We start from the raw sequence: 137,180 nt of genomic DNA on the forward strand, positions 1-137,180 counted from the left end.
ACCCTGTACCTTATCAACAGATTATTCGAAACGTATTCAGAAAAATCATTACGCTGCAAAATATGTCTCTAATAACGTTATATTATATATAACTTTATTAGAGTGATATTCGGTTATTTATCGCATTAACGCGTTATAATCCTCGTGACAGTGATGTTATTAACTGCATATTGAATAGTTATTATGAGATATAACAGCGTGTGATCGTTGAATATTGTTCGAGTTTTCAATTAATGTTATGCAATTGTAGGTACTTACCTATTTTTTTATAGATGGTAATAGAATGGTAACCCCGCCTGTGCTGACGGTATACGCTGGCGGGGCACCAGTAAAGGATAATAAACGAGAATGAAAAAGCAGGTCAGTTAGCCCATCATAATCTAGAGTTCATACATCTGGCCACGTGGAGATCGAGCTGACAGGGTATATTGCTAGCAATGAGACTGGTAGTGGTGGTAATCTTCCCTCCCCCCTCTCTGTACCTACCTATTATTTACTATTTAGTGTTAAATTATGAATGCATCCTTTAGTATAAATATTGTAGAACGCCACACTATTAAAAAAAAAATAGAAGACGCCATGTTGTTCGGAAAAAGAAAAAGATGTCGGCAATGCAAGATTGTGATATAATAATAAAACAAAGTGAGTTTATTAAACAAACATAGATTATTTAAATACATAGGGTTAAGGAAAAGAGACAAATTATAAAAAATTATTGAGGTCAGAAGAAAGAAAATTATGAAACACTTAATACGACATGATGAAGTTATGAACATTACAATAGAAGGTAAGATGGAAGGAAGAAGAGGAAGAGGGAGACCGAGACATAGTTACGTCAGGCAGATTAAGAAAAATGTTGGTGTCCTGTCGTATCAAGAGGTGAAGAGACTCGCTAAAAATCGTAGTGAGTGGCAAGAGCTCCATCGAAAAGAGCGCAACCCTTAAATAGGAGTGAATAAATGAACCTTGTTATATATTAGGTTTTATGTTAATCAATGTAAAGTAAAAAAATAATGTAGGCACGTTAATTATACAATACATAGTGCAAGAAATAAAATTAATGTATCATTAAAATCAGAAACAAAACATGTGGCACGACATTATTGCATAATTTTACTTGATTTTATTATTTGTTTTTGTAGTTTGTAAATCATGATCTCGTATTCAGTTTATAATTTTGTATCGATTTAAGTTGTTATTTTTGTTAGCAAAATTTTAAATCTTAAAAATAATAAAATTAAAATCAAAATTATAGGTGAATTTCACTTATAATTTAATAAAATAAAGTCTCTCTAATAAAAGGTTAAAAATAAACTAAAAAATGTTTCAATCCATTTATGAATGAATGAATGAACGAATGGTTTATTTTCTCTTCACAAAAGGTAGAATAAAGTGACAACTTGAGGTAGACAATTTGATATGAAGACCAATTTTGTGAGAGACTGGTGCTTGCGGTAGGTTTAGAAAAACCTGTGTTACAAGTCAACATTTATATCTAAATATATTTATTTATATACGAATATATATATATTGCCGTGTGGTCCCGGAGTAAAATAGGCCAACCCTTCCTTTTCTGAATGTCCCTTAGGATGACTAAGGGAACTTATTAGTCGAGGGATGGGTAGCAGCGTCCCTCTTCAAACATCATCAAAGTCTAACTGCATTTCCAAACCCACCTGCCAAGGGTGGCAACTACTGGCAAAATTCCCCAATAGGAGAAAGCCAATGTTCGATAGTGGGCAATTAACAGCTGATACTGTGACGGTACTATATATGTATACAAAAGAAGATTAATAATTAATTATATAAAAGCAAGTTATAAGCGGCAATAATAAACAACTATGTACTGCTAATAAATTGAGTATTAAACTTTAGATCCCAAACAACCACTAGTCGCATCTTAATCTCGTAAACTATTAATATTTTTTATACAACTCGAGATACCGACATGTTTTATAAACCAGTATTACACCTCTGAACAATACGTGCATATATCCACTCGAGTTTTGCGCAAAACTACAGAAAAAAAGCCGTTTTGTGTCAAAACTAACGCCTTTTAACAACAGCGCAACCATTTTCGTTATAACAGCTATTTAACTTGTTTATTATTGGAATTTATTCGGTATGGTATAGTAAATAAAATCTATTTTATTTTCGCTTATAAATTACAAGCAAATAAATAATTTTGTAAGCACGCTTTGGCGGCTCTTCACTATGAACTTTAATAGATTAAAAATAAGATTTGAAAAGGATAAATTTTGTTTAAAACATTATACATGTTATCTGAATTTATACCATATTGTTATAAGATATAAAACTGTTATTTTATCAACGAAAGATTTCACTATTTTGACACAAGTTTTATATTGAAATATTAAACAATTCTATTACTTGCACGTGTTATTAAGATATGACATTATAACAAATCCTATAGAAGATATTGATAAATACAGGAAAAAAACATATTAATCTCATCCTTTTTAGACTCTGTGGTTTGCGTTTAGCCACAGACAATATAATAAACTAGTTTTTACCCGCAACTTTGTTTATGGGACCACGATATGTTCATTCCATTTTTAAATTACAGGACAGATTTGAGTTTACATAGTAATTTATCTGGCCGCAAAACACGACAGATGGATTTTCATATAACTTTTGTCGGCCACTGCCCGCATGTATATGGCTAGTACGGCAATTTTGATTTATCTCGAAGAAGATTGTCAAAATAATGCTTACATTTCCAAGCATGTTTGAGAAAAATATATTTCTTAAATATAAATACAGATGAATTTTAAATCTTTTAAATTATAAAATTCTTACTATCCTAACTTAAATGCAAAAGTGAGTTTGTATAATACCTCATAGCGCGTACTGTAATGGCTTAATCAATCACTATGTAATTTTTTATGCATGAGTACTATATTTTTTTTTTTTTACAACACAGGGGGCAAACGAGCATGCGGCTCACCTGGTGGTAAGTGACTACCGCCGCCCATGATCACCCACAACACCAGCGACATTGCAGGTGTGCTGCCGGCCTTTTAAAAAGGAATATACTCTTTTCTTGAAGGTTATGTTGTCGTATCGGTTCGGAAATACTGCTGCTGGAAGTTGATTCCAAAGAATGGTTGTGCGTGGAAGAAAGTGCCTTGAAAAACGCACGGTGGAAGACCGCCACTCGTCCAGATGATATATGGGATAGAGAAGGATATAATGCTAATATAGGCTTATTTTGTCCCGGTCTGAGAAATATTCTGGCCACGCAGATGAAGAGGTAAAATCCAGTAATAAAATCAGTTATAAAACAAATGCATCAAGGTACAGTAGTAAATGTAATGACTGTAGCTTTATAATCAACGCCATCGAAACCTCAATATTATTAATCTCCATTGAGCAGCAAATAGAATAAAGAGGAACGTTGCATCAGCCAGCCATTGCGTTCAGGATGCGTCTGGAAATGGAAAACTTAATGAAGATAACGAATGTCACTTATTGCACAGCACTAATCAGTGCTAGGGCTGCCATTATTCTATTTTATTTTCATGCGACTTTAAAGACAAGGAAGTACTCAAATCGCGTGTACTTTTTTTCTTTTTTTAATAGATGATAATAGTATGGTAACTCCGCATGTACTAACTATATACGCTGGTGGGGCACCAGTGAGAGATGATAGGTGACGATGAAAGCAGGCCAGTTAACCCATCGTGACGATTTCAGCAAGACTTAATCACAATGGTTTCCAGGGGGAACTACTTGGAGGTTGACCTGATAGGGTATATTGTTAGCAATGGGGCCGTTAGACCCTATTACTAATAATCCCTTTCCCCCACTTTTATTATCTCATTACTCCGTCAGTTCTGAACCGATTTGGAAAATTCTTTTTTTATCTGAAAGGGTATACTTACTAATTGGTTACATAGAAATTATCAAAATCGGATCAAAAGTTTAGTTTTTAAATCAAAATAACTGGTTTTATCACAATTGAAGTTAATTTTCTGTGGAACACAATCTTTAATTGTTTACGACCATTTCTGCGAGCATTACAATAGAAATATAAATAAAAATCATAACCAACACTGTAATATTGGCCTTTTTGTATTTGTAGATGCTACAAAGTTTTGAAGTAAAATGGGAAAAGGACCCGAGAGCTAAACATAAATAGATTATGAGAGAAAATCAAACTTTTAATTCGGCTTCCTGGTTTCATACTCTCAAGAAGAGTGTGTTAAAAGTAGCAAGTTAAAAACTGGATACGATCACTGCCAATGCTATAAATAGATGTAGGTGTGGCTGAGTAATTCAACGGAATGTGAATGTAGTGCTCTAATATAGGATATCGGCCATATTGTGCCTGCCTATTACATAGGTACCAGAGTAATCTAGCAGACAACACCCTGAAGACTCACACAGCTCGTTGCATGAAGAAAATAAAAACACTGCTAATTTTATAATACAGTAAAATCTCGATGATCCGAATATTCGATTATCCGGACTTATTTTTCACGACTCTAATTATCGATTTAGAAGTGGTATTATGTATTAATTAAGCAAATAGGTATTATGTAATTCATTATCTTTATATTTCGTAATTTTTATCGTCTGTTGTCTAAATAACGTATGTAAACTTCTTTACATAATAAAAAAATACAAATTAAAATGTAATTATTGATTGATTTAACTTTATAATCGATTTTTCGATTATACGGAATATTCCTGGTTTTATTTGATTCCGAAAATCGAGATTAAATAAATACTGTACATGCCATATTTTATTTTACTTGCATTCATGTTTACATTGTAACTGCCTGTATCTATAAAAGGTAGGTAAATACTATTACTTATTTTTAAACTACCGAGATATGGTCTGCTCGATAGTAAACAGTTAGTGTAACAACACTTAAGTTACCTTTTGATTAAAATTGTTTTAAGTAATAATTCTTAAAAACTAAACTGATGACAACCCTACCGCTATCCAGGAAGTGCATGCGAAAAGGAATTTCTCGTTTCCTTAATTAATTTACTGTTAAATATTGTAAAATAATTATTTGTGGAAATTTAATTTACCACAACGAACAATTGTACAGTTTGACGTTTGACTCTATCGAATTAGTGTCAAATCGAAAATGTGAAATTTACATCAAATATAAGGTAATTTCATTTGTAAATTCCATTGATGTGTTTTCTGACTTATAGGAGAAGCTAAAATGAGGTATATCTTAGTTCAATGGTTTTTTTTTATCCTATACCTACCATTTATTATAACAGCCTTTAGGTAACTGTCTAGTGTTGAGCATAAACCTCCCTCTAGGGGGGTTTTGCCAGTAGTTGACTCACGTTTGGCAGGCGGATTGGCAACCGCAGTTAGGCATTAGAGATGTTTTAAGAGGGACACTGCTGCCCATCCCTCGCCCTCCCTCAGTCGCCTCTTACGACACCCACTGGAAAGAAAAGGGTGGCCTATTCTATGCTGGGACCACACAGTCATTTATTTATCATTGTTTCTCTTTTATTATTTACATATTAAGAGTTATTTTATATCATCCCTTACCTATATAATTGTTATATACGAAGTTATGATTACTTACCAGAGGGAGACTTTGTACAAAAGTCGTTTGCTTGGGCACCTCTGTCCCATTCGTGTTGCAACTGTAAAGCAGTTGTGTTTGCATGGCTGTGTTTCGGTTTGAAGGGTGGGATATGGCGTGAATTTACAAAGTACAGAGGAATAACACCTGAGTCCTCAGGAATGGCAACGCATGGGGGGTATCATGGGGGCAACAGTATACTCTGTTATGTCCATGGCACTACTCATGTCTATATGCGACGGTTACCACTTTCCATCAGGTGGACCGTCAGCTTGTTTGCCATTCTAATTTGTATAAAAAAAATACCTTTAAATGTTTCAGTTTTTTTTAAAGACGGTCCCAAAACATCTAAATTTTGTTACACAAAAGCAATTTAATATAGATAAAATTAATATGAGACCAACATGGAAGTGAATTCCTTTTTTAAATTAAAATAAAGCTACTATTAAGGAAACTGGCTGATTTAAATAGTAACTTGTTAGCACAAGTGGAAGCGAAACTAGTAATATGAGACCTAAGCTGGGCCCGGGTTCTAAGTCCCATAAAAGAAGTTTGTTATTCAAAATGGTACGGACTCACCTCGACTGCGGTACACGCTCAGGATGCACCAGGTGTCAGGAAGCCACGCCACGTGAATGTCACAATGGCGCTGATCTATTTTGGTCTACTCAAGATACAAAAATGGATATATATATATATATATATATATATATATATATATATATATATATATATATATATATATATATATATATATATATATATATGTTATATAAACAATCATCTTCGCGACACTTGGGAACGATAATAGGGAATGTCCAGGGAGTTCACGAGTTCTCCACACGGTAAATAGGCACACAACAGTAACCCTTTGCAGAGTGTTTTTTTTTTGATGGGTGGAAATGGTATGGTACTACCCCCCTGGTGGTACCCCGCCTGCGCTAACGGGATACGCTGGCGGATCACCAGTGAAGGGTGATAGATGAGAATGAAAACAGGCCTGTTAGCCCATCATTATGAATTCATCAGGAATTAACCATGATAGTTTCCAGGAGGAACCACGAGGAGGTCGACCTGGTTGGGTATATTGCTAGCAATGGGATTCTCAGTCTCCATTACTAACAATCCCTTTCCCTCCGTTGCAGAGTGTTACGCGGTAGACGTTGGACTGGGGGCCGACCATTTGTCTGTTTTTCTTATGTCAGGGGAATCGGTAGAATATTACTCGATTGGAGGGTACTACGATATTTATAGGGATGTAACTTTCTTGTACAGCTACATATACCTAAGATATAAAAACGAAAGAAAATACTTCAAATTAAGAACTTTTTTGGAAGTCGTACTTAAATAGACTCAGTGTTTCCAGTGATTTTCTTTTTTCTTTATTTTCTTTTATTATATAAAAAGGTTGGCTGGAAGAGATCGCTCTTAGCGATAAGGTCGCCCATTGTTTTCTCATTGTGATTATTTCTTGTAATTATTTATATTTATAATAAGTTTACTATTGTAATCTTTTGGAGGAAACAATAAAGAGTATCTATCTATCTATCTATCTAAAAGGTGAAATTTACTTAATTAGGTTAATATTTAATTTGTTTATAAAAACTATAAGCTGTTTGGCATAAAAAAGACATCTATTCTGGTCGATTCCTTCTCTCGTGGATAAAGACCAAAAGTTGCATGTAAAAGCTAGAACAGAAATATTAAAAAAAAAAGAAAAATGTAATGATAAATACTAAAAAGGTAAGTCACAGGGGAAAAGGGATTGTTAGTAACAGGGTCTAACAGTCCTGTAACTAGCAATACAGCCTATCAGATCGTCCTTCACATGGTTTCCCTGGAAACAATCGTAGTTAATTCTTGTGGAATTCGTCATGATGAGTCAACTGAATTGCATTTATTTTCACCTATGATTCCTCACTGATGCCCCGCCAGAGTATACTGATAACGCAGGCTTAGTTTATTTTTAATGGATGATAATGGAATGGTATCCCCACCCGCGCTATCGGTACACACCAGCGGGGCACCAGTGCAGGATGATAGGTGAGGATGAAGTAGGTCAGTTAGCCCATCGTGACGAATTCAACAAGAATTGTTCACGATGGTTTCCTGGGGGAACCACGTGGAGGTCGACCTAATAAGACATATTGCTAGCAATGGGGCTGTCAAACTCCATTGCTAACAATCCCTTTCCCCCCACGCAGGCTTAGTTAGCGCGATTACCATTTCATTTTTATCCATTTAAAAAAAGGTAAACCAAAAAAAACAATACTGAACTCTAAACGTTAATGAACGGCTAAACAAAACTCATTATACCCAAAACTCGATTCACAACGCTCGAGCCGGCAAACAAAACTAATTTCGAGATAGCGACGATTCGAATACTCGAATGGAAAATCGTTCTCGAATAATCGTTGTCAATTAAAACTGCTTATTTTCTTAATTCAGACCAATCGGTCGCTTAAAGAGTTTTCATTCCTTCACTGTGCAAACACATAGAAAACTCGACTTTATTACTGAAGAGATAAAACTACAATTAGGTGTGTCTTTATGAGAGATCCTGTCACAAATTCTTGCCAATGGAATCTAAGACTTATTAATTGAGAATAGAGTTTAATTTTCTATTTGTTACGTGTGATGAGACGAGGTAAATGGGAAATTGTGAGCTAACTCACCGACGTCGGAATAAAACAACTCTTGCGCTAATAATGAGAAAGAATGTACAGAGTAGTTGTGTCATAGAAACGACAAATAAAATAAAAAATATATTTACCTTTAGCGAAAATTTATGGCAGATTTTTATATTCGACTAGTTTTTACCCGAGACTTAGTCTGCGTGAACAGAATATGTTCACTGATCTAAATGTACATAAGTAGTCTATTTTAATATTTTATTTATTTAATATTTTATTTTATTTTGTAATAAGTGTATACTAAATTTCATAGTGATTGGTTAAGCCGTCGAGTTGCTATAAAGTAACAAGGAAAGAAACTCACTTTCTTTTTTTTTTTTTAATATCACTATTGTGAACTGATTATAATAAAGAAAACGCCGGTTCGTGTTGAAAAGTTATACTGACAGTTTATAAAAAAAATGAATAATTAAAAGAATACAATATTAGAAATTACAAATTACAAAGGAGTTTGTAACAATCACATTTATAATATTAGTAAGGATTTACCAATTTTAAAATAGATTCTGTGTTTATCTTTTGTTTCATAAATCACCCCTGTTACTCTATTCTAACATAACAAACGTGTCTAAAACCTCCCTTTTTTTATTATTTAAATAATTTCTGCTATAAAAAATATCTCCAATCTTTAAAAACCAGTAAACATTTAGATATACTTTATAAAAAAAGTTAGAACGTTACTTACTCAATCAAAAGCGGAATGGAGTCGAACTTCAAGCGTCTGTCAGCGTATAAAATAAATTTTATGTGCTCACAAGTACAGTACTATATATACAAAATATAACAATTTTTATCCTAATTTATGCGGGCAAAACCGCGAGGTATAGTTTCGCTGAAATTTTTGAAGTTTGATAAATCACTTATGTTTTAAAATATTAGAAACGATGCGCAAAAATCTAGTAGTAAAATCTAGTATCTACCTACCATTATCACATGGTAGAGAGAACCCTAGAAATATCAGGTGAAAACTCACTGGTATCCCGCCAACATGTACCGATATCGTAGGCGGGAATTTAATTTGGCTTTCATCCCGATAAAATAATCATTATCATCTATGAAATAGATAAAGTATAACCAAAAAAATTTTAACCACATTGTTACAAACTCTTTTGTAATTTTTTTTTTTAATAGGTATTTTATCCTTTTATTTGTTTATTTTTTTTTATAAATTGCCAGTACAAGTTTTTAATACGGACTGGCGTTTTCAATTCTACTAACAGTTCACAATACACATCTAAAAAAAAAAAGACATTCATTACAGAACATTGGATAGAGAAATTTAACAAAAGTTTCTAAGTGTGAATTCTCTGTCATACACATTACTCTGCGCCGGTAGCTGAAGAGGAATCAAAGGTTGAATGTTAACTATTGCCAATTGAACGCACCAAATACCTACATACCTATGTCATTTCGAAGGCAAATAAATATGTAGATGAGTGTTAAATACCTACATACATTTTGGAATTTTTATATCTATCCTAGTTGGAAATAATGAGCATATATTAGATTATATAGATAGAGTGTCTCCATAGAAATGCTCCAAAAAAACGGATCAACTGTTTCATACGATTTTGCGTGATAAATAGTTATGAGTGATTCCTTTATAACTTCTACATTTATTTGGTCTTTTAATTTCTACGACCTTTTTAATGTGTAAACACTAATATAATTTTTAAATAATACGTTAAGATACATTTTATGCGTAAGTATATAGAACACTGATAAAATATAACAAGTCAGTTAATTTGACAATTAGTTGACAAAAAGTTGACGCGTTTTTAAGGCTCGATGCTCTATCTATACAATCTAAGATCTACGTACAGAATATTTGAATAAAAACATTTTTTTATGGAGCCAACGTTTATAATTGACTTTAAAATGATTTAACGGTACCTAGTTACTGTGTAGGATATTTTGAAAAAGGATTATACTACTTAATTGTCAAAAAATAAGATTTATATTTGTAAAGTACAGAATTCGATTATTACAATAATAATTTAGTGGGATAGCATGAGATAAATGTTTTTTTTTTGTTCTCATATTTTTTTTTAAATATCTTTGGATGTTTTTTAACAAATAATTCGTATAGCAAATAATCACTGTAACTGTGTTTCTTATATCATCAGCTAATGGTCTACAACGGCTGATGATGATGATATCACGAAGATAAAAAGGGAAGGAGGAATTAAATAGTATAGAATACAAAAAAAAAGATAGTACATGTAAATCACGACATTGACCGATTAGGAGCCTTTTTAATGTGCTTTTGTAAGAGGAGACATTGTCGTATTTTCTAAGTTCATAAATAAATTTTATTATTATGTATGAATTTGAAGTAACAGATACCTGATCTTTTCTGATTAAACCTACATAATCGCAATGTTTCTTACAATTTTTTTTTTTTCAAAATTGTACAATATAAGCGAATAAAGTCAGAAATTATGATAAATTTACCCTTCGAATTTAAATTAATAACGCAGTTATTATTATATTTCTATTTTTTAAAAAATCAGAAATCCATGTCCTTTATTGTACTAGCGACATCTATCGTAGAGTAGAAAATGTTTTGTAAACAAAAAATAAATTAAATTAAAGTGAATAAAAAACAAAATAAAATATATTAAATATTTAACGGGCATTTATAAGTACATCATTTATATCACTTCAAGCAACTAGCGTTCTAATATTATTTTTATATAATTATAATAAATTCACAATTACGATAGCATTAATAAACTTGAAATTTTATGAATAATAATTGCTATTATTATAGGCACATACACGTATCAAATCATTAATACAATAATTTGAAAAGATATTTCTTAAGCGTATTATTTTATCTAGTTTCGCCATCTAGCGTTCGGTAGCTAACCTTTGGGGTTCTTTATGTAATGTTCGTCGTTGCTCGTCTCTGATTATATCCGCCAGATGTCGTGCTGCTATATCCATGTCTTCAAATGAAATTTTACTAAACGTCAACCGTAAATATTGACAGGGAGCGCTTGTGTCGTATTGAAAAGCATTTCCAGGTATCAAAATGAGGCCACGCTCGAATGCCGTCTGAAATACCTGCACAAAATCATTTATTACAATAATTATGTAGTACGTAGTGTAAAAATATAAAAAAAACAAAAATAAATAAATACTTTAGCCTGCTACTATAGAGTACACTTTTTAAATAATCATTTACAAATATACACCCGGGGGTAAAAATTAGTAAATAGAAAGAGAGAGTGAATACGAAAGTAAAAGAGGATATCTCACCATATTGTACACGTCATCGACATTGTGCACGCGCAACCAAATGAAGAGACCGGCACGAGGTGTGCACCAATCCGCTAGAGGTCGCAGATGTGCCTCCAGCCTGCCTTGCAAGGCATCACGCCGCCGTCGATAGAGGGCGCGCGCATTCTGCAGGTAAGATACCAGCGACGGTCGGTGCGATAGCAACCGGAGCAGGATCGCCTGAGAAATATAATGAATAAAATAAGGTACAATAGGGTAAACTAGAATAAAGTAGGGTACGACAGGATTTCTTTTTTTTTATACAACTTAGAATGGCAAACAAGCTGTCGTCCCATCTGATGGAAAGTGGTAACCGTCGCCTATAGACATGAGCAGTACCATGGACATAACAGAGTACACTGTTTCGCCCATGATACCCCCCATGCGTTGCCATTCCTGAGGACTCAGATGTTATTCCTCTGTACCCTGTAAATTCATGCCATATCGCACTCTTCAAACCGAGACACAGCGATGCAAACATAACTGCTTCACGGTAGAAACACGAATGGGACAGAGGTACCCAAGCAATCGACTTTTGTACAAAGTCTCCCTCAAACAAGAGTAAAATAGGGTATGAAGGGACACTTCTTCAATAGTTAATAATAGAATGGTAGCGCCCCCTTTCGTTTATCCTAAAAAAGACCAGTACGAGATGTGTACTAGTTAACGAGAAGCACAAGTGTGCTTCCAACCTGTATAATGCTGAAAGACAGTTAATAAATTGGATCCCAACCTATTATATCACATGATTAATTTAAAAGCCTTACTTGGGAGAGAGTGCAACTATGAAGCATCTCAGCTTGCATGTGCAGTTCCAACCGCTGAAGCAAAGCCGTTGGCGCAGTCACCCATGCAGCTCGAAGACCAGCGCTGATCACCTTCGAAAAGGAATCCAACCGGATCACGCGACCGCAAGTGTCTAATGATAAAAATGAGGGAGGGTGTACCTGAAAACCAGTAGAAAGTAGCTATTTATACGATCTTTTTTTTTATACAACTTAGAATGGCAAACAAGCTGACGGCCCACTTGATGGAAAGTGGTAACCGTCGCCTATAGACATGAGCAGTACCATGGACATAACAGAGTATACTGTTTCGCCCATGATACCCCCCGTGCGTTGCCATTCCTGAGGACGCAGGTGTTATTCCTCTGTAGCCAGTAAATTCACGCCATATTCCACCCTTCAAACCGAAACACAGCCATGCAAACACAACTGCTTAACGGTTGAAACACGAAAGGGACAGAGGTACACAAGCAATCGACTTTTGTACCTGATGGAGAAAGGTAACCATTGATTTCATGTCTAACAGTACAACAAACATTTATTTAAGTTAGTTAATATGACTAACAAGTTGAAGTCCCACCTAATGGATAAAATGGTAACGGTCGCCTATAGACTTGAACAGCATACATCACAGAGTTAACTGTAATGTCCATGGTATCCCACATGTGTTGCCATTCCTAACGACTATGGCGTTATGCCCACGCACCCTGTAGTTTCACAGCCATACCATTGCTATCTCATTCTATCTCATTTATATCCTATCCCATGGTATCCCACATGTGTTGCCATTCCTAACGACTATGGCGTTATGCGTACGCACCCTGTAGTTTCACAGCCACATCATTGCTGTCTTATTCTATCTCATCTATAACTTATCCATAACGATCTTCTTCCACGTCCTCTAATTTGTTTTCTCATTGTCTTCTCACAAAAATTTTGCTACTAGTTATTTCTCTGTTCTATTACTCAATATATTATAACTGGTACCTTAGAAATAATAATTAGAATATTTTATACCTCATCATAATTCAGGAACATATATGCATCATCCTCAAGGATCAGAAAGTCATATCTGCAAGCAAGATCATATATCTTCTTCCTTCTCTCTTCAGGTATGACCGTCCCTGCAGGATTGCTACCAGTTGGTGTCACATACAATAATTTTGGCATTTTCAAGCCACGAACTAGTCTATCTTCCAGCGTGGACTCTAAAGATTCGGGGACCAAACCATCGTAGTCTTCTGAGATGTTGACGATTTCTGGTTGATATGGTTTTAACTAGAAAGACAGAAAAATATTCAAATAATTTTAAGTAGAATACCCAGGATATAGTAAGATGCAACTAATGCACAGTTTTTTTTTTGATGGGTGAAAATGATATAGTAACCTCGCCTGCGCTAACGGGATACGCTGGCGGAGCACCAGTGAAGGGTAATCGATGAGAATGAAAACAGGCAGTTAGCCCATCATGATGAATTCATCAGGAATTAACCATGATAGTTTCCAGGGAGAACCGCGAGGAGGTCGACCTGGTTGGGTATATTGCTAGCAATAGGATAGTCTCTATTACTAACAATCCCTTTCCCCCCAACTAATGTACAGTTTACGAGAAGGAAAAACAATATAATACCAAGTCTATTTGGGAATGATAAAATCCTCTTATCGATTAGGAGAGATTCTTTGGCATAGAAATAGAATTGGAAATAATTATATATAACGAATTGTATTTTGAGGAATCGTTTAAAATGATAATTGCTTACAGAACCTAAATGGTCGCGTAAAGTGCAGTCTCAGATGAGTTTTTTTCCGCGAAAGCTCAGGCTGTAGAACGAGCTCCCTGCCGCGGTTTTCTCTAGAGACTACAGAATGCTTTTAGCATTAAGTCCACCATGTACACATATTTGTACTAATGAATAAATAAATAAATATGGGGTTCTTCAAAAAGGGTGCATAAAGATTTCTTCAGGATCGGCAGCGCGTATTTGATACCTTTAGTATTGCAGGCGTCCATAAGCTACAGCGACCGTTTACCATCAGACGGGCTGTATACTTTTAAAAAAATATACTTTTATTATTTAGAGCAATAAATATTTTTCTATTCTAATCTATTCTATACCGAGAAGTGGAATGTTAAAGTTAGATTGCTGACGTAAGGTAGAAGGAACTACAGTTACGTAAGCACAGCTGTTAAGCGGGAGAAAAACGACACAGAGACAGAGATATCTGTGTGGAATTTTTAAAACTTTTAATTACTTACGGCAACATTTATGCCGGGATATGAATATTCGCTCTTCATGACCGGGTCACCTGGTTCTACTAAGAGTTCGATGCATTGGTAGATCCCTTGTTGACTACCATTAGTGACCATCACGTCCCGCGGAATGGGTGGCGGACGATGCAAGTCGTGTTGGAACTGACGTATCTCTGTCAGCAGGGCCGGAAGACTGGTGAAGAAAATATTAATCGCGATGTAAAAGATCACTCTAGAGGCTGATTTTCAAGATCCATTACTTACAATATACCTTGTCAGGTATATTACTGCCTGACAAGTACCACTACGCGGTTCCCCTGAAAACCATAGCGTTAAACTCCTGGTGAGTTTATCAGATTGGAAGAATTGACCTGACTTCGTTCTTATTTATCATCACTTACTGACATCTCGTTTTCATTTCATAAAAATAAAACATTATTAAAAATGACAATGAGGGTTTATACATGATAGGGGTAATGAAAGAAGCAAAAAATATTCTTAAGACCTTTTTTTAAAGATTAATATAGAACAAGCATTAGCTCATAATGAAGAAATAGAAAATTGATACTATATCTTATGGGCACTTGGAATACCAGGAATATCGTGTGCGCCTTACCAATTATGAAAAATCTTTAATCTTTTTAAGAACTCCATAGTGGAACTTTAAAGGAGACCTCGGAAGGAAGCTTATACAACAACCTGAATGTTGATGGGAGAAAACTTTAAAACCACGTGTACTCGATCATGAAGCAGTTGTGTTTGCATAGTTGTGTTTCGGTTTGAAGGGTGGGATATGGCAGTTAATTTACAGGGTACAGAGGAATAACACCTGAGTCCTCAGTATCATGAGTATCATGGGCGAAACAGTATACTCTGTTACGTCCATGGTACTGCTCATGTCTATAGACGACGATTACCATTTTCCATCACGTGGGCCGTCAGCTTGTTTGCCATTCTAAGTTGTATAAAAAAAAAACAAAACAAAAGATCGTTTGCTTTTTTTACTTCTACCGTGAAGCATCTGCTTACATGGCTTAAGTACTTATATGGTTGTTTCAATTTTATGACAATGTGAGTCTAGGGTACAAAGGTATAATACCGTAGTCCTCAGATGTAGGAGCCCATTACGAGTAGGCACGTATTGTATCACATAGTACTCAATGATTTTAATAATTCATAAACAGAGTCGACAGGCGACGGTTACCATTTTCTAATAGGTGGACCGTAAGCTTGTGAAAAAGTAAGTAAAAATTATCTCTTACCCTTGCGATGGTGTATACTGTAATGCAACAGCCATATCCTTCCCCTCTATTACCAGTCCTCTTCCGTCTCTGGTATCCATTTGAAGCCTGGTATATGGGAACACCCCTTCATTTGGTACCCCTTCAGCTAGAGAAATAGCTTGTTTGTCCATCTTGCAGGCCAATGCCGCTGAAACAATTTACGTCAATATAGTTTATAGAGAAAGCCTTGGCAGGGAGCTCATTCCATAGTTTCCTCTAAAAATTTACTAATGTAATCTTTTGGAGGAACAAAGAGTATCTGTCTGTCTTGCTATGTTAATTTTATAGATATTTTATACCCAATATTATTATTGGTGTGGTCCCAGAATAAAATAGGCCATCCCTTCCTTTTCCGTGTAAGAGACGAGGGATGGGCAGCATTGTCCCTCTAAAAATATCTCTGAAGCCAAATTGCATTTGCTAATCCTCTTGTCAAGCATGGCAACTACTGGCAAACCTCCCAAAGGAGAAGCTTATGTTCAGCAGTGGACAGTTAAAGGCTGATATGGTGATGATCATTAAAACCCGTTTTTTACGAAAAAAATGAGACAAATCTTTATCTCCTGCTTTTTTGCTTTTACGCATTGATTACGTTATACCTACAAATTAACTGTAAAACTGTAAATATTATTCTGAATAATAAATAACATAGTGTGATAACACTTATCAACTGAATTTGGGATTTCACAAAAATAACTCAAGAGTCATTAACACAATTTTTGTTATTATCTATATTACAGTACAGTACGATCAGAGTAGTTTACTCCCGCCAACGCTCTAGCTATGGAAAAAGCTTCCTGCCGAGGTTTCCCTAGAAGCTACAGTATGGGGTCCTTCAAAAATGGTGTACAAAGGTTTCTACATTAATGCTCCTTTAAAAAAAAATTACCCAATATTATTAGAATGGTCCCGGTATAGAATAGGTTACCACTTCCTTTCCCGTGAGTGTAGTAAAAACCGACTAAAGGAAGGCGAGGAATGGGCAGCAGCTTCCCTCTTAAAACATCTCTAAAGCCTAACTGAGGTTGCCAATCCGCTTGCCAAGCGTGATAACTACTGGCGGAACCCCCGAAGGGAGATGCTTATGTCCAGCAGTGGACTTATGAAGGTTTCATCAGTGACATGTGACACCCCTGATGTGACAGGTGTCAGTACGCTACAGTGACTGTTTACCATCAGACGGGTTTTATATTTGTTTGCCACCTTCGTGGTATAAAAAAAATACGATTTCGCTTATTATTCAAAGATTTTCATCAAACTGAGCTATATCTGTCCCTTTCTTCAAAGTCGAGCACAGCGCGACGTTAGATTTACCAAATATTCAAAAGTTCCTGCCTCCGCGTTCCTTAATCAATTTTGGTGTGAATGACCATATGTTTTAGATATGGAGGTCAAAGTAGACCGGCCGTTAAATGACAGTTATGAGTTAAAAGATAAGCCGTTCTAAGTAGTTATTAACCTTATAACAGTTTATGAAAGTGTCAGTAATGGGGTTTAATAGTCCCATTGCTAGTAATATATTATCAGGTCGACCTCCACGCGGATCCCTCTGGATATTGCAAAAATCGCTAGAAAATGGTTACAAATTCTTTCACCTATAGAAAGCTACATTATGTGGGAGTAACATAGGCTACATATTATTTTCGATAATTATTGCCAACCTGCCTGCCAATCGTGGCAACTACTGGTAAAACTCCCCAATAGAAGGAGGCCTATGTTTAGCAGTGGATACTTAATGACTTATTAAATATTCACTAGTGCGAAGTCGAGCCGGATTCATCATCGTCATATCAGCCTAACTGTCTACTGTTAACTGTTAACTGAACATAACCCTCCCCCATGGGTGGGTTTTCCAGTAGTTGCCACGATTGACAGGCGGATTTGCAACCGCAGTTAGGCCTTTGGTGATATATTAAGATGGACGTTGCTGCCCATCCCGCGACCATAAGTTCCCTTAGTCGCATCTTATGACACTCACGAGAAAGGAAGGAGTGGCCCATTCTATTCTGAGACCGACACGGTGAACAAGCCGAATTGCTAGTTATTAATTAATATATTCTTTTTTTTATACAACTTAGAATGGCAAACAAGCTGACGGCCCACCTGGAATGGAAAGTGGTAGCCGTCGCCTATAGACATGAGCAGTACCATGGGCATAACAGAGTGCCTATACTGTTTCGCCTATAAATATAAGAACAGTAAGAACTAATCTACCAGTGTATTGTACTAAAATGTTTATAACAGAATAAATAAATATATATATATATATATATATATATATATATATATATATATATATATATATATATATATATATATATATATATATATATATATATATATATATATATATATATATATGGGCGAATATATATATAGAGATTTATGTACAAAATATATGACTTTAGATGACAGACAGGAAATAATTATTGTCATTGAATACTTATCTAGGAAGCGTAAACAAACAACAAAATAAGACTATTAATATATTAATTATATAGTTATAGCAAGATTGTTTTTATTTATAACAATTATAAAATGTAAAATAATATAGTACACTGCGAGCCATTAGTGAGTTTATCTCTTGGAGATCTTAATAACTTAATTTGTTGTTGATATTTCATCAGATTATAATTGAGACAATGAAATAGAAATAAATGTAAAATCCTCGCTTACATTTTGTTTATTTGTACTTTTTAGTGCCTTAACGACTTTTTTTTAATACATGATGATGAAATGGTAACACGTCTGCGTTAATGTGTTTCAACCGTCTGCGAAGAGTGGGATATGGCGTGAATTTACAAGGTACAGAGGAATAACACCTGATTCCTCAGAAATGGCAACACATGGGAGGTATCGTGGGCGAAACAGTATACTCTGTTATGTCCATGGTACTGCTCATGTTTATAGGCAACGGTCACCACTTTCCATCAGGTGGGCCGTCAGCTTGTTTGCCATTCTAAGTTGTATAAAAAAAAAGTATTATAAAGATAATTAAACAATTCAGTACATTTTTTATATAATTAATAATACATTTATATTTCTACCGAAACGTTGACTTACTTTAAAAATGTTGACTTAATAACTTTGAAAACAAAGATTGTAAATACTTACCAAGCAACCTGGTCAGAGCTGGTTCCCTGAGGGAGTTCTTCTTACTGATGAATCTGACATAATCTTGTCCCGTAAGCACTCGATACTTGTTTGTTACACAGTTTTGTTCACTGTAAAACTTTAGGAAATTGTCTACACTTTTGGTCGAGTTATTTCTAACTAGACAAAAAACTTGATGTGTCCGCAGCAATCGTTTCACTAATTCTTTCTTCATTTTTGTTTATTTATATTTTATATCTTATTATTTACGATTCTGCTTATTTAATTTCAAAATTAAATTATATAAAGAAATTCTACTTTATTATTATTATATAATATAAAAAAATAGTTATATTTTATTTTATTTTTAAATAACGTTTTAATATAATTCACTGTGTTTTTATCACTTTTGCTTCTTTTAATTCAAAATTAAATTGTATAATAATATAATTAATTACACCTTATTTAAAAAATCATTATATAATTATGTATTTAAAATCAAATTAAGAGTATTAGTTTGTTATAATTCCCTATCTTATATTAATTACCACTTCTGCTTCTTTAATTTCAGTTAATTGTAAATATATAATTAATTATATTTATATTAGCTTATTACTGTTTTATATTTTAATATGCAGTGTTTTAGTTATTACACTATGTATATATAGTACGAATAATTAATGAGATATGTGACAGATTCACTCCACTTTATGACGTCTGAATTGATAAGATTAATGGCAATCGGCACACGGTGGGATTAAATTCATGTATTTAAAACTACTTGTCAAAATGTAGAATGGGTTCTAAGATGCTATATAAAAAGAATATTAAAAAAAAATATGAAAGAAAAATTTGTACCTGACATATTGTTTAACATTTTAAATAACTCTGAACAGTTAATATTATGAGATTTATTAATTTATTTTTAATAAAACAATTGTGCTTGGTTCCACCGTTTTTATTTTAATATATATTTTTTTATACAAAAATGAATGCCAAACAAGCTGACAGTTACCTGATGGAAATATACTGTCGCCTATAGACATGAGCAGTACCATGGACATAACAAATACTGTTTTGCCTATAAAAACTCACGTTGCCATGGACTCAGGTGTTATTCCTCTGTATCCAGTAAATTCACGCCATATCCCACCACCACATGCAAACACAACTGCTTCACGATTGAAACACGAATGGGACAGAGGTACTCAAGCAATCGACTTTTGTACAAAGTCTCCCTCAATTATTGTAAATATACTATCGGGATTTAATACGATAAAAAAATTTGCGAGTAAACTACGCCATAGCCACGACGTGGTGCAATTCACATAAAAACGTCGGCAATAAAGACGCAGATCATCATTATTATATGAGCACTTAACCGTCCACTGCTGAACATGTCTTCCCTTTGAGGGGTTTTGTCAGTAGTTGCCACGCTTGGCGGGCGAATTGGCAACCGCAGTTAGTTGGGCGGAAGGGATTGTTAGTAATAGAGAAACTAAGGGCCCTATTGCTAGCAATATATCCCGTGGTTCCCCAGGAAACTATCGTGCTGAATTCGCAAGTATATTCATCACGATGGGCAAACGGACCTGCTTTTTTCATTCTCATCTATCATCCCTCACTGGTGCCTCACCAGCGTATACTATTAGTGCAAGCAGGGTTACCATTCCATTATCATCCAATAAAAAAAAACCGCAGTCAGGTTTTAGAAATGTTTTAAGGGGGACGCTGCTGCCCATCCCTCGCCGTTCCTTAGTCGTCTTTTACGACACCCACGGAGAAAGGAAGGGGTGGCCTATTCCATAATAATAATAAAGAAGCAGATATATAGGTATTTACCTGCAAAATTTTTTCATCGATACAAATCCTGATAATGTATTTAAAATATGTGTAAACATCGCTAAAGTTTAGAATTAACTATGTCTTTATTATGTTTATACGCTGCTGGTTTCTTCTATCACCACATTCGGCATTTACTTAGTCCACAATTATTATAATTAAATAGTATTTTACTTTATTCCCAATATATTTACTATATATTTCACTCCATATACAAAATTTTATTTGCATATACTTTTTTCACCTTTGCTATTTCACAAACACTTTTATTAATCACGTTAAGTAATAAAAAAAAAAAAAACTGTAACTATATATGAGTATATTTGGTGAAAAACACAAAATATGTACAATTCACATACTGATTCTAATGTAAATAAATCACCGAATTAATAAAACTGATTATAAATATATGAAGGTAGACGCGCGGTTATTTTTATTATATGCCTGCCACCATTTTTGAAAATATCGAGATTTTATTATGGGTGATAATGGAATGGTAACCCCGTCTGCGCTATCGGTATACGCTGGCGGAGCACAAGTCATAGGTGAGGATTTTTTTATACAACTTAGAATGGCAAACAAGCTGACGGCCCACCTGATAGAAAGTGGTGACCGTCGCCTACAGACATGAGCAGTACCATGGACATAACAGAGTATATACCGTTTCGCTTATGATATTCCTTATGCGTTGTCATTCCTGAGTACTCCTTGATGATAAAAGCAGCTGATCCATTGTGACAAATTCGAGAATAGTTAATTACGATAGTTTTCGGGGGAACCGCGTGGAGGTCGACCTAATGGGGTATATTGCTAGCAATGGGACTGTTTTTTCAATGAGTGATAATAGAGTGGTAACCACCAATACCTTTTAACTGATATTTATTAAATAGTTGCAGACATTTTTTTCTATATTACCTATCTCTTTTTCTATAGATACTCATAAATATATAATCTTTATTGTTTGTTTTAGAAGTAACCGTTTTAAACTTAATAAAGATACAAACAATTACAAGATTATGTAGACAAATTAATTTATATGATGTAAATTGAGAGACCTCAAATCCAGCCATACGTCCGAGGCATATTCCAATACGACCATCTGATCAAAATACAACGTAGGGGGCGCCCTCAGACACGTTCTGATCTTTTTTTACATTACTGGCACGGCTAACATGGCTCTGGTAACCCATTAATGATGGAGAATAACAGTAATGTTCGTATAGAGCCGCTGCCTGGGGGTAATCGCCAGGGCACGTCTGGGGCTGGCGCTGGGCGTGACATAAAGTATGCGGGCCGCCAGCGGCGGTATTCGTTACAGAGGCAGGCGACGGTCGAAAATAGGGCTAAAATCATTACAGCGCACAATCGACATCAACACAACCCTGCCAGAAGTGTTTTGGAGGACATGATGCCTTCAACACACTCAGGGAGGCCGAAATAGACAACGGATGAAATGGACAAATGAAGTAAACCAGCAATTGCTCCGTTGCTATTATATAGTCACTAATTTAGAAAGTAACCTAACTGGATACAGGCTATTATTATATCAAAAATTTGTAGAAATTTACCCAGAACTGAATCACATTACACAGCAAAGACTAGCAGACCAAATAAGAGTAATACAAAGAAACAATAGAGTACCGCTAATAGAAAGAGATATCCCAAAATCTCTACACAACTCATTAAATAAACTGCACCTTAATAAGACATTCTTCATTGAACTCCAGAAATCTACAGTATTAGATACATGCTCCATAGTTAGAAAAATTTTAAATAGTCCAATTCCTAACATTCCTACTGAATAAAATAAAATATGAGAACAAGTGACTTGGTAACAATCCCGTCCTTGTCTCTAGAAAACCAGCTATAAGCTGAGAAATAATACATATGTATATAATAATAATAATGTTTATTTATTTCTGACAACTTTTTTGAGTACAATGAACAATTTATAATAATACCATAGATACATTAAATTTGCAGAGAACTGGTGCCTGAACTGGCTATCCGAAGAACCCGTATCACAAGGCACCAGGACCCCTCCCTGGCATGAAACATTTTATGGTCATTTACTTACTGGATTCATCGTATTTAGAATCGATTCGAAATTAAACTGGTTTTTTTTTTTTGTGTTTCTTGTAAAATTTCATCTGTCTTAGGAGCTATTGGCTAGTCGCTAGTCTACTATTGTCTTTACTACTAAAAATTTAAATCATCTTTTTTCAAAAAGATTTGTTTACAAGCATTTTTATATCGTAATTTTTTATTCGTTCGGAAATTGATTCGGAATGTTGCTATCTATTGAAAAGAGCCCGCAAGAAATTCAACAGTTACTCTTTTAAATCTCTGTTAACATTATGTGTATTTATTTAAATGTACTATGTCTAAAAATGTCTATGTATCCCATTAATGTGGACAAAGTCGCGGTTGAAAACTACTTTGAAATAATATTATAAAAAGAAAGGATTTGATTCGTTGCATGTATAAAAAAAAATGTTAAAACTATTTTAGGGTCGGAAACGCACGCGTAATACCTCTGATATTGCAGGTTTTCATAGGCTACGGTAACCACTTACCATCAGGTGGGCCGTATGCTTGTTTGCCACCTCAGTGGAATAAAAAAAATTCAGCTATAGACTAGTTACCAGGTTGTCTGTAAGAGATTGCCTTTAGCGATAAGGCCGCCTTTTGTATATGCACATTCTGTATAAACACTCCTTGTATACATCTCTATTGTGCGCAATAAAGAGTTTATTATTATTACCTAGTGCTACATTATCAGTGAATGACATAGGTTATATTTTATTTAAAAAAAAACTAACATATCTGGGTGGCACCCTAATCTATACTAATATTTAATTATTAAGAGGAAAGATTTAATTGTTTGATTGTAATGGATAAACTCAAAAACTACTAAACCGATTTTAAAAATTCTTTCACCTATAGAAAGCTAAAGTGTTTGAAGGTAACAAAGGCGATATATTATTTTAACAAATTCTATATACCCGTGTGAAACCGAGGCGAATCACTAGTATTATTACGTGTGTAAGGGACAAGTTGGCAAAAACTGAAACAGTGAATTCAGACCACTATTCTGAACTAAAAACCAGTGGAAATTCTTTCTGCAAAATTACAATTTATTTCGTATTTTTTCGTTTAAAATCATATTATCTATAGTATTATGTTATAATATATATACATACTATGGATATATACATAATATATTTTTATGTATATACATATATATATACATAATGTATTTTATGCACGAAAATTATTAATTCACTCTTACGCCACCTGCCCTTTTCCACCTGTTCTCCTTTAACTAAAGGTTGTCTGTAAGAGATTGCCCTAGCGATTGTCTTATATATTTTGTACCTTTATGTGTTTATTTCAATCTGTATTTATGTTACTGTATATCACTTGAATTGTTCACTTGTCATTGTATATTTTTATTTATGGTGCAATAAAGAGTTAAATAAATAAATATATATACTATGGAATACAAAAAAAAAGCAATGTAATATTCGTATTAAAATTGTATCGCGACACGCGGTATCAGCTGTGAAAGATCAACGCCACAAGCGTACGGTAACTACCTACGAAGAAACGCCATTTACCGCGCGCTGTTGGTATCTCGCGTCGTGTGGATCGTAAAATTTCAAATACATTGCGCGGCGTCTAAACTATTCATTAATTATATGGCTGTAAGACATTTCAGGTAGGAAAATAATCTGTCATCTATTTAGACCTGGTAAAATCATCTGATTTTACCAGAGGGAGACTTTGTACAAAAGTCGATTGCTTGGCCACCTCTGTCCCATTCGTGTTTCAACCGTAAAACAGTTGTGTTTGCATGGCTGTGTTTCGGTTTGAAGGGTGGGATATGGCGTAATTTACTGGAAACAGAGGAATAACACCTGAGTCCTAAGGAATGGCAACGCATGGGGGGTATCATGGACGAAACAGTGTACTCTGTTATGTCCATGGTACTGCTCATGTCTATAGGCGAGGGCTACCACTTTTCATCAGGTGGGCCGTCAGCTTGTTTGCCATTCTAAGTTGTATAAGAAAATCATCTGAATTAGCCGTTTTCGTTTCGGCCAGCCTGTCAATTCCACCCTGTATATTTTTCGCAACATATTTTTTTTCGTATCCAATCCGCCTAAAAAAAAACAAAGCTTGTTTTCTCTGAACGTGACAATTATAATTTAATTCTGTTTCGTCATTCACATTAAGATAATTCCAATTGATAATAAGGTTTAGTTAATCTTACTATTACGTTTGTGTATGAGAACAAACATCCAAAATGGATGATCTGTAATTTTTTTTTTATTAATTTCATTATAGAATTTTTTACTATAACATATAGTTAATTTTTTTTTATACAACTTAGAATGGCAAACAAGCTGACGGCCCACCTGATGGGAAGTGGTGACCGTCGCCTATAGACATTAGCAGTACCATGGACATAACAGAGTATACTATAAATGTGTAAATAGTGTAAAATAAATAATAAATAAATTAATATACTGTTTCGTCCATGATACCCCCCATGCGTTGCCATTCCTGAGGACTCAGGTGTTATTCCTCTGTACCCAGTAAATTCACGCCATATCCCACCCTTCAAACCGAAACACAGCCATGCAAACACAACTGCTTCACGGTTGAAACACGAATGGGACAGAGGTACCCAAGCAATCGACTTTTGTACAAAGTCTCCCTCTGGTAGTTATTTTCTTTCACAACTTTATGACTATTAAAGCTACTGTTTTTTTTTTCTAGCGGAGCAAAAAATTGGTTGGTCCAAATTAAAATCAAGAAACACACAATTCCACGTTCTAAATGAATTATTTCCAATAGAAAATATTATACTAAGCATTGTCTTATCATTAATTTGTATTTTTTTGTACACTTTTTTCCCGAACAAAAGTACTTTTACACTAGATGAATGCACACACGTATGAACATAAAGTAACAACTGACATAATTATATATTTATAACTATATATATGAAAAGGTAAAGGAAGACGAAAAATATAAATAACCATTTATTGGCTAATTAATTAATTAATAAGCAATTTACATGAGTATATGATCTTGCTTATCGTTTGTAAACAACATGATAAAGGTTCGGTCAAACGCTTTAAAGATTATTGCTAGTGTTCTAGCTGTATTTGCTTTATTTATAATATTTTAAATTTTATGAAAAAAAAAACTTGTTGACAGTTAGAAAAAAGAATGAGTTTTATTTTTTATTAAATTCAAATTATTATAAATAACAAAAAGTTTTCATGTGTCAACATACTGCCCGCGGCAGAAAGTGAAATTGAGAATAACAACTCATGGTGATACAACAAAAGATGTAGTTAATATTTTTGAAGATTTTTTTGCTAATATTCCGATTGATATTACATCTTCTCTGGACTCATCTCAATCTCGAGCAAAAAAATTACTAGAGACTAATATCGGTTGTTGTTCTTTAAGATTTAAATTTTCACATGTTAGCCCCTTTCATATCATAAAAATATTCAAACAGCTAAATTTAAAAAATACGGAAGACCTTTGGGGCATGTCTGTAAAAGTAGTTAGTTCTTTCATAGATATTGTTGCTCCATATCTAGCCACTATTTTTAATAAATGTATTGATAATGGCGTTTTTCCACATTTAATGAAATTTAGCAAATTAATCCCACTATTTAAATCAGGAGATAAATTTGAGCCAGGGAACTATAGACCTATATCTATTTTGCCAGTTCTAAGTAAGGTGTTTGAAAAGATAATGTTAAATCAAATGTTACATCACTTCAGGGTTAACGGACTGCTTCACAGTCAGCAATATGGTTTCACCGCCGGCAAGTCTACCACTGACGCAGGTGTTGCGCTAATGACACATATTTTCGAATCTTGGGAGAGGTCACAGGATGCACTCGGAGTTTTTTGTGACCTATCAAAGGCATTTGATTGTGTGGATCATAAAACGCTTTTGTACAAGCTCGAACATTATGGTATAAGAGATAATGATCTAAAATTAATGAGAACTTATTTAGAGGATAGGGTTCAAACTGTAGATATTGACGGTGTAAAATCTAAGGGAGCTAATATTAAGATGGGCGTTCCACAAGGGTCAATCTTAGGCCCCTTTCTCTTTTTAATCTACATAAATGACCTTCCCTTTATGGTAGAGAAAATTGCAGATATAGTGCTGTTTGCGGATGATACTTCGTTAGTGTTTAAAATTGGACGTCAAAGTAATCAATTAGACGATGTAAATTGTGCTATGTCTGCAATATTAAATTGGTTTACATGTAATAACCTATTATTAAATTCCAGCAAAACAAAGTGTATAAAATTTACACTTCCTAATGTAAGACTAATAAATACACAGTTATTGCTTAATGACGAAATAGTAAATTTTGTTAATGATACAGTTTTTTTAGGTATAACAGTGGACTCGAAATTACAATGGGGGCCCCATATTTCAAAATTGGCCAGTAGACTCAGTTCTGCTGCATATGCAATTAGAAGAATTAGGCAATTAACAGACGTGGCGACGGCTAAACTTGTATATTTTAGTTATTTCCATAGCATAATGTCTTATGGCATACTGCTGTGGGGTAAAGCAGCCGATATAAATACTATATTTGTTTTACAAAAGAGAGCCATACGTTCTATTTATGGTATGGGTTCAAGAGAGTCATTACGTCAGTGCTTTAAAGACTCAAATATCCTCACAGTTACTTCACAATACATTTATGAAAATATTATGTATACACGGAAGAACTTAGCGAGTTTTAAAAAACTCAAAGACTGTACAAGTAGAAACTTACGCAATATAAATAAGCTTATTTTACCTAAATGCCGTCTGCACAAAATCAGTAATTCATTCTATGGTAATTGCATAAGATTTTATAATAAACTGCCGGAATCTGCATTAAATCTGACAGAGAGGCAATTCAAATCTTATATTAAACAATTTTTATGTAAGAAAGCCTATTACAGGATAGACGAATTCATAGATGACAACATATCAAGTAAATAATTAGTTTATTAGCATACAACGTTATAATTTTATTTTCTCATTGCTTTCTTGATTTAATTGATTAATTTTAGAAATATGAAAGCGTAGCGGTTTTTTGTATTAATTGCCGCATGCATTCTTATGTAAAATGTGAATACTATTACTATCAGATGGCAATTGTGAGTAGCTTTGACGTGGTCTAGTGTTTTGAGTAGTCATGCTCACTAAAATGTCCAGACTTGTGGCGGCGTGGTGGGCCGGGTCATTGGGCTCCCTAAAATATGGTCGAGCGCAGTGATGGCTGGCTCATCCGTCATACTCGTGAACGGGTGCTGCTTGTAGGGACTGGTCTGCTCTAATCACTATGACTGATTTCCTCTTATTAATTGTTTAACCAGTTGGTTATGTATTCAATTTTTTTTTCTTTTTGAGTATTTAATTGAATTAGTGCTAATTGGTGGTTTGTATTCACACAATTAAACTTAAAAATGTAAAATAATAATAAAATTATTTAAAAGAGCATCACGCAAGTTTCTTGCTCGTTCTTCTTGTGATGAGACAGCTTTCCGAACGAGCGGTAAATTAAAAAAAATGTAATGACTTTTCAAAAGTGCTTCAATGTAAGTTTATTTGAATACATGATTTCTATTCTATTCTATTCTATTCTATGGGTAAAGAACCCATTAATTGTTATGAGTGTTCAGCCTTAATCTGCAGCATATTGTACATTTATACCATAAATAACGCTCTTTATTAATTTAATAGAATTGATAATAAAATATTTTTGTTGAAGGCTACTCAAAGTAAGTTTTAAACCACCATGCATTATTCCTTTTTAAAAGGCCGGCAGCACACCTGCAATGCCGCTGGTGTTGTGGGTGACCATGGGCGGCGGTAGTCACTTACCATCTGGTGAGCCGCATGCTCGTTTGTATAGTTTTGTATACATTATATACATATTGTATGTACATATTGTATACATATCGATTGCTTGGGTACCTCTGTCCCATTCGTGTTTCAACCGTGAAGCAGTTGTGTTTGCATGGCTGTGTTTCGGATTGAAGGGTGGGATATGGCGTGAATTTACTGGGTACAGGGGAATAACACCTCAGTCCTCAGGAATGGCAACGCATGGGGGGTATCATAGGCGAAACAGTATACTCTGTTATGTCCATGGTACTGCTCATGTGTATAGGCGACGGTTACCACTTTCCATCAGGTGGGCCGTCAGCTTGTTTGCCATTCTATGTTGTATAAAAAAAAAAAACTTAATAATTAAATTCATAGATTCATTAAGTTCCTTAACACATAGTATACCCTTGAACTGTACTAATTTTTTTTTTTTTGTAATTTATAAAGCTGAGTACATAGGCTATAATAGGTTGCAGTTTAAACAGTTTTGGTATTTTAGTAAAAATAGACAATAAGAAAATATTTTCTGTACATGATAAACTAACAATTATATTATTAATTGTAAGAAAAAAACATGTAAGGAGAAACGCAAGTACCATTTTTCCCATACAAACTTTCCTTGGGGGATGGTTGGGTCGTGCCCACCTCAGTATTGGCTAGTGCCCACCCCAGGATGCGATTGAAACTTCACTCATCCAAGAAAATAATCCTAAATACGCCAATGTCTCCTTAAAAAATGCTAGTGATATTTCTAGGGAGCATACTGGAGATATAAGGTATAGAGGAAAGAAAGAAAGTTAAGAAGGAAGCAACAAAGAAAAAAGAAGGAAGAAAGAAAAAGTAAGGAAGAAAAATTTATTTACACATTATTGGCGATTTCATAATTTCGCTCTCAATAATGTTTACTCGATGTCTCATAATCGTGAAGTTCTATTCCTTGGGGTAGTGGATTCGCTCCCAGTCGGTGTACCGCCCACACTTGAAGCAGGAAATAATCTGGAAATATTACCTTTTCTTCTTTAACTGAAATTAAATTGAAAGAACTTGGTTCTCTCTGCCTGCCCAGGATGGAACTTGTCGTGAAGATAAGTAGATATACTACTTATACTAATATACTATACTACTAATACTACTATACTACTTAGACTATTTAGACTTAGTAAAATCATCTGATTATACCAGAGGGACACTTTGTACAAAAATTGTTTGCTTGAGCACCTCTGTCCCATTCGGGTTTCTAACATGAAACAGCTGTGTTTGCATGACTGTGTTTCGGTATGAAGAGTGGGATATGGCAGTGAATTTACTGGGTACAGAGGAATAACACCTGAGTCCTCAGGAATGGCAACGAATGGGGGGTATCATGGGCGAAACGGTATACTCTGATATGGCCATGGTACTGCTCATGTCTATAGGCGACGGTTACCACTTTCCATCAGGTGGGCTCTCAGCTTGTTTGCCATTCTAAGATGCACAAAAAAAAAATAAAGGAGAACTTTTTAAACTATCAAACTGAAATATTAAAAAAAATTCAATTAGTTTTGAAAATTGGCAGACAATTGTCTTGTTACGATTATTCGTTAAATTAAACGTACGATCGCTCTTAACACTATTATGTTCCTTACCGCAATAGATTTTTCAAACAAATAAATAATCACTACTTACTTCAAGGGGGAAAAGAATTGTTAGCAATGGGGTTTGATAGCCGCATTGCTAGCAATATACCTTATCAGGTCGACCTCCACGTGGTTCCACCTGGAAACCATCGTGAACAATTCTTGTTGAATTCGTCTCGATGGGCTAACTGACCTGCTTCATCCTCACCTATCATCCTTCACTGGTGCCCCGCCTGTGTATACCGATAGCGCGGGTGGGGTTACCATTGCATTATCATCCATTAAAAGAAAAAAAATACTTACTTCATAACTCTTTTGTATGTATCCACCATTTCATCTACAGGATGCATGGGGTCAGGATCGTACGTCCTCAACGCTAAATACGGGGCGCCCACGCTCACCGCACTAGCCATCTGTTGAGGAAACCGATAAAATACCAGCTTAATCCTTAGCTTGAACCCTTCGACTCAATGCAATGATGAGCTATAAGAATTATCGATGATCCCAAGCTTAGGTAAAAACGGTATCGAAATTTAAATCTTAGGAGAGATTTTACTCTGCCTGTCCTACCGCTTGTACAACGGACTGTGCTCACAGGAATCGTTCAGTATGGTGCCCATGGCCAGCTTCTACCATCGTACAGCTCGCCATCGACAAGAAGTTCACCCCTACACCCGTGACACCATAAAGGTCGGCAACACACCAGCAATTTCTTTGATGTTGCGAGTGCCTATATGGGTGGCGGTAATCACTTGCCATCAAGTGAACGACATGCTTTGTCTTTTTTTTAAGGAAAAAATTATATGTGAATCTAGGAGAATATTCATAAACATATTTATGATCCATTTATTAATACTAACTATATTTACTTTATCAGATGTCATTTGGTCGAACAGCATGATAGGTTGAAAAATGATTTTTACATTAATTTTTTTTTGTGTTGTAGTATATTCATTTATTGTAACATTTATTATATAAGTGCAATAAAGGATATTTTATACATAGAGAAAATATATATATATATATATATATATATATATATATATATATATATATATATATATATATATATATATATATATATATTATACAAAAAGAATTTTTCAAACGGAGTTCAAACAAACAAACTTTATTATATTAGTATGTGTAAAAGCAATTTTACCAAACGGAGAATTTGTATAAAACACATCTGTCTGGGTATCTCTATATCATTCGTTTCTGCCATGAAGCAGTTGTGTTTAAGTGATTGTATTTCGGTTTGAAGAGTGGAATATCGCCATGAATTTACAAGCGGAACACCTTAGTCCTCAGGAATGATAACGCATGGGGGATATCATGGGCGAAACAGTATACTCTGTTATGTCCATGGTGCTGTTCATATCTATAGGCGAAGACGGTTGAAGGAAAGTGGTAACCACTTTCCTTCAACTTGTTTGTCAAACTAAGTTGTCTAAAAAAATATACCAACCGAATGCATGTTCGATTCCATTTCCGCTAATTTTCTATTAAGATCGTGTTTCAGGCCTTGCATCAACACGAAATCCTTCTCCAATATATCTTGGAGACCTATAAACAAAATAACAATATCATTAAAAGGATAATTCGCCGTGTGGTCCCGGCATAAAATGGGCCACCCCTTCCTTTCCCGTGGGTATCTTAAGAGACATCTACGATAACTTAATGGTCGAGGGATGGCCAGAAGCGTCTCTCTTAAAACATCACCAAAGCCTAACTGTGGTTGTCAACCCGCATGTCAAGCGTGGCAACTACTAGCAAAACTGCTTCTCTACAGGAGAGGCCTACGTTCAGCAATGGACAATTAATGGCTTAGTATGATAAGATCCTAATTGTACATAAATTGGTAACAGTATTAAAAGCAGATTGGTAAAGACAAGCGAAACTGATCGACTAACCTGCATTTTCCAATAACGTGTCCAAGTCTTGCGTAGGATATTCCGCTGTGGACGGCGCCAGGAACCGTGGTGAAACCGCTGGTGGGGATCTTGGAGAACCCCTTGAAAGTACTGGCGCTAAACATAAATAAACTTTTAAAACTTCAGTTCATTTTTTAAAGATTGGACGAGATGCTGTGACGCAAAACGTCGTACGCCTCCTAAAGAAGACTTCCAGATGAAGTGGAAACAATTGTCGGAAACGATAAACATAGCAAGTACATAATTTTCCCGTTCTATATAGACATAGTAATAGAAACTATTTAAAACTTGCTGACTCAATATACTCCTTTCCACTTTGGGTGTTGCTGGAAGAGAACTCTTTTCAAGTCAAGCTCGCCTACGTACATTTGCTTACCTCTGTCATAAATAAATTAATAATATACACATACTAATGTAATAAACCGGAAGCGCTTGTTTGTTAGTTTAAACGTGATATCCTCTGGAACCACTAGTTGGTTTTGAAAATTCTTCTTGCATTTGAAAGCTAATTCCATGAGTAAGGTTATAGGCTATTCAATATCACCATACGACCATGGGCGAAGCAATGGAATATAGTTGATTATTTATAAATTTTACAATGGTATCAGATTGTACTCAGCAATATTTACGGTGCTGTTCATCTATCATTTACATCATCATCTACAAGCGACGATAATCACTTTCTATCAGGTGGGTCATCAGCCCGTTTACCACCTTAAGTTTCATAAGAAAATTTATGAAACTTACCAGAAAGCACGTCATCGGGTAGCTCCCATATCGAAGGTCTTCTCGCTCGAAGCGTGTCCCCAGGTGGGGGGAGTATGGTCCCCAATTCTTCTCTATCCTTGATCGTAAGTATACATACATAGTCGCAGCAAGTGATGAGGAGTTCCGGTCGATTGAAGCGGGCGTATTCTCTGCCAATCAAAGTTTTACTTATTTAGCAGTTGCCAAAGTAAAGTTGACGATACAAGATCAAGACGATTTATTACCATTTACTACAGGGAGTTGACTTTTATAAAAACCCTTAATTATCTTATAAATTCTATAAGTTTTTTTCTTAATTATCTCTCATGTACAGACTTCTAGTTACAATTTCATTATATTAGATGTGGGAAGTCGTGGGCGGAAAATCAGACTATATTCAATTTTTATAAATTTATTTGTTCCACAGTTCTTTTACAGGAGTCGAATCGTAACGCCATCTTGTTCCATTCATTCGTCGACCAATCATACTTGTATCATGCATCTCTTTCACTCATCATCTTTACTCTCATTACTGTTCCTTTCACACGCCTTCTAGAAACATCCAATCCCACATAGATATAATGACATTCATTTATGCCAGTCATCGCACTCATGCAGACGAAGTCGCGGATAAAGAGTAATTAAATTATTACCGTTCCTGCTCCAGTCCCCGATTCTGCCAGCTGTCCTCGGACTCTTGCTGCAGCATGAGCCCGCCTGTGGACCCCTGGTACACGCTCGATCCCCGTCGGGACATCACCTCCAGTGGAACCTCAACTGGTGTTTCAGCCTCTGATAGTTTTTTTCGCGCTGGACCTGGAACGAAGTATTTAGATATCCTATTAATTAATGCCAAGTTTGTAAGAATAAATGAAGAGATGGATGGATAAATGGATGAATTACTCTTTCCTGTATAGTACTTTGAACTGAACGGATTAATAGAATAGAATAGAAATTTATTATTTGACAAAAACACAAAGTCACAAACACATGTTACAATGGGCCTCACACTAGGCGAACCTGTATCGTGGGCACCCGACAAAGATTAACAAATCAAAATCTGTTATAATAAAAAGTGCACAGTGGGCGGACATAGATGGATAATGGACATAGTGATCATAGCTGATCAGGCAATCTCGTATTTGAATGAAATTTGGTATGTACATAATTTACGTATGCGTATACTTACTTCGCATATAAGATATTTTACGTACTGATTTACGCGGTCGCGAAGCCGAAAGATTTAGCATGTTTTTAACAAAATTATATATATTATATTTATATATAATATATATAATTTTATATTATATATATTATATATAAATATATTATATTATAGCTACATTCTTTTATGATACTTAGATTGGGTAACAAGCTAATGGCTCAACTAATGGAAAGTCATAACAGTCGCCTATAGAACGTGAACAATGTCAAGGATGATAGCAGAACGCATTGTGATTCTTATGGTATTCTTCATATGTAGCTATTTTTTCCTTATATGAATAATATCTGGCGTTTGTGGACTATGAGAAAGCTTTTGATTCAGTCGAGATATCGTCATATTCATAGAATACTGACGGATCTGACAAAGATTACATATAAAGTCAGTATTCTACGACTATGACGATATGGGCGGTATTACAATCCCTCCAGGGGTGCCAGATTGACTATAAGTATCAATGGATACAGGTGGCTCAGGATCGTTCCTTATGGCAGTCTATGGGAAAAGCCTATATTCAGCTGTGAACAAATAATAGCCGAAATAATGATGATTAATAGCAAATTAGATGCGACTCAAATTACTTACCAGGATGAATACAGAATGCTCCAAACTCAACCTTCTTCCCGAGCACACCGAGGAAAGGGTATTTCAACTTGATGGATTGCAATAGACACTCCTCGTACATGTCCCAAATGTGGATGGTCTGAAATATATAAGAATAATTAGCATCATCATCATTATCATCAACAACGACTTCATTAGAACCAATCTAGTATCCAATGCTGAACTGACCTCTTAAAATTTATTCATAAATATGACCACGCGTTGCTTATATCCGTTCTCTCCATACAATCTTATAAAACATTAGAGTATCCCCAAACAGATTCTTCCTCAAAAGTATTCAACTTTTTATCATGTAAATAGTAATATCAATGTCTTCCTGCTCTTATTTGAGGTTGGCGTAATATGTTTTAACCCAAGATTTCGGCTATTGGCTTTACGCCAACCAGTTTGGTTGCCTGATTTCAATCCTTTTGGAAATGCATTTGATTGCATTCATTTTCTAAATATAATAATAATTGCCTTAACACCTTGCTGACCGGTAATGAGTTAACTCGTCATTTTACTAGCGTGTAGATACGTCCTCTTACCATGATGGGCAACACCGTTTGGATTACAAAGCGTTTATGATCAAAAAATTACTTTTCCTTGTATTTAAACTTTTGTCACAATGTTAGTTTAATTCCAAAGGTTTCAATTATGACGAAATACCCAGTCAGTAAAGTGATAACACACTTGTTCCTTGTAATTTACTCACACAATTGTTACAGTACGCCAAAACAATCTCCTCTGAAGCGACCACGGCTACATCCAGCACGGCAGCCGCTGTCGGTGTCGCCAGGGTGGAGTATGGTGTCGATTGTGTGGTCTCCCACAACCGCACAATACCATCACAACTCCCGGTCACGAGCAAATGCAGTGATGATACTACGTGGAAGCAGGTCACACCCTATGTACAGGTAATATTGAAATCATTCGTCATCAGGATCCTTTATCTTTATCATCATCTCAACCACTGTCTGTGCACTGCACACATAAAAATCCATCATAATTATGTCAACATTTAACTATCCACTGCTGATTATAGGTCTTACCCATAGACTGCCATAGGGAACGGTCCTGTATCACTTGCATCCACGGACTTTCTTATCAGCATCCTTATAATTTACCAAAGACTGATATTCACCAAAAGGAGCAATATCCAAGCAGATGACTATACAAAAGATATCTGCTTGGATAACTCTGTTCCATTCATGTTTCTGTTATAAAGTATTTGTGCTTGCATGGATACAGCAGTGAAATTACAAGATAGAAGCATAACACCATAGTACATAGGTTCATGGTATTGTTCGTATCTATACGCAACAGTTACCACTTTCCAACAGATGGTCAGCTTGTCTGCCATTCTAAATTGTTTAGCAAACTCTTTTTGGAAATCTATAAATTTTATAAGTAACATACCCTTTGGACCTTGAAGGTATAATCATCCAGCTTCCCTGGGACATGTCTTGCTCTCACGCTCACACTAGAGTCGTGTGAGCAGGACATTACGATATCACCATTCCTGGTGTATGTCACGCGTCGTACGCTACGGGAGTGTACTCGACGCCATGTCGTTATACTACAGTACGGCGTGTGAGGAGGAGACGGGAGCTCCTGATGGCAGAATGGAGGGTTTTAGTCTAGTATTGGATATTTCGTAAACAGTGTTTGCTTATACATACATATCGTCATAGTCGTAGAATACTGACGGATCTTTATATGTAATCTTTGTCAGATCCGTCAATATTCTAAGACTATGACGATATCTGTCATGCCTGTCTCCAAGATAGAAGCCATGGAACGCCAAATACATACTTTGATTCAAACCGACCTCCTTCCTTTTTTCCACATATATCAATCTTTTATATGGTTAGTACGATTTGGCGCGGTTTCAAAGATATTTCCTCCCACAAACAGGTTGGGGGGAAAGGAATTATTAGTAATGGAGACTGAGAATCCCATTGCTAGTAATATACCCAACCAGGTCGACCTCCTCGCGGTTCCCCCTGGAAACTATCATGGTTAATTCCTGATGAATTCATCATGATGGGCTAACTGGCCTGTTTTTATTCTCATCGATCACCCTTCACTGGTGTTCCGCCAGGGTATCCCGTTAGCGCAGGCGGGGTTACCATTCCATTTCCACCCATCAAAAAAAAAAACGGTCAGGTTACGGAATAAGCTCTCTGTCGAGATTTTCGGTCGGGTCGGCAACGTGCGCGTAATGATTTTGGTATTACAGGCGTTCATAGGCTACGGTAACCACTTACTGTCAGGTGGGCCGTATACTTGTTTGCCACCTTAGTGGTATAAAAAAAATAGTACGTTAAAGTTATAATTACCATCCAAAAGTAATAGTTAATGTTTTCAGGCGTTTTACAATAGAACAACGAGACCCTTGGCTGCAGGAACTGGATCCTGGTCAAGTCACCACGCTCGGTACCGAACACCAGTTCTGAACCGTCGCCCATAGCTGACGAAGAAGTGTACGCTAGGCACTGAATATAAAAACACTGCTGTCAATATCTAAAAAAATTTTTAACCGACTTAAAAAAGAATGAGTTTCTTAAGTCGGTTATATTTTTTCTGTTTGTTACCTCATAACTCCGTTACTTGCTGTAAACGAATTTGGAAAATATATATTTTATAGATTGGTCCCATATAAATTTTAACAAAATCGGTTTAGTAATTATTCGATCAATATAACTGGTTTTATCATAATAGAAGTTGTTTTTTTATAGGATATGCTGTTTTTCATTAAAAAATTGACTTTTATTACACAATAAATATATAAATATGTTTATGAACCCTCTCAGGTTAACCTCCACGTAGTCTCCTTGAAAAATATGGCAGTCAATTCCTGCTGAATTCGTCATGAAGGATCATCCTCACCTATCACCTCTCACTAGTGCTTCGCCAGCGTATACCGATAACGCAGGCAGGGTTACCATACCATTAGCATCCCATAATTCTAATAACCTATATAACTTGTTGTCTTTGTGGTGACCGTAACACTTTATGTCTATATCTTTATTTGAATCCAGCGTGATATCCTACCACCATCACTCTGAACATGATATCTACTTTAATGAACTAGGTGTTACTGTTCCTCTCCGTCCAAAGGTTGCCTTGAAGAGATCGCTTTTGGCCATTGTTTTATCAGTGTGAACATTTCTTGAAATTGTTTGTATCTATTTATATAAAAACTACTGTAATCTTTTGGAAGAAACAATAAAGAGCATCTATCTATCTTGCGAAAGTCAATATCATGGGTTATTTGATAAGAATTATTATGTTTCGATCTCGAAGATCTAATCCTGTTTTCATTACTAGAAGTTCTAGAATCTTCCACAGAAACTTCAGACAAATTAATAGACTCGGAGCCTAGTCTTATCCGTTCGGCACCCAAACTGCGATAGGTGAACATTAGACACCGAGCAGTATTTTTTTAATTCGCCAGAAGAATTTCGTAAAGCAATTGTGTTTGCATGGCTGTGTTTCAGTTTGAAGGGTGGGATATGGCGTGAATTTACAGGGTACAGAGGAATAACATCTGAGTTCTCAGGAATAGCAACGCATGGGGGGTATCATGGGCGAAACAGTGTACTCTGTTATGTCCATGGTACTGCTCATGTCTAAAAGGGACGGTTACCACTTTCCATCAGGTTGGCCGTCAGATTGTTTGCCATTCTAAGTTGTATAAAAAGAAAAGATGACTCGTTTAGAGATGAAACACGTATAGCAAAACCTGCGGAGACGAAATTACAATCGGAGATTGATGGCTAATATTGAATGTTTTGAAGCTTCTGGTAATAGTAATTATTCAATTCGATAGGTAATATAGGAAAGAGTAGTTGTGTTATTTGGTTTGTTCTATTTACCGTAGGTATATTTGGTATACCAGTGATGCAATATACTGGAGTGTGCGTCAGTGTGGTTGCATCGTATACCATGAGGCTGCGGTCTGATGCTGACAGGATGAGACTCTGGACATCCTGAAATTTAAGTTTTTTTTTAATGGAAGAAAATATAATGATTTTTTCTAATGGATGAGAATGGAATGATAACCCCGGCTGCACTGTTGATATACACTGGCGTGGCACCAATGAATGACCCACGATAGGTGAGACTAAAAGTAAGTCAGTTGGTCTCGCCTATGTCAACGGTATACAATGGCAGTTGTAGATAAAGTCAGGTCATCATGGCGAATTCAATAAAAGAGATATCATCCTCACACGCTTGAATTTAAATGGTCACGTACAGTGCGGTTTTAATAGAATTTTCGCTTGCGAACGCTTAAGCTGTGGAATTTGCTTTGCTACAGTAACCGTTTATCATCAGACGAGCTGTATACTTATTTGCTACTTTCGTGATATAAAAATAAAGAAATATAGTTTAAACTAATGATCAAACTGACATTACGAAGTATTCAATATTAATCAATACTCAATTTAAAAAAAAATAGTTTAAGAGCTTTCATAATTTTTATATACGTTCAGAATTTACCAGATGTAGACTTTGTACAAAAGTCGTTTGTTTGAGCACCTCTGTCCTATTCGTGTTTCAACCGTGAAGCAGTTGTGTTTGCATGGCTGTGTTTCGGTTTGAAGGGTGGGATATGGCGTGAATTTACAGGGTACAGAGGAATAACACTTGAGTCTTTAAGAATGGCAACGCATGGGGGTATCATGGACGAAACAGTATACTCTGTTATGTCCATAGAATTGCTCATGTCTATAGGCGACGGTTATCACTTTCTATCAGGTGATCCGTCGGCTTGTTTGCCAATCAAAGTTGCATAAAAAAAACGTACGTGCGTACTAATATTTCTAAATCAAGTGATATTTTAAAATTACTTACATTCAAATACACAGCGTCAGTTATCCAACAATTTTTAATTCGTCTCCGTACACCTGTTCTGTGATAGAACACCTGCATTGATAAACATATATTATATGCATTGTGAATGTGAATGTGAAAAGGACTCTATTTTCCGCGCTTAGCCTCTCATTTGGGCCGTTGTTCATATGAGTCGTGGCTAGTACAGCCAACCTAACTCCGCCCAGAAGCGCAGAAGCTTCCTGGGACCTTCACAGGCCTTACAGAGCGACCTCACCGTTCCGAGGATTTCTAAACGTTGATGGGCCACAGCCTCACATTCCAGGATTACGTGAGCAGCCGTTTCTTCGGCGTCAAAACAGCCTCGACATAGAGGGCTGTCTGTGGCTCCTATTGTGTATAAATGTTTGTTTAATGGACAATGGCCCGTTATTGTCCCTATCGTTATTATATACATTATAATGGTATATTATTTATTTATTTAATTCTTTATTGTACACACCAATTATAAGAATATGACAGAGGTAATCAAATGTATAAAGGCGAGCTTAACTCGAATAGAGTTTTCTTCCAGTAAACCCAAAGTGGAAAGAAGGATCAATGTCAGCGGGTAGAGCGGTGTACAATATTGTGACAACTTTTAAGCAAACTAGACAAATTAGTTAGCAATATTACTAAAAAACCATAGATACAGGGGTATCTCACCTCGTATGAGTTCATAAGTTGTAAATGTCCGCTGTAAACGCCAATCCTGCCACCCCTCGAAACAGATACGTAACAGAAGGAGTCTTCCCTTTCCACGCTAATTAATTTCACTATAGTTTCCCTCTAGAAGAGAATAAGTCTGTTTTAAATAAACCTTCTATAGTCTTTAGGTTTCCTCATCAGACTTTGAGCACAACACAGGTTTATAGTTTTTGTCCAGGAAAGTCAAACACGGCCAAACACCATGGATTTAGGTACAGGGTGGCCCAAAAGTCCTTAGAAAAGTAAAATTTGAATTAAACGAAAACGGCGCGCGTGAGCGGTGCAGGGGAAGCGGGGACAGTAACTTCGGTTTCTGGGAATTTAGTCGCGATGGAGCGTTTCATCGGAGCGGACCGTGCGTTTTATGTGCGCGAGTTTTATCAAAACAACAATTCGGCAACCGTTGCGAGGCGTAAATTTCGAGAACACAAAGGTTTACACAACTTTGATGACACCCCAGCTCTCCAAACGATTAAGAATTGGGTTGCTAAGTTCGAGGAGACCGGTTCGACGTTAGATAAACCGCGGTTGGGTCGCCCAAGGACATCACGTACGGAACAAAACATCGACACAGTGGCACAATCTATTCGTGAAAATCCTACACAGTCAACTCGTAAGCGTTCCAGTGCATTAAACGTATCCAGGACATCGTTACAACGGATTTTGAAGAAAGATTTACTTATGCACCCTTACAAAATTCAGTTGGTGCAAGAATTAAAAGAAACTGATGCTATTCAGAGAGTGAATTATGCTAATGAAATGTTTAATCGGTTTACTTCGTTCAATAACATAATGTTCTCTGATGAGGCACACTTCCACATTAACGGACATGTTAGTAAACAAAATTGCCGCTATTGGAGCCCGATTAATCCAAAACTTAAACACCAGAAGCCCTTACATAGCCCTAAAGTTACAGTTTGGGCCGCTATGTCAGCCCATGGCATCATAGGGCCTTACTTTTTTGAGGACGGCAGAGGGCGTGCTGTTACTGTTACTTCGGAGCGATATGTGGCCATGATCGAGGAGTTTTTCACACAAAAATTGCAAAACTTTCCAGGCTTTAATGCCCGAACATGGTTTCAACAGGATGGAGCAACTTCCCACACCTCCAATACTGCTATGCCCGTTATCCGTCAACTTTTTCCAAACAAAGTTATCTCTAAGAGAGGAGACATTTCCTGGCCACCACGTAGCCCGGATCTGACTCCAATGGATTTTTTTTTGTGGGGCTACCTTAAGGCTAAAGTGTACGACTCTAACCCGCGGTCAATTAATGACCTAAAAGAAAACATCCGCAGAGAAATGGCAAGCATTTCAGCAGTGACGTGCCGCGCAGTCATCGACAATTTCAGAAGGCGTTTGCAAGAGTGCCGTGACTGTAACGGATTACATTTGGACGACGTTATTTACAAAAAATAATTCCCGTTTTTCTAGCTATATTTACAAATAAAAATATTATTCATAGTGTAATTAGTTTTATTTTAATTAATTTTTTTCATTACTAAGGACTTATGGGCCACCCTGCGTACGGCTACCTTCTGTCTTCATCATCAGATGAGCTCAATAGTATTATAATATTGTAAATGATGAGCTCAATAGTATCAAAAAGATTGTAAATATATGTATATACAAGATAATTCGGTATCAAAGAACTACAGGGGTGGCCAACCGATCGATAGCGACTATTAGTCCAGTCGATCGTGGCGAAGCAAACATTATAATATTTTGCTAATCTAGCGGAAGATTTTTTTTTATACAACTTAGAATGGCAAACAAGCTGACGGCCCACCTGATGGAAAGTGGTAACCGTCGCCTGTAGACATGAGCAGTACCATGGACATAACAGAGTAAACTATTTCGCCCATGATACCACCCATGTGTTACCATTCCTGAGGACTCAAGTATTATTCCTCTGTACCCTGTAAATTCACTGCCATATCCCACCCTTCAAACCGAAACACGGCCATGCAAACACAACTGCTTCACGGTTGAAACACGAATAGGACAGAGGTACCCAAGCAATCGACTTTTGTACAAAGTCTCCCTCTGGTGAAGATGCTTAGACCCAATGCTCACACTAATATAAATAAGTTGTTACTAAGAACAATTTTCAGTTTTATGTTTTCCCTCTTAATAAAATAAAAAATACTACAATACTACATAATTGTGTAGTGAACTATGTTGTTTCATTTGAGATTTCAAGAAGTATGCAATTGGTAGATCGCACAAGGCTTCGTCAGTAAACAGAAGATCTTGGGTCTAGTCAAGTCGGCCAGTCCTGTCCTATAGAGACTTACTTTACAGTGCTCCATTCTTCTCGTTTGCTTCTCCTTAGCCGGTTTCCATACTTCAGCCCTGGAGCTGGTTTTCTTGGCTCCGACCATGACGAGCCGGTTGATGAGCTGCCGCCACCATATCTTGCCGGTGTTGAATGCATCGAGGAGTTGAAATAGTTTGTGCGCATGCGTATTGTATTTATGATGACCTGGTGGTGTACATTAATCTTTAGTTAAATACTTTACTTTTGTCTTCATTCACACGTCCAAGTTACGCAACTGATCAAAAGAATATAGTCATATCGGTTGTTGACTGTCCACTGTTGGGCATAGGCCTCTCCTTTGGAGGGGTTTTCCAGTAGTTGTCACGCTTGGGAATCGAATTTTTTTTTATGTAACTCTTTATTGCACCAGATACATAAAAATATACAATGACAATTGAACAATTTAAGTGAAATACAGTAACGTAAATACAGATTCAAATATATACATAAAGGTTCTAGAAGTGATTTTATCGCTAGGGAAATCTCTTACAGAAAACCTTATGTTAAAGGAGAACAAATAGAAAGGATTGTCAACCGCAGTTAGGTTTTGGTGTCATTTTAAGAGGGCCACTGCTGCCCATCCCCTCATATATCCCATCAATAAGTTCCCTTAGTCGCCTCTTACTTACACCTTACTTAAAGGAAGGGATGGGCTATTCTATGCCGGGACCACATGGCTAAAAGAATATAGTTGTTTTTGTTTAATGGGTGAAAATGGAATGATAACCCCACCTGCGTTATTGGTATATACTAGCTGAGCACCAGTATAGAATAGGCCATACCTTCCTTTCCCGTGGGTGCCGTAAGAGGCGACTAAGGGAGGGCGAGGGCCATAATATTTATCATAAATTCTATAATTAATAATTACCTGATTCTATGTGCACAATGTTTTAATAATTTTAATAATTGTTTTAATAATTCTTCTTTATTATTCTTATGTTTCGCCATGTAGGCCCCGGCATAGAATGGACCACCCCTTCCTTTACCGTGGGTGTCATAAGAGGCGACTAAGGGAGGGTGAGGGATAGGCAGCAACGTCCCTCTTAAAACATATCTAAAGCCTTTACCGATCCGCCTGCCAAGCATGGCAACTACTGTCAAAACCCCTCCAAGGGCGAGACTTATGTTCAGCAATGGACAGGTAAAGACTGATAGGAATAGGGAAAGTATTCTGTTTTTAACTACAGACATAATCTGTCCTTGTAACCAATTCTATATTTTTTTTAATTTTTATACCACAAAAATGGTAAACCAACATATATTATTTTCTTCTCAATTCCACGTGTAAGAAGTAGCAGGCAAGACGCTACGTAGAAATAAAATTACTTATCTATTTATATATCTATTCTTATAATAAATCTGTAGAGAAGTCAATTCTGTACATGAAATATATTTCCAAAATAACTATCAGGGGGTGATTAGTGATCGACACTGATGCCGAAAATGCAATCAGTAAAATTTTTGTCTGTCTGTCTGTATGCTCGTTATAGAAACAAAAACTACTCGACGGATTTTAACGAAACTTGGTACAATTATTCTTCATACTCCTGGACAGGTTAGGTATAGTATAATATTCATCACGCTACGATCAATAGGAGCAGAGTAGTGAAGGGAAATGTTGGGAAAACGGAAGAAGTTACTCCATTTTTAAGCTTCCGTCGCGTGTGCAGCCTTAATGGCCTCTTTTTAAAATGTAAAAATGTCCACCCGTGCGACGCCGGGACGGGCTGCTAGTAGATAATAAATAACTTACCAAAAATGGTGTCGATTGCGCTCACGAATCCGTTTTCGTCAAGCCAGAGCGTGTCCTCCGGCTGGGGAGCGGAGGTCGCAAACTGTATTCCTTCCTCGGCTGCAGCCGCTTTCATCACCTCCTCCACTTTTCTACAATTCATTTGCAGTTTATAAGCTCCCTTGCATATGGTCCCGGCATAGAATAGGCCACCACTTCCTTTCCCATGGGTGTCGTAAGAGTCGGCTAGAGTGAGACTAGAGTACATAATGTTTGAGGGACGAGCAGCAGCGTTTCTCTTAAAACGTCGCGAAGGCCTAACTTTTTTTAACTTACGCTTGTCAACCCGCCTGCCAAGTATGGCAACTACTGGCGAAGCTCTCCAAGGAAAAGTTTCAGCAATGGACAGGTAATGGATGATATAATAATAATAAATGCTACGTTATCCAAAAGAGTACTTGACTTATCCCAGATTACTTATAAACACGTCTATAGACAAGAACATGATCAAATCATATTTATAAATTGAAAAACTTTCTTATCTAAAGAAGATACCAGAGGGAGACTTTGTACAAAAGTCGATTGCTTGCGTACCTCTGTTCCATTCGTGTTTCAACCATGAAGCAGTTGTGTTTGCATGGCTGTGTTTCGGTTTGAAGGGTGGGATATGGCGTGAATTTACTGGGTATAGAGGAATAACACCTGAGTCCTCAGGAATGACAACGCATGGGTGGTATAATAGGCCAAACAGTATACTCTGTTATGTCCATGGTACTGCTCATGTATGTAGGCGACGGTTACTACTTTCCATCAGTTGGGCCGTCAGCTTGTTTGCCATTCTATGTTGTATAAAAAAAATCCTATTTACAAATTTTGTGTACGACTCTCGCTTCACTAATTCTTTTTCTAGAACAGTTTAGTAGTTTTTAATTAAAGTCATTAAATAATAATAAACAAGCAAGAAAAGACATGATTAAAGACTGTGTCCTAATTTACTTCAATTGTGAACAAAACCAGTTATTTCGACATAAAAGCTATTAAATCTATTTTGATAAAATTTCTGTAGGACCAATTTAAAATATATAATTTTAAATATTAAAAAAAAAAAAAACTTATTACTCGGTCTCAAACATATAATAATACAACCGAATTTAGAACCTCCTTCTTTTGTAATTCGGTTGAAAATTCTAAAAAATATATTTTTATTTTTTTTCCATCTAAAGAGTCACCTGTCAATATCCCTTGAATGGTTCTTGTCCTTGTTCTTCCTGAACACCCTCCTCAGCTTGCTCAGCACGGCTGGCGTCATCTTCCTCATCAGCTCACGAGCCAAACCTTCGACCTCGTCTTCACTGGAACAGTTGGATTACTTATTAAGGTCTTATTACTTCTACATAGTCCTCTTGTAAAGCATCGCGGTTAATTATTTTTTGGTAAATTCGTCACGATGTGGCCCAACAAACCTGGAGGTCTACCATGAAATGAAATTCCGAATTTTTGGACTCAATTTCATGTTTTTATTTAACATTTCGTTCGTAATAAATCCTACCAAAAAAGTACATAGGAACGATATTTTAACATTTTTAAACGATGTGTATTATATATATATTTTTTTAAACGAAGTTGTGCCTAAAACTAGCAAATTTATAAAACAAAAACAAACCATGACAGGCTTTCTTCTGACGCACTTCTAACCGAATAACTCTTTTCAATTATTTCAGAACACTCGTCATTCAACGACTTCTGAGATTTTATAGACATTCTTAAATGTTATATGAACCTAGTAAACTATGAAGATAATGAAATGTACTTGTTGAATCAATAGGTATTGCTTATCAACAAAAATTTTAAAATTATTTTTGATTTTGTGCCATCTAGTGTGTAATAGATAAACTATTTGTACACTATATATAATAATTGTAGTTGTATCATTATGTAACAGATGTCGCTGTTGATACAAAACTAAAACTGAATACACTGTTAAAAAAATTATTATCTCTTTGTTTTTAGATATTTTTATTAAATTATTGACACTAGAATTTTGGCCCACTAACTAACTATCTTCATATCATACTTACTTTTCTAAGTTTGAACACGATTCATCGTTAGATGGCGTTATAATATCCAAGATGAACAAGAAATTTGAGCGTAAACTTTTTCAATTTTACCACACCATATCAGCCGTTAATTGTCCACTATTGAACACAGGTCTCCCCCTATTGGGAGATTTTGTCAGTAGTTGCCACGCTTGGCAGGCAGGTTGACAACAGCAATTAATCAATTTTAGTAGCGGGCCGCTATTAAAAAAATTCTCATTGCCTCCATATATTTAAAATTATAATACCTACATAATTATTACAAGTGTTAAAGTAAAATAATATTTTTGTACTTACATTTCAATCTGCTTCAGTATTTACATTCTACTCATGTGTCTTCAAACTCAATTTTAACACAATAAATAATTCATTCTCAAATATTTACGCACAATATAAATACGCCTTTATTTGGTATTTACTTAAGCATTTTTTTTTCTATTAAGATGATTTAAAATTGGAACTAAAACTTTTTTATTTACGTACCACAAATTATAGTTTTGGCGCGCAAAATTGTTTCTTTGAGTAAAGGAACGCAACGTATTCAGCCGGACTGGCCAGTAGCCGGCACTTCTTTTGTAAGTAAAATAATACTATCCCTAATCTGTTTTTTACTAATTACCTAAAACTTACTGATACTTAACAAAACTGGGAGAATTAATTATTTTACAATTCCTTAATTCAGAATCATATAAAAAATAACAGGTATATATTGTTGTTGAACAAAAACGATATGTACCTATTGTAATTATTTATGATGGTTTCTTTTTAGGTCAATAATAAATTACATACATTTTGGCTACAACAGAGAATCAGTGTTTTGTTCTTTTGAGAGCAAAGCAATAAATTGAGTTGTGATCATTTTGTATTACTGTGGCGCACGCACGAACTAAAAAATTGTTACTTTTTTATGTATTTTCGTTATGTCTTTTTCTTGTATATTTATTCTTTTGTCTCTTTTTTTTTATCTATCTACAGTACTGCATAGTCCTATTGCAGATAAAAAATAATGGATATTTATACAAATTATCTTCCACTGTAAATTTAAAACGCAGTTTTTTTTTTATTATTAACGCATTTTCTTTTATTATTTATTTACTCTTGAAAAAAACTAAAAAAGTTGAGGCTAAAGAATTTATATAGAACTGATTTATTCAAAATAATAGATACAACTAAAAATTATTTATTTATCCCAATCATATCGGTGGATCACATAGTTTTTTTTTTCTTTAAACTTCTTACCTACCATTAATAGGTTAACGAACAAAAAAAAACAAAATCTCAAATAGGAAAAATAATATTTTTATTACACAAAAAAGAAATAAAACAAGGAAACATTCACTATCCACTAATAAAATGAAACGACAAAAATGAACATTGTCTATTTATTGTGTATAGTAATACTTATAAACTAACATAATGTCTAAAAGTAGGCTATACAGTTATTAGGGGCGAGCGAAACATAGTAATCACTTACTAAATACACTCTATACTAATATTCACTCAGTCCATCATTATTACCGATAAAAAGAATGAAAATTGCAGTAACTCCCAGGTAGCAAGGTGACGTCTGCGACTCCCATAAGACGTCAGTTTTAAGTCATTTTAATTATGGTCGGTGACTGTAAATTGACGTCAACATGACGAATAATTACCACCTGGGTTACAATACCCAAGTAGCAAGGTGACGTCTGTAACACCAATAATAAGTCATTCTTTAATCGTTTCAGAGACGTCACTTTTGTGACTAGAGTCAAATACTTATTTTTTAGTCCTTTAATGACGTGACATTTGTGATTCTAAAATTCTTAGGTTATTTTTGTGAAGTAATGTGTGTGGTTCTAAAAATGCATTAGGTATTTTTAATCAATTTAGAAACGTGAATTCTGTGACTTTCAAATATGTTTTTCTCAAACATGCTTGGAAATGTGAGCATTATTTTGACAATCTTCTTCGAGATAAATCAAAATTGCCGTACTGGCCAGATACATGCGGGTAGCGGCCGGCAAAAGTTGTATAAAAATCCATATCTGTCGTGTTTTGCGGCCAGATAAATTACTATGTAAACTCATATCTGTCCTGTAATTTAAAAATGGAATGACCTTTTACTTCGAAACATGGCTACCAAGGAGGTAACTAATTAAAGGTTTTATTTAAATTTCAAATTGGCTTGCAAATAGAAAGCCTGTTTATTGAAAAAAAAAAAACAAAGGAACATTATGGCGCGTGAAAAATTATTATTGTTCGTTATTCTTCATTGAACTTGAAAAGTAAAATTGTGTTTTTGATTTCTGCACATTGTTTGAGAAAAGTACTATACAAGCCTTGGCCACAACTAGGCATTGATGGACTCACGTATGTATGCCTCGACTACGCCTCGGCCCACATTTGCACGTTCGTCCATCAATGTCTTAGTTGCTGGCCACTGCAGTTATGTACTATATCTGCTATTATTTTATAGAAATAATCTTTCAAAAAAATATATATTTCTTTAGTCATATTAGAGACGCGACAACAGTGCCTCTAAATAATCGTTATTTTATCGTATTAAAGATTTAAGGAACTGGGATATTTTAAAATACTAAAATAACGAAAAATTATACACTTCTAGTTTTTTTTTTTTTATGGTTTGCGGTACAGTATTTAAGGCATCCCGTCCTCGCTATTGGATACAGGTGGCGGAATGCCTATACATGGTGGGCGCAGTTTAGATGCAATATTTCAGGAGCATTAGGAAGGTACTACGGCCGGATACTGCAATAAAGGAGTATGTGGTCGGCCCCCGAACTGGCGACCTCTGCTGTCTACCGGTCTCCAATTCGAGGGACGACCGAACACCGGCCGTACATTTCTAGTTAAGAGTCACAGACGTCAAGGGTTTGACCTAAAAATGGCTAAAATGATGTACTTTTCGAGTCATAGACGAAAGTCACCTTACTACTTGGAATAATACAGTAGTTTTAGTAGGAGTAGAAGAAGAAAAGAGATAACGCGTTCTCACTATGACGCCATGCATAGTGATTATTAATTTTGAAACGGGCGTCTAGAGAAATGCTTTCTCCACTACCCCTGTACTCTAGTGGCGAACTATCGGTAGACACGTTTCCATTAGCACACATAGAAAAGAAAATGCCGGACATTGCTATCTTATTCTACCTCATGCATGCGGTAGCGATAATGTGTCTACCGATAGATATGTTTGCTGCATATAGTCTACCGAATAGACCGAAACATTGGCTATTTCTTCTAGCATTAAATACTTTTTGTTATTGAATCAAATTATTAAAATGTAGATTATCAAAACTTTAAGGTTTTTTTTTCTTAAAGAGAAAAGATATTTCCAAAAATTCTTCTTTCTTATTTGTCGTCGTAATTTTCATTTGTATTTTTTTTTTTTATTTAATAATACACTTGATATAAAGTTAATAAAGGAATAAATAATTTTATCGAGATATAATTGTATTGCAAAAAACAATTGTCACGAAAAATTAAACATACTTTTAAAATAACGGACGGAAAGAACGCGTGCAATAAATTATTTTAAAAGTATATATATATATATATATATATATAATATTATATATAAAACTCATTGCATTCGAACCGCGAAAAAGTAAATAGGAACTTATCAACCACTTTGAACTAATTTTAAACAAAAAACAAACAAAAAAAAATAAGTAAGTAATGGCCGGGAGTTTCTATCATAGACAATATATTTTTTTTAATTAAAATAATTTATAACTAACCATACATGTATGCACACAAATCATAATTTTTAAATGGAACGTTCTGAAATAAAGCGTTATATATTATTTGAAGGAGTTTGCGTTTTACCAACCGATATATATATATATATATATATATATATATATATATATATATATATATATATATATATATATATATATATATATATATGTGTGTGTGTGTGTGTGTGTGTGTGTATAAATATATATAGGGAATAAGCAAGACAATTAACAAATATAACGATACAGTTGTATAAGTAGAATAATATAAATATATATATATAATATTAGCTATTTCTCATGGCTGTGCCCGCGTGATGTCGTGTTCCCCTTTTTGTTGGTTAAAGTTGAAATTTTCGAAAATCCTTTCTTAGCGGAAACACGTCATATTACAAGATTGTGTGTTTTGTGTTATTTTGATTTCAAAACTAAACTACTGGACCGAATTTGATAAAGTTTCTATGTGACCAATCTCTAAGCATATTCTTTCAGATATAACAAGAATTTATTAAATCAGTTTCTAAATGATGGAGTTACGAGGTGACAAACATAAAAATAAACAACAACTGTATTGAAAATCTCCTTCCTTTTGAAGTTATTCGAAAATGAAATAGTGACATCAATTATAAACTAAAGTCTATCAAAAATAAAAAATATATCATAAAAAAATTGTACGTGCATACGTCTAGTCGGATAGTTATCATAGTCTACGAACGCCTACAACACCAAAAGAGTCGCATGCTCGTTATTGATCTTGAGAAAATATCATTCCGACCCGAACTCCGGACTTAAGTCTTATTTTAGAATTCTGAGAACTGAGAGAATTCAGTCCTTAATATTATTCACGGAATTCAATTATTAAGTGACTATAAATAGAGCTTTAAATTTGTTAGTTTAAAATACAAACGTGAAATTAATAAATAAAAGACAAAGAAAAATAAAATATAGTATTCAGGCATAGATAAAAAAAACTAAATTAAAAAAAAAAAAACAAGTAAACAAGTCTATTTAAATAAAGATGATTTGAATTTGGAAAACGATATCGGATGGTAAAAAGCATTATGATACAGAGAGAGAGAGAGAGGGACAGGGATACATATTGCTATCACATTCACTCCCAAGTAGATTGCAAACTTAAATGCAAACTTGTTATTGTTCCTTGTGATTTTTAATAACACAATATCTACATTTTAAAATTAGAAAAAATATGCTGATGCTTTTTTGTTATTATTTTTTTTTTATTTATCAAAAACAACAAGGAATCAATATTTTGAATCATCTTTTATTTAGTAACAATAATTTAGCCTACATATCAATTTGGAATGTTTTAAACAATACCTAAGCTAATGGTGGATTACCACAAACTTGCATACGGGCTTGTAACACTATCATATATATAGAATCATGTCACATCATATAAAAATGTTACTACATGAAAAAAATCAACTTTTAGATAATGACTGTAGTGAGTCATACTCAATTGTAGTAATTTATGCATTTTACTATGCAGTTTTAAACTAGTCGAACAATTGCGAAGTAAACAAAAATTGTTTTTTTTTTTTTAATAAAAAGATCTATCTGTTCTAATTTTGATATCCACATAAATATTTTTTTTTATTCGTTACTTATTATATTAAAATTAAGTGGTATTTTTTCATATTTACGAATAAAAATAATATGTAATTTATATAGATAGATATAACATATCAACAAAATCACTTCATTTGGCTATATCCTAGATTTACATCTCAAGCTATTGAAGAACCAATGTCACCTTATTTTACTATTCCAACTTCATAAACTAATATAGTTACAATCATATATATATGACAGTCCAACGAGCCCCATAAATACACCGATATTTTAATGTCTAAATTTTTAAAAACTATTTAATACCTTTATAATCGCTTATGATATAAATAGCTTATATTATCATTAATATTTAAATTTATTTATTGTACGAATGCGTATACATGTATTTACTCGAATACAGCTCAATTTTTTACTATAAATAAATGTCCCGGTGAGAATGTCCCCGTCACCGTGTTGGGACTATTATTGTATGTGGAAATACGTATTTATATACAGCTGATAATCAGCGAGAACTTTGACGCGATTGCACAAGGAAAAAAAAAATTTTTTTTTAATATAATGTTTTTTTTTAATACCACAAAGGTGGCAAACAAGTATTCAGCCTGTCTGATGGTAATGTTGTAATTATGTAGTCGGTAGAGAAGACCTCAGCAGGGAGCTTATTTCACAGCTTGATCGTTCGCAGGAGAAAATTCCTTTGAGACCACACTATACGTGACCATTTAGGGTCAAACGTAAGAATGTATGATATTTTAGACATGCTATTACAGTTTTTGCTATGTCCATCATTTGAGAAATGTGAAAATTAGTTAAAATTTTCTTTTTTTTTTCAGACAAATAACAAAATTAATTATAAAATTGTCGTTAAATGCTTTTTTACATTTTTTTTTATTGTTATGTACTTTATTATAATAATAGAAGATGTTTTAAATATTCTAAAAAAATATATTTATCCTTTGTTCTCAATTGAAAAACCATATCTTTGTGCACGCAAAGTTCGCTATTATGGCGGAATTCAGTTATATTAGAATATCAAAATGGCGTAACACGGTTCTCCCAATAAAAAAGACAAGCATCAAAATTGTTATTGTAAATAATTGCGTTAGTCATTATAAAAAAAAAAAAACATTGATCGAATTATAAATTATGTCAAATTACCAGTTCATTTCATTATTATTCATTTCAGTTGAATTGGTTAAGTTAGCATGAATAAAAATATCGAAAATCCAAAGAGAAAGTTATTGGACGTCCGGTGTTTGACACAGCTAATTTTAAGAATAGAATACATTAATGGTACTGTGTAGACAGTTCGTTGAAATGGCGGACAGCGGTTCTATCAAACTGACGAGATGCTGAACCGCCATTAGGTCAGTAGACTGGGCTGTGCGCGTCGTAGTTCAACTGCAGGTATGGCGGAATGGCAGCGGAAAGTTCTGAAGCTCGTCGCCTCAGTGCAGCGATGCTGTGCCCACGCCACACTTCTTCTTCTACCTGCTCCCCGCCATTTCCTATAGAATGAATGAAATATCCAAATTTACTATATAAAAAAATCCTGTTTTTTTTAAAGTAATCTAATATAATATATTTATTCAAAATTTTCCTGGTCTTTGTACGTTTAAAAATAAAACAGCAAAAACAAGTGGAAAATAAAGATTTAATTAAAAGAAAAACAAACGCCTTAAGTATTTTCACAAGGCTATCATTAAAATGACTTGTTTTAAATTATTTATAATGAATTAACTCAACACGAGCTGGTAACACAGTAAGTAACAAAGAATAATGGCGATTTTCACTACTCTATAGGTAGGTACCAGCATGTACTCGATACTGCTGCATAGTCGGTTTGAATCAAGACTATAAGTACCAAGCTACTATATGTATGCTTTTATATGTATATTTATGTATATATTTGTTTATACAAATACTATATATACATGTTTGTATATATCAGTGTCTATATAATAGGACGCCACCTATTTTTTGTTTTTTTTTACCATGTCTTCTACTTAGGTTTTCTGGAATAGATTGATTGCTTAGCGATAAGGCCGCTTTTTGTATCACTTCTCGTTGAAATTTACTGCATTTATTGTTTCTTAAATAATGCAATAAAATGTAAATAAATAATTAAATAGCTAGTAGAGTGAATATAACCATTGTTCTTGTTGTCAGTTACCGGATTTTATTTCTGGTCATAATAAATAGTTTTTAAAGTATAAAGTCATTTTAATGATAACTCACGACAACTTTAAGAAAGTGTTTGAGACATTTGATGTTTGAGACACACGTTGGGCGCCAAAAATAGTTTTTGTTTTAATTTTCTTATAAAATGAGGATGAAACATAATGCAATTAGTTTACTGTATGTCAAAATACATATATAACGCCTGTCTCCCATTAGTGTAGGCAGAAACAATGGAACGTTAAATGCTTCGATTCAAACAAATCTCTTTCGCTTCTCCCACATTCATCAATCTTTTCATACACGCTCGCCGGTTACTGATATTATTATAATACAATATATATATATATATATATATATATATATATATATATATATATATATATATATATATATATATTATATATAAGATTTTGATAGGTGAAGAGGTGATGAGACTCGCTGAAAATCGTAGCGAGTGGCAAGAGCTCCACCGACAAGAGCGCAGCTCTTAAATGGATAGATAGAAGATTTTATAATAAACTAGACTGCTTGAAACTTCGTACTTATGGATTTGGGAAGTACGAAAACTAATGAATTACTTTTAGACTTATCAAGGTACATATATAAACCCGACCAGATATATAGATCAGATTTCAAATTTGATCTTCAGAAATATTTCTGTGAAAATATAAGACCCTTTTACTGTTGATAGTTTTTGATGATGCCGAACCAAACATACAGTCAGACATAAAAATCCCATGAATAGTTTTGGCTTTTATTACTTTTATTAAACTCCTCATATATTTTTTTTTTAAATATACATATATACCCCCCCTAATGGGGGAAGTCTATGTTCAGCAATGTTTATTTATTAATATATAATATATTATTAATTTATGTGTATAGATTTTGAACAGTACCTGACGCAGTCGGTGAAGCATTGTTGTTGGCGCAGTGAGCCATGTGGGGTGGTGTTGGGGATCCTTCCAGAGGTCCGGCTGACTGTTGGCCCCCACTTATGTTATTACAATATGACATCATCGTGTCCCCTGAAAGATATATAATATATAGATAGAGACTTACCAGAGGGAGACTTTGTACAAATGTCGTTTGCTTACGTACCTCTGTCTCATTTGTGTTTCAACCGTAAAACCGTTGTATTTGCATGGCTGTGTTTCGATTTGAAGGGTGGGATATGGCGTGAATTTACAGGGTACAGAGGCATAACACCTGAGTCCTCAGGAATGGCAACGCGTGAGGAGTATCATGGGCGAAATATTATACTCTGCTATGTCCATGGTACTGTTCATGTCTATAGGCGACGGTTACTACTTTCCATCAGGTGGGCCGTCAGCTTGTTTGTCATTCTAAGTTGTATAAAAAAAAACATAGATAAACTCTTTATTTGCATCAAGAGATACAGAAAAAATTGTGACAAATATAACAAAAGAAACAGTGTTTAACAAACGGACGATGTACAGTAAATCTTATATTTTTTTATGTAAATAAGAATGGCAAATAAGCTGACATATATCGCTAGCAATGGGGCCCACTAGTCTCCATTGCTAGCAATTCTCTCGCCCCTGCTTATCACGTTTGATTATGTAAAAAGACAAGATAGACAACAACAGATCTCTTACCTAATGAATTAAGAGGATAGTGTGACTGATACGGCTGACCGGACGCCACGGAGCTGATGGGGAGTGAAGGATTTAGGTCAGCAGCGAGCTGCGGCAGTGTGCTTGCTCCGAACCCGCCCATCGACACACCGCCTTGTGACAGCTGGCCGAGACCTGGAATTATATCATATATTACTTTTTTTTTTAATAATACGACAACCTTAAATTATATAGATAGAGTGTCTCCATACAAATGCTTCGAGAAAAGCGAGTCAACTTTTCTATACAATTTTGCGTGATAAATAGTTATGAGTGTTCCCTTTATAACTTCTATATTTATTTTGTTTTATAATTTTTGTATCTTTTTAATGCGTAAAAAGTCATTTTATTTATTAAATAATTAAATATCATATAGATACGTCAATATACTCATACATTATGTGCATAAGTACACGTATTTACAACACAGATAAAAAACGAGTCAGCTAATTTGACAATTAGCTAAGAAAACGTTGAGCCGTTTTTGAGACTCGATGCTCTATCTATATAATCTAAAGTTATTTTGTATGTAAATAAACATTTTCCTTATATTAATTGTCAATTGTACCTATCTAGTAGTATCAAAAAATAATACTGTCCTTTTCTTTTTTTTTTTTTTGTTTTTAGATCTCATTTTAGGGTTGCTTTAGACAAAAATACGACTGCTAACAATTAGGATACCGGATAGTCCCGAAACAAATTGGTATTTTAGACTAAAACACATGTAAGTTAATCCGACTTTTCTTACAGTTAAAATCAAATTAAGTTCACAATAATAAACGTCGACTTTCTTGAACAATATATAAAAGATGGTACCTATTTTAGAAGAAGATTACTGTATAGTGTTCTTCAAAAAGGGTATATCAATGTTCCTTCAGGGTCGGCAACGCGCACTTGACACCCCTAGTGTTGCAGGCGTCCATAGACTTACAGTAACTGTTTACCATCAGAAAGGCTGCATCGGGTATACTTGTTTGTCATATTTAGAAAGAAAGAAAGAAAGAAACTTTATTCTATAGAAATTTTTTGGTTCCTTTTGCCGGGTGTGGGACACTTTTTATATATGTTATTAATATTTTATATTGTAAGTATGCGACTACACCCACATAGGGGTTAAAAAAATTCTATTTAAACAATGTATATAAAATTAAAAAAGAAAAAACAAATCGTATTATAATAGTTTCATCCAAAATGAATGTATGTGTGCGTGCGTCGCAATACCTGCAAAATGAGGTGCGTGCTCAGCATTATGCTGTAGTGTCAGGGACACTGCATCGCTGATTTTGAGCACGAGCCTCGCCAACCCGCGGGGTCCTAATAATAACAATAATATTTGAATAATTTGACTAACACAGTGGTGCTCTCTGTATACTAACCAGCAGGCATTGACCAGGGTCTATCAGCGAACACCCCAGGACTGCAAACGTCGCCCGCCCCGAAGGGAGGGAGACCATGGGAGGGCAGCAAAGCACCGGGAGACCTGAACACGTTGGTACTCTTCTTGCGTTTCTTCCATTTCGCCCGGCGGTTTTGGAACCAAACCTGTTAAAAAGAATAAGTGTCATTAGATTACACCAATCACTTGATCCTTAAGCTAGAATGTTTTTTATACCACAAAGATGGCAAAGGTTGTCGTGTCCATTGCTGAATAGAGCCTCCGTATAAGGGAAGTTTGCCAGTAGTTGCCACGCTTGGCAGACGGATTGGCAACCGCAGTTAAGTTTTTATAGATGTTTTAAGAGGAAGTCTGCTTCCCATCCCTCTTCCTCCCTTAGTCGCCTTTTACAACACCCACGGGATAGGAAGGGGTGGCCTATTCTATACCGGGACCACTCTATACAGGGACCATTTTATACCAGGACCATTCTATACCGGGACATATTTCTGTAATGTATTAGGTTAAATTTCATTTTCCTCCCATATTATTTTTTTTACGATTGAAGACACTGTTTCTTCTTCTTCTAAAAATTTTGGGTTCTATTGAATTCATAAAGCCCCCCTATAATATTTTTTCTTATATATCTTCTATGTACAGACAGCGACAGACTTTGTACAAAAATCGATTGCTTGGGTACCTCTGTCCCATTCGTCTTTCAACCGTGAAACAGTTGTGTTTGCATGGCTGTGTTTCGGTTTGAAGGGTGGGATATGGCGTGAATTTACTGGGTACAGAGGAATAACACCTGAGTCCTGAGGAATGGCAACGCATGAGGGGTATCATGGGCGAAACAGTATACTCTGTTATGTCCATGGTACTGCTCATGTCTACAGGCGACGGTTATTACTTTCCATCAGGTGGGCCGTCAGCTTGTCTGCCATTCTAAGTTGTATAAAAAAAAATCTACAATTTTATTATTTGTATAGACAAATAGTGAGTGTAAACGCTCACAAACCCCATGCATTGAGATACCATTAATCAGACGAAGACCGCAAAAAAATCAACTAAACCTCTCCAAGATTACCCCCAAATCGCGGGTCATTTCTCATTCAACCCCTGCAGCTATTGATTCGGATAATATTGGGATCAACGCGAAAAGGCCGTGTGGTCCCACAAGTGGGACACAAACTGTCAGTGCCACAACATTAATGGGCAGTAACTTATTGTTTTTTTTTTAGTTCTGACATATTGGTCATTATAACAGCTGGACGGAAAATGGACAAATTTTGTTTATTATCTAGTGGGGACTTAAAGCCACAATGTTTACAGTATCAGAGTGACCTCCACACGGTTCATGGAGACTTCATCCTTACCAATCAATCCTAACTAGTACCTTGCTAGCGTATGAATGGCGTGAATTTACTGGGTACAGAGGAATAACACCTGAGTCCTCAGGAATGGCAACGCATGGGGGGTATCATGGGCGAAACAGTATACTTTGTTATGTCCATGGTACTGCTCATGTCTATAGGCGATAGTTACCACTTTACATCAGGTGGGCCGTCAGCTTGTTTGCCAGTCTAAGTAGTATATATATATATATATATATATATATATATATATATATATATATATATATATATATATATATATATATATATATATATATATATATATATATATATATATATAATTCATAATAAAAGAATTCATCAGTAACGTTTCTAAAATTTATATTTATTTATTTATTAGATACATAAAACAGATCATAACCATAAAAAAAAACTTAAGTAACAGTTACATTTGTAATTCAGCTAGGTTACAATACAATTACATTATGTGCTTGAGTAAAGCTGCTTCATGTAAAGCAAGCACATATAAAAAGAAAATATATAAAAGATAAAACTATATAGAAAAGAAATATTTCATATGTTCAATCATATTTTATAAAATTATACTGACACTAACATATTATACTGACTTTTACCCGTGACTACGTCTGCGTGGTCAACCGTGTTCACTAATAAAAAACTATCCTATGTCCTTCATCTTATAAAGTCCCTATGTGTATAACAAATTTTAAAGTGATTACTTAAGTCGTTAAAATTCTAAAAGATAACATACAAACGAACAAACAAACAAATTCATTTTTACATTTATAATATTAGTATGAAATTAATAATATTTAAATGGCCGTATGATCCCAGCGTAGAATAGGCCACCCCTTCCTTTCCTGTGGGTCTCGTAAGAGGCGACTAAAGGAATTTAATTTAACCGTTATTTTATTTTTTAATTTAATTTAGGATAAAAGGTACAAGGATGGGCAACACTCTCAAAACCTCTTAAAACCTCTCTAAAAGCCTAACTGCCGTTGCCAATCTGCCTGCCAAGCGTAGCAACTACTAGCAAACCGCCTGATGGGAGGCCTTTGCTAGTAGTTGCTACGCTTGGCAGTTCAATAGTAGACAGTTAATTGCTGAAATGATGGTGAATATTAAAAATAGATTTAATATATGACAAGGCTATGTAGACGGCATATTTATGTATATGCCATTTAAAAATTTAGTATATTTAAAACACTACAGAATTTATATTAACAAACGGTTTTAATATAACATTTGTAAAAATAAACCGGTAATGGCATACGCAACAAATGCATTAAAACAAAACAATACCTCCCCAACGTGTGAAAGTGACAGATACATTAAAATTCACATCGAGGCCACAAGTGCGATGGAGACAGAGGACAAGAGATGGGCATACTCATTTGGCGGGGTGTCAGAGGCAAACTTCCATTATTTATTGCGCGTCAGTGTTTCGTTTTGTTTGGGATCTTTGCATTTTTCCTTTGCCCAAAAAACATCGTTTGGAAAATGTTAGATGTTAGAGAAGTAAATAGGTGCGATGGCGGGCTTCGCGGCAGCGGTTTGCTAATTTAGCCATTTTTTTTTTTGGTAAATCTATCAAATTTTTGAGAATCGCCAATCACTAAAAAATATATGCAAACAAATAATATTATGAGAAAATTTATGAATTTTATATGTATTTATTTTTTATTGAAGGAAAACCTAAAAATTTTTTTGTAAAATAAAATAGTAAAGATTAAAAGCCAGTTATAGATGTTCATAAATAAAACAAAATTTAACCAAATGCATATATGCATAAATGCCTTTACCAGAGGGAGACTTTGTACAAAAGGCGATTGCTTGGGTACCTCTGTCCCATTCGTGTTTCTACCGTGAAGCAGTTGTGTTTGCATGGCTGTGTTTCAGTTTGAAGGGTGGGATATGGCGTGAATTTACAAGGTACAGAGGAATAACACCTGAGTCTATATATATATATATATACACTAATATAGTAAAGCGATAGCATTTGTTTGTTTGAATCTCTGGACCTACCAGTTAGAATTAAAAATAAAACTTACATTTCATAACTCATTACTTGAGCAAAGTTACAAGTTATTCAATATCACGATACAAATACGAACGAAACCGCGCGATACACCTAGTTTGTAAATATTTCTGTAAAGATATTTCCATTTGAATCTATTGGAAGTCACTGTCCACTAATCCCATGAGACCCATAATCCGGGACTAGGAGAATCAATATCGGGGTCGGCTGACGCCCGATCTACTGGTAATCCGGAGTCATTAGTCAACCGACCCGAGAATGTTTGACGATTTACAATCTTAGGGACGTATTACACTGTCAAACAATTATACGCGATCGTAGTGAGAGCAACTCCAAAATTTCGGAATAGAATAGATAGAATGCATAATCCATATAATGTCTCCCTACACCTACTACTAAAACTAGTTTTGCCAGACGCTTCTCTTCTTGCATGATCCCATTCATATATAATAAATTTTGCAAAATTTACAATCTAAAGAACTGTACCCTAAAAGAAACAAAATCAAAAGTAAGCGAACATCTGAAATCTATGAATTATGACGATACTGAAAACATGCTCTTGTTAATCATATAAATGAAAATACTGGTCACATACATACAAAAATACACACACACACACACACACACACAGAGAGAGAGAGAGAGAGAGAGAGAGAGACACACCACACACACACGCATGCACACACACTCATTCATAATACTTATTTATACATGTGTATTGGTGGTGAGAGAAAGAAAAAATAAATAAATAAAATAACTGTATTATACAGATTAGTTACACAATTGTGAGTACTGCTAAAAAGCCTATGTTTAATATCTATATGCATGTATATAATAACACGAGTACTGCTTGCTACAGGACAGGCTCAGCCTAGTGTAGGAGGCAATGATAAATTCTGTGCTAATACAAACATACTTTGTTAAATAAATAAATAAATAAAAAAAAAAATAAAAAAAAAAAAAGTCTTACTCGTTGTATTTATGGCATTGTCAATGCGTTAGAGCAGGATAGACATAAAAACGATAAAGAGAAAAATATTTAAAAGGCAGATGGCCTTTTAAATAGTCCGTAGAAGTCAAATTCATTAGAATATGTCTGACTTGGTTTTATTGGCCGTATGACCCTACCAAATTCAGATATAACCTGTTCGCATACTTTCTGCATAAATAGTATCGAATATTATAAATAATTTGGTTATGTTAAATTTATTATTGACAAACAATTGACATATCAAAACAATATTTTGTTTTTAAATATTAATTTTCGATTATAATTATAATTAATCGAAAATAATTAATTAATATTTACTAATCCCTAGTTCTTAGGAACAATTTATCTATGTATCCTTTGCTGTAACCGTGATTTTATTATTTACGCCATCTAGCGTCAATTCTCTGATGGACAATTGGTGGCTATAAAGAAAATAACTAATTATTTTTATATTGCATTTAGCTTTTAAACCATAACTTAATTTTTCATTCAGGGTTGATTTTCAAAATTTCTATATATAGTATTAAATCTATTCTTGTATTTAATATCTTCCTATATTTATTCGGGGCAGTTTCCCAATATCTAAAGTTTACAGTCATCTTGTAACGTACCGTCAAGTCGTGAGTGTGAAGTTAGCACTGAACTCCAGTATTTGTCCGTCGTGCTCACTGGTAGACTATACGTGCTTCTAGGGTATGGCCCAAATTAAAGAACGCGGCTATTGCTTGGTTCAAGTTTAGAGATGTAGCGAAAGCGATTTACATTCATTTCAACTAAGTAAGTTTTAGTCTTACATTATTATATTTACATGCACTATATTTTGTAAATAAATGATATTACTTTAAGACGTGATTGTAAAATTAATTTGTGTCTTGCTGCATTTTTTTACACATGTTTGAATTACAAAAAGTAGCAAATGATAAATAAATGATAGTATCGATTAACGATATAAATAATTGTCTATTTTCTATTTTACAGTATTTTGAAGAAAATTATTTTCTTATATTACACCTATTTTTCTTTTTTAATTGAAAATGGAATTTTTGTTTTGTTTTTATCTCAAAAAGGAAAAAAAGATAACGTTGAATGGGAAAATAGGCCAGTATTTGTTTTAAACTACAAATAGTTTTGCTGAAAAGGTAAGCATATTTAATTAATACTTTTTACTCGTATTTTCATTCGTGTGACCGCAATAAATTGTAGAATGAAATAAAAGACCTTCTTCACTCTAATAATTGACATATATACCCAATTTAATTTATAATTGATTAAACCATCGAAGTACTAAGAGGCAATAAATAAATAATTAAATAAACTCACTTTTTCATTTGTAATATTAATACAAGTAACTAACGGTTTGCTAATAAGTTTTCTGTAGTTAAAAGAACTTTTAAAAACAATTAAATATTTTTTAGTTTCTCTATTATACAAAAAAAAAAACATAAAAAATCAAATCTTTCCTCATTTTTAATATTAGTAATGTCTATTTCCAAACATCATTCGATCTATTATTTCTATAATATTGTATTCTCTCTCTCTCTCTCTCACACACTTTTCTCTCTCTAGCACAGTACGTCAAGAACTATTTACTGTTGACATATTCTACCTATTATGTCGTATTTTTTTTTCTCTTGCACTTTAACAGCGTTAACTTGTACGTTAACAGCGGGTTACTGTCCGCGTATTCTTGTCACTTATACCATACAACTAGATCGTGAAAGCGCTAACGAATTTCACAAACACACAACTCACGGTAGTAAATGTTAACTGTTGCTACTTCACTAGACTGGCTAGCTACCCTTGCTATAGTATTTCAAATTTTATAACTAACTGTAACCCGTGGCTATGCCCACTTAAATTAGGGTACAAAGTGTTATAAGTATGTACAAACCTATCAGTATCGACCAGACCCCAGCAGCGTCCCTCTTAAAACATCTGTAAAAGCCTAACTGCGGTGGCCAACCCACATGCCAAGCGTGACAACTACTGGCAAAACTCCCCTTATGGGGAAGGCCTATGTTCAGCAATGTAGTCCCCAAGATACAGGTCTGGCCTAGTTTGGGGACTGATGGTAATGCAGATATTTCCTCGTTGAATATAAATTGTAAAAATTGTAAATTGTACCTTATGCAACTGTATCTTTCTTAAATAAATATTAATGGAGAGTTAACGGCTGAAAGGATGACAATAATTGTTATGTTGTCCCTTGTATATAATTTATTTTATTATTTAATTTACGTCAATTATTATTTTTATTTCTCTTCTCATTGTTTTATCAGTGTCAATTTGTATTAATGTGCATTCAACGTCTTAAAAAAATTTTGTGTGCATCCGTAATTGGTATAAATGCGTAATTTGCGTAATGCGTATCCGTAATTGGTATAAAAGATACAAGCCCTGTATGTCAGTTAAAATTAATATCTGCGTTTACACTGTTGATATATTTTTAAAAATAAATAAATAAATTTGATAGACAATGACAAAACACTAAAAATTTGTTATTTATTAATTTTTTTTTTCTTTAATAAAGAATCGGATGTTTTAATATTCTCAACTTTTTTTTCTTAATTCAATAAAATAGTCATATCTAGGAGTTATTCTTAAATATATAGTGGATGGCTGTGTTAACATCTAAGCTTTGCTGTAGTCGTCCTGTTTTCAATAGTATTGTTTAATTTGTGTTTCCTTCACTTGTATTATATTATCATAGTCGTAGAATACCGACGGATCTTTATATATAATCTTCGTCAGATCCGTCAGTATTCTACGACTATGACGATATATTTATGCAACTATAGTGACTGTTAAATTATTCTTGAAGTGTTCAATTACGTATTGTCATAGCCGTCTGTTTGTCTTAAATAAGTAAATAGTTAAAATAGGTTCATAGGGCTTTTTAGTTTTTATAATTGGTTTATAAATAAGGGGGTGAAAGCAAAGATATGTCAAATGATTGATACTATTCTTGGGAGAACAAATACAAAAATAAACAACACAACAAAACGTTTTCTATTAATACAAAACGCGCCACTTCAGACTTTCCGCAGAATTCAACTTTGGCACTTTCATACAAAGTCGATGTGAACATTTAAGAGGCTGTAAATATCAATTCCAGTTGGAAACAGCGATCGACCGTCGCAACGGGACGAGACGGGACGGGACGGGACGGGAGGTACAACCCTGTACTTTTCTTTTTAAATTTTTACGCGACTTCTCAACTCGTCTGATTTTTAGCGATTATTTTACTTCAGCAATTCTGAACCGATTTTCACAAGTCTTTTCACAGTCGATAGAGTTTTACGCCTATCTTGATTGATTCCATTTTCAATCGTAGCAATTAAAACTGGGATTTTTCTTCGCAGAACGAAAAAGTGATTATTGCGAAACAAAATCCATTTTTAATTACATGTTTCCACGTTCTAAGTCGAAATATACTTTTTAAGTATAATTGTTATTCAAGTAATTTTTTTAGGCATTTTTGTATAATCATTCTTTAGAGTTGCGTGCCAAAAAGGTACAAAGGTATTCTTATTTTGCGTCTTTGTCCGTCTGTCACAGCGCTATATCTCAGCAGCTACTAATGCTATTTATTAGTTTGAAATTTGAAATAGTCATACATATTATTAGCCTGCACATATTAATTTGGAAATAATTGAAAAAATATTTGTATCTTCTTTAGGGGATAAAAGGGATACTACAAATTTTAAAGTTGATCTACTAGTCCAAGTGGAATATCATAGGAAAGGTCATCATTTGTAAATTTTATAAGTGACTTTATTTTTTTTTTACGCTGCGTAGTTTTATATTTATAATCGAAAATATGAGAAGTTTTATTAAGTTTTAATACTAATATTAGGGGGGAAAGGGATTGTTAGTAATAGAGACTAAAAATCCTATCATTGCTAGCAATATACCTAACCAGGTCGACCTCCACGCGGTTCCCCCTGGAAACTATCATGATTAATTCCTGATGAATTCATCATGATATATATATATATATATATATATATATATATATATATATATATATATATATATATATATATATATATATATATATATATATATATATATATATATATATATATATACCTACATTGTTAAAACATGAACATTGATAATGTTACAGTATGTTCATAACATACTGCGAATTTATATTATCATAAAAATACTTAAAACATACTAAAGAATTAGATACCTTATTATTCCAATTAATTTTCAAATAAATTTACTTCTGAAATTTGCTTTTATTAAAAGATTTTCCGTATGACGAGATAGCCACCTTAAAGCCCTAAAATTTAATTAAAAACGCAACAGACAAATACAAAAGTAGACACTAATATACAGTGTATAGTATATAACATAGAGCGAGGCACATAGACACGTACAGCGATACATAGGGCGCAGTGGGGCTCGCTCAATACACACGCGCGCAAGCGTAAACGCTCCGTCACCTGTAGTGATGCCCAATCTCTACAATACGTATTATCGACATCGATTTAATTTTTAAAACTCACGTTCCATTTTAAGTTTTAAATTCGGAATTGCTCGTAATGTAAATACGTGTTACCAGAGGGAGACTGTATAAAAGTCGTTTGCTTGGACACCTCTGACCCATTCGTGTTTCTACAGTGAAGCACTTGCGTTTGCATGGCTGTGTTTTGGTTGGAAGGGTGGGATATGGCCTGAATTTACAGGGTATAGAGGAATAATATCTGAATTCTCAGGAATGGCAACGCATGGTGGGAATCATGAGCGAAACAGTATTTTCTCTTATGTCCATGGACAGTACCATGGACATAAGAGAAAATACTGTGAAGTGTGTCAGAAAAGACTTATGTTCATGGTCTCATATCTATAGGCGATGGTTACCACTTTCCATCAGGTGAGCCGTCTGTTCGCCATTCTAAGTTGCTTAAAAAAATGCAAATGCGACCTAAATAATTACAAAACTATTTGACCCATGACAGATATTATTCATGTTAATATATATTCTTTATTGCACTTAAACAATATATTCGACAATTAGTTTAACAACTTGTTAGCAAGGGAGGACTTATCTTTGTAAGAGATCTCTTCCAGCCAACCCAGTGTAGTTAGAGAGAAAATGATTTAATTTCTTATATATAAATATATATAATAGGGCATTGGGTTTGAATAAATAAATAATGGATATATTTGAACGAAGCAAAGCTTATACCTATAGTACTAGATAAATAATATAAAAAAAAATACAATTTTTCATAATTAAATAATTATTATACATGGATTATACCCAGATCGATACGAACAAACATATAATCCAACTTGTGAACATGTTTTAACTGTACAAGAATGGAATCTATTGTGTTTAATGAAATTACTAAGCAAAGCAAGATGTTACAAAACTTCCGGATGAAATTGAAATTGTAATTGTTTCTGTCTATAATAAATTCACTATTGTAATATTTTGTAGAAAACAATAAAGAGTATCTATCTATTCATCTCAAAAATAATAAGCATAGCAAATTCATTATCTTCTAGTTGTTTACTTGTATACAGATATTAATATTAATTCCTACTATATTTTCTTTTTTCATTATAATTTAAAAAAAGAATCCTGCTAACAGAAAACAAAAATTAAAAAAGGTAAACTTTAGCTCTATGGCGAGAGGTACGATAGTAAAAATAAAGATAAAAAAATAGCTTATTGTTATTTTAAATTCGTTTACCTATTTGTCTGTTCCGTCTCTAACAAAATAATTTGAAAATTTTTTGCAGCAGCAAAATAAAAGAATTCTTTCCGATTATGTTCACAATTGTAATATCATACGAAATAAGCACACTATTACCTTACCAGCTGCCTTGTTATACAACTTGCTTATTGACTATTCATATCTTTGCGAAAAAAAACCTTACAGTTATTTGTTCGATTAATTATTCTTATTAACACTCTGCGATAACCGGAGAGTAACTCGAAAGTTTAAATCGACATACAAAATTTCTGTTAGCAAATCAATAAGTAGTCTTAAGCTAAAATTATAACTTGAAGGGATCAGATTTTAGTGTATTAAAATGCCTTTGCATGAACTTGCTAGTACTATCCAATAATTTATAAATAAAAAAAATTGCTTTAATATCTTATCCTTACTTTAGCGTGATCATTGTTATTTCAATGTAGCAAAACGGCAATAAATCACATACAAATTGCATTAGTTTTCTATTTTATTTAAACGTTATACCTTTATATAAAAATAAGTGGGTATATTAAAGGTGGGTAATACATATATAGCGTGAACGAACGTATAACGTGTATAGAACGTGAGTTTTAAAAATAATATCTATATATTGTACTTATTATATTTACTAGTACCGCATTCGAGTATTCTGACACTTCCCTATGGTTGACTGGGAGATTCTCTCCCAGTCAATCGCTTGTAGCATTAAGTCCGCCATGTACACATATTTGTATTAATGAATAAATATATATATATTGACCTAATAATAGATATTTTAGATATCGCTTATCCAAAATATCATATTGAAAAGATGAATTCGCTCGTTATCGCAATGGATGGTCTTCCAATATCTAGAAGAACTCAAAATATACATATCGGATATCACCCATCCCTACTGAGTATATTATTTATGACATTTTGTATAATACAATAAAAAAATATGCTATATAACAGTATATTATAATACTAAGTAAATCCTGTAACTTTGTCTGCATGAATAAAAAGAAAAAATATTTTTATGTTAACCTAGACTATAGTCTATCGCCGTACGAAATTTCTGTTAAAATCATTTAGCTGCTTAAGCGTGACTAAATAATAAACAAGCTTACATACAGCCATCCTTCCAGCGAAACTTGTAATAGAGTAAAATAATATGATACAAATATATCTCATTCATCACACAACACATCACATATTAATAGATAAAGTTGCGTAATATATATTGGGGAAACACTACACGCTATTATTAGCAAAGAGGCCTTTGATGTCTCCGTACGTCACGTCACAGTTAAAAGCACATTAAACGCTTTGAAGATAAACAACACGAGACCAGAGGTAAGGGAATCACTAAAGATGGCTAATATATAGCAATATGTATATATTGTTGCAATATCTGTATATCTATGTATTGGCTCGATAAAAGATATGTTATATATCGGTGGTCCAATTAGTAATATTGAAATGAAGCATTCGATTAAAATGAATATATCCGATATATATATCCGACTGTTAAAGGCGATATTGAAATGAATGATGATCTTTTTACAGTCATCAATGTCCAATAGAACTCAATATATAGATGTCGAAACGATACCGATCTTACCCGTAATTACTAAACATCCGCTCGTTTGTCCATAAATTAAGAAAAAAAAAAATAGAAATTTGTGTATAAAAGTCGTCCATATTAATACTTTAATTTTACCTTTTTTTGTCGATGCTTTTTACTACAAAATAAATAACTATTTACAGGTTTACAGCAATTTTTGCATAACTTTTATAACGTATTTGCAGTATACCTAATCTATTCATTAAATTACTAGCTTAAGGTCATAAGACCTGCCCAGCCATTTTCAACAGTTTTTTTTTTATTACACTTATTTATACGCTACAATTACTACTTTCTCTCAGGTGGCTTAAATCAGCTCATTCGCCATTTACAAAAATTTTAATTACAAATTATAAACATTTATAAAAACTATAATAAAAAAAACCGACTTCAATTGTGACATAACCAGTTATTTTGGTCTAAAAATTAAACCACTGAATCGATTTTGATAAAATTTGTATAGATAGTGTCTGTAAGTATATCCTTTTAGATAAAAAAAGTTTTTCCAAATACGTTTAAAACTAAAGGAGTTATGAAGTAACAAACAAAAAAATACAACCGAATTAAGGGGGTTCTTCTTTTTGGAGTCAGTTGAAAATTTATTTACCTTTATAATAATATGGTTTATGTCTCGTATGACAATTTTGTGATAGTAGATTAGGTACTAATATAAAAAAATTCCATACGTCAAGCTAACCAAAAAGGTAATAAGAATAAAATATTTGAATTATGTAATGATAATCCAGATTATCATTAAGTAGAGGCTGACAACTTCAAGTACGATTCAATACACACACACATATATATATATATATATATATATATATAACATAGTGAGTACATTAATTTTCCGTTTAATATGTTCTAATTATATGATAATGTGCTGTGTAGCTTGAATCAGTTTATGTCATGTTGGAACATGTTCTACCTACATTAGTACACTTTATTATTTAACAAAGTATAAAAGTACCCACATCAATATACATGACACCGTTACACATGTATAGAGATATCAGATAAAAATGAACGTAAGTTTTAAAAATAAGTAACAATTCATTCATACGGTCGTTCATTCATAGACCCATTGAACGAACGAATTAATAAACGATACACGTAAATACTACACTACGTCGTCTACAAAAAATATGTAGCCTAATATTTTTTAACGTTCATTTTATCGATAATACAATTAAACAAACTTTCAACTCCCTAGTCGCCCCGCCCCACGCATTCCTTCCGGACGGCCGCTTCCGCCCGTTCCATTCCCGTGAATACCTACAATTTCATGAAACTTTCAGATATAGAGTAGAGTGTAATATTTTTATTGCTGCTAAAAAAATTACAGAAACATTTTTTTCTTTGAACAAGAGGTTCTTTTTTTGTTTATATCTACAGTGTGTACTGAAAACCAACTACCCGCAATATTCTATTAATATTATAAATGCGAAAGTTTGTAAAGGATGAATATTTAAATTGAATTGAACATACTTATTGAATGATTCATTCATTCAATAAGTATGTTCAATTGATAATATGAATGAATGAATGAATGAATGAAATTTATTGCTAAGAATTACTTATATTATTTATTACTCTTTCACATAAAGTTACAGAACAGAATCGAATAAAATTTAGTACACAGGAAAGTTATATCGTATCTTAGTACATACGTTATATAGTGATTGATATGGGCGAAGCCAGAGGTTAAAGCTTGTTATAAATATGAAAGTTTCTGAAAATGTATCTATATATGTTTGTTACTCAATTACTCTTAAATGGTTAACTGTTTATTAGTATGTATAAAAAGCGAAATTGTGGGATTTAATTACACTAACTTCCCTTCGTAACAAGAAGTTTTGTTGCCATGCATAAAAAAATTGTTTAATTGTAAAATAACTAATATAGGATCGTGATAGGAAAGAGCCTATTATTTGCAAAAATAATTACGTCAAAGTCCAGTCAAAATTGGTGAAGTGAAAATAACTCAGTACGTTTGAGAATATATATTTTTTTTAATATAATTTAAGATTTTGTTGCGCAACAAAATACAGCCTTCAATATTGGTAAAACTAGACCTTTTGATTTAACAATTAAATTACTGACCCGATTTTGATAAAATTTCGACGGGACTAATCTAAAATTATACCCATTCAGATAAAAAAAAATCCAAATCTGTAAATGAATGACCATTAAGAGACAAACACAAAATAAACCGAATTAAGATGGATGTCGATTAAAAATGAATAAATACCTACATCAAATACGTATAATAATAATCTAGGAAAATAATTCGATTGATTTGAATCACCCATACCAATAGTAAGAAACCAAGTTCCACAGTTTCCGCAACGGCATCAGTAACGGGGCGACAAACGAAACGGTTCAAACGAAACTCAACACTAATCCATAGCTTTCAACTTAACTGCAAATTGAATGAAGTTTCACGGAGCATTTCATTACCTCCAGAACTTTCATTTATATTAATGTTAAACCCTTTCTTGGGAGTCTGGTGTCAAAGCCGCGTTTAATCATTTTACAAAGTTATAATATTGGACCGCCCTCTGTCGTTCCCCATTTTGCTTTCCAACAACACAAAAACATTTAGATAAAGGGTAAAGTCTTCCTTTATAAGCGACTTCGAAAAGGCGTGTTTTGAGATTTTTACTAATATATATATACATACATATATATATCTCGCCGTGAGGTTTTGGCATAGAATGAGCCACCGCTTCCTTTCTCGTGTCGTAAGAAGCGACTAAAAGAACTTAAAAGAACTTCGATATATGGACAGCATCGTCTCTTTTAAAACGTCATCAAAACCTAACTGCAGTTGCCAATTCGCCCACTTAGCATGGCAACTACTCATAAAACCCCCTGCTCATGTCTGTAGGCGACGGTTACCACTTTCCATCAGTCGTCAGTATGTTTACCATTTTACACCACAGAATATCAGCGCTGTAGCAATTAATTCGCTGCAGCACATGCTGAGTGGCGGCCATGTTGGCAAATAACAAATGTGAAGTTTGTTTTCTATTGATAATTTTATGATAACTCTTTTTGTTGTTGGCAATAAATGTTTTCATTCTTTCTTTCTTCTTTCTAAGATTTCTCTTTTTCTAATTTTTATCTGTTTATTTTACAGAAATTTATTTGTATAATATTAAATAAGATCGAGACAGATGCGAAAATACCAGGGCGTCAGAACGGCGCGGCAAGTTCATGTATTCCCGGGAGGTACTTAATTCTATTTTCGTGTAACTGTCACTTACTTGGGGCACCCGCAGTATTCACGCCACCTTTGTTAATGGGCATTATGCATTTCTTTATGTCAGTGCAGTTCTTTCAAAGTTATGTGCTCCTATTATTTTTAAGGGAAAATAAATTCTAATTTTTGTCTATTTTATTTATATAGAATTTTCGCGGAGTATTTTTTGGGTGGTAGTAAATACTATCCGAGGATAATAGTGAAGCCCGATTGATAGAATTTTCGGGTTATGCAACCGCTCGCTTCAGTCCTGTCGTGACCACACGTGGTGCAATCCATGTCGAAACGTCATTTTTCATCGCACTAAGTTCCGGTAGTGTATTTAAATCTAAGAACAAGGAATTACATAGAAGGAATGGTAAAATAAAAACTGTAAATCATATGGTTGCCTCCTTTCTTCTTATGCAAATGTAATTAGTAAAAAGAGGACGAAAGATACACAATTAGTTGTAATTTTTCTCAATTCATAGCAGGCTAGTGTATAGAAAATGTTTGATATGTCAATTATTTGTCAATGACAAATTTCAAGTTACTAAATTATATATTCGACACAGTTTATGTAGAAAGTATGCAAGCAGGTTGTATCTGAATTTGGTAGGGTTATACGGCCGTATAACATTTTCTATACACTAGCCTGCTACGAATTGACAATTTTATCACTCCTTCTATGTAATCTTGTTCTTAGATTTAAATATGTGTAAACAACGCGAGAGTTTAAAATAACTAGATGGCGCTGTGTAATATGTTCAATGGTATTTATTTATTATTAATTTTTTGCTGAGAAAAAAAAAGAATATTAATCCGATAAAAATTACCTAATCAAAGTTCAACCCTAACATCTCACCGACCGCACTATAGGGTGTCCGCGTCCACCTAATTATTCCACCCTACCCCATATTGACTTTTAAATCTGTACCATCACGCTGTGGCATAGGGGAGCGACCAGCTGCTTTATTATGAATACGGATTACGACGCTCAATTAGATTTGGTTTAGGCGTCTGTTTGTTTATAGGTGATAATCCACTGTGAGATGGACTGATTGTATTTTTTTACCAATTACGTACGTGGTTCTTACTTCAACTCTTGTGTGTCGTGTGATCGTGTGTGCGTATGTGCGTGCGTGCGTGCGTGCGTGTGTGTGTGCGTGTGTGCGTGTGTGCGTGTGTACGTGTGAGCGTGTGAGTGTGTCGGCGTGTCAGCGTGTGTGCGTGCGTGTGTGCGTGTGTGCGTGCATGTGTGTGCGTGTGTGTGCGTGCGTGTGTGTGTGTGTGTGTGTGTGTGTGTGTGTGTGTGTGTGTGTGTGTGTGTGTGTGTGTGTGTGTGTGTCGTATCGGTGTGTGTGATTCCAAGGAATGGTTGTGCGTGGAAGAAAGAGCCTTGAAAAACGCACGGTGGAAGACCGCCACTCGTCCAGATGATTGGGATGAAACTTTAGTTTGTGGCGGGTTTTACGGTGGTGAAAATTAGCAGCAGGTATCAATCCGAACAATTCCTCAGAACACTCCCCATGATAAATTCGGTAGAAGATGCACAGAGATGCAACATCTCTGCGCAGTTTCAGTGGATCAAGTCGGACAGTAAGGCGTTGACTATCGATAATTCGAGCCGCCCGACTTTGAATGCGGTCTAACGGAAGGAGTTGGTACTATGGCGCAATTCTAAATTTCCCGACATTACGCAAAAATCTAAATGAAATTTAATATGTACCTATTGAAATTTTTAATGCTTAATTTTATTAATGAAAAGCTAATAATGAAAATCATTAAAAGAAACATACCTAAACAGAATCACCTCTGAATTCACCTGGGAATCGAATTCAACCTCCAGTGACCCTACTTAATAACCTAACCCCAGTGTTACCAGCAAAATTAACTTTCCACTGATCCTCAATACGATTTTATTGCAAATGGCTGCAAATAATGCTAAATCACGGCTAAATCCCCGTTATATGGGGAATGGCCGATTGAGGGTATATTTTTTCGGCATGGCAATATTATCTTATATTGAGAAAAGTGTTTATTGGGGTGTCTTAGCTTGTAAAATGTTACACGAATGTTATTTTGTCTATGGCAACTTTATTTAAAAATAAAAAGGGACCCATAACTTGTTTGATATATCTGTAAATGGTATAAAACTAGTCGCATTTGGCGTTGTCCGTTTACTTTCAAACTAAACATTTTGATATGGGTTTCATTGTAATTTAAATACGTTTTATGTAGGGTTTGTATGTTATTATATTCCAATTTTACTTTTGTTTAAATATTTTTTTTTTATTTATTCAAAATACTTTTTACTACTTTGGTAACAAACAAGCATACACCCTGTCTGCTGGTAAACGGGGTTACCATAGTCTATGGATGCCTGTACCACTAAGTATGTCAGGTGCGCGTTGCTGATCCATAAGAAATCTCAATATGCCCTTTTTGAAGAAACCCAATTTTGGATTATAGACACAACAATTATAAGAAATGTTCACAGTGAAAAAACAATGGGTAACCTAATCGCTAAAAGCGAATTCTTCCAGGCAACCTTTCGATGAAGAGAAGTAGTTACGTTAGGGTTTTCCAAATTGTCTATAGTTTTATGGGCTGTTTGAATGCAGTGTTATACAATAAAGCCGACGACGTCACGGCTATAGAATAACTAAGTTAAAATTTTGCTTAATTTAGCTAGTAACATCATAGATCGATATGTACCTTTATCTCTCCAACTTTTTTTTATTCACCTTATAAGTAGAACGACAAACATGGTAAGGTATCGCCGCTTGCTCTATCGGTACACATACGGGGCACTTAAGAGTGATGATAGGTGATTATGAAACAGTTTAGTGAGTCCTCAGTGATGTATCTATAAAAAAATACAGAGGGAGACTTTGTACAAAAGTCGATTGCTTGGTTACCTCTGTCCCATTCGTGTTTCTACCGTGAAGCAGTTGTGTTTACATGGCTGTGTTTCGGTTTGAAGGGTGGGATATAGCGTGAATTTACAGGTTACAGAGGAATAACACATGAGTCCTCAGGAATGGTAACACATGGGGAGTATCATGGGCGAAACAGTATACTCTGTTATGTGCATGGTACTGCTCATGTCTATAGGCGACGGTTACCACTTTCCATTAGCTGGGCCGTCAGCTTGTTTGCTATTCTAAGTTGTATAAAAAAAAGAACTAAGATGGTTTCCAAGAGGAACCGTCTGGAGGTCATACCTAATAGAGTAATGCTGGCAATGGGACTGTTAGATTTCCTTTACTAACAATCTCTTTCCCTTCAGCCTACCTGACAGTGGTAACCCTCACCTATATACATGAATATCACAGAATATACTGTATGTGGTGGGGTTACCATTCCATTATCATCCATTAAAAAAACTAAACAGAGCTTATACTATGGGCACTAGACAATAGATACAATAATTTTAACATTTTTTTTTGTAAAAATATATATATTATATGAAAAAATAAAATTTAAAGCAATCAAACAGACATACAAATACAAATATTTATTGTATTGTATGGGAATCAAATTAATGAAGCAAAATGTGAAGCAGTGTATTAAACCAACTAAGAAAGTAATAAAAAACTAAGATTACATTATTATTGAATAATTGCATAATTTTCATTAAATGTTTACATTTAATAAAAAATATCACCCTATATATGCAGCATTAGTGATTAACTAATACATAAAATAATATCGATAACAAAAACACCTGTCGATCGATATATGGGCGCAGCGTAATGACCAGGTGTCGATAATTTTAACTTATCACTCCTGTTTTTTAATAATTGTGAAAGGTGCGTGATTTTTGTATGAATAATAGACGCAACTTCAAATTTAAATTCAAACCATCTTTATTCAAATATTTTTTTTAATCTACTGCAGGGCTCGGAAAGTTGTTATCTGTTGAGAAGAGCCCTCAAGAATCTCTGTTAACATTATGTGTACCTACACGTATTTATTTAAATGTACTATGTCTAAAATTACATGGTCATTAAAAAACCCGTGCATGATCGATTAACACCATGCACGCTTGTCATTCAAGTAATCGTTTAACGTATAATAGGCTTTGTTTAATAAGTATTTTTTTTAATAATAGCTTTAAATTTATTAAAAGGTAGATTCAAAATATCCTTCGGTATCTTATTACAACATTTAATGCCAATTCCCATAAAAGACCTATTAATTTTATCTATTTGATACTTCGGAACAGCAAGTTTGTATTTGTATCTAATGTTAAGATTATTCAGATCGCTATTTTTAAGAAATTTTATCCGTGTGACCGGTGTATATTGATTAATGGAGATAAAAATGTTCTGTCTTTCTTTTTCCCAAATAAATACTTATGTTATTTGGAGTAAAATCGGTTGAATAAATAGTATTTATAGTTGGAACAAGTTTTATTAAATGTCACACACCCACACATTACACAAAACAATGGCGGATCGAAAAAGGAGGAAGTGTCGAGATCACAACTCTCCAAAGCATTCTGAGCACAGACTAAAAATAATCGACAATTTTTCTTAATCTAATACCGAAAATTAGATACAGGATAGTGATGTAGGCACACATTGAGCTAAAAAGTGATTTATAATATTAGTAAGTATTATAATCTTCATATAAGATACAAATTCTTTGCAATTATTATTTACATAGTATCAGTAAATAGGTAGGAAAAATTAAAAAAAAAAAAACAAGCAAAGAGTTATTGAAGACGCTAGGTCAAAAGGAAAAAATAGACCAGACAGATAATAAGTAGAGGGCAAAACAAATTTGCCATTTAGCTGGGTCAGTTAACAGTATATATAAACAAAATGCTTAAAATCAAAGTACTAACATAAATTATTGATATTTCGCAATGAACCGTATCATTGTACAACAAATAATGAAACATAACACGTCCCATTGACCGGCGACTCGGGACTTAGAGACTGAGTTATTGGGTTAATAAATCTTAATACAGCGGGCCCGGGGCGGCATGCTAATGCTCTCTAATGTCGGGGGGTGTCCACACGATAATTATGTTTCGATGGAAATATCCGCAAACTTCCATGATATATGGTCTCGCTAAGTTGTTGAAAGTTAACATTTAAGTCCTATATGAAAAACTTATTTGTTGTCGACTGTAATTTTATGTACTGCTTATGTGTATTCATATAAAAAAAAATCATAAAAACTAATTTAAATAATAAATAAAATTATAGTAGATTTTAATCCGAAAAAAAAGAACGGCGTTTTCGTGATACAGTTAATATTGACAGATAATTTCACAGCTGTTATTTTTAAACGAACGAAACGCACCGATCAGCATCATGATTATTCTTGGATACATTAAATTTTAAATATTTGAATTTACAACGTCAAATTACGTATGTATCTTCAGATTTTTTTTACAGCAAGCAAAATATTTTTTCCGTTTCTATCGTTAAGCAGTTGTGTTTGCATGGTTGTGTTTCGGTTTGAAGAGTGGGCATATGGTAGTAAATTTGCAGGGTATAAAGGAATAACACCTGAGTCCTCAGGAATGGCAACGCATAGGGGTTATCCTGGGCGAAAAAGTATACTCTGTTATGTCTGTATGTATGTAGGTCATCAGCTTGTTTTCCATTATAAATTGCATAAAAAAATAGTTGGCAATCGCACGCGTATAGTAGCGGAATTAAACAAATTTATTTTAATAAACTATGGACTTTTGTAAATTAACATTAATTCTCCAATTCAATAGCCGTGTCGTACCAGCACAGAAAACAAATTTCAACTTTAACCTCATTACGAAAAGACATATAATTTTTTTTTTAAGAAAAGATATCGAAATATAAAAATTATATTCCATTAATTAATTGTGTGATTGAAAAAATCTAAATAGATTTATATTAGCAAATAACCAAATAGCCCATCTTAAAGCGGTAATCTACAGCCGTGTAGATCCCAGCATAGAATAGGCCACCCCTTCCTTTCCCATGGGTGTCGTAAGTCGACTAAAGGAGGGCGAGAGCAGCAGCGTCCTTCTTAAAACTAACTGAGATTGCCAATCCGCCTGCCAAGCGTGGCAACTACCGGCAGAACTACCCAAGAGAGAAACTTATATCCATCGATTCCCCATAAAGGGAGTTTTGCCAGTAATCGCACGCTTGGCAGTGGGATTGGCAACTGCAGTTAGGCTCTCTCCTTTGCAAATAATAAATTCTATTGACTGATTTGAATGCACTGTCACAGTTAAATAAATCCATTAAATAATTAAAGAAGATTCGTATCAATGCACTATAAAAAGTCATAACAACAATGTTCAGAATAATTAATGACGGAAAAAGATTTTCCTTGTAAGCGAACGAGAGAACCATTTCAACTGTCCACCGTCGAGAATAACAGATGAGGTAGTTTGAGCAATGTGTTTTAGTAAAAATATATTATTCGCATCCAATACCGAATTACCAAGTGAAAATGTATTTTCTGTAACATTTTTATATTTCATTTTTTTTTTATATAACATATAGGCTACAGTAACCGTTTACTATCAGACGAGCTGTATTCTTGTTTATCACCTTCGTGGTATAAAATAAAACGGTTTCGTATACTAATGTAGACCAGCTTGGTATTGCCGTGTGCTACTAGTATAGAATGGGCCATCCTTTTTTTTCCCGTGGATGTCGTAAAAGGCAATTAAAAGAACTTAGTAGTCAAAAGATGGGCAACAGCGTCTAACTAACTGCGATGGCCAATCATGGCGACTACTGACAAATATAATCCTTCGAATGGTAAACTATTATAAGGAACACTCCCGTTCCTTATGGCAGATTAATTGACCCATTGAGGCGTCAAGGTCACGAGGTAGTAATTAAACACACATTTATAATATAAGGGAGGATTCTTAAGTACTAATAGGTGTATAATATTATATATTATTAGTTTATGACGTAGAAATAACGGAGTACAAGGACATAAAACTATAGTCTTCATAAATAGAATGGCATAAGAGCGAACGTGAGCTTTCAACATTGAATTCTATGATTATCACGATATACACGATTCTAGGTATCATTAAAATAATATAAAAATTTCCGGTATTAATTTTATCGATAAAAATAAAATACACGGGCCCAACACTAGGGCGCGCATCTTTTTAATAATGAAAGGATTTTGCAAGCGAAATGTGAATGATACGGCTTTAGGGTGGGGACATTTTTTATTTATTTTTATTTTATGAACACCGCGGACTTAATACGGTGCTACATTTTTCATGGTACTATTTTTAAATTTTGTTCCACAAGTTCTATTATAAATTCAAGGTTTTAATATGCATTAATTGCATGTATAAATAAATTATTTTACCTTTTAAATAATTAGTTTTCTAAGAATATGTTTTAATTCAAATATATTAGAATTTAATTAAATATATTATTTTACGTAACTGTCCATTGCTGAACATATGCCTTCACCATAGGATGGTTTTGCCAGTAGCTGCCACGCTTGGCATTTGGGTTGGCAACCGCAATCACATTTTTGGTGATGTTTTTGATGATGGTGGTCTATTCTATACCACACATTTATATATACATAATAATCCAAAAAAAAAAAAAATACAGACGAAATGCAAACTTCCTCCTTGTAGAAGTAAAAATTAAGTACATATATAAAACATCATATAGTGAATAGAATGAAGGCAAATACCCAAGTAATCATATATCCCAATACGATTCTCAACGTCTAATAAATAACCAAAGATCTCTCTCTCTCTCAATGTATCAAGCGGCTGATAGTTTCATTTACTTTAAATTAAACCGAGCCAGCAATCTGCAACGGATGCTGACTAGAAAATAGCTAAAGATAATTAATGGAACTGAACCCACTTACCCCCTCTACTTAGATAGATAGATAGATACTCTTTATTGTTTCCTCCAAAAGGTTACAATAGTAAACTTATTATAAATATAAACAATTACAAGAAATAATCACAATGAGAAAACAATGGGCGACCTTATCGCTAAGAGCGATCTCTTCCAGCCAACCTTTGGATGGAGAGGAGTAATTATATTATAAACAATTTGGTGGGAGGCACGATGAAAAATTTTGTTAGTTCTAAATATGGGAGATGTGATACATATAATAATATATATTATCACATCTATATATATATATATATATATATATATATATATATATATATATATATATATATATATATATATATATATATATATATATATATATATATATATATGTATATATAAAAGGTTAAAAGTACTTTTGATTGCAGGAAAAAAGAATTTGACTAAAAAGACCTACAAGGAAAGAAAGAGGAACAAAAAATATGCCTTTCTTGTTAATCGATTTCAGAAAAAAGAAGTTTTTCAATTCGGTTTCTATTTTTATGTTTGTTACATAATAACTCCATCAGTTCTAAACCGATTTGGAAAAATCTTATTTTTTCTAAAAGGTTATACCTATAGATTGGTCCCATAGAAATTTAATCAAAATCGGTTCAATATAAAACCAAAATAACCGATTTTGTCAAAATTAAGGTCTTTGTATTGTATTGTAAAAATCTTTATTGTACATAACTCAGATTAAACACTGGTAAATGATTTAATATACAATGGCGGACTTATCCCATAAAGGGATCTCTTACAGTCAACCTTTGTTTTTCGTGGGACACAATCTTTAATTAATCTTACAATTTATTTTTATATGCAAGTACCTTTTTCTTGCAATCAAAGCTACTTTAGAGAAAAAAACTTGCATGAATAAATAAATTATGAAAAAAAGAAAAAGTAAGAAATATTTACAAAATGTACTACGTTTAGATACTGTTTATATAAAGTTTATATTACTGATAAATTTATTTTATTCAGTATAATTTTAAGTGTAAACTTTTATTGGAATGTAAGTATTTATTTTGAAGTATTTCTAAAAAATGTTATATCATAGATTTGAATAAAGTAGCAGGCGTCCATAGGCTATATTACTTTATTAAACGTTTATAATCAGACGGGTTGGGGGGAAAGGGATTGTTAGTAATGGTGTCTAATTGGCCCATTGCTAGCAATAAACACTATCAGGTCATTTCCCCTAGAAACCGTCGTGGTTAATTCTAGTGGAATTCGTCACGATGGACTAACTGGCCTACATCCTCACCTGTTATCCCTCCCTGGTAGCCCTGCCAACGTATTCCTATAGCGCAGGCGGGGTTACCGTTTCATTATCACTCATTAAAAAATTATAATATTAATAAAGAATTTAGTATAAGATGGACCATATCTTAAGACATTTTTGTCCCTAATTCATGGGGGCAAAATCGTGGAATACAACCAGTTTTGATGTATTATATTGACAGTTAAGTAAACGGTATCTACAGATGTAAAACTCGGTATCTCTCAAAGCCCTTTTATATAGACTTGGGGTCGAAATCTGCTACGTGTACCGATAGAGATGCCATAAAGCCTCATCGAAGTAAACCTTATATTATTGACATAAGGTTTATTTTATACGATCAAGTATTTTATGGCCACAATTTTATGGTCTCGCTAAAATGCGTTATATCCACCGACCGTGTTTTGGAGTTTTTCGAATATTTATTAATCATTTTATACCAAAAATATAATTTATTTACTCTGTTATAGACTATGATTTGTTTATAAACGATTTCCGAAAGGAGGAAATTATCAATTCGTCCAATTTTTTTTTATGTTCTACGATAACGTCACGTCCGTAACAATTTATTTCTATTCGATTTTCAAAATTCTTCTTACAATCGATAGATATTACTGCTATCTATTATCTATTCATCATCATCATCACATCAGCTTTTAACTGTTCACTACTGAACATAAGCTTCCCCTTTAAAAGGGGTGGTCCATTCTATGCCGCGGTGGCCCATTCTATGTTTTTGTATTTTATGCACGTTATAATTATTTTCTCAAACATGCTTGGAAATGTGAGCATTATTTTGACAATCTTCTTCGAAATAAATCAAAATTGCCGTACTGGCCAAGATACATGCGGGCAGCGGCCGACAAAAGTTGTATGAAAATCCATATCTGTAGTGTTTTGCGGCCAGATAAATTATTATGTAAACTCATATCTGTCCTGTAATTTAAAAATGGAATGACCTTTTACTTCAAAACATGGCTACCAAGGAGGTAACTAATACAAGGTTTTATTTAAATTTCGAACCGGCTTGCAAATAGAAAGCTGTTTATTGAAAAAAAAACAACGGAACATTATGGCGCGTGAAGAATTATTATTGTTCGTAATTCGTCATTGAATTTAAAAAGTAAAATTGTGTTTTTGATTTCCGCGCATTGTTTGAGAAAAGTACTATACAAGCCTTGGCCACAACTAGGCATTAATGGACTCACGTATGTGTGCCTCGGCTACACCTCGGCCCACATTTGTACGTTCGTCCATCAATGCCTCAGTTGCTGGTCGCTGCAGTAATGGACTATTACATTTGCTCTACCTACCCACTTCTATATATTCTCCTTTAACTAAAGGTTGTCTATAAGAGATTGCCCTAGCCTTTTGTACCTTTATGTATATATTTTATAGTATACTTTATTCTACAGTATTTAATTTAATCTGTTTAAATGTCATTGTAAATATATTTTTATGTTTCTAGTGCAACAAAGAGTTAAATAAATATATTTCGATGGCATTGACTCGATTGAAATGAAAGTATATACCTACATAAGTATCGCTTCCACCCAGTTTATTTATACTTAAGATGCTGTTCCGTTTGTGTTTGTTATATTTGCTCAGTGGTGCAGTCGGCTGCGTATTTAGTTAATGTGGAGTTGGTTGTGAAGACGAGCAAATAATATGAATACAGACTGACGGTGTTTGCCAATACGCGGCCGGAGCAGCCGCGGCTCCAGTTCAGATACAGTATACAAAAATAGCAATGATTTAAATTTATATACTAAAATATAATTTAATACAAACAGATTTGCTGGAAGAGAACTCTTACAGAGTTAAGCTCGCCTGTTGTATTGTACATCTTTATTTAATATATATGTTTGTATTTTTTTTTGTGTACAATAAAGTATAAATAAATAAACAAAGAAATAAAAATAATTAGAAAATGAACGCGTAAGAGTTCATGGAAAATATTTCTTTGCTTTTTTTTTTTTATTTAGACCTCTTAGTAATTTTTAACATACAAATGTGAGGGGCAGGAGTAGAATGCAGGTGGCTGAGGACCGTTCCCTATAACAGTAACCTGTGGGGAAGGCCTATGTTCAGCAGTGGACAGATGACGGCTACTATAATGATGATTATGAATGGGAGGGAAAAATATTGCGACATTTATTAACTGAAAACCTTTTAATTCTCGTTACGTAAGTGATAAATAGATAGATAGATAGATAAACACTTTATTTGAGCCATTTATGACACACGTAAATTATCAAATGAGTTTATACAATCAGAATATTTAAATTTTTTTTTAATATAAAACAAAAGATGAAATATGGAAATATGTTTTCACCAAGTGTGTCGCAGTGGCCCAAATAGGCTACAGCTCAGTGATAGTTTTGCTTAAAAGCAAAGCACTGATTTTCAGCTGCAGCCTGAAGTTAGGCTACACGGACGCGTACAACAAACCCAGAGTGTAACCTGTGTAGCCAATTTAACAGCCGAAGGTAAAATGGTATTATATAGATACTTACATAAATGATGTATAAATAATATATTTCATTAATTAATTAAACATACAGTATAAATAATAATTCACCACAATAAGTATTATGTTAAAAGCAGTTAATTTAAATAATAGTATCTTTAAATTCTGTGTACACTATCTAACTTCGACATAAAACACTTACCCAGTAATAAAATGATACAAGAACCCCGTATTATGATATAGCCGAACTACGAATCAATAGCCACATTATTTCTAACACAATCCACAAAAGCCTATAAATAAAACTTCACACGGTTAATTAAAACTGTACAGTACAGTAGCCGATTGTCTACGTCTGCTGACCACACTGAGGCAAACAGACAAACATATTTTTGTTCATTTTTGACTGTACCACGGGCACTTCGCGCCACACCGCGAGATTCTCTCGCTTTTTATTGTTCTTTTTTTTTTATTATTTTTTAAACGTCGTACTTATTTGTGGACGCTACTCGTATATTTTTTACACGACGTTAGTGTTGTTTGTTTTATTTCGATTTTCGGTTTTTTTTTTTAACAAAATCTTCGGCTTTGGAATATTGTGATTTGTGATGTAATATGTACTTAGTAAGTAACATAAATATGCCTGTATAAAGTTCCGGGTTTATTTTGTTTATACCACGAATGTGGCAAACAAGCCCGTCTGATGGTAAACAGTCACTGTAACCTATGGACACCTGTAACACTTTATTTTTTAATAGATGATAACGGAATGGCAACCCCGCCCGCGTTAACGGTATACACTGACGGGGCATCAGTCAAGGATGACAGGTGAGAATATAAAGGCAGATCGGTTAGTCCATCGTGACAAATACACCTGGGAATCAGCACGATGATTTCCAAGGGGAGCCACGTGGAGGCCGACCTGACAGGGTATATTGCTAGCAATACGACTGGTAGTCCGTATTACTAATAACCCCTTCCCCCGCCTGTAGCATTAGGGTTGTCACGTGCGCGTTGCCGACTCTGAAGAAACCTTATCACACCTTATTTAAAAAATCCCACACTGTAGTCTTCAGGGAAAACCTCGGCACGGATCTCATTCTACAGCTTGAGCGTTCGCGGGAGAAAATTCCTCTGAGACCGCACTGTACGCGACCATTTAGTTTCAAGCGTGTGAGAATGAAATTCCTGTCGATGGCGAACGGTGCGATGATAAATTTGGTCGTGTGTTCATATTCTGATATTAAAATAGTTTCTAGATTCAACAGCAATACAAGCAATAAGGTTTAAAGTCTTTATAAAGTTAATTTCTCATAATACATAATCAACACAACCAATAAAGCTCCCTACTTCTCATTACTGCAAATCAGTTTTTTCTATGTTTAGATTAAAAACTAAAAACATTAAGAATTTTAAAATTATTAGGTAGGTATTAACAGCAATATGTTACGTATTGTCAAAGAATTTTATGTTACATTCTATTTGGATGTTTTTCCATTGAACTAGTCATTTTAAACCCCATCAATCAATGCATCTTTCTTATCAATCGTTTTGAAATAGAGCTCTACATTTCAAAATATTAAAAAAATAGTGAAAGGATTCACTACAAAAATATATCGATACATAAACAATTTTCACGTATTAAAACAAGAGTCTTAACTAGTAACACACTGTCAGGTTTATGATACAACAAGTTGGCGAACTTGTTAGAGATTTGATATCAAATTTAAATGTAAATTATTATACAAACTATTCTAATATTAAACAAATTAATTACAGTTTTATATACATTAAAGCTATCAAATAAGTTTGGGTACACTTGTATCGGCTTCGGCCTCTATCCATTAAGAGTATTGTTATATTTAATAATTATTTCTATAAATACTCTCACACTATCGTAATAGGGAAGTTCTAAATATTTGTCGACTATTATTGAACCATAGAAGAACTATTATTTAATCTATACTGTTGTATTTAACACAGTATTGAACATGTCCACATTTAGCGCATATTCTAGTCTAACGTACTGAAGGGAAAGTCTAAAGCAATGTCTTTGATTATTTCTTTATGAACATTCTTTACAGACGTCGTCTATTTAATATGTATTTACTACAGGAAAGCATTTTCAAATTGCAATATTTTATTTATTTATAACTACTTGTATCTCGTGGCTCTACCCGCGTAGATCACTACATAAAGTATTGTATGTGCTAATTTAGAATATAACCTAGCTGTGTACCAAATTTTATTCAAATCTGTTAAGTAATTTTTGTATGAAAGAGTAACAAATATCTATCCATAGATTCAATCATCCATCGTTAGAAAATTTCGCACGTATTCTATATGATTAATAAAATATTGCATTATATAAGATTAATTGAAATTCTACCAAAGACAAAAAACTTTATAAAATAAATTAACTCACAACAAAGATTCTTAAGTCAGACTGTTGCCATTGTTGTAAACTCAATATGTCCACATTTTGCCTAACGCAACAAGAACATTAAATTTGTATAGTGTTGACTAAGTTTAAGAATTACTGTGTTTGAAATTAAGAAAATAAAAACTTAACAATGATGCGAAATAATAAACAGAACTTGTAAACTAGAAATAATTCGTCGCCCTAACACTCCGTATGTCACGAGCGTTAACGAAATACAAATATTGGTCAACACACGACACAAATTAACCTAATGTCTAATGTAAAGTATAGTTTAACTTGAAACTAAGTGCTTATACAAAGTAACTGTTAGCAGATTAGAAAAGCAGTTAGTCGATAGAATTAGATGGTTTACGATCACGGGTGTTAGTTAATCTTTTGTAGTTTTACAACAGTGAAAATTAGATCTATAAATCACAAATGTGTTATTTGACGATCTTTAACTTAATTTGTCTACTGTTGCCTACTTAATAAATGTTTACAGTATTGTGCAAAGAATATTTACAATTCCCTTATTTGAATAGGTACAATTTCTTTTTTTACAACTCTGCTTTGGTATCTCATTTGATAGCTCATCATATCACTTGATATATAAATAAAAAAAATAAATTATATACATATTAATAATGCCATGTAAAGTACAGAATATTGTGTTCCACCATCTCATATACTTCATGTATTACCATTGTACTTAGATCCATAGGATTATTTAATTTGCAATGGACAAATGATTTTCGATCAATACAATTATTTATTATTGATTCTTCAACTTCTACATTATGAATATAAAACTACTGATGTCGCCATTAATACCATATTTTTATATTTTTGAATGGCTTCTAAATTATTTTTCGTTTTATAAAATCAATAAGTTTAATATGAACTCAAAAAATACAAATACCATGTCAAAGGTCGTAAAATTTTCTGTAAGCGTTTGACTGAGTCGACCACCCAATTCAATAGATCTCAAACGATCATAACTCACACGTAAAAGAATTTGAAGCGTGAAGCGAAGGTTGTTCACGTTATTGTGAAGGTTGAATCAGGTAGAAGGTCTTGTGAAATGTATCAATATAGTGCAAGTTTTATATGCAACGTGCGAAGAGCATCCCGCAAGGTGGTGTACTTGGACCTTTATTTTTTAAGTGCGTTTTAGGCGTTTAATATTATCGACGGATGTGAACTAACGGTTTTCTTTCTAATATTATTTGAACAGGCTCACTGACACGTTTTAGTTTAGTATAAATATGTACTGGTAGCTCAATTCGAAGTTTATGTTTTTTTTTTTCAACACAGGGGGCAAACGAGCATGCGGCTCACCTGATGGTAAGTGACTACCTTTGCATTGCAGGTGTGCTGCTGGCCTTTTATATATATTTTTATATTTTAAAGAAAGTAATTGCATTTAAAAACAAAATACGACTGTAAAAATATAGTTGGGCTGTTTTAAAGATGTATAAAAATGTATAAAACAATATTGCTATAGTAATAATCTATTAAAGATTCTATTAAAATCCCACTGCTGGGAATGGCTCACTATAAATCCCCAGAAGAGAAGGACATATTATTTCTACTATAACTGAGAATATAATACCGATACCGATTTCAAAGAATGGGTCAACGGCCAATATTAAGCACTGAATCTGGTAGTACAACAAAAATAAAAAAAAAATGCCAATCTTTGGTCATTAGTGAGGATTACGATCTTAAAATTACTAAGAAATGACTCGCAGATATCACCGTGCTATCTGAAGACATATATAAAAACTAATCTCTAATTCACAAAAAACTTAAACTTCTACAAAACTTTTTTAACTATCATACTATTCTGTTACTATCTTTAATTATACAGTACTATCACACCTACTTGTACAACAATTAGTCCATAACATCCACCTTAAGGTTGTCTTGAAAAGATTGCTCTCAGCAACAAGACCGCCTTACTGTACTTATACAATTGTATCGTTGTGTTTGTAAATTGTCTTATTTCCTATATTGTATAATGCAAATAAAGTATACTCATTCATTCATTCAAATTGGGATTTTTGTGTGAAAAAAAGGGAAAAAGCAATTTAAAAGCTAAAATAGGTTTATGAGAAGTTTGATGTATTTATAAAGGGATTAATATTTACTAAGATTCAATTAGACCACCTCTTCAGTCGATATCGGTGATTAAAATAAAATTGTGGTCAAATGCGCACAAATCTAATATAAAAAAAAATCATTCAGAAAACCTAGATGCAAAAAGGCTTTTGTTTTGTATGTGTGCATCGAAATTTTTCTCACTATAATTTTTATTCTCATTTTGTATAAATTTCCTGCAATTTGCACAGGAAAAAGTGATCAATGACTCACAGATAAAGTCGTAATTGCATGACTAACCTGAACTCGGCTTTCGGTCAGGCCGATCCTCATGGCTATCTCCTCCCGCATAAAAATATCAGGATAGTGTGTCTTGGAAAAACATCGTTCTAACTCGTTCAATTGTGCGGGCGTGAACCTGTGTTGGAAAGAGACAGACATATAAGTAAATAAGAACTGGTTCTCACATGAGTAAGTACTGAGATGTTTACTCGAGCACAAATCTGGTGAAGGCGCCAAGATTTTATAGATATACACATTCTAGACAGAACATCGAAAAAAAAAACAGCGAATTATTCACTCATATATGTCTTTTTTTTTAACAAAGTAAAGCATTTTTTATATACTTCGAATAATAACAATAATGTCTATCCAAACATGCAATCACAAATCTCCTAAATTAATTCTCTCGCGGTGGAAACTATATAACTGATGAATTATATACTGTTTTCATTCTCATCTATCACCATTTTCACCCAGCAAAAAAAAACATGCTTTCACAAATCGCCTAAATTAAGTCTCTAGTCCAGTGATTCTCAACCTTTTTTTTGTTAATATATTAACGATTTCAAACTTTGGCGGCACACAAAGAAAAAGATAAAAATTATTTACTTTTTTTGCATAAATAGTTTATGACAAAAATTTTAAATATATATATGTATATATATATATATGTATAGTATATATATATATATATATATATATATATATATATATATATATATATATATATATATATATATATATAATCATACAAAAATAAAAAAATGGAGATTTTTTTGACTAAGCGTTTGTAGAGAGATGCCTTATCTAAATAACATTACCCAGATATGGCAGTAAAATTAGAGGATATGGACTAACTATGGCGTTATGACTCCATAGATGAAGATATAACACCATAATTCTCAGGACTTTTTAAATTAAACGATATTTTTAAGAGAATCAAGCCCCTGCTTGAAATATTACCTTGTCCTGTGCCTCTTCTGCTTGGCGGGCTTATCGCTGTCTGATGCTGACGAGGACATGCTGACTGGCACCGTCGCCATATGCCCGCCACTGTGTTGCTGGTGGATGCCACCTGAACATAAAAATCATAATAATTTACATATTTCTCATCAACATTTTCTTTTTTTTTTTTTTATACAACTTAGAATGGCAAACAAGCTGATGGCCCACCTGATGGAAAGTGGTAACCGTCGCCTATAGACATGAGCAGTACCATGCACATAACATACTGTTTACTGTTTCGCCCATGATACCCTCCATGCGTTACCATTCTTGAGGACTCAGGTGTTATTTATTCACTATCAAACAGGGTTCCCTCGTAGACTACCATAAGGAACGGGCTTGTTCCTTACGAAAGTTTTTCATTAGGAGGAGCTTGCCAGGAGTTGTCACGCTTGGCAAACGGATTGGCAACAGCAGTTTGACTATTAGTGAAAGAGGTAAGAGTGAAAGAGTAAGAAGAACGCTGCTGCCCATCTTTCAACGATTAAGTTCCCTTAGTCGCCTCTTACAGCACCCACAGTTTGAAAATAATCAAACTTTTTTTTATGCAACTTAGAATGCCAAACAAGTTGACGGCCCACCTGATGGAAAGTCGCCTATAGACATGAGCAGTACCATGGGCATAACAGAGTATACTCTTTTGCCCATGATACCTCCATGCGTTGCCATTCCTGAGGACTCAGGTGTTACCCTGCAAATTCACTACCATATCCCACCCTTCAAACCGAAACACAGCCATACAAACACAATTGCTTCACAGCAGAAACACGAATGAGACAGACGTACCCAAACAAACGACTTTGTGCAGCTAGATCTAACGTAGGAAATAATAACCAGATTGTTATCATAATAAACAAAGTATGCCAATTGATAAAAAACATGACCTCGTTTTTTAATTATATACCTAACATAATTATTAGGGGAGAAAGGGATTGTTAGTAATGGAAACTGAGAATTCCACTGCTAGCAATATACGCAACCAGGTCGACCTCCTCGCGGTTCTCCCTGGAAACTATCATGATTAATTCCTGATGAATTCATCATGATGGACTAACTGGCCTGTTTTCATTCTCATCTATCACCCTTCACTGGTGCTCCGCCAGCGTATCCCGTTAGCGCAGGCAGGGTTACCATTCCATTTTCACCCATAAAAAAAATTCGACTACTAATTATTCGATTGACCAAATCATTCGAATGATTTTCAAATCATTCGATTACTAATTTTATTCATCCTACTGTGACGTTGTTATAGCGATTTAGTAGTAGCTAGAGTAGCAAAATCATTCGGATTCGCGCTTCCCTAGTTACGCAGAAATAATACGCATTACAATATATTTTTGATAAATTCTTTCAATTAATCAACCAATGAAATGCTTCCCAGAGTTTTTTTATTGGTTTCTACGGCACTGGGTTCTAGCCCTTCAGAGCCTGTTTTCAATTGTAACTCACTCAATGAATAGATCACTACATTGTTATAAAGTCTTTAATAAAATTAAATAATATTACCTCAATCTTGCCAGATTTTTTGTTATTTTTTTTTTGCAATTTTGGCAAAATATTTAGCATTTGGAGAAATGGTGAGAAAAGTGAATTGTTGAAATATTTGAAGAAAAAAAAATGTCACAGAGCGTTTTGGTAGTTTAGTTTTGGCTTTTTTTAAGTATATATACTAGAGAATTAAATAAATTAATGACAGTTACTAGTTAAAACATAGTAAAAACAGTTGGTATTATAAAATGTTAGTGCTTGTTTATAATTTTAAAGAAAATGGTATTTATATTTATTTCAATAAATAAACATTAAAAATAATTTTAAACTGGAGTCTCCAAAATTTGGAGACATTGCGTCTGGCAACCCTGACATAACTTTGCACACACACATACACATTGACGCACAGTTGCTTTACATTGCTGCTTCTTCGAAGAGCTTCTTATTATCTCGCCAAACTATAGCATCAATGGATTACCTTGTAAGTGTTCAGCCCGTATGTTGTGTGCGATGTGTAACCGCGCTCCGAGCGCATGGTGCGGTCGCTCGATGTTCGGTTTGATCTCGTGCTGCTTACTCTCCTCGGAGCACGAATCTTTGTGACCTGCAACAAAGGAAAATTTTTAATAAATATATTTGTCATGTCATGTGGCTCCGGTATAGAATGGGCCACCCCTTCCTTTCCCGGGGGGAAAGGGATTGTTAGTAATGAGGTTTAATAGCCTCATTGTTAGCAATATACCCTCTCAGGTTGACCTAATAATGCATACAGAGTAGCTTCATGACAAATTATAAAACAGAGGGCCTACCATGAAATATTTTCCGAAATTTCGGGGACAAACGAAACAGAAATTTGATGTTAAAATTACATAATACACGCTGTTTAAAATTATTAAAAATGTTAAAATATCGTTCCTCTGAACGATTAGGATAGGATTTATGATGAACGAAATGTTAAGCTCCATTTACAGGGTCGATTTTGATACGAACAAAAACACGAAATTGAGCCCAAAATTTCGGAATTACATTTCATGGTAGACCACCAGTTTACTACAATTGTTTTTAAATCAAAATAACTAGATTTTTATAGATATAGATAGTCGGTGTTTTATTTTTGGCCAAAATCTTGATTTTAGCGCAGAGTACTAGAATAAAGATACTCGTAAACATCCAGTATATTTCATAATTACAATCCATTCACGCGTTGTTCTGATCTTATTAATATTTTTTTTATGCAACTTAGAATGGCAAACAAGCTGACGGCCCACCTGATGTAAAGTGGTAACCGTCGCCTATAGACATGAGCAGTGCCATGATATCTTTCATACGTTGCCATTCCCGAGGACTCAGGTATTATTCCTCTGTACCCTGTAAATTCACTGCCATATACCACCCTTCAAACCGAAACACAGCCGTGCAAACACAACTGCTTCACGGTTGAAACACGAATGGAACAGAGGTGCCCGAGCAAACGACTTTTGTACAAAGTCTCCCTCTGGTAAAATCTTTGCTGGCTATGCTGATGATACTTTTATATCTCACCAGATTTCAGACTTAGTTATTAGTAGACTTTATTCCTCAATCACATCTTCAAATCACAATCTTCTCTTTACATTTTTCAAAACATGGAAACTCAAAATTAATGCTTCCAAAACAGAAGATTTGTTTATGAGAAGACAGACAACGGAATAAATGAAAATAAATGGAATCGATATTCCTTGCAGTTCCTCATCTAGGCATGTAATTAACTGAGAAATTTAATTGAATGACGTGAATTTACTGGGTACAGAGGAATAACACCTGAGTCCTCAGAAATGGCAACGCATGGGTGGTATCATGGGCGAAACAGTATACTCTGTTATGTCCATGGTACTGCTCATGTCTATAGGCGACGGTTACCACTTTCCATCAGGTGGGCCGTCAGCCATTCTAAGTTGTATAAAAAAAATGATCATATTCATGATTTACGTATAAAATGATTTACAGCTATTAATGCAGTGATGACCTATGGAACCGAAGCATGATACAAAAAAATACAATCGAATTGAGAACCTGTTTCGTTTTGAAATCGGTTGAAAATACTTTATTTACTTATGATGATAGTAAACTAAATTAATAGGGGGGAAAGGGATTGTTAGCAATAGAGTTTGACAGCCCCATTGCTAGCAATATGCCCTATTAGATCGACCTCCACCTGGAAACCATCGTAAACAATTCTTGTTGAATTCGTCACAATGGGCCAACTGATCTGCTTCATCCTCACCTATCACCCTTCACTGGTGCTCCGCCAGCGTATCCCGATAGACGGGGTTACCATTCCATTATCACCCATTAAAAAAAAACTAAATTAATTAAAATAACCGATATACACCAAATGATCAATAAATATACAAATACATATGCAAAAGTTTTAAAATACTCAGCAAATTTATCAATATATTTTTACTTAGCGGCCCGTCCCGGCGTCGCACGGGTGGACATTTTTACATTTTAAAAAGTGGCCATTAAGGCTGCACACGCGACGGAAGCTCAAAAATGGAGTAACTTCTCCCGTTTTCCGAACATTTCCCTTCACTGCTCTGCCCCTATTGATCGTAGCGTGATGAAAAGTAACTATAACCTGCCCAGGAGTATGAAGAATAAATTGTACCAAGTTTCGTTAAAATCCGTCGAGTAGTTTTTGTTACTATAACGAACATATAGACAGACAGACAGACCAAAATTTTACTGATTGCATTTTTGGCATCAGTATCGATCACTAATCACCCCTTGACAGTTATTGTGGAAATATATTTCATGTACAGAATTGACCTCTCTACAGATTTATTATAAGTATACCTAGATTATGTTTATATGTATATTATACACAATACAATTAAAAATTATTCTATTCTATAAAATAATTTATATCAAAAAGATTTTGATATTTTAATTATTCAATAAAATTTATTTTGGAAATATATTTCATGTACAGAATTGACCTCTCTACAGATTTATTATACGTATAGATTAATTAATAACAAATAAAAAACATTTCAAAACAAAATAAACAAAAATAAAATAAAATATAACAATCTATTCAAGATTATTTCTGATTATTGATTCTTTGGTGTATAGGTATCGGTTATTTTGGTTCATTTGGTTTACTATCGTAATAAGTAAATAAAGTATTTTTAACCGACTTCCAAACTAAATAGGTTCTCAATTCGATTGTATTTTTTCTGTTTTTTTTTTTTACTTCATAATTCCGTCACTTCTACTGGATTTCACTGGATTTATGTAACTGTAGAATACAAGGGTTAAAATAGTACAGCTAAAGGTAAACTCAACAATATTTAGTAAAAATTGAATAAAAATATTATATGTACAAACTACCAGAGAGAGACTTTGCACAAAAGTCCATTGCTTGGGTACCTCTGTCCCATTCGTGTTACTACCGTGAAGCATGTGTTTGCATGGCTGTGTTTCGGTTTGAAGGGTGGGATATGGCGTGAATTTACAGGGTACAGAGGAATAACACTTGAGTCCTCAGGAATGGCAACGCATGGGGGGGTATCATGGGCGAAACAGTATACTCTGTTATGTCCATAGTACTGCTCATGTCTATAGGCGACGATTAACGTCGAAAGCCGTCAGCTTGTTTGCCATTCTAAGTTGTGTAAAAAAAAAAATATACATAAAATATGACAGAGGAAATTAAATGTACAAAGGCGAGCTTAACTCTAAAAGAGTTCTCTTCCAGCAACACCCAAAGTGGAAAGGAACATCAATGTCAGCGGGTAGAGCGGTGTACAATATTTTTTATACAAATACATATAATAAAAATGGGTACCTGCATTGTGATTATTTCTTGTAATTGTTTATATTTATAATAAGTTTACTATTGTAACCTTTTGGAGGAAACAATAAAGAGTATCTATCTATCTACACCAATCGTTGTGTTTATAATAAAAAAAAATACCAAACCAGAACACCCTAACTAAAAATCTTACAAGATTCACCGCCGGCTTAGTGGCATTACAGTTGGCTCATAAACGGACTTTAATGGAATTGAGTCCCGTAAAACGGAACTGCACCCCATTCGCAAGCTATAACGCCGGTGATATGGGGGTAAACAGCGATAGAATTTATTGTGGATGTCTCATTTTATTATATTATTTGTTTTTTTTTTTTTATTTTATTTTATCTTAAACGCATTGTATTTTAAACTGTTTATAATTACTCCTCTCCATCTAAAAGTTGTCTGGAAGAGATCGCTTTTAGCGATAAGGTCGCCAATAGTTTTCTCACTGTGATCATTTCTTGTAATTGTTTATATTTATAATAAGTTTACTATTGTAATCTTTTGGAGGTAACAATAAAAAGTCTCTATCTATTTATTTATTTGAACTTTAATGCACAGTTAAATTCTATGTACGTATATTAGCGGACTTAACACCGGACAGTGTTCTGTACCAGTCACCAATTGATCAAACCGAAAAATTTGTAGGCGAATAACTAGGGAAAACTTTTTAATTAGGAATATACATATACTGTACATACATAACATATATTATATTTCCTCCGAAGAGCAAATAGCTATCTATCTATTTTATTATAAATGTGAAAGTGAGTTTATTTGCTAGTTATCTCTTGGTTTATTAACGGCTTAACCAATCGTCATGAAGTTTGAAATGCAGATACAATTTGGAATAGTCAAAGTCTCCTAGGTACCCTACCAGCTGGCAGTGATCTTAAGGAATTTTTTTATCTTTAACTATTTAAATTTATTCCATTATAAACATTTATCTCATATTAATTTTATAAATACATCAAGCATTACTGAAATACATGAAAATTCCATTTGGAATGAAGAAAGATATAAATTGCCATTTACCCATGGGGCATAATAGTGTTACTGTGTAGGTCCCGGCATAGAATAGGCCACCCCTTCTTTTCCCGTGTATGTCATAAGAGGCGACTAAGGGAGCTTATAGAGGAGGGAGGGGCAGCAGCGTCCCTCTTAAAATATGTCCAAAAGCTAAACTGCGGTTGCCAAACGTGGCAACTATTGGTAAAACCCCCTTTTAGGGGAAGCTATATTCCAGTATACAGTAACGGTTTACCAAACGTGACAACTATTAACAGCCGTATTGCTAACAATATACCCTGTCAGGTCGACCTCCACACGGTTCCTTCTGGAAACTATCGTGGCTAATTCTTGTTGAATTCGTATATTCTGACCTGCTTCATCCTCACTATACAGTTAACGGTTGATATCAACATAACAACCTATTAGTACCGGGGGGAAAGGGATTGTTAGTAATGGAGTTTGACAGCCACATTGCTAACAATATACCCTGTCAGGTCGACCTCCACGTGGTTCCTTCTGGAAACTATCGTGGCTAATTCTTGTTAAATTCGTCACAATGGGCTAACTGACCTGCTTCATCCTCACTTATCATCTCTCACTGGTGCCCCGCCGGTGTATACCGATAGCACAAGTGAGGTTACCATTCTATTATCATCCATTAAAAAAAAACCTAGTAGTACCATTGTTCCTCAAAACAATCAAGTTATAATGCTTCGGCAGTTGCATCCATGTGCATACCTACTGCCTTGATAGATATATTGACTCGGTGTACTTTACATTTTAAACTTTTTGGACAACAGCTTGAATTTGGCTTATAAAAACTAAAGAATTCTAAATAGTTCTAGTTTTTTTTTGATGTGTGAAAATGGAATGGTAACCCCGCCTACATTATCAGTATACGCTGGCCCAAATTTTCGGGCCCAATTTCGTGTTTTTGTTTGTACCGATATTGACCCAGTAAATGGAGATTAACATTTCGTTTATCATAAATCCTATCCTAATAGTTCAGGGAAACGATATTTTAACATTTTTAATAATTTTAAACGGCATGTATTATGTAATTTTAACATCAAATATCTGTTTCGTTCGTCCCCGAAATTTCGGAAAATATTTCATGGTAGGCCCTCAGGTCAGTTTATCCATCGTGACGAATTCAACAAGAATTAGCTACGATGATTTCCGACCGCGTGGAGGTCGACCTGATAGGCAATAGGACTTTTAGACATCTTCCCTAACAAGCTTTTTTTCCCCTATCATCATCATATTATATTAAGCCTTAACTGTTCACTTCTGAACGTAGATTTTCCCAAAAAGGGGAGTTTTAAAAGTACCTACTAGCCACGCTTGGCAGGCGAGTTGCCAACCGCAGTTAGACTTTAGTGATGTTTTAAGAGGGACGCTGCTGCCCATCAATCGACCACTGAGTCTCGACTTAATCTTGTTTACAATTAAAACTATTTGATAAATTATTGATAGTTCCCATGTACGTAACAATAGGGTTAGCACAACTTTCTTACCTCCTAAAGCTGTCGCTGTGAGGTTGTTGAGCATGGCCTCAAAAGGCCAACCCTGGCCGCCCCCTATATCGACATCGTCTTCAGCACTCCATCGTAAACCATTTATAATTAACAATTATGAACACAGAACGCTTAAAACTACGGTAGAAAAAAAAAACACTTTCTCATACACTTTATAAAAAAATAAATACTTTATTGTCGGTTCGCTAATAAAACATCACGCGAATGACCAACGGTCATGTTTAAATTTTCAAATTTCGAACACAAGTCCACTTCCCGGTGTGCGAGTTTAAAAAAAAAATACCGCCGAAATCCGTGCGAAACGTCGAAAAGGACAAAATTCCGGCGAAAACCCGCGTTAATACAAAATAATTATCGCTATATTACACCCAATTAGTTTTAATTACGACTCCGTTCAAACTTATTTACACACTTAATTTTTGTTATAAAATTAATATAACCCGTTTAGTATCAATTTGTATAAATTTGCAGTTTGATTGGTTCGCCCTTAAAATGATCGTTTAATGTGAAAACCGACGGCCGACTGCTACAAAAACAGATAGTCCTCGGATTGTTGCTACAGACTAGACGGAAACTCGACGCAACGAACTATACCTGTCCCTTTCCAACACGCCCGAAACCCCGTAAGTACCTCGGTCGCGGCGGACGGTGCATCAGTAATGGATGCTTACATTTTGTTTACGTTCGATTTGAACAAACGAATAATCTATTATTTCATTCGTGCACGTATTATTGATACGGGCCTTTCGCGTTCATGCAGTATTCATACGCCGACTTACTTGTATCTGTCCTATTCTAACTCACGTCTCTAATTCGCACTCGTTCTGTGCCTGTCCTTTTCTACCGCCGCTTTTGAATATCGAACGCTCTCCCCAGCGGTCTGCGGCGGCCAATCAGAACAAGAGAAAATCACTTTGGCCTCCACTAGGGTTGGAACAATCTCGCGATATTGAAATATTATTGCTATACCAAGCGCAAGGCGTTCCGTTCTTTTGTAATGGAAAAAACAAACACAGTGCCGGTATAGAGCTATAGCTGATGGTAAATAAGAGCACTCGGAACCGTTGGAAATATTTCAGCTGGGTTGCGTTCAAACGTCGCAGTCTGAGTGCTATTTCTTGTAACAACGCCTTTAATTTTTGGACGTTGTTGAATAAGGAATGCGGGGGAGAGGGACTTCACTAAATGGGAGCAGACCTTTTTTTTTTCTCTGTATTCGATATTAAATTTTGTGATGCATAGGTAGGTATACCGGATGGTGTTATGCATTAATATTATAATAGTATTATTTATTTCAAATTATTTTTAATTTTGTTATCCACTTTTTATCATCGCACCGCACGCCATCAAGAAGGAATTCATCCTCGCATGCTTGAACTTAAATGGTCACATACAGTGTGGTTTCAAAGAAATTTTCTCCCACGAACGCTCAGGCTGTGGAATGGAATATGAACGTGACACCCCTAGTGTTGCAGGCGTCCATAGGCTACTATAGCTGTTTACCTAACGGGTTGTATGCTTCTTTGCCACCTTTGTGGTATAAAAAAGTACTGTAAATAAAAAAAAAAATTAATGAAACTGTAAAGTGTACACTATTGATAAAAATTTAAGAATTGTTAAGTTAACAATTTGAAATTTTACACAATTTTATAGTACCTACTCCAATAGGAATTTATTAAAATAATAGGTAACTATTGTTTTTCTTATTATAATATAATTATAGCCATACAGCTGTTAACTGTCCAATGATGGACAAAAGCCTTTCCCATAATGAGCAGCCAGTAGCTGCCACACTTGGCGGGCGGCTTGGCAACCGCAGTTAGGCTTTTAGAGATGTTTTAAGACGAACGCTATTGCCTATATATACCTCTATCACTAAGTTTCCTGAGACGTCACTCACGACATCTACAGGAAAAGAATGAGTGGCTCATTCTATGCGGGGACCATACGAGAAAAATTAATTATTAATAATTAGCTTTATATTATCGTCTAGTTAATTACATCGTATCGAGCTGTCCAGTTATGGAACAAACTCCCTGTTATAGAGGGACTAGAGGGACTCTCTTGTATGTTCCATACAAGAGAGTCCCTCTATTACCTCTTTCAAGAAAAGGTTGAAATCACATTTTCTTTCCCTTGAGTAATATTTTTTTTTTGTATTTTTCTAATTAAACTGTCAAATCTTAAAATCATTAAACTAAGTTTCTAATGTAAGTAGTATATTCATTTATTTTAACATTTATTATATAAGTAGGTAGGTATTGTATATATTTATAGTGTATGTATTTATGTAATATTTTATTATATATTTTAATATTTTATTTAACTGTATATTTGTATATGTATTAATAGTTGTAGCACTTCAGCTGCCCGCTAACGAAATGCTTTCTCACTGTATTGGGTTGACTGGAAGAGATCTCTGTCAGAGATAAGTCCACCCTTGCTCACAACATTTATAAATACATTATTTTATATGTAACTTACAAGTGCAATAAAGAATATATGTATTACATATCCATTCATTTTCTGTTAAATCTCATGACAAAAACTATGCCGTAGAAAAAAAACTTTAAACATAAAAAAGTATTATTCGAACAGCTCTTTATTATTCTATAAGGTGCTTGAATAAGTTCTCGCTGTTTTTTTTTTTTTTTTTTTTGTGAAAATCAATGCTTTATTTACACAATGTGGTGCACAACACCTCACTCAAAGTACAGCCCATCACTGTGGCAAACAGAAACACACTGGCGTTCAAGAATACGAACAGTATTTCCTGAAAATGCGTTCGTTTCAGAAATATCATCCACTTATATTACTGGAAACGCCATCTGTTAGAAAACAGCGAGAACTTATTCAAGCACCTTATAATAACAGTTTCAAATATTTTATATCTGATACCTAACATACATATATCAATTTCAAACATTATTAAACATACATACACTAATTCTGTGAATATATATGACATAAAAGCTATTTTGAAACCGATACGACAACACAACCTTCAAGAAAAGAGCATATTCCTTTTTAAAAGGCCGGCAGTGCACCTGCAATGCCGCTGGTGTTGTGAGTGATCGTGGGTGGCGGTAGTCACTTACCATCAGGTGAGCCGCGTGCTCGTTTGCCCCCTGTGTTGTAAAAAAAGAATGATATTAATAAATATTTATGTGTTCTCTGTAAATACTACTGTATGGCGTAGATAGATAGATAGATAGATACTCTTTATTGTTTCCTCCAAAAGATTACAATAGTAAACTTATTATAAATATAAATAATTACAAGAAATAATTACAATGAGAAAACGTAAATAGCGTAGACATGGTGTCTCACATAGAACACAATGAGGGAACTATATGGCCCTCTAGACAAGTTTTTTTTTTATACAACTTAGAATGGTGATCAAGCTGACGGCCCACCTGATGGAAAGTGGTAACCGTCGCCTATAGACATGAGCAGTACCATGGACATAACAGAGTATACTGTTTCGCCCATGATACCCCCCTGTGTTGCCATTCCTTTTTTTTTTTTTTACAACACAGGGGGCAAACGAGCATGCGGCTCACCTGATGGTAAGTGACTACCGCCGCCCATGATCACCCACAACACCATCGGCATTGCAGGTGTATTGCCGGCCTTTTAAAAAGGAATATACTCTTTTCTTGAAGGTTATGTTGTCGTATCGGTTCGGAAATACTGCTGCTGGAAGTTGATTCCAAAGAATGGTTGTACGTGGAAGAAAGTGCCTTAAAAAACGCACGGTGGAAGACCGCCACTCGTCCAGATGATTGGGATGAAACTTTAGTTTGTGGCGGGTTGTACGGTGGTGAAAATCAGCAGCAGGTATCAATCCGAACAATTCCTCAGAACACTCCCCATGATAAATTCGGTAGAAGATGCACAGAGATGCAACATCTCTGCGCAGTTTCAGTGGATCAAGTCGGACAGTAAGACTGTTATTCCTCTGTACCCAGTAAATTCACGCCATATCTCACCCTTCAAACCGAAACACAGCCATGCAAACACATGCTTCACGGTTGAAACACGAATGGAACAGAGGTACCCAAGCAATCGACTTTTGTACAAAGTCTCCCTCTGTAGAAACTCTCTAGACAAGTGGCAAACGAATTCATCGATAGAATCCATATCGCTAGCGATTCCGTAAGATAGAATGAGATAGCAACGTCGGATCTCTCATTCCAACTCATGGATTTCCATCATGCTTCCGATCAAACTGTTTATTATTACACCTCTCCATCCAAAGGTTGGCTGGAAGAGATCGCTCTTAGCGATAAGGTCGCCCATTGTTTTCTCATTGTGATTATTTCTTGTAATTGTTTATATTTATAATAAGTTTACTATTGTAATCTTTTGGCAGAAACAATAAAGAGTATCTATCTATCTATCGGGAAGGGCCTTTGACCAGATATCAGCAGACAGGTAACTCTGGCTGGTGTACCACGGTGTGGAAGGCAAATGGGGAAACCACCACACAAACTTCCCTAACAAATGGAGCACACATGAAAGATCTATCTATCAATTACAAACAATAAAATATGCAGCGTGAAACGTTCAAAATGAATGTTTTATCCATTATATTGTGTTATTTATTGGGGAATTCCTTAAATCCGCTGCTTACCTATTGTATTTCTGCAACCCGTAAGGCTATATCTACGTTCAACCACCAATATCTTCTAATACGGACAAAATTTTATAGAAGATACTAGGAATATAAGGATTTTAAACTAGCTTTTGCCCACCACTTCGTCTGCGTCACCGGGATATGTTCTTTGACCTCCTTCTTTGACCCTTCAATTCTCCATTCCATATAGTATGTATATACAAAATTTCATAATGTTAGTCAAATCGTTAAGACGCTAACGGGTAACAAACAAACTCACTTTCACATTTATATTATAATATTTGTAAGGATACAATAAGACTAAAATAGGAATGTAATTGAATTTTGGATGATTTAAAATAAATTCTGAACATGTTCAAGTAAAGTTAGCTACGAGGTCTCGGCATAGCATGGGCCATTTCTTCTTATCTCGTGGATGTCGTATGAAGCGACTAGGAGAACTTAATTGACGAGGGATGGGCAGCTTCCTTCTTAAAACATCATCAAAACCTAATTGTGGTTGCCAATCCTGTCTCAAGGGTAAGTCTATGTTTTTTTTGATGAGTGAAAATGGTATGGTAATCCCGCCTGCGCTAACGGGATGCGCTGGCGGAGCACCAGTGAAGGGTGATAGATGAGAATGAAAACAGGCCAGTTAGCCTATCATGATGAATTCATCAGGAATTAACCATAATAGTTTCCAGGGGAAATCGCGAGGAGGTCCACCTGGTTGGGTATATTGCTAGCAATGGAATTCTCAATCTCCATTACTAACAATCCCTTTCCCCCCCGTAAGCCTATGTTCAGCAGTGGACATTTAACAGCTGATATGATGATGATGAGGATATTAAATTAAAACTATTTTTCTATATAACATAGAAAAAAGGTACGTAAATTAAAGAAAAAGGTGCGCAAAGTACATAGAAAAAAAGTCGTTTGCTTGGGCACGTCTGTCCCATTCGTGTTTCTACCGTGAAGCAGTTGTGTTTGCATGGCTGTGTTTCGTTTTGAAGGGTGGGATATGGCAGTGAATTTACAGGGTATAGAGGAATAATACCTCAGTCCTCAGGAATGGCAACGCATGGAGGGTGTCATGGGCGAAACAGAGCAATTAAGATTTCCATTTAATTTCGATAGATGTTTTTAGTTGAAAGTCTTCAAAAACGTTGATGTTCCCAGAAAGTATTTTATAAATGATTCCTTATATATTTCGGGGAACCCAATATATAGATATCGGATCGGTACCTATATTAGCCATGCCAAGAAATATGTATTTTATAAACGTCAGTTGGGAAATATCTGTAGATAAATGTCAATGTATAGATATAAATTGGGTGGAAATAATTGTTAGCATAGAGTCTACCGGTCCCTGGACCTCCAGGTCGACCTTCACGTGGTTCTCCTGGAAACAATCGTGATTCTTGATGAATTCATTACAACAAACCGACTTGCTTTCATTCTCGCCTTTAATTCCTCACTGGTGCTTCACTAGCGTATGCTGATGGCACTGGAAGTGTTTGTAATTCCATGAAATCCCCATGAAAAAAATGAGAAACATCTGATGAAAGCTTCACAGCAGCACAGTATATACTACAATACCCTATTTTCTTATTTATAGTTGTATTTCCATGGAACAAAATGTTAACTTGATAAATAAAATCTTGAACAAAACAGATTTCGACGCAAAACCTTTGTAACAAATTTTTGTATAATGAAAAACGAACGAACCGAGGAACGTAGCTAGTTCAAATTGTTGCCTTTGAGTACAGCGAAATGAGAGGGCACGGAATCTCTGGAATTTGAATATAACTGCGTCAGTAGGGGGCGAAGGGAGGAGTTTCGAGTGCTACGCCGTAGCGTCGTAGCATCGTAGCGCTACGAGAGCAAAAAAAGAATGTATAAATAAAACAATATTAGTTTTAATATTGATATATATTTGTATGTTATTTACAATTTTATATTTAGAATGCGAGCGCAATATAAATGCTTGAATTTCCAACTATAGGTTTTCCACGTGGCTCCGTTCACGTGGAATTGCTACTAAAAACAAAATAATAATAAAATCTATTTAGTACATAATTTACATCTTAGACATTAAAAGATTTAATATTCAACAGCACATTTATCCCATAGAGGGATCCCTTACAGTCAACCCTTGAGAAGCTGAAAGAAAACTATAGAATGTTCAAGGGTAAAAACCATACGGCTAAACTCAACAATTTATAATAATAATACAATAATGATACATAATAATATATCAATAACACAATATAATAGTGAAAATTAAACATATAAAACAATAAATAGTAATTAAAGCCATATTAGTTATTATTACATATTTTGTACAAGATAAACAAAAATTTACTTGCTTTTGTTATTAAATATTTCAATATTATTTTACACACTTTTCAATTAACTAATTATAAATTGTTTTTTGAAATATTAAGAAAATAAATTAATATTTTTTTTCATACAAAGATAATTAGAAAAAAATCTTATTAATATTTTATACATATTAAATATATAAATAAAAATCACTTGCCAAATGTACTGTATGTGTGCTAATATGTAAACATATTACTTCGAAACGGCTGCTTTTTTTGGAAAATTCTTTTTATGAAAGGAAACATTTGTATAAAAGGAAAAGGCTTAACAAAAATTTTTTTGAAAATTAAGCAAGTGTATTTTGTGTACATTTAATACAATAACAATTACGTATAATTTGTATTTCATGAATTGCGCCATAGACTAGGCCACCCCGTCCTTTCTTATGGGCGTCGTCGACTAAGGGAACTTAATGATCGAGGAATTGGCAGCAGCGTCCCTCTTAAAACATTACCAAAAGCTTATCTGCGGTTGCCAATACACCTGCCAAACGTGATAACTCCTGGTAAAAGGGGGGAAGGGGATTCTTAGTAATGGAGTTTCACAGCCCCATTGTTAGCAATATGCCCTATTAGGTCGACTTCGACGTGGTTCCCCCTGAAAACCATCGTGAACAATTCTTATTGAATTCGTCACGATGTACTAACTAGCCTGTTTTCATTCTCATCTATCACCCTTCATTGGTGCTCCGCCAGCGTTTCCCGTTAGCGTAGGCGGGGTTACCATACCATTTTCACCCATTAAAAAAAACTCCTGGTAAAATTCCCCAAAAGGTAAAGGTATGTTCAGCAGTGGACAGATAAAGGCTGAGGACTAAGGTGTTATTATTTTGTACCCTATAAATTCATTGCCATATTCCATCCTTCAAACCGAAACACAGCCATGCAAACACGACTGCTGCACGGTAGAAACACAAATGGGACAGAGGTGGCCAAGCAAACCAGAGGGAGACTTTTGTACAAAGTCTCCCTCTGGTATTACATTAATTATATAATACACTATCGTGACTTAACGTTTCGACGTAAATTACACAAAGAATTAAAGTGTATTTATTTATCTTTATGTATTTAAAAAACGAACAGAGTTCTGTGCCTCCAATCAAACTGTTTATAATTATTCTTCTCCATTCAAAGGTTGCCTGCAAGAGATCGCTTTTAGCGATAAGGCCGCCCATTGTTCTCTTAGTGTAATATTTTTCTTGTAATTGGTTGTATTTATAATAAGTTTACTATTGTAATCTTATGGAGGAAACAATAAACAGTATCTATCTATCTATCTATATTATACAATTGTAAATATCTGTAACTATACCAAATATATGCTCCATGCCACGGTTCAAATCACACATGACTTGCAAATAATTAATAATAAAAAGACTGACTTCTATTTTTATATGATATTTTAAATTGTTGTTTATTTATTTAATGTAAATCGAAATTATTGTATGACAAATCTATTTAAAAACGAACAATTATATGTAAAATAATTAAATATAATCTGAAAACTGAATTGACATTTAACACTCATTGGAATCAACTTCCAGCAGCAATATTTCCGAACCGATATGACAACATAACCTTCAAGAAAAGAGTATATTCCTTTTTAAAAGGCCGGCAGCACACCTGCAATGCCGTCAGTGTTGTGGGTGATCACGGGCGTCGGTAGTCACTTGCCATCAGGTGAGCCGCATGCTAGTTTGCCCCTATGTGTAAAAAAAAACATTAATACATGTATATTAGCTACCTATCAATATAATTTTGCTACACTCAAACAGAGTTTCATGTACTTTCTTTACATAAGAACATTGTAACAACTCTATATTATGTACATGAATGCATTATAGTTTATTTATTTAACTCTTTATTGCACCATAAACAAAAATATACAATGACAAGTGATTAATAAATAAATAAATAAATAAAATAAATTTAATAAATAAATAATATAAGCAGTAATAAGATTCTACAGTATAAATAAACGTACAAAGCTCTTTTAAATTATGTATTCAAAACTCGACGTGGAGTTATTCGTATATGGAGGTAGGTACAGATAAGTACAGCTTCATCCCCCGACAAGTGTTGGCGTAATTGCAACATATTGCAATTTAAAGGGCCTCTCCACCTGAACTCCACAAAGGGTCGGCACGCGCGCGTTGTATCAAATTGAATTGTCCACATTTTTGGATACCGCGTATGTCTGTGACAGCGTTGCCAAACGTACCGATTTTAGCAGGACGTCTCCATTCGTTAGTTCCGTAGTTGTCCCGCGCGAGACAGGTTCGATCCTGTTTTTCGAAAGGGAAAGACAATTTTAGAAAGGATAATTTTAAAAGAAATAAATCTTCACAGAAATCATTATGATCACCACATCAGCAGTTAACTGTTTATTGCTGAACATTAGCCATAATAATAATTGATGGCATTTGCCAACAATTGCCATGCTTAGCAAACGGATTGACAACCGCAGTTTAGTTTAGTTTATACCAGAAAGGAAGGGGTGGCCTATTCTATGCCGGAATCACACGGCCATATAATATATAGATATGGCTATATACTATCCACTCTTACTAGTTTTGAGGGAGACTTTGTACAAAAGTCGTTTCTCATTCGTTGTCTCATTCGTGTTTCAACCATAAAACAATTGTGTTTGGCGTGAATTTACAGAGTACAGAGGAATAACATATTCTTCCCAAAAAAAAAAAACAATGAGTGAATAATGAACAAAAATGTAAAGACCCTACTGACTTAATATTACATCGAAAATGTTTCATATATGTTTATTTTTCGTTCATTGACCTACATATACATGATTGAAGTCACATTGTAAACAATATGTGTCTACTCGTTGCACAAATGAAATTAATAATTTTATCAATCAGTCAATAACAATAATTTTCCTAAAGAAATATTTGTCAAAACAAAAAAAAAAATAAGGAGAATAAAAATACACATACGTTCAAACACACACACAAACACACGTACACGCATACACAAACACACGTACACACACACAAGTACACACTCCCTCGCACACGCACTGTCGCACGCACGCGCACGCACCCACACATTCACAAAATACAACCACATCTCCTATTATCCCAAATGTGCGATAAGGAAAACGATTCTACCAACAGATTGGTTTACTGTTAAATATTGCCGAAGTCGTCTGTTGTTAGTAGAACGCACCGATTATTTGGCACCTCAGTTAAATAAAAACCACAATCAATACAAGTGAATTAGTCGCAATCATGAGCAGTGCTCCTTTAACTTAATAAGACACTAAACGAAATTAATCCTATAAGCGATTGAATCGCTTTTAAGCAAACAACCAACCACCGCTTTCACTTAAGTTCACTTAACTTGAGATGTTACCGTCAGATTAACGTTAATGTGCCTTTACTTAAAACTAATGCAATTACCGCGTGCGACAAGGACAGTGATATGGGCTAGAGAGAGAAGGGCTGAGGCGAGTTGTTTTGTTTGTAGAGATCGAGGAATTTATGGATGATTTGTGATTTATTTGAATGAAAGAATGATGAAATAAATATTATATAGTCTTAGAGTAGATAGAATGCAACCATACAAACTCTTCGCCAAAAACATGTCATCTTTTACTATGTGTGTATGAATAGGGTTACCATAACGTATATTTTTTACTCAGTATATGGAAAAAATGGTCGCGTACAACGCGGTTTCAGAGATGTTTTCTCCCACAAACACTCAAGTTATGGAATGAGCTCCCTGCCGAGGTTTACCCAAGAGACTACAGCATGGGGTTCTTCAAAAGGGGGGTAAAGAGGTTTCTTCAGGGTCGGCAACGCGCGCGTAATACCTTTGGTATTGCAGGCGTTTATAGACTACGGTAAGCGCTTACCATCAGGTGGGCCGTATGCTTGTTTGCCACCTCAGTGGCATATATATATATATATATATATATATATATATAGTAAGGTTAAATTGAAAACGACACAAAATTCTTACAAATATATTTAAAAGAACAATATAAACAAGGAGGGGCGGAATATATAGAAATATCTTTCGTATTAAATAATATAAAAGATATATATAAAATTATCTTAGGTATATATTTTAATTACAAAATCTATATACTAGTCCAGTAACGATAATGTTAAAAGAATGTTATCCAAAAAAAAAAAATATTGGATAACAGTCTCAAATAAGTTCACGACAGGTTTGACGTTTTGTGTGTAATGGGATTAAAATCAAAGAAAATGGCTGCCATTTTAAATAAATTATGTAAAATGTTGTATACATATCCTTCTTTATCCCAACTAGTACTTCCTATACCACATTTCATGCTAAGTAATTGGGACGTTCATTGAACATGCCAAGTCGTAATAAAGTCGTAGTAAAGTCGTAACAAAGAAACAAACTCACTTTTACATCTATAGTAATAATATGAAGAGAAAAAATGTAATTGTTTGTTTGTATAATGGATATTGCTCGACGACAGTCCGACAATCTGGACAAACTAATGGTTGTAGGCAAGATAGAGGGGAAAAAGACCACGCGGACGATCGCCTAATCGATGGTCGGACCAAGTAACCGCCGTTACGGGACTGTCAAGTGCAGCTGCCCTGCGAGAGGCTGAAGACCGTGCAAAATGGAATAACATCATAAGAGAAGCGAGAGAGGAGAGAGTGATAATGGATAAACTCAAAACTACTAAAAAAAACAGAGAGAGACTTTGTACAAAAGTCGATTGCTTGGGTACCTCCGTCCCGTTCGTGTTTCAACCGTGAAGCAGTTGTGTTTGCATGGCTGTGTTTCGGTTTGCAGGGTGGGATATGGCGTGAATTTACAGGGTACAGAGGAATAACACCTGAGTCCTCAGGAATGGCAACGCATGGGGGGTATCATGGGCGAAACAGTATACTCTATTATGTCCATGGTACTGCTCGTGTCTATAGGCGACGGTTACCACTTTACATCAGGTGGGCCGTCAGCTTGTTTGCCATTCTGAGTTGTATAAAGAAAAAAATCTCTCTCTCTCTCTCTTTCTGAAAAACCGATTTCAAATTTTTTTCACCTATAAAAAGCTACAGTTATAGGCTACATACTATTTCCGAAAATTCTCAACACATCACCAAAGCCTAACTGCGGCTAATATGTTGATGATGATGATAAATATATACCACCACGTTGCTTCGATTATTAAAATTTAAGTTTTAACTATAGCTAACTTAAAAATATGAAAATTTTAATTTTGAAAAACACCTTTTATAACTCCAGACACAATACCTTAACAAACAAAAATCCCATTAATACAAAACTAAGCGAGTGTTTTTAATAAAAAACAACACCCTCATTTTAATATCAGTTATAGCTAAATATCTGTCTGTGCTGTGCTATATTCAGAACGACTTATGTACAAATCAACGTAACTACAAAATTAAACTTATTGCAGTTGTAAGAAAGAACAATATCGATTAAAAACTGAGTCGCTGTAATACAATGATAAAATTAATATTACTCATTGTAATTTCAACTTTATCGTGAATAAGTTAAGGTATACTATTAAAAAGGTCATGTTACAGTTAAGGTGCTTACAGACTATCGTGTGGGGTAACGCATCGTAACAGCAAAACCGCGCGTAGTTTATTATAAGTTAATACGCCGGCACCCGCCTTATAACTCGCCTCGGTAGATAGCTTCTGGTATGCTTCTGGCCAAAATTAATTATACACTCAGTAAATAATTTAAATAAATTTGTATCCCTCTAACGACATGCTTTCCAGTTGGAAAGCATGAAAACGGCTACCCAATACAGTTGTATTGGGTAGCCGTTTTCAATCATTTTTACACAGTGTAATGCAACTACATGATTGGTGTGTTTTCATAGGCGCCCTGCGTCATCTTTTACGGCCGGTGATCGGTCGTCCCTCGAATTGGTGACCGGTAGACAGCAGAGGTCGCCAGTTCGGGGGCCGACCACATACTCTTTTTTTGCAGTATCCAGCCGTAGTACCTTCCTAATGCTCCTCAAATATCTCGAGGACGGAAAGCCTTAAATACTGTACCGAAAAACATAAAAAAAAAACTGTATCGGGTTGACTGGGAGAGATCGCTGTCAGAGATAAATCCACCCTTGCTCATAATATTTAGAAATGCATTAACAATGTAATTTACGAGTGCAATAAAGTTCTCAATTATCTCTATATATCTCTTTCTCTCCGCTTTGTCTGAAGTCGTGATAAAGTTATGATGTTAACTAGGTATCGCTTTTTTATCATTAAGAGAATAAAGCAACAGAAAAAAAACTTTGGCAAATTTTATATCCTATTATAAAAGCCTCTTAACTTATGTGGTAAAACTAATAAATAGACAGATACTCTTTATTGTTTCCTTTAAAAGATTACAATAGTAAACTATATATATGTAATCTTGAACTGATTTTGACAATTCTTTTTGCAATCAACCGTTTTACTCCACGTTAGACTTTTTTTTTTTTTATTTAATAGATTCTTTTTATTAGAGCAACTAATTCATGTATTCTCCTGTATTCATTTTATCTGAAAGGGTACATTTACAGATCACCTCACACTGGTGCCCCGCCAGCGTATACCTATAGCGCATGCAGGGTTACCATTCCATTATCACCCATTAAAAAAACCCTCTTTGGAAACGCATTTGTTGGTGGTTTCCGCCACATACAGTATAGAAGAACGGATTAAAGAAAAAAAGGAAGAGAACGTTGGAAATTCGTAAAGAAAATTGGTAAATAAGAAGGATTAGGGACTTACGTGAGAAAGGTAAGGGGGGAACACTGTAGTTGCGGAAAGGACTGGGATATTGCAGCGGCTCGGGAGGCTGGAGTTGGATATCCGTATGCCCTTATTCTAGAATCGGACAGATATCTAGAGAAGAACACCCCTGACATATTTTTGTGGAACATAATTTTAAATAATAATAATAATAATAAACTCTTTATTGCGCACAGTAGAGATGTATACAAGGAGTATTTATACAGAATGTGCATATACAAAAGGCGGCCTTATCGCTAAAAGCAATCTCTTACAGACAACCTGGCATATAGAATGGATAAGTACAGAGTGAAAGGTAGATGGCGCAAATCAGACACAGTAAATGCATAAAAGGAATCAGACAAAATGCAAAAAATTCTAAATATAAAAATAAGATTACAATACATAAACATACATTAAATTATTAAATTATATTAAATTATTAAATTATATTTAATTTGTAGTCAAAACATTTGGCAGGCAGTGTAGGTACACGCTCGCACCCCAGTTTAGCCTCGCTATTGTAATAAACTTACACGGTTTTTAACTTCGCTGCCCCACAACCGGCCCTGCGCTTACTTGTTAATGTATTGTGCTATACAAATATTGATATTAATTCTCACTAATATTATAAATGTGAAAGTGAGTCTGTTTGTTATCTCTTGGCACCTTAACTGATCGTTATAATAGGTTGAAACGTGATATCTATTTGAGAATAACATATAGAGAAATCATATCAAATCTTTTTTTTTTTATACAACTTAGAACGGCAAACAAGCTGACGGCCCACCTGATGGAAAGTGGTAACCGTCGCCTATAGACATGAGCAGTACCATGGACATAACAGAGTATACTTTTTACTTTTTCATTTTTACCTGGCAACCGATATATCCCGATTTACGAAGACGAAGCCGCAGGTAAAGACTTGTATTTTAAATTTGCTATCAAAAAACTATTCGGTATCTACTTATATTGTGTGTCTTTTACACAACTTGACAATTTTATTAATTAATATTATAAATTTGAAAGTTTGTAAGACTGGTTGAATGGATTTTTGTCACTATTTCACGCAAAAACTACTAAACAAATTTTAATAAAATTTGATACACTGGTAAGTTTTTTTTTATACAACTTAGAATGGCAAACAAGCTGACGGCCCACCTGATGGAAAGTGGTAACCGTCGCCTATAAACATGAGCAGTACCATGGACATAACAGAGTATACTGTTTCGCCCATGATACCCCCCGTGCGTTGCCATTCCTGAGGACTCAGATGTTATTCCTCTGTACCCTGTAAATTCACGCCATATCCCACCCTTCAAACCGAAACACAGCTATGCAAACACAACTGCTTCACGGTTGAAACACGAATGGGACAGAGGTACCCATGCAATCGACTTTTGTAAAAGTCTCCCTCTGGTAAGCAAAGTAATATTCTAATTTACAATACGGTATACACGCACTAATTCATGTAGACGAAACCACGAGATATATACTCGTATATATTAACAGAGTTAATAAAATATACACCATCCGCCATCTTGTGACGGCAGCCATTTTGAAGATTAAACTATATTTAGTATTGCATATTCTAATAACACTAGAAGTAAAGATGTACACAAGATTGCAGCAAATGGTTCCAATTCAGCTTACAAGATTTGACCTCAACAGTTAGTTAATTAACTAATATACATTCCAAGTTCAAGAAAAAAGAGTAAAAAAATATAAGCAACTTTCCCCCCATCCCTGAAGACTACTGACGGTTCCGGACTCGGAGCTGTGTGAACAGCGCTTAAACTATAAAAGTAGTGGGCAGAATGCGTTTTAGTCTGCGAAAATATATTTCATAGTGAGATGAATGCTTCTACAGCCAAAGGTTAAATCGCTGCCCCGATAAAGTTTATGTGAACTGTAGTGATGTGACTATAGGTCGATGTGTTCGGAAATATCGATAAAAAAAAATAATGAAAAGAGAATGTGATCTTAATTAAGTTTTAAAAAATTAAAAATATCTATATTTTGCTATTGAGAATTTTAAATATTAATTAAATTATAATTAAAATTTTCTAATAAAAATTGAGATTACTGCATATTAAAACGCATTTTAATGAAGTTTACAATAATTAAGTAAATTTCATAGTTGAATCTAAATGCACATAGGTATGTATATAAATGACTATCATAATTTGAAAATAATAACAAAAAAACATTATAAAATTTTAAATTGTAGTCACAAAAATAATTCAATTAATGTACAATTTTATTTATTTATTATTATATTTATTTATTTACGATTTATTACTTTAATCCTCAGTAGATTAGTACATATTGTATGGTATTTACTTCCTCGTATTTATTGCAAAAAAATCATCAAAATCATTGCTATCTATTGTTACTAATTATGCAGGAAACAGCCATGTTATTTGAAATGTTCATAATAAACGACTCCTTACAGCATAACTAAAGACATAACAGAAGGTAGAAAGATAACGTAAAATCACTCAAAAAACCGTCTCATTTAGAAAGAAAACACTTTCTTTAAGAAATCGTTTAACATTTAATTTTATATCCATCTTATCGAATATCGATAACTCCTACGTCACTAGGCCGGTCCCGACGTAAGAGCTAAGCCCTGTTGCCACTCCCTGGGGAACTAATATATTGTTATTTGTATCTGGAATACCTACTACTGTAAATATATATGTATTTAAAAATATAGATACAATGTGCAGCTAGTACTGAAGTTAGAATTAGGTACAGAAATGATTAATATGAAATTGAGAGGGTGTTTGGAATTAAGAAATATAACGGTATAAGTTTTTTTTTTAAACACTGATTAAGCTGTCTGTTATTGACAATTCTTCACTATTATTCACGATACGCTACGAAATAAGTAAAGGTAAAAGAAATAATAGATAAATAATAGATAAATGCTTCTAATTTTCTTTAGAGTATTTTATTCATTTCGGCCATTAACTGTCCATTGCTGAACGTAAGCCTTCCCCATAAGGACAGTTTTGCCAGTCGCTGGCATGTTTAGCAGGCAGGTTGGCAACCGCAGTTAGGCTTTTAGAGAGAATATTTTATATTCTAGGTATTTTATATACTAATTATTAAATTTCTCCACTTACTTCTTTCAAACCACGCATCGGATATACGAGATCGGATATATAAGATGTCATTTAGATTTTTTTTTTATTTAGATATTATTAGTCTCTGATTTGGGACGACAAAACTTAGTCCAGTTTAACCCCGCTAAGACATAAGCTTGCGCGTTCACTACTAAAAAAAACATTTGCTGTAGCTCCACAGTTCCAGGGCACGTCTCTTAACATCTCTAAAAGCAGGGGAAAGAGATTGTTAGTAATAGCCCCATTAATAGCAATATGGATATATTCAGGTCGACCTCCACGCGGTTTCCCCTGGAAACTATCATGTTTAATTCTTGTCGAATTCATCATGGTGGGCCAAATAACTTGCATTAATTCTCACCTATCATCTTCCACTGGTGCCTCGTCGGTGTATACCCATAGCACGTGCGGGGTTCACCCGTTAAAATAAAAATCCCTAAAAGCATTGGGATCCTTGGTGTCGACATCTATAGACGTATAGTTCCATGGCCAACTCGAAGATAAGGTGAAACCGGCATCCGAAAAACTCGGTGTGCTTAATAGAACGAAACATTACGTTGGATCAGCTATTAATGCTTTACAAATCGCAAATCCGGCCCCATATGGAGTATTGCTGTCACTTATGGGCCGGAGCACCTAAATACCAGCTTGAACCCTTCGACTCGGTGCAACGACGAGCTATGAGAATTGTGGATGATTCCAGGCTTGCAAACGGTATCGAACCCTTAAGTCTTAGAAGAGATTTTGCCTCACTCTGCGTATTCTACCGCTTGTACAAAGGATTGTGCTTTTTACCATCGTACGGCTCGCCATCAACAGGGAGTTTACCCTCATATCAAACAGCCTAAATGGTCGCAACGCGGTTTCAGATACGTTTTCTCCCACGAACACTCAGGTTATGAAATGAGCTCCCTGCCTAGGATTTCCTACTTCCTAGGAAGAGACTACATCATGGAGTTCTTCAAAAGAGGAGTAAAGAGATTTCTTCAGAGCAGGCTACGCGCTAGACGCTGACTATAATACCCTTGGTATACCTGGGGGGGAGGGGGAGAAGATTGGTAGCAATGGGAATTAATAATCTCATCTATTAATATCAGGTCGACCTCCACGCGGAAACTATCGTGATTGATTTGTTGTTAGTGGTGGGCCGTATGCTTGATTGCCATCTCAGTGGTATAAAAAAAATTACAGTGGGTTTGTATATACAATAATTCAAATTTACACCCGTACGATACCAGAATATCTCACTAGTCTATCTACATAACAACAACAGCCAACAACAAAAAAATCCCCAAGCATCATAAACACCACTAAAATCCCGCGCGAATCTCACGAAAATACGGCACTACACATTTTTCGCGAAAACCGCGGTAAACCCATTTGATCCCCGTTGTAAACAGTGCGGAATACAAACGGCCGCTAAATAGATAGCCTACCAACATATTTCAAACTGTATTAAAGCTTGATTTATAAAACGGCTTTATACCCAGGGAAATAGGGGGGGGGGGCAAGGGGGGAACGTCGAGTTTTTCTGATAATGTTGCGTTGGAATTAGGTAGCTTGGTTAATCGTTGACTCCTAACAATATATATATATATATATATATATATATATATATATATATATATATATATATATATATATATATATTCAACCGTTAACTGTCCACTGCTGAACATAAGCCTCGCCCTTTTGGGGATTTGCCAATTTGTCAGTAGTTGCTACGCTTGGCGTGCGGGTTTGTAATTGCAGTTAACCTTTGGTGATGATTTAAGAGAGACGCTGCCATCCCTCGACCTTTACGTTCCCTTAGTCGCCTCTTACAATACCCATAGTAAAAAAATGAGTGGTCCATTCTATGCCGGGACCACAATTTTTTTCACAGTGTATTTGTTAGACACTGACAAATCCATCTCAGATCATCAGTTCACAGAATTTAATTTCAATATTACTTTCAACATAAACGTCAAATGAAATAACATCAAACGGAACAATATCCAGTAATTAACAATGGTATTCTCACGAGAATTTCGTACAACAGACAGACAGACGCACCGTTATAGATAATATGAGGAGTTATTACAAAATTATTATCTATGTTAAAAAAAATAGTGTTACATAAAAATAGACCTTAAGTCGTTAAGTATAAGGGTGCGTGTGATATTTTTCGCGTGACATTTTAAAGCGGTATTAGGATGTTAAATTGAATAGTACCCCTCGTCTAATAAACATCAATCAACTGACTATTAAATGCACCTTTGCTGTATGATATTGTGTAATGTTCCATATTAGTCCATTATATTTGATCCAAATTCTTTAATAAAAGCACAAACTTTTGCACGTAACTTCGTACGCGTGAGTTTTGAAAGTAAGTAATTGTCTTTAAATCGTGTATCAGAATAAAATATATACCAAATTATAACTTAGACGTTTAGAAACATGAATATGAAAATCGCATCTCATTTGGTTCAGTAATGTTCACATGACACAAACAAAAACACAAAACATTATTGTCTTAGATTCTATTGCTCTTACTAAGACCCCTTTTATCAAATTTTGGTATCTGACTCCTATTTAAGCATATGGACTGCCTGAAGAAATGAAGGTGACTGAGAAAGATTAAACACCATATAACCCATTGCTAGCAATTTACAATGTCAGATCGACCTCCACGTGGTCTCACCCTGGAAATAATTGTGGTAAACTCACGGCCAAGTCAAACTGTGATCTGACTTCATCGTTATCTAAGGCGCCAAACGAACAAATAATACAAAAAGTATGCATTAGAATTTTAGAATTTAAATTTAATATTTTAAAATTAATTTACAATTACCGAAGACATCACTTAATATGCACACAAAAATATACAACTCAAAATAACACCATCATATTTTGAAGTCGGTTAAAAATAATAGTGGCCTAAAGCGGCATACACACTGTCCCCGTGCAGCGCGCATCACCTGTCCGAAACACGTCCGCGGCACGCGCCGAACAATATATTAAATTGTTACCCACTGACGAATTAACGGCCACGCCCCACCAATGTTGAGATTTCTAATTCCAACTGACAGTTGCGTTTGATTGTCTTTTGAAGGTTAATTGTGTGTTTGCCGGCTTCAGGGTCCCGTAGCTTTATTGTACACACTAATTATATGTTTTCTACCATTTTCTACCATCGTACGGCTCGCCATCAACAGGGAGTTCACCCTCATACCCTACAGCCTGGATGGTCGCGTACAACGTAGTTTCAGAAATGGTTTCTCCCACGGACACTCAGGCTATGGAATGAACTCTCTACTGAGGTTTTCCCAACAGACTACAGCATGGGGTTCTTTAAAAGAGGGGTAAAAAGGTTTTTTCAGGGTTGGCAACACGCGCGTAATACCCCTGGTATTGCAGGCGTTCATAAGCTACGGTAACCATTTACCATGAGATAGACTGTATACTTTTTTGCCACGTCAGTGGTATAAAAAAATGAAAAATATGACAGAGGTAATCAAATGTACAAAGGCGAGCTTAACTCTACAAGAGTGCTCTATCAGCAATATCCAAAGCGGAAAGGAGCATCAATGTCAGCGGGTAGAGCGATGTACAATATTGTGAAAATTTTCAAACAAAGGAATTAGATTTTTATTTATAATCTTTTTTTTTATACTTAGTATATTTAGTACATAATTTCATGTCTTTTTAATTATAAAATAATCAGCTAATTTTATTATTAAAAGTTTCGTAAACAAACATTATATTTTAATGTAATAACTACCGGTTTAAGTCACGCTCGCACTCGCGTCGCAGCAGCTCATGATTAAGGATTACGAATTGATTCCGAAACCAGTTGAGCTTTCTCGATCTAATTACACGTAAGTTGAATCAGCAGTTATTAATTAAAATATCAGCAAAAAATTAATATGGAAATAAAAAGAGAGCAAAAAGAATTAACAAAATTCGTTTTAAAATTAGCGACAAACTGAAAACCTCTTTTTAACGCCAATACAAAAAAGGAGTGTTATAAGTTTGACGTGTTTGTGTGTCTGTCTGTAACACAACTCCTAAACAAACAAACCGATTATGCGGTTTTTTTATTCGAAAGCTGAATTAATCGATACGGTTCTTTAGCTACAATTTATGAAGATTAGTTCAGACGTTTCGAGAATTACTTAAAAATGTTTAATATTATTTGTAATTTGTAAATTGTTTAAATATATAAATAATTTAATTTATTATAATTGATTAAATAAATGAAAAACTAATGTCTCTCTCTTTCTCTTTATCAATTTACATAAAAAAAAACAGCTCTTCCATTTTATTATTAATACATCATGTTTATTGGGAATATTAAATCAGATCAGTCGCTTAATAAAAATGTAAACTCAAAATTCATAAAGTGCCGTGCACACACGCGTTACTACCGCTGCGTGGCGCGCGCCCGCTACACTAGCGCCACGTGGCCCTGTCAACGCATTAATCGCCTAATATCTATTTATTATTGTAACCCGCCTGTTTGCAGCGTCATTAACGCAGCGGGACACCAGTGTGAACGGACCCTCATTTTGTTTGGATAATGTAATGTAGGTGCAAAGTCATTCGTTTCGCTGTCGGGTAATTTTACCGAGTAATCAGGGGGTCTACCATTAAATGAAATTCCGAATTTTCCGACTCAATTTCGTGCGTATGTTCATATTGATATCGGCCCACTAAATACAGCTTAACATTTCGTTTGTCATAAATCCTATCATAAAAGTCCAGAGGAACGAAATTCTATCATTTTTAATATTCTTCAACGATATGTATTACGTAATTATAACATCATATTTGTATTTCGTTCGGCCCCGAAATTTCGGGAAACATTTCATGGTAGGCCCTCTGTTTTGTGAATTTGGGTGCGCTGTCTTTTATACACGACTGACTGAAATATGGGTAGGTTCGGGTGTCTGTATGTTTGTTTATCTGGTTCTGTATTACTGTGTGAATGCTAATTTCTTTGTTACCATATTTTAGGTAGAAAATATAATGGTAACCCTAACTGCGCGCGGGGAAGGCATTGTTAGTAATGCAGACTACCAGTCCTAGCAACATACCCTGTCAGGTCGACTTCCACGTGGTCCCCCCTGGAAACCATCGTGCTGAATTCCAAGTGTAATTCCATCGGGGTGGGCTGCCTTTTCATATCCACCTGTCATCCCCCGCTAGTGCTCTACCAGGGTGTACTGTTAGAAGACGCATTATTTACCATTCCATTGAGTAATGCTGGATCAGTCATCTATGCAATGTGGATTTTTTAATCCGGCACACAATACCCTCGAAACATTTTACCTTCCTTTCTCCGGCTGTTTTTTTTTTAATGGATAGTAATGCAATGATAACTCCGCCTACGCTAACAGTACAGTAAGGAATGATAAATGAGTATGAAAAGGCAGGTCAGTTAGCCCATCGTGATGGAATTCAGTACAATAATGTCCAGGGAGGACCACGCGGAGGTCGACCTGACAGGATATATTGCTAGCAATGGGGCTTGTAGTCTAGCAATGCGGCTATCAAACTATTGCTAACTCTATCCCTTTTCACCCTCGTGGCAATTTGCAGTACATTAACCACGATGATTTCCAGAGGGGACCACGTGAAGGTCATCTTCCTATAAGGTATGTTTTGTTAGCAATGGGGACTAATCTCCCCATTACTAAAACTCCCTTTATGCTCAATTTTAGATATTAAATCTGTGTCTAATGTCTCTTCCTTGTGATCTACAAGTGACACTCCAACTCCTCGAGATTAAGTCTCTCATAAGTCTCAATAATCTAGACCTAGATATAGTTGCTTGGAAACGCAACTATTCTATCTAACATATCTATACTTTTGTAGGTATATTTATGCGAAATATGAAAACATACGTAAACAAATTTCAACTTTAACCTCATTACGAAAAGACATACAATTTCTTTTTTTAGGAAAAGATATCGATAATTTTTAATAATAAAGATATCGGTTATATTCCATTAATTAATTGTGTGATTGAAAAAATCTAAATAGATTTATATTAGCAAATAACCAAATAGCCCATCTTAAAGCGGTAATCTACAGCCGTGTAGATCCCAGCATAGAATAGGCCACCCCTTCCTTTCCTTTCTTTCTTCCTTCATTCCCTTCTTCCTTCGTAGAAGGTGACTAAGGGAACTTATGGTGGAGGGATGGGCAGCAGCGTCCCTCTTAGAACATCACCAAAAGCCAAACTGCTGTTGCCAACCCGCAAGCCAAACGTAGCAACTAATGACAAATTGGCAAATCTCCCAAAAGGGCGAGCTAACTACTGGTAAAACTTCCCTTATGGGGGAGGCTATGTTCAGCAGTAGACAATTTATGGCTGATACAACAAAGTGGTAACTATTAATAAAACCAGAAATATCTCAAAATTTACTGTGGTGTCTATAGTGTCCCATAGTAAATAGAAGTATTAAAAGTATTAAAATTCAATTGAGTTCGTATTGAGTGATTTTTTATTTTGATTAAAAACTCTGAAAAAAAAAACTCAATTTATTTAATTTTATGTATAATTAGGTACTACACAATCACAGCAATGGTACTTAAGGTAGCAAGCAAACAACGATTACGATTACCCTGAATACATAGGACAGACCAACCCATAACATCCGGAGGGAAAGGAATTGTTAGTAATGGAGATCAAAAATCCCATTGCTAGCAATATACCCAACCAGGTCGACCTCCTCGTGGTTCCCCCTGGAAACTATCATGGTTAATTCCTGATGAATTCATCATGATGGGCTAACTGACCTGTTTTTATTCTCATCGATCACCCTTCACTGGTGCTCCGCCAGCGTATCCCGTTAGCGCAGACGGGGTTACCATACCATTTTCACCCATAAAAAAACGCATAACATTCAAACCCGATCCAATTCAGAAAAGATGGTTTCAAAATTAACCTATCCAGAAGTTTAATTCGAAAGTGCCCATTACAGCACCATGACATTCGTTTATATCGCTACTTAATCTAGATTTTTAATTTCTATAAACCCTCATGCTATAATTTCTCTTGTAAACTCAAATAACAATATAGGTTACAAGTCGATGTTAATTTACATACAATTAGCAACTAATTTATTATCATTCATTCCAATCATGACCGAACACTCCATACGATTCGTCATCGACAAATATTTTTGCAGTTTGTCATGAATTACCCGCCAATGACTGCTGACTTCTCGACCTTTTAAAACTCTTCTAGTTATGTATTCCATATTCGCGCCTTCATTACCAATTACATCTCTCTCTCTCTCTTCCTGTTTCAATGATAAATATAGTTTTTTTTTATTGGGTGAATGGAATGGTGACCCCGCCTGCGCTAATGGGATACGCTGACGTGGCACCAATGAAGGATTATCAATGAGGATGAAAATGGGCCAGTTAGCCCATCATGATGAATTCAGCAGGAATTAATCATGATAGTTTCCAGGGGAACCGCGAGGAGATCGACCTGGTTGGGTATATTGCTAGCAATGGGATTCTTAGTCTCCATTACTAACAATCCCATTCCCCCTAAATATAGTTATTATACATGAGTATAACTTTAGTCGTATGGTCCCGGCATAGAATGGGCCACCCCTTCCTTGCTCGTGGATATCGTAAGAGGTGACTAAGGGAACTTAATGGTTAAGGGCTGGACAACAGCGTCCCTCTTAAAACATCACTAAAGCCAACCCACGTGCCAAGCGTGGCAACTACTAGCAAAACCCCCTTCATGGGGAAGCCTGTGTTCAACAGTGAACGGCTTGTTAACGGCTTGTTTAATAATCACCAGAGGGGGACTTTGTACAAAAGTCGATTGCTTGGTTACCTCTGTCCCATTCGTGTTTCAACCGTAAAGCAGTTATGTTTGCATGGCTGTGTTTCGGTTTAAAGGGTGGGATATAGCGTGAATTTACTGGGTACAGAGGAATGACACCTGAGTCCTCAGGAACGGCAACGCATGGCAAGTATCATGGGTGAAACAGTATACTCTGTTATGTCCATGGTACTGCGCATGTCTATAGGCGACGGTTACTAGTTTCCATCAGGTGGGCCGTCGGCTTATTTGCTATTCTAAGTTGTATAAAAAAAAAGTGTTTTTTAAAACAGTTTTAATTTTTTTATAAGTTAGTTCCAAAATAACATACGGTATCTATAATTATAATATTTGATGTCCCTTTCCTTCAAAAGACCTTTTTATAAATTATACTTTGGAACAGCAAGTTTAAATTTGGACCTAGTGTTAAGATTATTAAGATCGCTTTTACATGTACCATAGTCCTTGGAAATGGCAACGTATGAGGCGTCTCTTTATGAATATAAGTGTGCATTACAGTGCATTTCACGATGACCATGGTGCTGTTCATATGTCTATAGGCGACGGTTACCACTTTCCATCAGGTGGGCCGTCAGCTTGTTTGCCATTTTATATAAAAAAAAAACATTTGGGCGGCTACATACGTAATACACATCCGTATGTATTGTATACTGAAGAATGAATTAATATCTGAAGTCGGCCATCTTGAAAGCGGAGAAATGCGATATTGTTCTCTCAAATTGTATTCTAATTGGAATACTTCCGAAATGGATGATTTGATGACCGTATTTCTAATTATTAATTTAGTTATTAATGACCAATAATTTTAATATATTAAATCTCTCTTTTCATTTAAGAGTTTCCTCTTGTCGGTGCAACTAATTCATGCGACTTCTTCCAGCCAGCTTTATCCCAGGCCATATCCTTTATCTCCCTATACGACATGACACCTAGTGTTTCCTTTATCTGTCCCATGTAGTTAATCCTCGGTGTTCCTCTTCCTCTTTTGCCTTCTATTTTTCCTTCTACTATGCTCTTAATAAAATCGCATTTTGCCTCTTCTATTCTCTATTATAATTTATTAAATACACATAATTAATACATAATATCGAAATTAAATAACCGATCGAAGTTATTACAAACTAGATACATCTCGCGGCTTTGTCCGCGTGAATCAGTAAGTGCATGAAGTACCCTATATGCTAATTTAGGATACAACCTACTTGTGTACCAAATTTCTTTCAAATCCGTTTAGTGGCGGGAAAGGAATTGTTAGTAATGGAGACTGAGAATCCTATTGCTAGCAATATACCCAACCAGGTCGACCTCCACGCAGTTCCCCCTGGAAACTATCATGATTAATTCCTGATGAATTCATCATGATGGGCTAATTGGTCTGTTTTCATTCTCATCTATCACCCTTCACTGGTGCTCCGCCAGTGTATCCCGTTAGCGCAGGCGGGGTTACCATACCATTTTCACCCAACAAAAAAAACCGTTCAGTAGTTTTCGCGTGAAAGAGTAACAAACATACATCTATCCATCGTTACTAATTTGCGTATTTATTGTATTAATATGATATTAATATGGCATGGGCGATATCGTAATAGATAATGATCTTTTCCCCGCCATCAATGTCCAGAAAATCCAATATACATACATACATATCTGTCACGCCTGTCTCCCATGGGGGTAGGCAGAGACAATGGAACGCCAATTGCTACGAATCTTACATACCTCTTTCGCTTCGTCCACATTCATCAATGTTTTCATACACGCTCGCCGGTTACGGGTACATTTAATTTGGCCCTTCTTCAGCACGTCGCCTATTTGGTCAACATACGGCCACTACCGACATCTCCATTCATTCTTGCTCGATAAATCTCTTTCGTAATTCTTTTTCCATCCATCCTCTCCAAATGACCAAACCAACGCAACATTCCTTTTTAGATTTAAAACCAATATATATATAGATATTAAATCCCATATCTATTTATCTATGTAATTTTATAGACACAGTTAGACAACGCTATTAAAATCATAATCATATCAAGCGTTAACTGTCCACTGCTGAACATAGAACTCCACCTTGGGGGGTTTAGCAAGTAGTTGCCATGCTTAGCAGACAGATTGGCAACCACGGTTAGACTTTGGCGATGTTTTAAAAGGATACTGCCCATTTTACAACTAATAAGGTTTGCTTAGTCACCTTCTACGACATCCACGGGAAAGGAAGGGGCGGCTCGTTCTATGCCGGGACCACACGGCATTAAATCGGTAATAGCCTATTCTTTTTTATTATTTTAATATAAAATATTATTTTTATGCACAATAGTTACAATTTTTTTTTACTTTTTTAGAAAGAAAGACTTAGCACAGAACAAAAGTATTATTGTTTTATCTATGGATTTAATTTAACCAAACTCTGTGACTAAGTGGATCTAACACATAGAAAAGCGGATAAAACTCATAAACTTCCCACTCATGAAAATTTAATACCTACCTATGAATTAGCCATAATCCTGTCCACAGATCACAATAGAAAATTAAAATCCATAAAATAAAAATAGAAAATATACTTTATTACAAGGTACTAAGAACAAATAATACAAATTATAATTTAAAAGTTTTGGATGTTTTATTTGATAAAGGAATATAATCCTTATTACCAATAGTTAAGGTCGATTAATCTCGAGACATAATCGATCTAAAGATATAAGTTTGATAAACAACTAACCTTATTGCAAAGACATAAGACCTGTATGATAGGTTACCTAAATAAAACGACCTCCCACGCGTTCGATTGTCGTTCGAATTTTAAAAACTGGAATAGGTATTCAAAAAATTGAATTTGGAATGTTTCGGAACGTACCGGAAGCGGCGGGCACACGGTAGCAGCGCGCTTGATACGTCAATTAGCAGGTAAATGTAAAAATTCGATGTGAACTCTACTATTATATACAGGTTGATACCAAAAAAAAAATATTTTATCCAATAGATAAATAGATAAAAAGTGATAACTGAGGTCTATACATATAAACAGAATTATGAACATTACAGAATACATCCATGAAGGAGACATCCACATATCAATTCAATTTAATCTTTTTTAATTTAATTTATTTCTATTATTTATATTTATTGCTATTTCATGTTGTAACAATTTAGGTCTTAAGTTATTAAAAGTAAAAAATCAACACGAACCCTGGAAGGGCACAGCAATCATATTAATAAATATTTCATAAAGTACGTAACTACATTTTTACATTATATATATTTATCGTCGAATTACATAAAATAAATAAAACATTATATTGAAACAAATAGGTAGTCTCTCTCTCTCTCTTCGTCCTCTTCATTACTGAAGGTCGTGTCCTTGAAAGGTGTCTGTTGCCTCTCTTATGATGTTATTCCATTTTGCACGGTCTTCAGCCTCACGCAGGGCAGCTGCACTTGACAGTCCCGTAACGGCGATTACTTGGTCCGACCATCGATTAGGCAAATAGGTACAATACAATTAAAATACAAGGGATTTCGTTCTCCAACTCTTTCACTTGACAGTTAAGTTCCCTCAGTCGCCTCTTATGACGCCTACGGGAAAGGAAACTGATGGCCAATTCTATGATGGGACTACATGGCGAACCATAATATTAAGACATATCATCGTAGTCCTCGGGAATACGCACAACGGCCCAAATGAGAGGCTAAGTGCGGAAAACAGAGTCTTTCTTACATTACATAGTCCTCGGGAATGGCAACGCTTGATGAGTACCGTGGACACTACAGTGTCTTCTGCGATTCTTGGGACTGTTCATGTATATAGGCGACGGGTACCACTTTCCTTCTGCTTGGGCCATCAATTTAATTGTATCTAAGTATTATAAAAACTTAAAGATAAAGGGTTGGGTAGCAGCGGCCCTCTTAAAACATCACTAAACATGGCGCTAAACGTGGCAACTACTGGCGAAACTCCCCTGCTTGCTAAAGCTTATGTTCAGCAGTAGATAGTTATCGGCTGATGTGATGATGAAGTATTGTATAATTAATAATGTAATTGTAAACTATGGGTATATACCTGAAAATAAAGAGATTTATTATTATTATTATTATAAAAAAAATATTTAAATGAATATAACCACACCCTGTATAAGTGTAAATGAGGCGCGCACGCCGTACGTTTTCACACGTCGCCCGGGCACCCGAGTTCCTACCGACTGTTGCCGTACTGTTTACTCACTATCCGCCGCCATTGTTTTACTTGTAGCAACACTATGCTGTATCTTCACGCCAGATCCTTATGTGGTAAGCAGAGAGCTAGCCAGATATATGTTTTCAAGAGTTTATTTTGGTGTTTTTTTTTATGCAACTTAGAATAGCAAACAAGGTGACGGCCTACCTGATGGAAAGTGGTAACTGTCGCTTATAGACATGAGCAGTACCATGGACCTAACGCAGTATACTGTTTCGCCCATGATACCATGATGGTGGTATACATTTTCAACCAACTTCAAAAAGGAGAAGGTTCTGTACTCAGTTGTATTATTTTTCGGATATCTTCATTTAAAAACCAATTTGAAAAATTATTTTAATCATCAGAAACAGCAATTCAGGAAGGGTTACCAATTAAAAACTATTTTTTTATAATATTTGTGTGTCTACTGTGTCTACCAGAGGAAGACTTTATACAAAAGTCGATTGCTTGGGTACCTCTGTCCCATTCGTGTTTCAACCGTGTAGCAGTTGTGTTTGCATAGCTGTGTTTCGGTTTGAAGGGTGGGATATGGCGTGAATTTACTGGGTACAGAGGAATAACACCTGAGTCCTCATGAATGGCAACGCATGGGTGGTATCATGGGCGAAACAGTATACTCTGTTATGTCCATGGTAATTCTATAGGCGAGTTACCACTTTAAAACCACACACACACACACACACACACACACAGTGGGCCGTCAGCTTGTTTGCCATTCTAAGTTGTACATATAAAAAAAAGATTTATAGAATGAATGATAACTTTATTGTAAAATTACAGTTACATATCGCCTTACTGTGTGGTCCAGACATAGAATGGGTCACCCCTTCCTTTCCGTGAATGTCGTAAGAGGCAACTAAGGGAACTTAGCGGTCTAGGTACTAGTATAGTATTATATTATCTGTGGTCTAGGGATGGGCAGCAGCATCCCCTTAAAATATCACCAAAGCTACGGTTGCTAACCCACCTATCAAGCGTGGCAACTACTGGTAAAACCCCCTTTATGGAAAAGACTTATGTTCAGCAATGGACAGTTAAGGGCTGATATGGTATTTCATTTTTCCCATTAAAAATATTCATGTTTATTATATTTGTAAGGATTTAAAATTACAGTTACGTTTGATTGTATTTTTATAGAGTTTCACACCAAAGACTAGAACTGACTACCCCCTAAACATAATTCAAAGGTTAAACCGAGTTTAACATAACAAATCGTCGCGCCCGTGGGGCCCGCCCCTCGCTTATAAATCAGTACCTCCATGATTTAATATTAATGATGTTTTAACCTTAGTGATTTATTCGATTCGGTTTAAGTCACAAGAGATGGGAGTAGAAACAGTTTTATGTAAAAAGTCTTTTGTATAAATTTTTATTTCAATAAGAACAGAAACATTTTAGTAAAACAAATTAACATACACTTATAATAAAACACACACACACACACACACACACACACACACACACACACACACACACACACACACACACACGCACGCACGCACGCATACGCACACACACGCACACGCGCGCACACGCACACACACACACACACGCTCACGCGCACAGGCGCGCACGCACACACACACACGCACGCACGCACACACACACACACACACACACACACGTTATATATATATATATATATATATATATATATAGTTAACAGCGCTTTAGATCTTAAATAATAAATGCTAAATTGCTTTTCCATAATGCTGTGCATTCTATTCTGAAGCCGCATTACTGAAACGTCGAAATAATTCACGATAAATGATCGCTTTTTAATACATTGCATGTATTATATCTTCATATTTTAAAATAATAGATTTTCACATTCCCTCCGATCAAACTGTTTATAATGACTTCTCTCCATCCAAAGGTTGCCTGGAAGAGATTTCTTTAAGCGATAAGGTCGCCCATTGTTTTCTCACTGTAATCATTCCTTGTAATTATTTGTATCAATAATAAGATTACTATTGTAATATTTTGAAGGCAACAGTAAAGAGTATCTATTTATTTACAATTTAAGCTGAACAACATGTTATTAAAAAACCATAAAATAATATTGAAAGTGCATCAGTGTCATTACTAATTCTTATTTACATCAAATTCAACTAAAATGCACCGGCATTATAAAACAATTTTAAAAAGAAGAAGGTTTTTAATTGGTTGCATTTTTTTTATGTTTATTACATCATAACTCTCGGTTATTTAAAAAATTCTTTTTTATATGAAAGATTTAGAAGGATTATATTATTATTATATATAATAGAAAAAGAAATTTTATCAAAATAGATTCAGTTGTTTAGTTTTTAATTCAAAATAACTGGTTCTGCCACAACTGAAATCAGTTTTTTTATCTGTGCAACATAATTTTAAATGTATTATGTCGACGGAAGTTTCTTATTTATCCATTGTCCGCTAACGCTACATCCTGTGCCTTACGGCAACGCCCGTGGGTGTCGCAGTCCCCAGTTTTTGTTTATTGCTAATAAGCTATCGCGGGCCGGCTACTAAATTGCGTGTGTCTCGTAGGGGCTCCGAGATGAGGTTTCCCTGCGCCGGTTTCTCGTAGAATTTTCTACGTGGATCATTTCTTTTAGTTGTCAAGATGTTTGATACTAAATGTGCTCGTGATATTGTTCGCATAAACGCGAGACTTTATGCATATAGATGAAGTCATTTAGCTATTTTATTTTAACCCTTATTGATTCCCACCGCTGGGCATTATGGAATTGTATTGATAAAAGGATCTGCAACAATTTTCAAGTTTTCACCGTTTCTGTTTTGCCAAAGGTTGACTGGGAGAAACAATATATGTATTAATATATATTAATAAATAAAATAAATATTTTTTAATAAGATAGAAATGTAATTATTACCCCACTTATGCTGTTAATATACGCTGACATGGTACCGGTGCAGCATGATGAGAGAAAATGAAGTCAAGTCGGTTGTCCCATCGTGGAGAATTCATCCGGGATTGAGCTAACAGTTGGAAAAATGTTAGTAATGGAATCTAGCTTCCTCATTGCTTGTAATATACTCTGTCAAGTTGACCTCCTCGCACCCTCTCCCCTTGATACCATCATGTTTGATTCCAGGTTAAGTCATCATGTTGCGTTACTTGACCTAGACCAGTAGTCTACCAGAGGGAGACTTTGTACAAAAGTCGATTGCTTGGGTACCTCTGTCCTATTCGTGTTTCTACGGTGAAGCAGTTGTGTTTGTGAATTTACAGTGTACAGAAGAACAACACCTGAGTCCTCAGGAATGGCAACGCATGGAGTGGTATCATGGGCGAAACAATATACTCTGTTATGTCCACTGTACTGCCCATGTCTATAGGCGACGGTTACCACTTTCCATCAGGTGGGCCGTCAACTTGTTTGCCATTCTAAGTTGTATAAAAAAAAATAGTTCCATAGAATTTTTTGCAAAATGAGTTAAGTAGTTTAGCTTTCAGTTCATAACTACCTTTGTTGCAACTGAACTGTCTGGCTTATTTTTGAAACACAATTAATTTATACTCAACTCAACTTACGTACAAATACGATGCCATAGAGTATCCTCTATCTATACCAACGTTTCGAAACCTCAATAGCAATAGATCGTGCTCTGGTTTCGTTGAACAAACAGCTTTTTATTTGTCCATCCCGTTCGCACCTCCGGCGGGCGGCGTGATGTTACCAATGTGCTAAAAGCCGCGAATAGCAGCACGCATCGTTCGGTCTCGCTTCGTACACGAGTGACCCTCGGTTCTATGTACAATGTTTGGAAGTCGAGGCCGAATAACATTTCGACCTTCAACCTATTTATTTTCTTACTATTTTTAAACATGTACCATAATATCCACACCAGAGAGAGACTTTGTACAAACGTCGTTTGCTTTGTGCCATTCGTGTTTCAACCGTGAAGCAGTTGTGTTTCGGTTTAAAGGATGGGTTATGGCGTGAATTTACAGGGTACAGAGGAATAATACCTGAGTCCTCGGGAATGTTAACACATGGGGTGTATCATGGACGAAACAGTATACGCTGTTAAGTCCATGGTACTGCTCATGTCTATAGGCAACGGTTACCACTTTCCATCAGGTGGACCGTCAGCTTGTTTGCCATTCTAAGTTGTATAAAAAAAATATTGACCAAAATAACTGGTTTTGTCACTTTGATAAAATTTCTATGAAGCCAATCTTTTAGGCATATTCTTTCAGACAAAAAAAATAATTTTCCAAATCGGTATAACGGAGATAGGAGGTAACAAACATTAAAAAACATACAATCGAAATGAGAACCTACTTCTATTTAAAGACGATTGGAAATCGTAGAACAGTTCAACACAAATATCAGTCGAAAAGCAATTAGCAAGTTCGTTTAATTAAAAATACCTAATTCGACTAGCGCGCTGTCCTTTCATTATTACCCGCCCAACAATTGCTATTCCCCGACATTCACAGTAAAAATGTACCATTTTGTGAAAGCATTTCTATAAAATAATATATTTTTTTAATATTATAAACAAGGGGAAAGGGATTGTTAGTAATGGAGACTAAGAATCCCATTGCTAGTGATATACCCAACCAGGTCGGCCTCCACGCGGTTCCCCCTGGAAACTATCATGGTTAATTCCTGATGGATTCATCATGATGGGCTAACTGGCCTGTTTTCATTCTCATCTATCACCCTTCACTGGTGCTCCGCCAGCGTATCCCGTTAGCGCAGGCGGGGTTACCATACCATTTTCACACATAAAAAAAAAATAAAAAAAATTATAAACATGTAAATGAGTTTGTTTGTTGGATAACAAACAAACTCACACGTCAAGGTGCTATAGTATTTTAATGGATGATAAGTAGTAGTTACTTACCATCAGGTGTACCAGAGGGACACTTTGTACAAAAGTGGTTTGCTTGAGCACCTCTGTCCCCTTCGTGTTTAACTGTGAAGCAGTCGTGTTTGCATGGCTCTGTTTCGGTTTGAAGGGTGGGATATGGCAGGTAATTTACAGAGCACAGAGTAACAACACCTAAGTCCTCAAGAATGGCAACATATGGGAGGTATCATGGTCGAGACCAGTCGAGTCGAGGTCAGAGAAAGACTTTGTACAAACGTCATTTGCTTGGGCGCCTCTGTGCCATTCGTGTTTAACCGTGAAGCAGTCCTGTTTGCATGGCTCTGTTTCGGTTTGAAGGGTGGGATATGGCAGTGCATTTTCAGAGTACAGAAGAGTAACATCTGAGTCTTCAGGAATGGCAACGTGTGGGAGGTGTCATGGGCGAAACTATGTTATGTCCATGGTACTGCTTATGTCTATAGGCGACGGTTACCGCTTTCCATCAGGTGGGCCGTCAGATTTTGTATAAAAAAAAAACGAAAAAAACGAAAAAACCTTACCTAACTTTACTTCATCCTCATTCATCACCACTTACTGTTATCCTGTCATCATAAAACAATTGCGCAAGATGAACTATCACTCCATTCTCCCCCTTACAAATCAATAGGTCGGGGGGAAGGAAAGGGATTGTTAGTAATGGAGACTAAAAATCCCATTGCTAGCAATATACCCAACCAGGTCGACCTCCTCGCGGTTCCCCCTGGAAACTATCATGGTTAATTCCTGATGAATTCATCATGATGGGCTAACTGGCCTTTTCATTCTCATCTATCACCCTTCACTAGTGTTCCGCCAGCGTACCCCGTTAGCGCAGGCGGGGTTACCATTCCATTTTCACTTATAAAAAAAATCCATAGGTCGTCCAACACTACATTTGACGATACACGGCGTCCACACTCCATCACGTTCTTATTGAAACCATTTAATATGGTATTATTCCACTGTAAAACCTGATATACAAACAAGACTAGTGTCTGACGTTTATGGAGATGTCAACAGCAATACATACATACATAGATGTTACCAATTCGTGTTAAAGTAAACAGTGTAAAAGCGTTAAAATCAATCTGTAACTGTGACAGTACTGTGATAATTGATAGGTATTAATTTTCAATGCTTTTGTTTTTAAATTCCTTCAAAATATCTGGTTTCCAGTACCATAGATATAATGATACTGTCCTAGTAGCTACACCAGGAGAGGAAGGGATTATAATTTAGTGTGGTACCCTGCACTTTGGTTATGTTTTGTTAAGAGAGGCACTGGCTGAAAACCAGCGCTGTGCAGCTGTTCACATTGCGCTGGGACACTCACAGCATCCGCTGAGCCGGTCCCTTTTGCCGAGTATGGGACACTTTTTGTATATGTTATTTATATTTGATATTGTAATTGTGTGTGTTACTGGCAATAAATGTTTCTATTCTATTCATAAAAAGATATCAAATTACATATTTTTTTATTATAAACATTTACAACTTAAACATCTATTACTTAAAATTCAATAACTTTATATCATTTAAAAAATAAATATTAAATAAATCAGTAAAAGAAACAAAGGTATCAACATTTTAAAAAATAAATAATGTTAGCAATTTTGCAGTTATAAAAATTTAGTTTTATATTTTTATTATGCAACTTAGAATGGCAAACAAGCTGACGGCCCACCTGATGGAAAGTGGTAACCGTCGCCTATAGACATGAGCAGTACCATGGACATAACAGAGTATACTGTTTCGTCCATGATACCTTTTATGCGTTGCCATTCCTGAGGACTCAGGTGTTACTCTTCTGTACTTTGAAAATGCACTGCCATATAATTCCTCTGTACCCTGTAAATTCACTGCCATATCCCACCCATCAAACCGAAACACAGCCATGCAAACAGAACTGCTTCACGGTAGAAACACGAATGGGACAGAGGTGCCCAAGCAATCGACTTTTGTACAAAGTCTCCTTCTGGTTGAAGTTTACTTCTGCCAAGCATTTTTGTCATTAATATATTCATCAATTCGTGTAATAGCCTTTCCAGAAAGATTATTTTTAACATAACAGGTTTAAAACGTCTTTCGGCTAGGTCCAGGATAGATTTTGGCAGTTTATTATAAAATCTTATACAATTTTCTAAGAACGAACCGACCTTTTTCAGTCGACACAGTGGCAGCAGTATTTTGTCCTTATAGCGTAAGTTTTTGCTATTATTCTAAGAACAAGGAATTACATAGGATTGATAAAATTGACAATTCATAGCAGGATAGTGTTTAGAAAATGTTATACGGCCGTATAACCCTACCAAATTCAGATACAACCTGCTTGCATACTTTCTACATAAACTGTATCAAATATATAATCTAGTAATGTAAAATTTGGCGTTGACGAATAATTGACATATCAAATATTTTCTATACACTAGCCTGCTATGAATTGAGAAAAATAGCAACTGATAGTGTATCTTTCGTCCTCTTTTTACAAATTAAATTTATGCATAAGAAGAAAGGAGGCAACCATATGATTTACAGTTTTTATTTTAACATTCTTTCTATGTAATTCCTTGTTTTTAGTTATTATGATCATTTACTGTGGTAAAAGATTTTAATTTTTTCCTTACATACATTATGTTTTTATAAATGTGCAATAAAGATTAAATAAATTAATCAATATTATTTCAATACTTATCTATGCTAATCTATTACGAACACATCCATAACAACCATAGACAACAGTGTCTATGGTCGAACTAATGAATTTTCCGTGTATCTGTATGCACGTATATGCAATACGTATCTGGCAATGGCAGACACAAATGAAGTGCCTCTGTAGTCTCCGGGGAGACGAGGGGACGACACTCACGCGTAAACCATGGCCGTTTGTTCCTTGATTACCTACATATATATTAAAATTTGTTTGCCTATATATACCTATAAGAAATTAGAGTTTTTTAATGTAACTTAAAAGGGGGGATAGTGATGCGGATTACCATTCTCAATGCTAACAATATACCCTAACAGGTCGACCTCCCCATGGTTCCTGTCTGGAAACCATCGTGCTGAATTCCATGTGTATTCATTATATATATATATATATATATATATATATATATATATATATATATATATATATATTAGGTTATAACAAAAATGTACACAGGCGGACTTATCCAGTAAAGGGATTTCTTCCAGGCGACCTTGAGACCAGGCGACCGAAAGGAGAAATCTATAGGGTTTGTAGGTATGTAAAGCATTATTAAGGTTCATATTTTTTTTTTTATATCTCCTATGTACAGGCATCGAATAGTCACAATTTTATTATATTAATAAGATTACATAAATAATTTTATAAAAATTTTGTTGAAAAAATATCCTAAATATCTTCAAACAGTTTTTATAAAGCACCAAAGACATGGAACCCTCTTTGGATTCTCCCACGGGACAGGCCGGACACGACACTCCCATTATGACGTCACAGTACAGTCAACAGCGTAAATAACAGTTCGTTTTGTACACTCTAATGCATTTTTTTTAACGAATGGATATTCCGCTTTCGACAGGGTCTGTGATAGAATGAAGGATGATAATGCGAACAAGTTCATTGCTCTTGTATGTACACTTTTATTTTTTTCTTTTTTTTTTAATAACTAAATTCAACAAGCTTTTACAACGGAGACTATTTATAAAACTACTCGACTTTTCCAAAGAAGATGAATATAAATACACATTTATTTATTTATTTATTTATACTTTATTGTAATATCACAGATAATAATTGCTTTTAGCCGTAAAGTCGCCCATTGTTTTCTCATTGTAATTATTTCTTGTAATTATTTATATCTATAATAAGTTTACTATTGTAATCTTTTGGAGGAAACAATAAAGTCTCTATCTATCTATATAATTTATATTAAATGAAGATGAGATGAGAGTTTACTAGAGGGAGACTTTGTACAAAAGTCGATTGCTTGGGTACCTCTGTCCCATTCGTGTTTCTACCGCGAAGCAGTTGTGTTTGCATGGCTGTGTTTCGGTTTGAAGGGTGGGATATGGCGTGAATTTACTGGGTACAGAGGAATAACACCTGAGTCCTCAGGAATGGCAACGCATGGGGGTATCATGGGCGAAACAGTATACTCTGTTATGTCCATGGTACTGCTCATGTCTATAGGCGACGGTTACCACTTTCCATCAGGTGGGCCGTCAGCTTGTTTGCCATTCTAAGTTGTATAAAAAAATAGTTCTCTTGCAACAAATCTTGAGTGCATTAATTACCATACATAATATAATTACATATATATATATATATATATATATTCATTTAAAAAAATATATAAAATACAGCATCGCACGCTGTATATATACATTTACACAGAGATACGGAAAAAATATTAGAAAAAATATTCATTTAAAAAAAGATATAATACAGCATCACACGCTGTATATATACATTCACACAGAGATACAAAAAAAATATTAGCGCGATTATTTCGAAAATTCAAATCTAATTCTTTTATCGACAAGTGCTGCCATCTATGAGTACGGATGAATCTGTGAATTAAAAAGTAATTTTAGCATCTGTTCTGCCTTGCTAGTTTTTCAAATAATTCCAATATGTAGCAAGAGATGGCGATATATTTCAAAATTATTAATAAATAATATATTTTAATAAATAATATGAAAAATAGTTGAATTTAAAAACTTTATTACATTTTACTATAAAAAGCTAAAATCTCAAAAGTATGTAATATTTATGGATAGATCACATAAGTTATAAAATAAAACTTATTGAGACCGTTTGTGGTAACATTAAGTTAGGTTGTTTTATTTTTTATTATGAGCAATTTAATTAAAGCAAGAAATTCGTTTACATTATTAAGTACAAAACTGTCTAGCTATCACTTTTCGTTCAAAAATATTTCTATTAGAAAAATTATATCGCCATCTGTGAAAATGATGGTGAAACTAACCGCTACACTTGTTTGTTATCTATACCTAAAGTTACTACTATCCTCACTAGATGACGCTAGGTGATACCATTAACACTAATTTTTAACTTCTCGGTTTGGTTCTAACTTTAAATTTTGTATTTTACTTCCAAATTCACATTTGTATCATTTAAAATAAAATTATTAGTAATGCGAACTATCAATCTGGTCGCTAGCAATATACCGAGTCAGGTCAACCTCCACGCGGTTCCCTGTACTAATGTTTAATTCGTCAAGGGGGACCAATTTACATTATTTCGTTTTTTATTGGTGCCCCGCCACCGCATACCTACAGCTGTGGCAGGATTACCACTCCATTAAAAAGAAAACATATCTAAAATTATTACTGAATCTCGCAGAGGTCGCTTGTACCACACTTGTCTGATTGCCACTTGAGAATCTTTCTTCCCCGTCGATTACCAGTTGCTCAGTCTATAACGCCCGGGGGGAAAGGGATTGTTAGCAATGGAGTTTGATAGCCCCATTGTTAGCAATTTGCCCTGTTAGGTCGACCTCCGCGTGGTTCCCCCTGGAAACCATCGTAAACAATTCTTGTTGAATTCGTCACGATGGGCTAACAGACCTACTTCATCCTCACCTATCATCCTTCACTGGTGCCCCGCCGGTGTATACCGTTAGCGCGGGAGGGGTTACCATACCATTATCACCTATTAAAAAAAAAATATGTATTGACATATCATTATCATTAACAATCATTATAAATTATATATTTATTACCCGCCCGTTTATTATATGTATAAGAAAATCAGTCATTGAGTGAACTGGTTATAATACGTAGGTATATAATTAAATTATATGTATTAATATTGAGAGCAGTATAATTTGCAATTCATCAAAAGCACTCGTCAAGCATTATGTCACGCACTTTCATGTGACAAGCTCCCACC

At 34.8% G+C, this 137,180-nt stretch overlaps 4 protein-coding genes across 4 annotated transcripts; all 4 read right to left on the reverse strand.

The window, feature by feature from the left end:
• Nucleotides 1-10,889: 10,889 nt before the first annotated feature.
• Nucleotides 10,890-19,759, reverse strand: LOC113519294 (kynurenine/alpha-aminoadipate aminotransferase, mitochondrial). The gene is made up of 7 exons (XM_052902079.1): nt 18,997-19,759; nt 15,862-16,030; nt 14,606-14,792; nt 13,366-13,626; nt 12,331-12,510; nt 11,543-11,743; nt 10,890-11,347 (listed from the first exon to the last, which is right to left on the reverse strand). Exons 1-7 carry the CDS (start codon nt 19,208-19,210, stop codon nt 11,132-11,134), a joined length of 1,428 nt encoding a protein of 475 aa, XP_052758039.1. The 5' UTR covers nt 19,211-19,759; the 3' UTR covers nt 10,890-11,131.
• Nucleotides 19,760-29,657: 9,898 nt separating this feature from the next.
• LOC116413245 (uncharacterized) lies at nt 29,658-33,808 on the reverse strand. Its single transcript, XM_031911175.2, has 6 exons — nt 33,701-33,808; nt 33,048-33,217; nt 32,280-32,396; nt 31,835-31,932; nt 30,670-30,779; nt 29,658-29,746 (listed from the first exon to the last, which is right to left on the reverse strand). The coding sequence occupies exons 1-6, from the start codon at nt 33,802-33,804 to the stop codon at nt 29,665-29,667; spliced, it is 681 nt and encodes a 226-aa protein (XP_031767035.2). The 5' UTR covers nt 33,805-33,808; the 3' UTR covers nt 29,658-29,664.
• Nucleotides 33,809-34,570: 762 nt separating this feature from the next.
• Nucleotides 34,571-46,271, reverse strand: LOC116413244 (uncharacterized). Its single transcript, XM_052902047.1, has 12 exons — nt 46,174-46,271; nt 45,740-45,862; nt 44,532-44,662; nt 42,756-42,943; nt 40,417-40,539; nt 39,733-39,804; nt 38,754-38,867; nt 37,215-37,370; nt 36,292-36,486; nt 35,588-35,779; nt 34,855-34,972; nt 34,571-34,629 (listed from the first exon to the last, which is right to left on the reverse strand). Exons 1-12 carry the CDS (start codon nt 46,269-46,271, stop codon nt 34,571-34,573), a joined length of 1,569 nt encoding a protein of 522 aa, XP_052758007.1.
• A 4,265-nt stretch (nt 46,272-50,536) lies between these two features.
• LOC113514910 (homeobox protein orthopedia-like) lies at nt 50,537-97,945 on the reverse strand. Its single transcript, XM_031911307.2, has 8 exons — nt 97,409-97,945; nt 91,518-91,643; nt 89,510-89,621; nt 88,565-88,682; nt 57,137-57,302; nt 55,743-55,895; nt 55,023-55,151; nt 50,537-53,450 (listed from the first exon to the last, which is right to left on the reverse strand). Exons 1-8 carry the CDS (start codon nt 97,440-97,442, stop codon nt 53,311-53,313), a joined length of 978 nt encoding a protein of 325 aa, XP_031767167.1. The 5' UTR covers nt 97,443-97,945; the 3' UTR covers nt 50,537-53,310.
• Nucleotides 97,946-137,180: the final 39,235 nt, after the last annotated feature.

This window comes from Galleria mellonella, unplaced genomic scaffold (assembly GCF_026898425.1).
Source record: "Galleria mellonella isolate WM207_F2 unplaced genomic scaffold, CSIRO_AGI_GalMel_v1 utg87, whole genome shotgun sequence".
NCBI classification, from domain to species: Eukaryota; Metazoa; Arthropoda; class Insecta; order Lepidoptera; family Pyralidae; genus Galleria; species Galleria mellonella.

Bases quoted from the DNA above. Each gene is read 5' to 3' on its own strand.
- LOC113519294 (XM_052902079.1), bottom strand. From the start codon at position 19,210: ATGAAGAAAGAATTAGTGAAACGATTGCTGCGGACACATCAAGTTTTT. The intron at 11,744-12,330 runs GTAAGGCTTTTA...TATATTTCTCAG, and splicing joins ATAGTTGCACTCTCTCCCAA to GCGATCCTGCTCCGGTTGCT. The intron at 11,348-11,542 runs GTGAGATATCCT...GATTTTGTGCAG, and splicing joins TCGATGACGTGTACAATATG to GTATTTCAGACGGCATTCGA.
- LOC116413245 (XM_031911175.2), bottom strand. From the start codon at position 33,804: ATGTCCCGACGGGGATCGAGCGTGTACCAGGGGTCCACAGGCGGGCTC. The intron at 31,933-32,279 runs GTTAGTCGATCA...TTTTGTTTATAG, and splicing joins CACGTTATTGGAAAATGCAG to GTCTCCAAGATATATTGGAG. The intron at 29,747-30,669 runs GTAAGTATTTTT...TAATATTTCCAG, and splicing joins ACATACAAAAGAGTTATGAA to ATTATTTCCTGCTTCAAGTG.
- LOC116413244 (XM_052902047.1), bottom strand. From the start codon at position 46,271: ATGTCTATAAAATCTCAGAAGTCGTTGAATGACGAGTGTTCTGAAATA. The intron at 35,780-36,291 runs GTATGTTACTTA...ACCTGTACATAG, and splicing joins ATACCTTCAAGGTCCAAAGG to GGTGTGACCTGCTTCCACGT. The intron at 34,973-35,587 runs GTGAGTAAATTA...TATATATTTCAG, and splicing joins TGGCGTACTGTAACAATTGT to ACCATCCACATTTGGGACAT.
- LOC113514910 (XM_031911307.2), bottom strand. From the start codon at position 97,442: ATGCTCAACAACCTCACAGCGACAGCTTTAGGAG. The intron at 88,683-89,509 runs GTAATATTTCAA...TTTCCAACACAG, and splicing joins CAGAAGAGGCACAGGACAAG to GTTCACGCCCGCACAATTGA. The intron at 55,152-55,742 runs GTAAGAGATCTG...TATATCTTTCAG, and splicing joins CTATCCTCTTAATTCATTAG to GGGACACGATGATGTCATAT.